Below are 144,179 nucleotides of genomic sequence, written 5' to 3'. Positions count from 1 at the left end.
ACAATACTTATGGCAGAGTGCTGGAAAGGACTCCATTCCGTCTTTCAGGAAAGACTGGAAAAGAAGTATTTTCGAAGGGGGTTTTCGGGTGGAACCCTGGAATCGTTCAATAATCCTGGGTAGGGCACTAGCTATTCCGTGCCAACATAATGCTGGCCTTTACTTACTTGACTGTTACCTGAAAGTGAAAAGAGAGAAGAATGAAAGGGGGAAAGGAGACAGGCGAGGGCGGGCTGGGGAGGGAGGGGGAGCTTGGAGGGAGGGTTTACAAAAGCAGAAGAAAAACAACGGAAAATAGATCCCTCTTTAACAATAGGCCCAGTACCCTGGAATGCTGGCTCTTCCTCACCTTCGGGGTTTAAGATTAAAGACGGCGCATTCCTGCTTTTAGATATGTAAATTTAAATGTGGAGACTTAATTTTAATTATTGTAGCAGGTAAAACAAATCAGTTAAGTACTTGGCGTCAGGGATCCCATTGGTGCATTGATTTATGTCTCTTCAAGGGTAGTGGTCTTGATTCTCTGAACCAGGAACTTGTGGAACGGCGACGTCCGTCCATAAAGAGAGTGGGCCTCTTGGGTTGGAGTGGTTTGAGATGTATGAATAGAAAAGCACTTTCTGGCCCCCAAATATTAAAAACCAATGACTTTTTCCCCAGTTCCCAGAATTCCACAATACTTCACTGACTTAAGAGTACTGCCAAATGAACAAGCTATTAAGTCATGAAGTATTCAATTTCTGTGTACATAAAACTGTCCTAAGTGGTGAGGGGAGAGCACAAATATGAGATAAAAGATTGAAACTTCCTTTCTTCACCGCTAGGTGGTAGGTTTGAGTCTTGTAGCTTTTAACCAAGTTTCTATGGTTTTTGGAGGAAGTTATGTTTCATAAAGTTTGAAATAAATGAAAAACATGTAACTATAAATAAATTAATAAAGAATGTATTTTCCAATGACCCCATATATTTTGTTTAAAAGTAATCAAACCAATGGTAATACTTCCAACATAATCTCTTAGTCTCACAGAGATTAAGAGGATCTTAATGCCCTAGCCGGTTCTGCTCAGGAGATAGAGCCTTGGCCTGCAGACCAGAGTCTGGGGAGGGCATGTACCTCCGTAGCAGGCTCCTCCTCCACTGGAGCCCGGTTGGGGCTCCTGCAGGAGGCAACCAATTGATGTGTGAAACACATCGATATTTCTCTCTGTCTTTCCCTCTCTCTAAAAATCAATGGGAAGATATCCTTGGGTGAGCGTGGTTCTATGAACCAGGAGGTTCACGGGTTCGATTCCTGGCCAGGGCACATGCCCAGGTTTCAGGCTCGATCCTCAATGTGGGGCATCCAGGAGGCAGCCAATCAATGATTCTCTGTCATCGTTGATGTTTCTATCTCTCTCCCTCTCTCTTCCTGTCTGAAATCAATAAAAATAACAATAAAATAAAATTTAAAGAAAGAAAGCTTAAAGTTGAAATGTATTAATTAGAAAATTTTAAAAAATATATGTTAACAGTTTCAAGAGGATGCAGGGATATTTTTTATTTTCAAAAAGTGGTTTTTTTTTCATAGCCCTTGATATCATATTCTGTGCTGATCTATATTTACCTGAACAAATGGTATTTTGTTCATCTGATTTTCAGGAAAAACCAAACAGGCAGTTCACTTTTATCTTTATTAGGAGACTATAAAGGGGGTGGGGGGAGGGAGAATCACCAGAAAGGAGTTATTTATAAGTAGGCAGCAAAGGAAGGATGTTTCCATGGAAAATGTGTTTTCATTTTTGAAACCTGAAAGGGCATAAAATGCATCTGAGTTAGGGAAAATGAAAGTGTTTAAAACCAAAGAAGTCCTTAGGAAAATTTTAAGTAAGTAAAAGAAAGTTTGGTAAAATCACAGAAAGTACTTGTATATCTTTGCTGAGCTTTAGCAAAATGGGCATTGCGAAACCCATTTTGCCCATCTAACAAAACCGACTGAGCAACCGCTCAAACTTGTTTCCATTTAATCTTTTAAAAGATTGGTTATTCAGAGCCTACTATGTGCCAGCTACACAAACAAATGGGTGACTGGTTCTGGTCAATGAATTAATTGTGAGCAGAAGTGACCCTAAGACTCCAAGGCTAAGTCATTTTCAAGGGTCTAAAGATGCAGGTGCAGAGCCATTGGAGATTTAAGGATGGAAGCAGAGCAGATAAAGCTGGGCATAGAATTCACATCTGCTCATTCTTTATGCAGTGGTCTTCCAACGCTGGCCTTTGGGAATATTAAATATGATATGATACTACATTATCATAAAGAGTAGTTTCATCATTGTGAGTGAATCTTAATTACATTCCTTGTAGATAACATAGTAACTATTACTGTAAAAATTAATGCAGACATCTTAAGTACCTATCAATTTAGGGGGAAAAATCAGAGTAACATATGAATTTGTGGAATAATGATAGGAGTTACTATTTATTGAGTGGGTACTCCCAGCTAAGTCCTGAGCTAAGCAATTTCCTTATATTATTATTTTTTAAAATATATTTTTATTGATTTCAGAGAGGAAGGGAAAGGAGAGAGAGATAGGAACATCAATAATGAGAGAGAATCATTGATTGGCTGCTTCCTGCTCACCCCCCACTGGGGACTGAGTCCACAACCCAGGCAGGTGCCCCGACCGGAGTGAAACCTCAGCCTCCTGGTTCATAGGTTGATGCTCAACCACTGAGCCTCGCCGGCCAGGCCCTTTCATATACTATTTAATACTTAAAACAATTCTGTAAGATAGGTACTATTTTTAATCTCATTTTAGAGATGGAGAAAATAAAGCACATAGAGTTTAAATAACTTACTCAAATTCATACAACAGATAGTTGGAAGAATTTGAACTCAAGAGATTCCAGTAATTTGGTTTTTCTCTTTTTTATGTAGTGCCTCAAAGATCAAGTTAAATGTCTTTTCAAAAGTTTAAGCACTGTTATTTGTCACTAAAACTATGCTATCCTGAATGTCTTATATAATTACATATGCTTATGACTCATTATTTTGCCTGCAGCACAGGTCTATAATTTCTTCTCAAGCATTGTCTTATTGACCCAATAACATTTCTTCTCAAATCAGTTGAAATGCAGAAATAACAAATTCCAAGGCACACACTGTGGAGTACTTGAAATACTGTAGATACAGCACAACATAAAACAAAGAACAGTTCATCTATTCATAGAATGGGTGACATCTCATATTCAGAAGAGGAAAAATAAGTACACTAAAGTGATGAATGACATCTCAATCTTTTTCTCACATTCAGTTTAAAAAAAGAAAACATAATCTTCACATGTTACTTGTAGTGGATGTCACCTTAGCATAAAAAAAAAAATTTCCCCGTAGAACTTTTCTTGAAAATTACTCTGTAGATCTCTCTGAAAGCTTTTATTCCCTCAGTCAGATTCTTCTTGACAGATGCTCTCCTAGAAGCAGTGTTAATGATGCCAATAAACTCGAGGTGTTCCAAACAGATAATGATGTTGCTGTGCAAATGCTTTTTCATAGTGTCTGACACTATTAATTCTGAAAAAGTCTATCGGTCAGTTCTTAGATCTATCACCCTTTCAGAAAGTTGAGGATACGAGTCATCATTAAACCTTTGAAATCAATTCTTCATCTTTTGTGGTAATCAATTTATTTTATGACCTTCAACAAATCACTCAATTCTCTGACCCTCATTTTTTTATTTTTTATTCTCAGCCAAGGATATTATTTTCCATCATTTTTTTTTCTTTTTTGTTAGAGCGAGTAGAAGGGAGAGAAAGATGGGGAGAGGGAGAGAGAGAAAAAAAGCATCCATGTGAGAGAGACACATTGATTGGTTGCCTCCTGTACATGCCCCCATTCAGGGCCTGGATCAATCTGCAACCGAGGTACGAGGTACGTGCCCTTGACCGGAAATGGAACCCAAGACCCTTCAGTGTGTGGGCCAGCACTTTAGCCACTAAGCCACACACCAACCAGGGTCTCTGACTCTCATTTTTATTTAAAAAAAAATATGTTTTTATTGATTTCAGAGAGGAAGGGAGAGGGAGAGAGAGATAGAAACATCAATGATGAAAGAATCATTGATCAGCTGCCTTCTGCATGCCCCACACTGGGAATCGAGCCCACAACCCGGGCATATGCGTGGAAGGGGAATCAAAACATGACCTCCTGGTTCATAGGTCTATGCTCAACCACTGAGCCACACCAGCTGGGCTGACCCTCATTTTAAATAATCATGGGTTAAAAAAAAAATTGAAAGGGAAATTAGAAAACTTTAAACTTAAGCTAAAAATACAACATATCAAAATTTGTGGGAAGCCTCCAGGACTTCAAGAAATTAAATTTCTATAGTATAAGCCACCAGGTCTGTGGTATTTTGTTATGGTAGCCCTAGCAAATGAATGTAATCCCCATACTGGAAATAACTTAAATGTCTATCAGCATATACATGAATAAGCGAATTTGGCAGCTGTCATCCTAATGAAGTGATCAAAGTTACCATCCTCTTATGATAGGTTGTGTTGATATCATATACCCCCTGGCAGGGAGAAAAGGAGGTGGAGTCTAAGCAGAGCTCAAGATATTGCTGCGCTGAGGAGGCAGTGATCAGAGTTCCAGACTACTGCAGTGGTTGTGATTTGTGAGGCAGGATAGAAGAGAAGAGAGATATGCACAAAAAAAGTAGCTCAAAAATATGCAAAGGGATTCCATTAATGGAAATTCAGTCTTTGGCCAAATGCTAAGCTTCATGTGCACAGGAAAACATCCAACAAGGCCTGGGAGAACACAGCTACTTGTGTGTTGTAAGAACAGAGATCCCTGGAATCACAGGGTACTGGGAGCTAATAAAGTTCTAACCAGAAAAAGTAGAGGGACCTTAATGTTTACTCTGGGGCTTGATCCCAAAAGCTCCATGTCTTAGGAACAGAGCAATTTCAGTTTGAATAAAAGAACCCTAGACCAGTGGTCGGCAAACTCATTAGTCAACAGAGCCAAATATCAACAGTACAACGATTGAAATTTCTTTTGAGAGCCAAACTTTTTAAACTTAAACTATATAGGTAAGTACATTGTTATTAACTTAATTAGGGTACTCCTAAGCTGGCCTTTGCTAAAAATGTCCTCAATCTGATTGAGGTACGTTCGCTGAGGTCGACCCCTTCCAACTCTCCCATCCACACTCGTCTTCTATACTTGTTTCGTCTATCTCCTTTCCGAAAACCGACTTCTTTGCATGGGCCACGAAGTTTCAGTTGCACTGTACGTGCACACCCGCACGTGGTATTTTATGGAAGAGCCACACTCAAGGGGCCAAAGAGCCCCATGTGGCTCTCGAGCCACGGTTTGCCGACCACTGCCCTAGACCAATAAATAAATAAATAAATAAATAAATAAATAAATAAATAACTAAATAAATAAATCTCTGGCAAGATCAGGCTAATCCAAATTAAATTAACTGATTTTCAGGGAAAAAACATAGTAAGCCTTAACATTTAATAAAATTTATTTTAGAGAGGAATAGAGAGAGAGAGAGAAAAAAGGAACATCAATTTGTTGTTCACTTATTTATTATGCACTCTTTGGTTGCTTCTTGTATGTGTCCGGACTGGGGATCAAACCCACAACCTTGCTTGGCTGGTGTAGCTCGGTGGTTGAGCGTCAACCTATGAAGCAGGAGGTCACGGTTCGATTCCCGGTCAGGGCACATGCCTGAGTTGTGGGCTCGATCTTCAGTGTGGGGTGTGCAGGAGGCAGCCGACCAATGATTCTCTCTCATCATTGATGTTTCTATCTCTCTCTCCCTCTTCTTTCCTCTCTGAAATCAATACAAATATATTTTTTTAAAAAGAAAGAAAAAACAGCTGGGGTGGGATTAGTGAGCATTATGTCGTCTAATCCACTCAAGGCATTAAGCAACTGTCCAAATGGAGGAGAGTGGTAGCTGTGGTCTAGCCTTCTGGGATGAGGAGACTGCCAAGAACATAAGTTGAATCAAGAACTCACATTTCAGAGGCCATTTTGGAGAGAACTGAGAGCCTAACATTACCCGGCCCAACTGGAAGCACCTTGTCTATCTGTTGCTCTCTATTACTCATTAACAGCAGGCACCCCTCTTGCCACACCCTTTTGTTCAAATATAATTAAATTTTAAAATAACACGACTTCAGGAAGAACTGTACAAAGTGCAGATACCTGGTTTGTGGGTAAGAGTTAGAGTGTAGGCAGCAATGATAGCTGGGAATCAGAAAACACTTTGTACCTGTTTGCTTTGACAAAGAATCAAATCCAAGTTCTCCCCCTGGAGTGGAAGAAGGCAGAGAGCCATCAGAACTAGGTGTGAGAAGAACAAAAAGGAGGGAGAGGGGGAGGGGGAGGGGGAGGGGGAGAAAAAGCACATTAGTTCCTAAATGCAATGCGGTATATTAGATTGGATCCTAGAATAGAAAAAGGATATTAGTTAGAAAAAACTAGTGAAATCTAATCTGGAGTTTAGTTAATACTAGTTAAAACTAATGACATATAATGTGGAGTTTAGTTAATAATAATATACCAAGGTGGGTTTCTTAGTTTTGGCATTGCATCATGGTGATGTAAGATGGGGTCAGGAGCTGTGTCAGCAGGCAGTATATGGAGCTATGCCACCCAGTAGGCATATCCACCAAGCCTGGTAATATTTCCTACCTACTCTTTTGCCTGTGCTCAGCATGAAAGGACAAAGGCTTAGCAGAACTCAAGAGCAAGAGGAATCACATTCCCTCACCGAACCCTTGCTTAGGCCCTTCCATTTACCTTTGTTGGTATGAATTTGGCTCAATGAAAGGAGGGGCATTTTTACCCCCACCTCCCACATTCTGTTCTGGCTACGCAGATCTCCCAATCACAGCTTTGGCCCGATAACATTCCTCAACTTCAAATTAAATTTAGGGCCAAAGTCCCCTTGGGGCCAGAAAGGGCACAATTTTCCATACCAAGGAGCTGAGCGTGCTCACCTGAGCGCAGAGAGCTGCAGGCAGCCCAGATTATGGCCATAAAATCCTCAGCAGGTGTTGGTGGACAAGGCAGATAGGTTGGGGGAGAGGAATGTTTCAGCTGAGAGGATGTGGTGCCTCCCCAGAGCCTGTGTCTGGGTGATAAATGGGTGGAGAAGAGAGAGAAGTAATTACTTACTTCCATGTGCAGACAGACTGGCATTTATTGCAAGCTTATCACAAAAGTCCACAAGTTATTGTATTTCACAACAAACAGTTATTGGAGGGATGGAAGGAGTGAGACCTAAAAGAAACTGAAAGGGAGATAAGCATCAACAAAAGCAACCAAAACCCCAAACAAGCCATTTTATAAAGGGGTTCTCTTAAGCATACTTCTCAGAATTCTGGCGCACCCAAAGTGTGAACACAGAATCTTTAAAATAAAATTTATTCTCATTAGTACTAATTAACATGAGTATATGTAATTCATGAGATTATCCTCAGGGTAGTGTCAGTGTGGGCTGAAGGGGATATCCCAGTGGTGGGAAGGAAAGACAAAAACAATGGGGAGAACTGGTTTGGACAATGAACTTGTCTGGAAGGTCAAGGCTGTGTGTATTTAGAATCACATGTAGGCAAAATTTCACTCCTTTCCAATTGGGTAGAGAAAAGCTATTGCTTCTTTATATGTTAATATGCTTCTAGCTACTTTACTAAATCCACTTTTTACTAATTTCAATACTTTTGACCAGTTCTTTTTCATTTTCTAATACAAAAGGGCATCACCTGCAAATAATAATTGTTGTTTATTCCTTTTTAAAAATATATATATTTTATTGATTTTTTATAGAGAGGAAGGGAGACAGATAGAGAGTTAGAAACATCCATGAGAGAGAAACATCGATCAGCTGCCTCCTGCACACTCCCTACTGGGGATGTGCCTGCAACCAAGGTACATGCCCTTGGCTGGAATCAAACCTGGGACCTTTCAGTCCGCAGGCCAACGCTCTACCCATTGAATCAAACCGGTTAGGGCTGTTTATTCCTTTTGATGTTCATTTCTTTTATTTATATTTCATATCTCACTGCATTAGGATGAATTTTCAAAACAGTATATAATTATAATAATGGTGGCATCATTATTTTGAAAGGAATGCCTCACGTTTCTCCTTTAATTTTATTTAGTTTAGATTAATTGCTCTTTACCATATCATACCATTTTTCCCACGTACTGACTCATATTTTCTCTTCTTTGCCAATTTAACTCCTACTACTCATTCTACAAAAAATGAGTGTATACAAAAGCACATGTAAATAAACACCCAGCTATCCTTAATGTAGTTTTATTACAGTTTACAAAGGACTTTCATATGCAGATTCTCATTTGGTGCTCTTGACACACTATGAAATAGGTATTGTTAGGACTTTCATTTTAGATATTAAAATATTCAGTATTTGTGTGGATGAACAATTAGCCTAGGACATACAGTTAAATTGACTATAGGTTTGCATTTTAGGGAAAATATTTTAAATTCCAAGGAATTGCAAGAGTTAAGACAGTCCAAAGTGTCTCATCCACAAGGTATTGCATCTGTGCTTAAAGCAGGAAGAAAGCATAAAGACAGTGCTTGATCTTTTCATTAGGAAAGCAAAAGTTTTCCCACAAGTTCTTAGGGAGACTTTCCCTTATGTTTCTTTAGCCAGAATTGGATAGAAACAATAGCTAATGTTTATTTAGTATTTACTACAGTGATATATATATATATATATATATATATATATATATACTCATTTAATTATCACATTAACTCTATGAAATAAGCACTATAGTCATCCTCACTTTATAGATAAACAAACTAAGGCCCAGAGATTAGGAATTTAGCAAGTAAGTGGTAGACCCTTTATTTGAGCCTAAGTAATCAGGCCTGTCTATACTCTTTTTTTCTTCTTCTTCTTTTAGTCTCAGTCTATACTCTTAATAATTGCCTTACTGTCTTCTTGTTAGGAAAGACCTAAAGATACTTAAATCAAGAATTTCCCACAAACAGCCCATCAAGATCACTCTACAATGAAACCTCCAGCTGAAAAGCCCTCCTCACACAGAACTTACAATTTCTTATTGCTCCTTTCTTAGATATGAGCAGACAGTGAAGACCGACCCCAGACATTTGAGGAACGGTTTTTTGGGGGTTTTTTTTTGCCTTTTTAAAATTTTAATCAACTTGGATATATGATCCAACTAAAATAATATGTACCTAAATAATACTGTATTGTATACTTGAAATTTGTTGAGACTAATCTTAAATGTTTTCATCAGAAAAACAAAATAAGGTGACTATGTGAGGTTATGGATGGGTTAACTAACTTTGTTGTGGTAATCATTTCACAATATGTGAAATGTGTACAAATGTGTACAAATCTATCACATTGTTCACCTTAAACTTACACAATGTTATTTGTCAATTATATCTCAATATATCTGGGGAAAATGCGCCTATGTTAAGTGTACAGTGTGATGAGTTTTGACAAATGTGTATATCAGTGTTACACCACTACAATCTCTATATAAAGCAATTAACACCCATCACCACACATAGTTACAAAAAGTTTTCTTCTTGTTGCATTTCCTCTTAAACCATTACATCATTTAATATAAAGTTTTTAAGATTTCTGGGTATAGAATCCTTTAAAATTTTTTATTAATAGTTTCATTTTATTGCATTGTGACCAAAGTGTTGTTTGTGAAATGTGCACCTCATAGAACTTACTGAAGTTTTTCTTATGCCCTACTATGTGATCAGGGTGGTTTCAAGGTCTTGGGACCCAGGCATGCCTGGGATTCTGTGCTTCTTATTTTGGTCTTCATTAATCAAATGAAGACTTGTCTTCAGGATGCTACTGTTGTCAATGGCAGACTACATTGTCAATACCACTCCCGTGGAAGTTGGATGGAAGGTGATGATGCTGAGCTACTGGACATGATGCGATTCTCAGCTGAGGGCCATTGGAGCCTGGAAGGTTCTGGATGAAGGGGTCAGGGCCTGCCACTTGATGACTTAGTTGATGTTTCTTAGCATCTCAAAGACGTGCCTCTCTTGGGTTATGTCTGGATTCTACTTCTTCCAAGTGCAGCTCCTTATTCTGTTGCTAAGTTGCTCATGAGCAACAGTTTCAGCAAGGGCTGAGGTGTTTGGGAGGTTTTCATTTTTTTCTGGGGTCACAAGAAGAATCTCCATGTACTCTACACTGCACACACTTGTCTTCCAGCTGCATAATTCATAGCTCACCTGCCACTGGGCACTTTGAGAGACCCTTAGAGCATGGTTCTCGACTCCTTTGGCAGTCGAACGACCCTTTCACAGGGGTCGCCTAAGACCATCCTGCATATCAGATATTTACATTACGATTCATAACAGTAGCAACATTACAGTTATGAAGTAGCAACAAAAATAATTTTATGATTGGGTCGCAACATGAGGAACTGTATTTAAAGGGCCAGAAGGTTGAGAACCACTGCCTTAGAGGCTGGGCAAACTTTACAGTAATAAATTAGGAAGGGACTAATTCCAGAAAATATTTAAAGTGGAGAACCCTTCCAATCCAAAACCCCAAATTCTTTCCTTTACGATAAAAATGAGATGGCTCTCAAAACTGGCTGAGTTTCTGGATTTTGGAGAATTATGATTTTGCAGGCCTGGAAAGGATCTGTCCATAGAAACTAAAGCCCTTCAGCTGGGCAATTATACTAGAACTAGTCCAGCAGTGCACAGTGCCACCTAGTGGTTAGCCTGCATCAGAAAGGTCTTCCTTCTGAGAGGCTTGTGATAGCAGAGAGGGGGGCTGGACCACAAGCAGATAAAAACCCTTGCAGAATGACCTATAACAGTGATTTTCAACCTTTTCGTCTTAGGGCACATATAAACTAATTATTAGAATTCTGTAGCACACCAAAAATATATTTTTTGCCAATCCAACAAAAAATAGGTATAATTTTGATTGATTTACAAAATAATAATAACAGTAATTATCCATTTTGCTCCAAAATGACTTTAAAAAAAATCATGTGCCTGTATTTCTATATAAGGATTTCTGGTACCAAGAGTTAACCAACCAGACGCAACCTTATTAAGCAATGTGACCAATAAGAAGCAACTCTATTATATGACCTACATATAGTTCAAGACAGAGCACTCACACCAGACGGCTTGCCGGGGTCCAACCCCAGCAGGTCCAGGGGTCCCCAAAGGTGTGGACGGAGTCGGTGAAGAAGGAAGGACACGGAGACAGCGTTCAGTTGATCAGCAGCCTAGCCAGGATCTCCAGCCAAGTTCTGGTCTCGATCTCCAGAGAGGTTCTGCTGTTTATTGTCTTGTTACATCCGTATTTATCCCAGTTGATTTTAATCCTGTCAATTTCTATTACAAAGGTTAGGGCGTTTCTTATCTCCATTCCAGGGAGTAAAGATTATGTAGCTTAAGCATGATTGTTTGTAGTGATTAACTACCTGCCTGGCACTTAGTTAAGGAGTTTCATCCCCTCCCTGACTTCAGGGAAAAATTCCTACCTGGGGAAACAACCTTTCTAGGAGAGGCATCCCCTCCCTGACTTCAGGGAAAAATTCCTACCTGGGGAAACAACCTTTGTCGGAGAGGTGACCTTGGTTAAAACACACAGCGCTAAGGGGAGCAAACATATTAAGAACAGTATGCTATATACGCCAGGTCCCTTGAAACATATGCTGTGCAGATGTTTCTTTCCTGCAGCGACTGTGTCAAGCAGCAAGGATGGACCGGCTTCCGGCAACGGCTACTGTATTGACTGCTGTCTTTGTTTTATTTGACAACCTAAGGAAAAGGATGTCAGTGCCCCTGACTAGTCAGGTGTTGCATATTTAAAAAATTCTTGAGGCACACCAGTGTACCATGGCACATTGGTTGGAAATTGCTGATCTATATATATAAAAGCCAAGCAACCAGAACACTGGAATGACTGGTCACTATGACACGCACTGGGGCAGCCAACCAGCCCAATCGGGGCCCCAATCAGCCCCGCCCAACCTCCCATGGCCCCTCCCCCTGGCCGGCCCAGTCAGCCCCCCCAACCCAATCAGGGGCAGGACCTGCCAACCTCCTGTGTTCCCCCCCCCCCCCGCTGGCCTGGCCTGATTGGCTCCCACTGGGGTAGGCCAGCGGGACCCCACCCATGCACAAATCTGTGCACTAGTCCTCTAGTCCAAAATAAAAAAAAGGTAATATGCAAATTGACCGAATGGTGGAACGACCGGTGGCTATGACTCACACTGACCACCAGGGGGCAGATGCTCGATGCAGGAGCTGCCCCCTGGTGGTCAGTGAGCTTCCACAGGGGGAGTGCTGCTCAGCCAGAAGCCAGGCTCATGGCTCACAGCTCACAGCAGGCCAGTGCAGCAGCGGTGGCAAGAGCCTCTCCTGCCTCCACCTCCATGGCAGTGCTAAGGATGTCCAAGCTGTTAGTCAGACATCCCCCGAGGGCTCCCAGACTGCAAGAGGGCCTCTAGTTTATAATAAAGGCGAGTGGCAACTGCTACACATTTACATCTTCTCTGTTTCCTGAGATCTTGCCTCTCCTAGCTTACAGTTTCCTCTTCGGAACAATAAGGGCAACCAGGTGAACCTGAGGTTCCCTTTCTGGATTGTGTTTCTTTAAGTGGATCAAAATCCCCTCCTACAGCTTCTTCTGACACTTCCTCTTTCTCTACCTGCAAGTAAAGACGAAAATAAAACAAAAGGCTTTATTTGGAAATGAGAATTTCGTTCTTAGTTAAACTTATGCTGTTGGAGAGTTCATTTGGTGGAAGAGTAAGTTACATATGGACTGCATAAAACAAGCAGTATGCTTAGGACACAATGGGAGAACACTAATTTTTTTTTCCTGCTAATTTTCCTCCCAGAATTGTGAAAACCACATTACAGAATATTGGGAAAGTGGGAAAGAGCATCACTTCTGTTACCCAGCACGGTGAGCAGACTCCACATGCTACAGCTTCTGATTTGTGTTGTTTCACGCCACATTCAGGTGTTGGCCTCAGCAGCTAGTGATAAAATATCATTTGCTTAGAAATACAGTCAATCAAGCAAAAGAAATAAGGTATGAAATAAGTTTATTAATTTATTACTTTGTTAGAGTGACCGAGAATGCCCGTTACTCAACAGCATTAGATTGTAGCAACATTTTACATTTTTGCCCATATCATGGGTAGTAATGATAACTCGTTGTTTAAGTGTGCATCTCTTTTTTCTAAAATATATTTTAAATGTTTATTTCAGAGAGGAAAGGAGAGGGAGAGAGAGAGAGAAACATCAATGATGAGAGAGAATCATTGATTGGCTGCCTCCTGCATGCCCACATTGGGGATTAAGCCTGCAACCCAGGCATGTGCCCTGATGGGGAATCAAACTGTGACCTCCTGGTTCATGGGGCAACATTCAACCACCGAGCACACTGGCTGAGCAAAACCTCTCTCTCTTTAATTGACAGTTTTCCCCAGGGACAGTATCATCTATACACTTTTGATTAAACAATGTTATAGAAATTTTTAGTATCTTGTATGTCCTGTCTTTACCCTAAAATTTTTTCGTGAATTTCTTTACCATCTCCTCCCTCACTTCTCAGACTTTGATTCTTCCTTACAGATAGAAAAAAGGTACTGGATACTGAGCTGGTTTCCTTGTTTGTTCCCCAGGCCCATTCTTGGCCATCTGCCTGCATCTGTGCCCTGGGAGCTTGGCCTGTGGATTGCATCACCTAGGATTCTTGCTAGTGGGCTTGCCCATCGACTTTGGAAAAAGGGAAGAACCAACAGGAACCTGGAGGGCTGAAAGAAAGGTCGAGATGTTTCCATCTCAACAGCTCCCACAGGTCAGGTTGTTCTCCATGGTTTCGTACTCACCAGGGATCACTAGTTCCCTATCTTGTCTCTTCAGCCCTGGGAGGCAGAAACAGCTTCCTGCTGTTTTGTCTCTGGCTGCCTCACCAGCTTCCCATATTCTATTTACTCCCTGAGTCCTGCCCCAGCTCTGGAAGTAGTGCCTTTATTACGGTCCCTTTATTTGAACCATCTGGGATGAATTCTGTTTCCTGCTGGGATCCTTATGGATACAGATATGAACCAGCAATACAAGAAGAGGAGAGCCAAATCTTCAATAAAGATAACAATACCCTCAACCTCACTTGTACCCAGAGAAATTCAAATTTAAGTAACAATGAGGTAGAATTTCTCACTCATTTACATGGGGCAAAAAATGGTAATATGAGGAAATGCTGGTGAATGTATAACGTTATTATAGCCTTTTGAAAGAGTAATTTGGCAATATATATAAAAATTAAAATTGCATGTATTCTTTGACTCATTTGGGCAATTCATCTTACAGAAATTAAAACTCTAGGAAGCAAGAATCTATGAACAAGCACGTTTATTGAAGAAACTTCATGGGCATAGAAAGATGGTCTTAACTGGAATATTTACCAATATAAGAATAGTTGAATGAATTATAGCTGTGAGATATTAGACACATATTAAACCATATTGGATCTATATTTATTGATTTGGAGGAACATTATAAATAAGCAAATGACAAAGCACTGTGTATAGTCTGTGTGGCAGAGACTGCTAAATGTCCCCCAAGATTCATTCTCCCACTTTTTCCCCCCAAGAACCTCCAAATTTTAACCAGGCACATGACTGGCTAGCTAAAGACTATTTCCAAGCCTCCTTTGCAATTAGTTGTGTGTATGGTTCTAAATTATGACAAAGGGGGAAATGATTAGAAGTGATCTGTGTACCTTTGAGATCCCCTTCTTAAAGAAAAGGAAGGCCTCCATGCCCTCACCCTTTCCCCTTCCTGTTGACTGGAGTATAGACATGGTGTGAACCACTGTGGAAAATGTGGTTGAGGCAACCCCAAGGATGGTGGAGCTCCAGGGTAACCTCAGAGAATAGATCCACCTTGCCTTGGATCACCTGCCTCAGGACTATAATGCAAGAGAGAAGTAAATTGCCCTAACCGGTTTGGCTCAGTGAATAGAGCGTCGGCCTGCGGACTGAAGGGTCTCAGGTTCGATTCTGGTCAAGGGCATGTACCTTGGTTGCGGGCACATCCCCAGTAGGGGGTGTGCAGGAGGCAGCTGATTGATGTTTCTCTCTCATCAATTTTTCTAACTCTCTATCCCTCTCCCTTCCTGTCTGTAAAAAAATCAATAAAATACATTTTTTTTAAAAAGAGAGAGAGAAGTAAATTTCCAGCTTGTTTAAGCCCATTACAGGAGTAGAATCTTACCCCTAACTTAGAACAATTTAAGTTTTGCAAAAGAAATAGTAAAACCATTGCGTATATGTGTATGTAGAGCTTAGACAAAGATATCTATCTATCTATATAAAAGCCTAAGTGACCCTTTGACTGGTAGCTATGATGTGCACTGACCACCAGGGGGCAGACGCTCAATGCACAGGCATGGAAACATGGAACAGACTGAAGAATCTCAGAGGGAAGTGGGGAGGGAGGAGGCGGGAAGAGATTAAACAAAGATCTTATATGCATACTAGAGGCCTGGTGTGCATCTCTGAAATCAATAAAAATATTTTTTTAAAATAAAACATGGTTCTTGCCAAAACCGGTTTGGCTCAGTGGATAGAGCGTCGGTCTGCGGACTGAAAGGTCCCGGGTTCGATTCTGGTCAGGGGCATGTACCTGGGTTGCGGGCACATCCCCAGTGGGGGATGTGCAGGAGGCGGCTGATCGATGTTTCTCTCTCATCGATGTTTCTAACTCTCTATCCCTCTCCCTTCCTCTCTGTAGAAAATCAATAAAATATATTAAAAAAATAAATAAATAAAATAAAATAAAACATGGTTCTTAAAAAAAAAAAGAAAGAAAGAAAAAGGTCTGGGAACTTGTTAGAAATGCACATTCTTGGGTCTCATCCCAGACCTACCGAATCAGAAACTCTGATGGGGCTCGGCAATATACTGATTTTAGAGAGAGAGGAAGGGAAAGGGGAAGAGAGAGAGAGAGAGAAAGCAAGAGAGAAACATCTATGTGAGAGCCGAACATTGATGGGGGGCTGCCTCCTGCATACCCCCTACTGGGGATCAAGCCACAACCTGGGCCTGGGCCCTGACGCAGAATCAACCCAACGACCTTTCAGTGCATGGGATGATGCTCAACTAACTGAGTCACACCAGCCAGGGCACAATCTGTATTTTAACAATCTGTATTTTAGGTGATTCTCATGCATATTAAAGTTAAAGAACTACTGGTCTAGATGCTAGATGGTGTTCCAGCTCTAATAGCTACACTCAATTGGCAATAGGTATTGCTTCTTTTAAGAGAGATTCTAAGAGGCTCAGTTTATCTTATTTATTATTTATTATTTTTTAGCCAGGTCACACAAATGATATAGGTCCCTGGGAGGCTGATGGATTGGGTGAGGTGTCCATCCTTATTCTAATCAATCTTTGCAAAGGGTTAGGTTAGGCTCACAATTGAACTCTTTCCCTGTAGCTGGTCATTTAAAAAGCACCATTTTTCTTTTGCCATTATAAATGTTACTATAATGAATAGCTACACACTCCTACACACATTCACAGAATCGAAAAGAATGCACAGTGTAATGGACTTCTATCATTTCCCACTGCTCTTAGTGCCATGAGATTGTACCAGTGCACTAGCAACAAATATTATTTTAAAATTTTTAATTAAATTATTTTTGCTTTTTGGCTAATTTAACAGCATCACTCTAAAAATAAAACAATGAATACCTTTTCTTATAAGAAGTAGGGGGGATATATGACAAGAGTCAATCAACAGGCTTGAAGAGTCAGTTTCAGAGAGACACTGTGTTGTGAGAGGCAAATTTGTGGGAAGCACAAAACTAAAGGAAGACAGGGGTTCATGGACAGATGTTGAGCAGGGACAATGACAGGGGTTGGAGTCAGGGAAAGCTGTAAATGTTGGGAGATGTTCCTCCCCCCCCCCCACACCCCCCACTCCCACTCCCCACCACCTCAGAGTCTTCCTGCTACGTAAACAATGACTGAAGGAATCCATGAGACACCTGGTAGCTCCTTGATTAAAAAGTCCATTAAAGTGAGCTTTATAGATCTATAACTTGTTTACTTAACAAAAGAAGAAGACGACTTGGAGGCAGTGTGTTTTGATACATGTTTGCTAACATTTTCCCCCCAGAAAAGATATGGGACATGAAGGTAGGGGGAAAGGAGAATAAGTGGGAGACAGTTTTAACCTCGTGTAGCTCACGAGCTCATTGATTTGAGCACTAATTTAGCTCTGCACAAGAGGGAGAAGGGGAAACAAGGTCTATTTGCTGAAGCAAGTTAAGGTCCAGAATCCAAGGCAACCATGTAGATTAATATAGTACTGCCAGCATTCAGAATGCAATTGCTTTAATTTGCATAACTTTGATTACTAGCAATTATGAGACTTTTTCTATGTCTGTTTACTATTCATTCTCCAATGCAAATTGTCTGGACATTTTCTTTACCTATTCACCAACTGGATTCTTTTTTCTTTTCATAGCTAGAATGAGATCTTTGTATTAATCCTTTGTCTTTTTAAAATAAATATTTTAATCTGATGGCATTTTATTTTAATTTTGTTTAATTGTCAAGGTGTACAAATGAAAAAAATTACTTTTGAATGTCTGGTTTTAGTGATACTTTTCTGTTGTATGTAGAGTTGAGAAAGTTACCAGTCCTCTGCAGATCTGATAAACGCTCTATTCTCATTTCCTTTTTATTATATTTAATATGATTTTTCTATTGAACACTTCAATCAATCTGAAGTATCTTTTTGCAATGTGTTGTAAGATATGGATCTGATTTAATTTCCTTCCCAAATTACTGTCTAATTATTCCAACACCATTCATCAAAGAAAGTGTCCTCACCCCAGAGTTTTAAAAAGCTTACAATATCATATCATGAATTTATATTTAGCTGATTCTTTTTCTGGATTCTCCATTTTGTTCACTGCTCACTATACATTGCTTTTCTTTTTCTTTTCTTTTTGTATTCCTTCCCATTTTTGTTAGATCACCTACCCATGTATAATTGATTATCCAGGGGACCCGAGGCAAAGTCTTTTTTCTTTTTTTAAAAAAAATATATTTCGTTGATTTTTTACAGAGAGGAAGGGAGAGAGATAGAGAGTTAGAAACATCGATGAGAGAGAAACATTGATCAGCTGCCTCCTGCACATCTCCCACTGGGGATGTGCCCGCAACCAAGGTACATGCCCTTGGCCGGAATCGAACCTGGGACCCTTCAGTCCTCAGGCCAATGCTCTATCCACTGAGCCAAACCGGTTTTGGCGAGGCAAAGTCTTATTACAATAATTTTGGAATTTCAGTGGCAAATCTCTAATATATAATAAATATGTATGGTAACGTATACAGCTAACATATAAAATCACTAACTTTTATTAGCATAAAAGTAATACATGTCTCTGTAAAGTTTATATTAACAATTTATTGAGGTACAATTCACACAGTGTACAGTTGACCCGTTTAAAACGTGCAGTTCACTGGCTTTTCTTGGCCTTCATCACCACCATCAATTCTCATTACCCCAAAGGAAACCTTGTATTCCTTAGCTTTCATCCCTTCACTGCCTTATTCTCCCAACTCTGGGTGGCCACTAATCTACTTCCTGTCATAAATTTATCTCTTCTGGACTTTTCCTATAAATGGAATCATATAATATGTCACTGGCTTCTTTCACTTAGCATAACATCTTCAAAGATCATCTATGATGTAGCACATATCAGTATCTCGTTTCCTTTTATTGCCAAAAAAAAATCCACCATGTGGATATACCACATTTTATTTATTCAATTATCAGTTGATGGACATTTGGGTTATTTCCACTTTTGGGCTGTTATGAATAGTGCTGCTATGAACATTTGTGTACAGTTTTTGTGTGGACACACATTTTATTTATCTTGGGTATATATCTAAGAGTAGAGTTGCTGGATCATATTGTCAAGTTTTTAAAATATAGAATCATGTAAAGGAAAAGTCACTTATAATGCTCCCAACCTCCTCCACATCCCAAGTGAGCCAAGTACCTTAATATTTGGTAGCATGTCCTTTTTTCTGAGCATGCCTATACATAATTTTCTTCTTTGTTTACTATTATTCTTTCTTTTCCTTTAAAACATTTTCTTTTTTCTTTCTTCCTCTGTGTCTTTAACAAAAATGGGGAAAATCTCAGAACAGTTGTGGCCCCAGGGCAAAGCCTTCCCTGCTGACCATCCATTATTGTGGTCTAGTCTCCTTTGCTGAGAGCTTTGACCTGGGGAACAGATGAGAGGGAGTAAGAGAGAGAATGTAAACCGTGTTCTCCTCTACTCACCAGCCCCTCTCTGTACCTCCACATGGAGTGAAATTATTACATGTAGCCAAAGCGACATTCATGGCAATGCTTAGTCCTCATCACCACCCTGCACCCCATCCCTGCTAGTGGGGTTAGGGTGCGGAGTGAGGCTTTACCGTTGATATTTATGAAGAAAAATAAAACCATTGCATGTTTCATAACCATCAGTCAGACCTTTTACAGTTATCCTATAAATGCTACCATAGTAATCTGTTACCAATTCTAATGCATTTTAGTTGACTTTCTTGAGTTCTAAGAATACAGTTATACCTCTAACAATCAGCTTCTATTTTTTCTTTCCTCTATTTTCTTTCAATTACTTTGCTGCACTAGAGCAGTGGTTCTCAACCTTCTGGCCCTTTAAATACAGTTCCTCATGTTGTGACCCAACCATAAAATTATTTTCGTTGCTACTTCACAACTGTAATGTTGCTACTGTTATGAATCGTAATGTAAATATCTGATATGCAGGATGGTCTTAGGCGACCCCTGTGAAAGGGTCGTTCGACCGCCAAAGGGGTCGCGTACCCACAGGTTGAGAACCGCTGCACTAGAGCAATGGTTCTCAATTCCATCTGGTTTATAACAAAAATTATGTAACAGCACCTTTAATAATCTGAAATGAAATTCATGGGTAAGATAAACTATTTAATATCATGATTTCTAACCATTAGTATGAATGATAATGTAATGTAGGAAGAACTAAAGGAAAAGCATTTTATTATATGATAGTATTATTCCAATATGTGAATGTTTGTGACATAAATATACTAACAGCCATAATGAAGTTGTCAGATGCTTCTATCTATGGCTATTATCACAGGGAAGGTGACAACTACAAATGTAGACTAATACAGGTGTGTTGTTCAGGCTATTCAAGTATCTACGGTGTTGCTACAGGTAAGAAGATTTTTCTAAATAGTCAACAACTCCTGGTAAAGTTTGGGGGAAAAAACAAGTACATACAATATTCCTTCAAATTATTTCATTGTTTAATTTCTGGAGAATTTTAAGCATGTATTACATTTTTGCAAAAAAAAAAAAATGCTTTGTGTTTATTTATAAAACAGAGTAGAACATTAGAAAGTTGTGTGGGAAGTGGGGTCTTGGATTGCAAATATCTAGTATCTTTGGACCCTAATCAATGTTTGCTATTATTATACTCCTGATCATTATAAACAAATACACTCCCACTTCCTTCCAGCACATTTTCTAGGATGTATGTATATACTAGTACGTATCTCCTAGGATGTATGTATATACTAGTATGTATCTCCTAGGATATATGTACTAGTATTTCCTTTGTTGAATCCCAGTGATGACTCTAGAATGAGCCTCCAGAACAATGGCACTTGTAATTGAAATGCTTATTTCACCCTTACATATGATGTTCACTATTGGCTTCTTTATTTAATTTTTATTATTGATTTCAGAGAGGACGAGAGAGGGAGAGACAGAAACATCAATGATGAAAGAGAATCATTGATCAGCTGCCTTCTGCACTCCCCCTACTGGGGATCAAGTCTGCAACCCCACATATGCCCTGACCAGGAATTGAACTGCGACCTTCTGGTTCATAGGTCAACACTCAACCACTGAGTCATGCCGGCTGGGCTGTCACATAGTTTTAATGTAAGTTATAATAAGTTAAAATAGGTGAAAAGTTTAAACTTTGGTTTCACTTCCTTTTCACACTTTTCTTTAATATTCTTGCCTACATATTTTATTTTTTATTCAACTTTTTTGGGGAATATATTGCACCAAATGAAATCCATTTAATTAAATATGTATGTATTTCAATGAATTTTGGTTAATTTATATACCCATAAAATCACCACCATAATTTAGACACATAATATTTCCATCAGTCCTCTATGCCCTTTTATTGTCGATTCCCTCCTATCTTTTAGCCCAGGCAACTATGGATATGCTTTCTGTCACTATAGGCTAAGTTGAATTTCCTAGAGCTTTATATAAATGGAATCAGACAGTATGTACTTTCATTCAGCATATTTTTGAGATTCATTCATATTTTATGTGTATCAATAGTTCATTCCTTCTTACTTCTCATTAGTGTTCCATGATAAGAATATATCACACTTTTTAATTAATGAACATTTGGGTTGTCTCCAGCTGCTATTACGAATAAGCTGCTATGAACAATCATGCAGAAGTCATTTCATGAATATGGGTTTTCATTTATCTAGTTATAGAATGGCTGGCTCATGTGGTATTTATTTAACTTTATAAGAGATTGACAAACTGTTTTTCAAAATGGTTTGAAATGGTACATTCCCACTGATAATATTAATTAAAGCCTAATTCTTGTTTTTAAGTAGTCCTCCATCCCCAGGGTGGGGCCTGGCCTACCTCTTCCCAATTTATCTCTTGCCTTCCTTTGGATGAGTGGCTGCCTAAGTTTGAGGGAGAAGGAAGAAAGGGAGGGCGAGGAAGGTGTGAGCTACCATTTGAGTATGCCAAGTTACATCGGAGCCCCCTCTGGGGACATCATCTGGGCAGGCGATGGCACCTGTCTTTTTAGACTATGGGGCAATGCTCCCAAATTCTCACCTTGGGATTTGATTCAGCAAGTGCTGAACATAGAAAAATACTAAGAGACCACCGCAAGGGGAAGTGATAGAAAGGGCCCACGGTCATGGTGTGAATGACCTTTGTGCTTGTGTTTCATAGGAAGGGAATCCTCAGCCACTTTCTGTTTTCACTATTTGTCAGAGAAATGTGCTTTGGGGCTTATCGTGTCCTCTCCCTCAGCCCTTCACCATGCAGCCCGGCCAAAGAGGAACCAGAAGCTCTGCAGCCAAAAGGGGAACACGAGGTTATGGTGACTGTCCCCAGACAGTAAAAATTCACGTGAAACTAATTTCAAGTTAACAGAGTCCCACACACCCAGACTCACTCGGTCTAAAGGATGTGGGTCTTTCTTCTGCTAGACAAGCAGGCTACGGCAGCTGGACACCATTGTTTCATTGGAGTTCTCATGTGGCATCTGTGGGCAGCTCTAGGCTCGTACTGCCATCCCAATGTCATTGAGGTGGACCCCAGCACGTGCTGTGGGAGCCCCTGCAGGAGGACTTGTTCAGCTGCAGGGAGTGGTGTCTGGGAGTGCAGTTTTCAGCTGTCATCTCCTTCAGCGATGGCCTCAGCAGCAGACAGCTTCCTTGTCCAGCTTCCTTGGCCACGGCTATGCAAGCATCTTGACTTCTCCCTTTGCCCACTCCTGCTCCTGCCCTCCATTCCACAGAAGTTGCCCCCAAGAGCACTTCCTAGTAAACATTCTGCATACAAAAGTCCATTTCAGAGTCTGCTTTTGGGGGGAACACAACTAGGACAATGATTTAGTGAAAAAAGCAAGCTGTGAGCTTGTATGAGACTATTTGTGGAATGAATATGTTCTTCCAAATGCACAGAAAATGTTGTGGAACCATACAGATGATACTGTTAACCATGGCTACCTCCAGGGACTAGGGCTGGGACTTTTGGAGAGCAAGGAGGTGTTATTTTATACTCTTTACCATAAGTGTGAATTACTTTTTCTTTTATAATTAAAAACAATCTATAATTTTAAGGAGAGATCAGATCACAACATAAATGGTTGTCATAGTTACCATTTGTGGAACAAGTCAGATCAGCGCTTTAGCACGCATTCTCTGGGCCTTCTGAACTGTGAAAAATGAATTTCTGTTGTTTTAAGCCACCACGTTTGTGATCATTTATCACAGCAGCCACAGGAAACTAATACAAGTGTCATGAAACAATTTTAGTGGCAACACTGAGAAAAGAATGAAAATAAATAGACATCAAAATATTTTACCATTTGATAAAATATTTAGCATTAGGCACTAGAAATACAGATCTCATGTAGATGACATGTTAACCTTCTGAAACAAAGTCACACAAAAGGGGAAGAAGGTTAGTAGAATCAATAGGCGTTACGGGTAGGAAACAAAAGAAGACATGTAGCATGAAGTGAGAGACAATTGCCATTCCAGATCCTGCACCAATAATGGCAAAACGGATTTCTCAAACGCTGGGAAATTGGAACAGAGAGAGGGTGAACATGTTTCTGTTAGATTAACAAAAAAAATTTAAAAATAGAAAGGAGGTGGTCAAGAGGTAGAAAGGCCTTCCTTTTCTAAATTGAATTTATTGGGTGACACTGGTTAACAAAAGTACACTGGATTTAGATGCACAATTCTATAACATAGAATCTATACACTCTATTGTGTATTCACCACCCCAAGTCAAGTCTTGTCCATCACCATTTATGCCCCGTACACCCTCCTCCACCTCCCACCTCCCATCTTCCCACTCCCTTTCCCCCTGGCAATCACACATTTTGTCTGTGTCCATGAGTTTTTTTCTTCTATTTTACTCTATCCCTCCATGCGCTCCCTCCCCGCCCTCCACCCCCAGAAAGGAGCCAAAAGAATATTGGTATGTGCCATCCTCTCAGAGTCAAAGGCATGAGAGGGACAACTGACAGACCTCTACTGAATACCGTGGAGGGATGAAATGCATCCACAGGAGAGGGTGTGAAAACAACCCAAAGGTCCAACACCCGAAGCCTGTCTAAGTGACAGCACAGTCACATACTAGGATGTAAGGCAGGTCCTAAAGCTGCAGGTTAATATTCACTGGAACATTCACTTGAAAGATACACAAGACACATTAGTAGGTCCAGAAGCACGTGATAAAACAGTAGGTACAATATAATCCCTTTCCTCATGTCTAAAATGGAGGTGAAGAGAAAAGTACCTACCTGGTGGGGTGTTAGGGGGATGAATTAATTAATATATGTGAAGTGCGTAGCAATACCTATAGCATGGAGCTGCCACACTGCATCATCATTCCTATCATCTTCACTCCTTTTAAGTGTTCAGGCCCACAGTTTTGAGCCCTAGAGGTCAGATGTGCTTTGGAATGCAGAACTTTTCAGACTTTACAGAGGTGTACAATTATGGAAATCCCTCCGTGTCTGAGGCAGCAATTCACAATCAAACCCATTAAAATGTATGCAGTGAAACTTGACTATTCACACTCAGTGGGATGACTAGGGACTTTATCAGTTTGGCTCAGCTTGTGCAGCCAAAGAAATTTGCTGCAAACGTAGAAAAACAAAAGCAAAGGCACAACAACCTTGTGCTTCCGAGGCTTGTACTTTTTGGACTTGTGGATGGGGCCTGTGGCCCTGCATGGGGGAGGCCGGAAAGCCTTGCACTGCGGCTGCGTGAGTGTGTTCCGTGAGTGCAGGCCGATGAGATCGCAGCTCGTCTTTACTTCTGCCTTTTGAATTGGTTATATTTTAATTTTTCTGCAATGACTATTCATTAATTTTTGTATCTAGGATTTCCTGAATTTTACTCAACTCGGATACATTTAACATAGGGGGAATATTGCATTGCTCCATGGACCTCAAAAGGGTCTTCCTACCATGGTCACACTTCTCATTTTTGCTCTAAAGAAAATATTTTTGGGGGGAAGATGGGAACCATTAAACCCTTTTCTTGTTTTTTTTAAGCCAGTTCCAGCCAACAGTCAATACGCAGGAAGATCAAGCGAGGGCTTACCCTACCTGCTCTTTCCTGATAAGTGTAAGTTTTATATTAAAAAGTAAAGCAACAATAACAACAACAACAAACTGGAAAAAAATAGTGAGAATGTAGGGGGAAGTGAGGGAAGCCTGTGTGGATGGCATCAATGGGATAAAGGCGAAAGGAACAGGCGAGGCAGAGTCTGCTTGGCCCCGAGTGCCTGTCTGGTGAGGAAGGGAGAGGGAGGGGGCTCAGGGGAGAATGGGAGCTGCTGGAGCAGTGGTTCTCAACCTTCCTAATGCCACGACCCTTTAATACGGTTCCTCATGTTGTGGTGACCCCCAACCATAACATTATTTTCGTTGCTACTTCATAGCTGTAATTTTGCTACTGTTATGAATTGTCATATAAATATCTGATATGCAGGATGTATTTTCATTGTTACAAATTGAACATAATTAAAGCATAGTGATTAATCACCAAAACAATATGTAATTATATATGTGTTTTCCGATGGTCTTAGGCGACCCCTGTGAAAGGGTTGTTCAATCCCCAAAGGGGTCGCGACCCACAGTTTGAGAACCGCTGTGCTATAGGGACAGCAAGCCGAGAAGCAGAGCTGAGAAGCAGAGAAGAGCCAGGAAGGAGCCGTCCTTGAGCAAAGCTGTGGTCAAGTGAAGCTGTGAGAGGCAGCTGCTGAGCGTGACTTTGCAGTTCAGGTCTGGGCTCCAGGGCCCCAAAGGGGAAGTGTCCACATCGAAAGGTCTGCGGGCGCCTGCTGAGTTCTACAGGCAGTGAAACCAGGGGCCCTTTTCTGCTCAGCTCCTTGGGTGGTGCTACAGGAAGAAATTTCAACATATGTATGTGTAATTTTCTAGGGGCTAAGAATTTCTTAGAATGAAAAACTAGTCATATTAAAAAGGATATATATCATATAATACTAGTGACCCGGTGCATGGATTCGTGCACACTGAAAGGAAATTAATTAGAAGGTGGCCGGTGGGGTGGGACTGGGCTAGATGGTCCAGGCATGCCCTGGAGCCAACCTCCTGTGGTCCCTCCCTGGACAACGGCACTTGGGGTGGCCCTGTGGCTTGAAAGGCATCTACAGAGTGAGCAGGGTCCCTCTAGCAGGTGGGGTCCCTCAGCGTGGCCTGCGGGGATCGGGCTGAAACCAGCTCTCCGACATCCCCCAAGAAGTTCCAGAGTGCGAGAGGGCACTCCGCAAAGTTGCTGCCATTCAGGGTGTGGATCTCAAACGCAAGTATGCAGTAAACCAGATTCGGGGCCAACAGTGCCCCAGCAACAACATAACCCACAGCCGAAGGTGGAATCGCATGGCCCTGCAGGGAATCGGGCTCCCTCCTCTCTGTTTTCGGGGTGTGTCGCCCGAGAACCCAGCTGCCAAGTCACTGCAGCTCTGCAGCTCCTGCATTGAGCATCTGCACCGTGGTGGTCAGTGGGCATCATAGCAACTGGTCAGACTGAGGGAGGGACACTTAGCATATTAGCCTCTTATATATAGAGATTATACTATTTCTATCCTATATAATAAAAGGCTAATATGCAAATAGACCAGAGTGAGAATCAGTCGCTATGACACACACCGACCACCAGGGGGAAGATGCTCAACATAGGAGCTGTCCCCTGGTGGTCAGTGTGCTCCCACAGGGGGAGCGCCACTCAGCCAGAAGCTGGGCTCATGGCGGGCGAGCACAGCAGCAGTGGTGGGAGCTAAGGATGTCCCACTGCCTAAGGGGAGCAGGCCTAAGTCATCAGTCAGACATCCCCCAAGGGCTCCCAGACTGTGAGAGGGCTCAGGCTGAGTGAGGGACCCCTCCAAGGGCACGAATTTCATGCACTGGGCCTCGAGTATATTATATAATATTCTAATATTGGATTGGCTGATTGTTGATGGAATTCTGCCAGAAGGTTGGCCAGACTTGGAAAAGACAGTGCCCTATGCCAATAGAAATCACAGAAGAGGGGTGGCAAGGACTTGCAGAAAATCTAAATAGAAATGAAGCTTTTATTTGGCAAATTGTGGTGTGGACTTGAAGGAGATTTAAAGGTAGAGTGCCAGATGAGGAGGACATTGTGTACCCACAAAACTAATGACCCCAAGCTAGTTGACCTATGCCAGTGATGGTGAACCTTTTGAGCTCAGCATGTCAGCATTTTGAAAAACACTAACTTAACTCTGGTGCCATGTCACATATAGAAATTTTTTGATATTTGCAACTATAGTAAAACAAAGACATATTTTTGATATTTATTTTATATATTTAAATGCCATTTAACAAAAAAAAATCAACCAAAAAATGAGTTCGCGTTTCACCTCTGACACGCGTGTCATAGGTTCGCCATCACTGACCTAAGCCCTGGTCTCAGGAGCCCCTATTCAACTGCTAGTGGGGGAGGCGAAGAAGCGAGCGTCCCAGAGGAGGAACCCCTCCCTCCAGAGAAAACTCCAGGAGGCAACAGCCCCTTCATAGCTCAGAGGACACCCATCTCCCACCCCACTGAGCAAAGTCAGCAGACGGCCCAGGAGAGGAAGCTCAGATTTCTTATCCAGTTACTGAGAACAGCGTGGCTCACAGATGGCCAGGCCCTGGCGGCCTAGCACTGCTGGAGAGGCAAGCCTGAGTAGAGAAGACCAGAGCAGCCCCAGTGAAAGGGCTGCTGAGCGTGTCTGTGAGATGCAAGACAGAGCAGTGGTTCTTAAACTAGGCCATGAGGAACCCTGGGGCTAGGTGGTCTACAGCTAAAAAAGAAGTCTTTTTTTGCTTTTGCAGATAGAATGAGCTGTCTTTTAAATAATGTTATTTCTTATGATAAAACTCATACTCTTTTTGTTGTTGTTAATATGGGACGATATTTTTCTCTCCCATTGACTTTTAGAGAGAGTGGAAGGAAGGGGGGGAGACAGAGAACAACATCAATGTGAGAGAGACACATCGATTGGATGCCTCCCACATGCACCCTGATTGGGCCTGGGGTAGAGCCTATAACTGAGGTACGTGCCCTTGACCAGAATTGAACCTGTGACCTTTCAGTTTGCAGGCTGACACTCTAACCACTGAGGAACCGGCTAGGGCCAATTCATACATCTTTTTTTTTTTTAATTGATTTTTTACGGAGAGGACGGGAGAGGGATAGAGAGTTATGAACATCGATGAGAGAGAAACATCGATCAGCTGCCTCCTACACACTCCCTACTGGGTATGTGCCCACAACCAAGGTACATGCCCTTGACCAGAATCGAACCTGGGACCCTTGAGTCCGCAGGCCGATGCTCCATCCACTGAGCCAAACCGGTTAGGGCCATACATCTTTTTTTATCAGAAAAATTAAAAGAAGAAAAAGTCATCTATAATCTCACTTCAGCTCCATATATTTAGATGTATTTTCTTCTAGACTTTTTTTCAGTGAATAGATTGATTGAGAATGTATTTACAAATATAAATAGAAAAAAACAAATATAATTAGAAACATTTCTGAATAATAATATTCAATTATTAATAATTTAATAATATATTAAGAATAATAGTTAACTATAGGTTTACTTACTATGTCTGTATATTTATTTAGTATATCAATATTTCAGAGTGTTAAAAAACACACACCCTTTACCCTGAAGCTTCCCCATGACTAAGAGCAAGCAAACACTCACTTTCTCAAATTCTGCCTCTTCTCTCCCCCTCTGTTCCTGACCTTCAGGCATTTATTCATTTATTTGGCCAACATTTTCTGAGCATCTAGGATGTACCAGGTAGTGGGGGTCCAATGGTGTACAAGACACAGTCTGGGCCCCTGGGTGCTCTCTGTCTCATAGGGGAGACAGGCAATAGAATCCACCACAGGGTCATGTGAGCTGGAGTAGCAAGGAGTGGGGCAGGGGAAGTGAGAGGGAGAGAAGATAAGCCGGGAAAGCTAGCCAGAGGGAGGATCTCTGACCAGAGTCCTGAGGAAGGGATGGGGAGGGCAGTACCAACGTAGAGGTAGGAGGTGTGAAAGTGAAACAGCAAGGCACATTAATGGGAATTATAAATAAGTTTCAAGCAGAGAGTGGTTGTTGATGGGGGAGGGGGGGGAGGAGCAGAGGGAGAAGACAGTGAGGAAGAATAGGAAATAGCACAGGTACTGTAGTTAGGGATTAAAACCTACTATGAAAATTCATTGAGAGGGTTTAAACAGGCAAAAGACATGCTGATTTGTGCTTTGGAAGGATTATTCTTGCGGAAAATAGATGGGAGGAACAAAGACTCTAGACAGGAAGACCAGTTAGGGGGTTGATCCATGGATCCAGAGAAGAAATGATGGAGCTTGAATTAGGACCTGGGTCAGTGGGGGTGGAGAGAAGAGAATGCAATCAAAGCAGCAAAAAAATTATATATATTGGACATGGGAACTGGACCTGGGTGGTGAAGGAGAGGGAGAAAGAGAGGATGACCCCGGCTTTTGGCTTAGGTAGGTGGGTGGTGGTGCTCTATAAGACGGAGACTATCAGGACTGGTTTATAGATTTTAGTTTTGGAAATGTTGAGTTTTAAATGTCTAGTTACTGGTTAGAGATACATCTCTGGAACTTATGAGAGAAAAATTGAACTGTATGGCACATACAACTATATATAATACATAATACTTGATAATGATGATACACGACTATGTTACTGGTTTATGCATTTATTATACTTTCTATTGTTATTCTTCTACTTATAGAAGTTGAAAAATGTTTTCTATAAAACAGTATGCCACATCTCTTAAAGCATTATTGACTTGTATGCTTTAACCTCATGTTGCTTTGTACAGTAACATGCTGTACAGATTTGTAGCCTAGGGGTAATAGGCTATACCATATAGCCTAGGTGTGTAGTGGGCTATCCCATCTCGGTTTATGTAAGTGCACTCTATAAAATTGCTTACCTAAGAGCATATACTTGCCGTTAAGCAGTGAATGACTGTAATATAAGAAGAACCTAATAAATAGTTCAGAAGCAAATTTAAATGAGGACTTAATAGAAATCAAAATAACATTTCATTTAGAGGGGAAAGATAAATTACTTCATATATAATGCTGGCAGAACTGACTATCCATCTGGAAGAAAACATGGTTACACTTCTATCCCACATTATATGCAAAAATAAATGCCAGATGGATTAAAAATCTAAATATGAGATATAAAGATATAAAAATATTAGATACAAGTGCATCTACTATTTTATAAAATCGTAAAGTAAAGAAGACTTTCTGAAGCAAAAGATAAAACCTAGATACCCTAATGGTCACCAATTAAACATAATAGTCAGATGTCACCTCTTAAAAATGAACATATTTTTGAACAGCCAAAGATATATAAGCAAAGTCAAAAGACAAATGATAGACTAAATACTTAAAATGTAGATGACAAAGGGTAAATGTTGCTAATGTACCATAGCTCCTACAAACTAATTTTATAAAAGACAATCCAATTAGAATTTGACCAAGCACATCAATAGACACTTCCAGAAAAAAAAAGTGTAAATCATCAACAATATGAAAAGATTCTCAACCTCAATGGTATTCAAGAAAACAGAAATTAAAACAATAAAGAGTATAGCATTTTGATCTATTAGAGTGGCAAAAATAACAAAGGCTGGTGAGACTATCAAAATGGGTGTGGAATATGAATTTATACAGCCTCTCTGGAAAATATTCTAACATTATGTATTAAAAAATGCACATATCCTTCAATCCAGCAATATTGCTTTTTGTAATCTATCTACAAAAACAATAACAATAGTACATAAAGAAATACGTTTAAGGAAATGTATTGTACCATAGCTTTGCAGGGGCAAAAAGATACATCTAACCTGAAGAAAAATAATAACTTTTAACGTAAACTTCCGTCACTAGAGGAGACTTCATATATTAAAGTACTGTGTAGGATTACATAACTTTTTATTTATTTATTTATTTATTTTTAAAATATATTTTATTGATTTTTTACAGAGAGGAAGGGAGAGAGATAGAGAGTTAGAAACATCGATGAGAGAGAAACATGGATCAGCTGCCTCCAGCACATCTCCCACTGGGGATGTGCCCGCAACCCAGGTACATGCCCTTGACCGGAATCGAACCCGGGACCTTTCAGTCCGCAGGCTGACGCTCTATCCACTGAGCCAAACCGGTTTTGGTGGATTACATAACTTTTTAAAACAATGAGTTAGCTATATGTGTGTTGACCTACAGGCATGACTGGATCAATGAATTTTTTAGTTCTTAAATATCCACTTGAGAGATGTGTTTACTTAAGGAATAGAGGAAACAATTTGCATTTCATCTATTATATAAGGAGTAATCCATGGAAGCTTGAGTTAATTGGTGCCATATTTCTTTTTTTTATCTTTATTTTTAATTGATATGAGAAAGAAAGGGAGAAACATCAATGTGAGAGAGAAACATCAATCCGTTGCCTCCTGTTATGTGCCCTGGCCGGGGATTGAACCTGCAACTTGGGTATGTGCCCCGACCAGGAATTGAACCCACCACCTTTTGGTGTACAGGATGATAATCCAACCAACTGAACCACACTGGCCAAGGCAATTGGCGCTATTTTTCTGATTTATTCCTATGATGTTTTAGCATTCCTTACAGAGTGGCACCTCAGGCAACTGCCCAGCTGATCTGTCTCCTCATTGGGCTCGAGATGCTAGTGACTTTAGATTCCAACAATAGAGGAGTAGCTATTATTGGACCAACCCTTCACAAGTAGCACCATAAACTCTGGACAAAACAAATGGAAACAGCAAGTACTAGTACGTAAAGCACTAGAGGGTAACAAAAAGCAGGCAGGTACTGGAGGGGAGTGAACATCCCTGGGTTTCTCAGTTTTATAGCTTTTCGCCAGGCAGCAGGCCCCAGCTCATGCCCCGTGAGGCAGCTAAAACTCAGGTAGACCAAACATTGTCCAACTGTCTTGAAGGATCAGAGGATACAGTACTGGGAAAGTGAGGAGGGTCACCTCAGAAAGGAGACAGCAAGAGAGCAAACTCTGCCCAAACATCTGCTGACTCTTTTTTTTTTTTTTTAATTTAGCCAGTGGTCTTAATTACTATGTAAGGACACCTCTGATTCCCTGTTATAGCTACTAAAATGATATTAGTTGGTTTAAGAGATGATTTTAGACAGTACATGGACATGTACCAAAGTGGAATAAATATGAAAATGTAAATGATTATTTCCCCTTTTAATTCACTTAAAATAACATGTATTAAGACAACATTTGATGTAAAAATGATAACATTGTTTTGTGAATGTTAATATCATGAACATATAAGTACTAGAATCCCGGTGCATGAAAATCCGTGCACTTGGGGGGTCCCTCAGCCCAGCCTGCGCCCTCTCGCAGTCTGGGACCCCTCAGGGGATGTCCACCTGCCGGCTTAGGCCTGCTCCCTAGGGGATTGGGCCTAAGCTGACAGTCAGACATCCCTCTGGCAGCCCGGTTGCAGGTCAGGGCTCATGCAGGAGGCAACCAATTGATGTGTTTCTCTCACATTGATATTTCTCTGTCTTTCCCTCTCTCTTCCACTCTCTCTAAAAAACAATGGAAAAATATCCTTGGATGAGGATTAAAAAACACACAAAACAAACACATGGATGCTAAATAGCATGTTATTAAAAAATGAATGGGTTACTAATGAGATCAAGAAAGAAATAAAAACTTTCTGGAAACAAATGAAAATGAACACACAACAACTCAAAATCTCTGGGACACCACAAAAGCAGTCCTGAGAGGGAAGTTCATAGCACTACAGGCCTACCTCAAAAAACAAGAAAAATTAGTAATAAGCTATTTAACCCTACAATGTAAAGAAATAGAAGGAGAACAACAAGAAAAGCCCAGAGTAAGCAGAAGGAAGGAAATGATAAAGATTAGAGCAGAAATAAATGACATAGAGACTAAAAAAACAGTACAAAAAAATCAATGAAACCAAGGGCTGATTCTTTGAAGAGATAAACAAGCTTGATGAACCATTAGCCAGACTCATCAAGAAATAAAGAGAAAGGACCCAAATAAGTAAGATCAGAAACGAAAGTGGTGAAGTAACCACTGACACCACCGAAATACAAAGAATTGCAAGAAAATACTATGAACAGCTATATGCCAACAAGCTGGACAATGTGGATGAAATGGACATATTCCTAGGAAAATACAGTCTCCAAAAACTGAATCAGAAAACCTGAATAGGCCAATAACAACTGATAAAAATAGAAGCAGCAATGAAAACAAATTTCCAGAAAACAAAAGCCCGGCTCTGGATGGCTTCAAAGGGAGTTTTACCAAACATTCAAAGAAGAACTAGCACTATACTCCTCAAACTGTTTCAAAAAATCCAAGAGGAAGGAACACTTCCAAGCTCTCTCCATGAGGCCAGCATTATTCTAATTCCAAAACCAGATAAAGACACTACAAAGAGAATTACAAGCCAATATCCCTGATGAACATAGATGCTAAAAGCCTCAATAAAATATTAGCAAATTGGACCCAGAAATATATGAAAAAGATCATACACCATGACCAAGTGGGATTTATTCCAAGGATGCAAGGCTGCTACAATACTTGCAAATCAATAAATGTAATACAGCACATAAACAAATTGAAAGACAAAATCACACAATCATATCAATAGACACAGTAAAGGCATTTGACAAAATTCAACACCCACTTTTGATAAAAAAAAATCTCAGCAAAGTGGGAATAGAGGGAGCATATCTCAACGTGATAAAGGCCATATATGACACACCTACCGCAAACATCATACTCAATGGGTAAAAACTAAAACCATTTCCCCTAAGAACAGGAACAAGACAGGGATGTCCACTTTCATCACCTTATTCAACATAGTACTGGAAGTCCTAGCCAGAGCAATCAGACAAGAAGAAGAAATAAAAGGCATCCAAATTGGAAAGGAGGAAGTAAAACTCTCATTCTTCACAGATGACATGATATTATACATAGGAAACCCTAAAGACTCCACCATGAAATTACTAGATTTAATAAGTGAATTTGGCAAGGTAGCAAGATACAAAATCAACACCCAGAAATCAATGGCTTTTTTATGTACCAATAACGAATTCTCAGAAAAAGAAACTAAACAAGCAATTCCATTTACCATTGCAACAAAAAAATTAAGATACTTAGGAATAAACTTAACCAAGGAGGTAAAAGACTTATACTTGGAAAACTACAGGACGTTGAAAAAAGAGACAGAGGAAAATATAAACAAGTGAAAGAATCTACCATGTTCATGGGTTGATAGAATTAACATCATTAAAATGTCCATACTACCCAAGGCAATCTACAGAGTCAATGCAACCCCTATTAAAATACCAACAGCATATTTCACAGATCTAGAACAAATACTCCAAAAATTTATATGGAACCAAAAAAGACCCCGAATAGCTGCAGCAATCTTGAGAAAGAAGAACAAAGTTGGAGGAATCACAATACCAGATTGCAAGTTTTACTACAAAGCCACTGTAATCAAAATAGCCTGGTACTGGCACAAGAACAGGCATATACTAGTAGATCAATGGAACAGAACAGAGACACCAGAAAATGACCATTATGCTCAGTTAATATTTGACAAAGGAGGCAAGAACATACAATGGAGTCAAGAGAGTCTCTTCAATAAACGGTGTTGGGAAAATTAGACAGATATAGGCAAAAAATTAAACTAGACCACCAACTTACACCATGCACAAGAATAAACTAAAAATTGATAAAAGACTTAAATGTAAGCTGGAAACCATAAAAATCCTAGAAGAAACCATAGACAGCAAAATCTCAGACATCTCTGGTAGCAATATGTTTACGGATACATCTCCTAGGGCAAAGGAAACTAAGGAGAAAGTAAACAAATGGGACTTCATCAAAATAAAAAGCTTCTGCACAGCAAAAGAAACCATCAACAAAACAAAAAGGGAGCCCACTGTATGGGAGAACATATTTTGCAATGACACATCTGATAAAGGGATAATATCCAAAATATATAAGGAACTCATACAACTTAACAAAAGGAAGACAAAAATCCGATCAAAAAATGGGCAAATGACCTAAATAGACACTTCTCCAAAGTGGACATATAGATGGCTAAGAGAGATGAAAAAATGTTCAAAGTCACTGATCATCATAGAGATGAAAATTAAAACGACAATGAGGGCCCTGACTGGTTTGGCTCAGTGGATAGAGCGTCAGCCTGTGGACTGAAGGGTCCCAGGTTCGATTCCAGTCAAGGGCATGTACCTTGGTTGCGGGTGCATGCCCAGTGGGGAGTGTGTAGGAGGCAGTTGAATCGATATTTCTCTCTCATCGATGTTTCCGGCTCTCTGTCCCTCTCCTTCTTCCTTCCTCTCTGTGGGAAATCAATAAAATATATTTTTTAAAAAAAAGGACAACGAGGTATCACCTCACATCTGTCAGAATGGCTACTATCAACAAATAAGCAAATGACAAGTGCTGGCGAGGATGTGGAGAAAAGGGAATCCTAGTACACTGCTAGTGGGAATGCAGACTGGTGCAGCCATTACGGAAAACAGTATGGAGTTTCTTCAAAAAATTAAATATGGAACTGCCATTTGATCCAGTGATCCCACTTCTAGGAATATATCATAAAAAGCACGAAATACCAATCAGAAAGAATGTATGCAGCCTGGCCAGCATGGCTCAGTGGTTGAGCATCGACCTATGAACCAGAAGGTCCTGGTCCAGGAACCAGTTGATTCCTGGTCAGGGCATATGCCCTGGTTGCAGGCTCGATCCCCAGTGTGGGGCATGCAGGAGGCAGCTGATCAATGATTCTCTCTCATCATTGATGTTTCTCTCTCTCTCTCTCCCTCTCCCTTCCTCTCTGAAATCAATAACAATATATTACAAAAAAAGAGAAAGAATGTATGCACCCTTACGTTCATAGCAGCAAATTTACAATAGCTAAGATCTGGAAACAGCCATCAGTAGATGAGTGGATAAAAAAGCTGTGGCACATGTATACCATGTAACACTAGTATGTGGCAGTAAAAAAGAAGAATCTCTTACCTTTTGAAACAGCATGAAGGGACCTGGAAAAGTATTATGCTAAGCGAAATAAGCCAGGCAGAGAAAGACAAGTATCACATGATCTCACTCATATGTGGAATGTAATTAACAAAATAAAATGATGAACGGACTGGATCCAGAGACATGGAAGCATGGAACAGAGTGCAGGATCTTGGAGGGAAGGCGGGGGAGGGTAGGCGGGTGGGAGGTAATCAACCAAAGACCTTGTTATGCATATATGCATAACCCATGGGCACAGACAATAGGGAGGTGAAGGCCTGGGGTGGGAGGTTGGGGGGTTGGGGTGGGCTGGAGGGGGACCAGGGTAGGGGGAAGGGGACATAGGTAATCCTTCAACAATAAAAAAACAAAGTAAACAGAATGAAGGCAATAATAAAGATCCCAAACAACAAAGTAGAAAACAAACAATAGAAAAATTAACAGAACCAAAAGCAGTTTCTTTGGAGAGTTCAATAAAATAGGCAAACATTTAGAGAGAAAGAGAGATACAGAGAGAGAAACTACCAATAACAGAAATAAAAGAGGGGCTATCCTTACAGATCCTACACATTACAAGTATAATAAGAAATAGTATGAATGACTTCATATTAATAGAATTTTAAAACAGATGAAATGGATGAATTCTGCAAAGAATACAATTTACCAATACTGGCACAAGATGAAATACAAAATCTGAATAGCCTGAATATTGAGAAAAAATTGTTTAATTTTAATAGCAAAACTTTTATGCAAAGAAAAGTTTAGGCCTAAATCAGTTTCATGGTGAATTCAATCAAACTTTTATGACAGGAATGACACCAATGAATCATGATTTCTAGTACATGGTTCTGGAATAGAAAATGGAGAAGGAAATACTTTCAACCTTTTTTAAGGCCAGATTAAACCTCATACCAAAAAGTGATAAAAAACTTTTTTTTAAAATTTTTATAAGATTTTATTCGAACCAAACTGAACTCATAAAAGACATTTTTAAAAAAGAAAATTACAAACCAATATTCCCCATGAACACAGATGAAAAAATTCTTAACAAACTATTAGTAATTGACAATACATAAAAGAATGAAAAATCATGCTAAATTGGGCTTATCCTACACATTTTTAAAGTTTGGTTTAACCTTCTGGGAGGGCTAAGTCGGTCTGTAATCTTTTTTGTAATGTGGTAGATTTATGGGAAAGAACTACAAAGTAAAGCATCAGATCAAGAAAAGAATTTTCTGCATTTGCTGTTTTTTTACTGGTAGGGAAAACAATAGGTGGCCAAATATAGCTAAAAAACACCAGAGTACATGAGCACGTGTGAGAAGTCACGTGAGGAGGGAGGAGGGGCCACGTGAAGATTGAAAGGATGCGGCCGGGAGCCCCCAGAAGCTGAGGAGGCAGGAAGGACCCTGCCCTGGAGCCCACCGAGGGAGCACAGCCCCAGCCGCCCTGATTTCAGATTCTGGTCCCAGAATGGGGAGAGCGCATGTTCCTGTTGGTTCAGGCCAGTCTGTAGTCATAGGAGCAGCAGCCTCAGGAAATAGACCCCTCCTTTTGGGGGCTTTGACCGGGTTCTGGGAGCAGGTGAGCCCTGTGCCCCGACAGGGGAGACCCCCCACCCCCGCCCCCTAGACCTCTCACTGCAGGGCTCCCAGGGAGACCCATCCTGTGTCTGAGCCTCGCCCTGTCTCCTGCCCCCGGGGGCTCCTCCACGGTGACAGTGCGGTGGGCACACCAGGCAGCTGCTTGGTGGGAAGCACAGCCACATGGCTGGGGACTCCCCACCGCCTGGCCCAGGCCCAGCTGCAGGATGAGGCAGGGCTCTCCCCAGCCCCGCCCTTACCTCCCTCCCCGGCCTTCCCCCAAGGCAGGGTTCTCAACCTGTGGGTCGCGAACAATGAAAATACATCCTGCATCTCAGATATTTACATTCCGATTCATAACAGTAGCAACATTACAGTTATGAAGTAGCAACGAAAATAATGTTATGGTTGGGTCACAGCATGAGGAACTGTATTAAAGGGCCGGGCATTAGGAAGGCTGAGAACCACTGTCCTAAGGAGTCCTGCCTGGGCCGGGCTTCCTGGAGCACCTGGGTTGACAGGAGCCCACAGCCGGCTGCCGTGCCCATATTCTAGATGCCAAGACTGAGGCTCAGAGAGGGGAGCAGAGATCCCTACCCCAACCCACTTCCCCCTCATCTCAGCCCAGCTGACAGGTGGCTTCCCCAGCTGCCTCCCGGTTGCCGTGGTGTCAGAGGAGGAGGTGGAGGGGCAGATTTCTGAGAAGCAAGCCCCAAACACACACCAGCTGGCCCCTCCTTCCTCACTCCCACTCTCCAATGTCAAAGCAGCCATTTGTGCAGCTGGGCCGGGAGCAAGGAGGTCAAGAAGGCAGAGAGTCCAGAGAGTGGGTTCTGGGACCCCAACCTCACCCAGCAGATTTCCTGGGCCTGGGCTCCATCACCCTGCCACAGTTCCCAGACCAGGCGGCTCTTTGCTGCCTCCCTGCCTTCGCACATGCCGTTCCCTCCACCTGGAATGCCCTTCCTCAGCCTTCAGGTCCCAGCGGCTTTCACTCCACTGGAGAATCTTCCCTGAGTCCCTTGGGGCTCCCCCTGCATCCTGCACCCACCGTGCTCACAGCCGCTTTCTGGATGATGCTCTCACGGGGGTGAGGTCTTGGGGATGCTAGCTCTGCCTTTGTAGCCCAGCACCTGGCACAGACAGGTGCTCAGTAGAGCCGGAAGGAAGGGAAGGAGGAAGGGAGGGAGGGAAGGAAGCAAAGAAACACCTCTCAGGGATTGGAGAGGATCTGGACCATGAGTGAGCACCTGGCACAGGCCCGGGCACGGAGCAAAGCCCACTCCCTTCCTGCTGCCTCTGCTTGAGCCTGGGCTCCAGCACCTTCTGCCTCATCCCGTTCGGAGCTGTCTCAGGGGTGCTCTCTATACCCGCAGGCCTGTGTGTCTGTTGCCCATTTGGATGCAAGGTAATCACACCAGGATGAAGACTTGCACTTGACTTCCTAAGGAGCTAGCGTTTTGGGGAGAAAGGCCTCCTTTCTCGGAAATCCAGGACTGTGCCAACTTGCCGGGCCTGAGGGCTGGCCTTGAGCAGGGGTTTTCAAAAGGTTTCCACACTGAATATTTTTTACAAACAAAGCCTTACCTGAGGCCATTATGTAAAACAGGTGGAGACTAAGCTGCTTGGGGCGAAGTGGTGCCTGTTGAAGGCGCCTGGGAGTGGGGACCAGAGCCCCCTTTCCCCTGTAGCTCTAGGTCAGTGATGGCGAACCTTTTGAGCTCGGCGTGTCAGCGTTTTGAAAAACCCTAACTTAACTCTGGTGCCGTGTCACATATAGAAATTTTTTGATATTTGCAACCATAGTAAAACAAAGACTTATATTTTTGATATTTATTTTATATATTTAAATGCCATTGAACAAAGAAAAATCAACCAAAAAAATGAGTTCGTGTCATAGGTGCGCCATCACTGCTCTAGGTTCTGGGGAGATGGGCGTTGGGGTTGAGGTTGGTCCTGGCGGTGGGATGGGGTAGCCAGGAGAGAGGGAGAGTCCAGTGGCTGATATTTACTAACTAGTACAGAAGGGTTTCAATATTTTCACAACTGCGTGTTCATGCCAGTGTGGCTGGGCCAACAAATTCATCTTTCAGAGCAAGAAGTCAGTCTATATAAATAAAATTGAAAATATGTCCCTGGAAAAAATCATGACTTCAACCTTTAATGTTCTCACAGTTTCTTCTTCTTTTCTTAATCTTGAAGGGATATTTTAGGGGAAGTATCTCTTGTCTAGAGGAAATATTTATTTGAATTCAGCAATTCTGTCAACTTCTCTTTCTTTTGTAAAATTCAAGTAAAATTAAAATTGTATCTGAAATATGATTAAGGTTTTATAAAAGTATCTCTACTCCCCCCCCCCCCCCAAAAAAAAACACCACACAAAACAAAACATCAAAGTTGGAATTGGGACCAGGATTCTAATCCTGATTCTGCCCCCAATTCTTGCCCTGCAGGGAGGGCTTGCAATAGCGCTCTCTTGTGGACATTTTGAGAACAGCATCCTAGTAAGGGAGGAGTTGCAATAGTGCCCTCTTGTGGACATTCTGAGAACAGCACCATAGTAAGGGATTTGTTGAAATGGTGCCCTCTTGTCAGACATTTTGGGAATAGCACCTTAGTAATGAATTCTACCAGTCTGAAAAGAAAACATACATTCATAGACCTAGAGCAGTGGTCACCAAGCGGTGGTCCGTGAGGTCCGAAAGGTTGGCGACCGCTGACCTAGAGGACTCTTGCTCTTACAGGGAGGGCTTGCAATAGTGCCCTCTTGTGGACATTCTGAGAACAGCACCCTAGTAAGGGATTAGTTGCAATAGTGCCCTCTTGTGCCAGCCAGGTGCAAGTGAGGTCTCAATAACCAGGCAAAAGGCTCTGGTCCCCAGGCATGAGAGATTATGCTATAACATTTGGAAGACACAAGAAACAGGTATTTCTTCCCCCTTCCTCACCCCTATGCTCCTTAGATGGCATGAGTTCATCTCTCTGGCCCTTCTTGTTTGCCAAGCCAACAAGACTGTTGGGCAGCAGCCAAGTCCAGGTTCTCCATATGCCTAGAACCCATCTGTGGGCCATGCGGTACTGAAGGGATTGAGTGCAGAGCCTGCCCCAAGAGCCAGTGCACAGGGGCAGAGCAGGGCCCTCCAGGGGGCAGCCTCCCTCCCCTCCATGTTCTACAGGAGCCATCAAATGAAGACGCAGAAACAGACACCCTTGCCCCCACCCAACCCCAATTGCTCTACAAAGAAACCGGGTGGGATTGCCAGTGTCAGGGATTAGTTATGCCATCTCCTCAAGGAAATGTTGGCCTCTGAGTCCCTTTCGTGGCCAAATTGCAGAGGTCAATGCTGTGCAGCAGAGGGAGTGTGCAGAGTTTGGGCAGGTGATTTAGCACTCAAGGCCTCATCCACAACCATCACACACCCTCTACCAGTTGAACAAGTATTTGCCTACAACAAACAGGAGTGTGCCTATGTTTCAGAGATTCTCTTGGTTGGGAAGCAGAAAAGGGCCTTCACTCCCTAACATCTGGAGCTGAAAGGAGGACCATGCATTTGAATAGTGGGGGGTGGGTTATGTGTGATCATAGGGGATGACCTCAAATAGATGAATATACCTTCAGGAGAAAAGACTCAGGCAAGGAATAAAGACCAGCCAGGTCCACAGGCTTGAGAAGAGAGTGAGGGAGGGTGCAGGAGAGGGTAGAATCTAGAAGACCAGTGTTCAAACAAGGCTCTCCAAATAGGGGACTGTACAGGATAGAGCCCTATTATTTCTGAACTGGAATGACCTCTGTACACATGAGGAAACAGAGGGTTTTTGGAGTTTACAGCTTGCCCAACGTCCCAGAGTGGGCTTGGAGAGAATTTAAGGACTGAGATAAGAATTTGGGACCCCTACCTTTCTGTTCAGATCTCTGATCCTGTTCCAGCTGCCTTCCTCATCACCTCCCTCTCTTCACCTTTCAGCAGTCCAGGTTCTGCTGCCCCAGGTTCTTCTCCCAGATGTTACTGGTGACCACAGCAACCTGTTATTTTTATGTCAAATCTTATTCTTCCTGACCCTTCACAGTGACCAGCCTTGCTTACAACCTTCTCCTCAAAACCCTCCTTCCTCGGCTTCCTGGTTTTTCTGACCTGCCTCTTATCCCACCCCTTTGGTCGCTCTGCAATCCTTTGCAAACTTTCCTTTCTGTGGCCCCTGATCATGGCCCTTCCCCCTGGCTCTGCCCTTGAGGCCAGGTTCTTGCTCTCTAGTCCTTACCCCCCACCCACTCACACAGTTTTAATTCCAAGGGTGACATCCCATCCAGGTTCTATGCCTCAGCGCTCTCTTCCACAATGACATAGCCCCCAGGATATCCCATGGGCACCTCGGACTCAACACTTCCAAAGTTTAGCTCACCATTTCCCTTACTCTAATAGCTTTTATTTTGACCTCTTAGATTCCCCACCTCTAAGACTAAGATTTCAAGATTTTCAATGCCTGAAAAGTCCCTTCTATCCTTCTGCCTCAAATTTAAGGATTTCCTGTCATTCAAATACTTTCTGAGCATATTCTCTGTGTCAGGTTTGGCTCCAAGTGCTGGAAGTGCCATAGTGAAAAAGGCAGGCTTGGAGCCTGACTCTGATGGGCTTAAGGTTGAAAGGAGGAGACACAAATTTAAATAATTGCACAGAAACATCTATGTAATTTTTACTAAAGAACAGTACAGGTCTGTGACTGCGTGATTGTGTGTGTGTGTGTGTGTGTGTGTGTCTAACCTGGTCTAGAGGGCAGAGAAGTCCTGAACCTACGGAGCAGGTGTAAGGTATAGCAGGTAGCAAGCTCATCCCCTCTTTTGAAATTCCAGGCCTGTGGGAGGCAGAGTAATGCCCTCCCCGGCCCCGGAGATTTCTATAGCCTAACCCCTCGAACAGTGGTTCTCAACCTTCCTAATGCCGCGACCCTTTAATACAGTTCCTCATGTTGTGGTGACCCCCAATTTCATTGTTACAAATTGAACATAATTAAAGCATAGTGATTAATCACAAAAACAATATGTAATTATATATGTGTTTTCCGATGGTCTTAGGCGACCCCTGTGAAAGGGTCGTTCGACCCCCAAAGGGGTTGCGACCCACAGGTTGAGAACCGCTGCCCTAGAACCTGTGAACATGTTACGTTACATAGAAAAAGAGAATTAAGGTTACAGATGGTCTTAAAGTTGCTGGTCAGCTGACCTCAGAATAGGGAGATTTTCCTGGACTCTCTGGGTAGGACCAATGTAATCCTTACAATCCTCAAAAGTGGCAGAGGGAGGCAGATGAGGGAGTCAGAGAGAAAGGGGACTTCCCGGGAAGCAGGGTCAGAGAGGTGTCCTGTGGCCGGCTTTGAAGAGAAGGGGGCCATGAGCCAGTGTGTGTCATCTCTAGAAGCTGAGAAAGACCAGGAAGTGGATTCGCTCCTGGAGCCTCCAGCCAGGAACCCTACCTGCCCACCCTTGATTTTAGCCCAGGGCGGCTCTCCTGCCAGGAACCCTACCTGCCCACCCTGGATTTTAGCCCAGGGCGGCTCTCCTGCCAGGAACCCTACCTGCCCACCCTGGATTTTAGCCCAGGGCGGCTCTCCAGCCAGGAACCCTACCTGCCCACCCTGGATTTTAGCCCAGGGCGGCTCTCCAGCCAGGAACCCTACCTGCCCACCCTGGATTTTAGCCCAGGGCGGCTCTCCTGCCAGGAACCCTACCTGCCCACCCTTGATTTTAGCCCAGGGTGGCTCTCCAGCCAGGAACCCTATCTGCCCACCCTGGATTGTAGCCCAGGGCGGCTCTCCTGCCAGGAACCCTACCTGCCCACCCTTGATTTTAGCCCAGGGCGGCTCTCCAGCCAGGAACCCTATCTGCCCACCCTGGATTGTAGCCCAGGGCGGCTCTCCAGCCAGGAACCCTACCTGCCCACCCTGGATTTTAGCCCAGGGCGGCTCTCCAGCCAGGAACCCTACCTGCCCACCCTGGATTGTAGCCCAGGGCGGCTCATGTTGGACTCCTGCAGGGCAGAACCGTGTGATAGTGAATGTCTGACCTTTAGGTCATTAGGTTTGTGGTCATTTGTTTTCTCCGGCAGCAGTAGAAAACGAATGACCGGCCTCAACCTGGGCAACCCCATTCCTAAACCCGTTCCGTTTCTTTCTCCTCTGGACCCTGCGTTGTTGGAGACCCAAGAGGACAGATCGGTGACAGGAGCCGGCACCGGGAGGACCAGGCCTTCAGCGAGAGCTCTGCCTCCGAGCTCAGGCCCTCAGGGAACTCGAGCGTTTTCTCCTGGCGGCCTCTGAGCAAGATCCAGTTCGGGGCTCCTTTCTTCAGCTCTACCAGGAAGACAACGACGGGTGCTGCCTCACACGCATGGAAGACAAGCAGATAATTATCTCACCGTTCATCATATGACACGATGATTAATATTCATGTGCCGCCAGGAGACCAGGTCCAGGGAGTTACCGAAAGGTCACTGGAGGGTAACCAAGGGCAACGCCAAGCACCCGGGCCAGGTGCCAGGGAAGGTGCCTCTTCCCCTTCCTGCCCCCTCCCCTTTCCTGCGGGGCAGCGGCTCCGGGACAAAGCCCCAGGGGATGGGGAGAGGCCTAGGCCAGCTGTGCCCATCACCCCACCTCCCCCCCACCCCGCTAGAGGTCACAGGGTCCTGCGGGGGCTCCACCTTCTCCCTCCCCCTCCCCCTCCCCCCAGCACCCCCTCCCGCTCGGGCTGCCCGGTGTGGAGATGAGATCGAGCTGAAGTCAAGGGGAGTCGAGGGGAGGGGGCGCACGTGGTAGGAAGCCCCGGCCTCTGTCCCGCCCGAGTGCTGGGGGGAGCGGCGGCCGTGCGGGGAGCTGGCTGGCGGCCGGGACGGGGATTCTCACTTCCCCTCCGCAACGGCCGGCCGGGGTGCAGGTGCCGCTGAGCCCCGCAGGCGCCGGCGGGCGGGCCCTGTGGACACGCCCTCGCGGGGACTCGGCGCTGCGCTGCCCGGAGGGAGGAAGCGCCAGAGCCGCGGCCGGTGCGAGCGCAGCCGGCGCCCCCTCCGCTCCGGGCAGCGGCCCCCGCGCGCGGCGAGCCGGGCATGAGAGCGGCCCGGCGGCATGGCAGCCTCAGGTGCGTAGGCGGAGCCCCGCGCCGGGTCCCCCCTCTCCCTTCGCGCTCTCTGCCCCCCTGCCCCCCGGCTCCCCGCCCGGCGGGGCCTCCGGTGCGGGACCCGTGTTCTTCTGTTCTTTCCCCGGGTCCCGGCCGCAAACCTCCCGCCCCGACTTTCCCCGCTCCCCTTCCCAGCCTGTGGCGCGAGTCTTTGCAGCCCCTGCCGGGCCCTCCTCGGCCCCCAGCTTCTAAGTCTGCTTTTCGCCCTCGTCAGCGGCTCTCGGACCTTCTGAGGGTCGTTTCCCCTGTTCTTCCAACTCTGCGAACCCAGGGTCCCAGGTAAAGAAGGCAGAGCCGGCTGGTCGGCGCCGGCGAAACGCTCCTCGGGCCGATAGGGGGCGCCCGGGCCGCCCCAGGTTGGCCCTGGGAGGTCTCGCGGCCCTGGGGCCACAGCCCGCTTCCTCCCCGTCTAGGCTTTGTTTTTCCTCTGGAATTTCGGTGGGAACCTGGGAACACCAGTTCCTTCAGCTTCACTTTTCCTGTGCCCTTTGCAGAACTTCGGAGAATGGGGACCACTGGGTGTCTATCCATCTAAAGGTGCCAGCAGGCTGATTAATCTCTGAGTTCCTCTTGGTTCCTGGGGTGTGTACCCTTGGCAAGCCACTCACTCGCTGCGATTTAGGATGAACCGTATAATAACGATGAGAGCAGAGACAACGAATGAGCACTTACGACGCACGTTGAGGGATAATTTGCACCTAAATATGTTCTCAAATGGCGCCCAGGACACGCTGGTCTCTGCTCCCGCGTACGCAGGCTTGTGGAGGGAAGCAGAAACACACAATTCCTAGAGGAGAATATTACAGTGACCATGTTTGCAAGGGGGTTTACTCGTGCTTTCCTTGCTCTTCTTATGACGTTTTAGTAGCGATAACCCCTGAAAAGAGGATGTAAAAGCCTCTTGAAAAACAAAACCTAGCCGGCCGGGGAAGGCACCGCTCTTGGAGGATGTGGGCAGAGGCTAGAGCCCCCGAGATCTAGCCTTCCGAAGGCGCTTGGGAAGCAGGGGTGGGAAAGGCCGACGCTGACATTCTCTTAGCCTTGGCGACACCGGCTTCCTATGTGAGGGCGGGCGGTGGGGCGGTAGCTCACCGCCTCCTGCCTCCCTAGCGAGGCTCTGGAGGTGAAGAGGCTGTACTGTGAAGAGGGAACCCTTGCTAACAGCAGGTTCACCCGCGCACTCCATTGGAAAGCTGAAGCAGAGTTATCTGGAGGGGATTCATTCACGCAGCACATACTGCATGCCCGCCTGCTGTTTCTAGGCACTGCTCTGGGTGTCAAGTGTACGTTCAGTAAACGAAACAGGCGGAAGCGATGTCCCCATGCAGCTTATGGAGGGGTGGGGAAGGCAGACAATACACTTAAGGAGGAAAAGACAGGCTATGAGAAGTGCTGGGAACACAATCCAGAGGGGTAAAGGGGGCTGGGGTTATAATTTTAAACGAGGCAGCTAGGTTAGTCTTCGTAAATATTTGAGCAAAGACCTGAAGTGTGTGTGTGTGTGTGTGTGTGTGTGTGTGTAGGCACTGGGGGGAGGGTACTCCAGGTAGAAGAACAGTCAATGGGTGTATGTGGTGTATTGAAGGAGCAGTTTGCCAGAGCAGGCGGGTGATTGGGGAGAAGTAGGAGATGAGGTGAGTGAAGTGCCCATCTCCTTCTATGGCTGGGAAGCAAACGGGGCAGGGATGGGGGTTGGCGGAGGAGGCGGAGGAAGCCCTCCCTTAGAGTCCTGTGTGCATCATTCAAGTGAGTGTGGCTGAAGGGGCTAGACCGCGTGCTCCCATGCCGATAGGAACTCAAAGCCAGCGGCCAACCCTGGGGTTTACGGGCCCTGTAGTGGCTTCTGCAGACGTCTGTGATGGTTGGAAGTGTCTGCATCCTCTGCGGCGAGGTGCTGCAAATAGGAGTTGGGTCTCTGGGGCCCTTGGGGCTCCCTGAGGTCTGGAGATACAGTGACCCATGGTGGCAGCTCACAGTGGTGAGAGCATCTCTTGCCAAGATGCTGTAGGCTCTGGAGTCATCCAGGCCACTCTTCCATGTTGTCTTCTTCCTCTCCCCCTTCTCCTCTTCCTCCTCCACCTTCTCCTGCTCCTCCTTTTGCTCCCCCTCCTCTTCCTTCTCATTTTAAACTGCTTTATTGAGATATAATTCACATACAATACAATCCACTCATTTAAAGTGTACAATTCAGTGGTTTTTAGTATCTTCACACATATGCACAGCCATCACCACCGTCAATTTCAGAACATTTTCATCACCTCAAAAAGAAACTTCTGTTTCAGCTACCACCCCCTGCTTCCCTCCTTCTCTCCATTCCCAAATTCTACTCTCTGTCTCCATGGATTTCGCTACTCTGGACTTTTATATAAATGGGATCATGTAATATGGTGACTGGCTTCTTTCATGGAGCATAATAATTTCTAGGTTCATCCAGGTTTAACATGCATCAGCAGTACCTCATTCCTTTTCATGGCTGAATCATGTGGTTTCCTTAAATTTCCTTCTACTGACGGGTAATCATTAGTCTTTTGTTTTTGAAAGACATATTTGCGTGTTGAAATCAAGGAAAATCTTGGCTCCCTGTCCTTGGCATCTGATGGCACCTCTTGAACTTGCACATGAGAGAGAGGAGAAGGAGGCCATACGTAACTTTCCTTAGTGGCCGAGTGTGGTTGATGAAGACTAGAATTGTTTTCTCCATGCGTCATCTTCAGACCTTTGAAGAAAGCTCTCCTACCTCTTCCTGCTTATCTTATCTCCAGATCCTTCTACCATCCTTCTACTTATAGGAAAACAAGGCTTGAAGAAACCTTTAATTTTTCCATCTGATCCTTGAGGTCCCTCAGTACTCTTAACAAGTTTCTAAACTTGAAATCTTCAGAGTCTGAAAATTCTGAGCAACTTCCAGCTCTCTCCCTACCCCGGTGACCTTCCCTATGTCACATCCCTTTTCAGTGCAGATTCAAACATGGGGCTCCAGGACAGATGTATCATGTGCCAGCGCCACCCACAGATTAAAGAAATGGTCTGGGCTGAGAAGCACTTCCTCTTTGTTCTCTCCTCAGGTGGATTCTGAATCTTTTAAAGGAACTGCTCAGCCACTGTGTTTCTTACCGCCACCCTCACTCCCTATTGCCACCAGCCAGCCCCCTGCTCTTCCGCTTTCCTTCCTCTCTCCTTCTAGAGCCAAACCTGTCCCTTAAGCTCTACAGAGACCTTTACCAGTCTAGCAGTTATGACCACTTGTTGGTTCAAGTATTTCATTTCTTTTAATAACCAAAAAATGAGAGAGTTGAGTTCGCATATTTGAAGAAGTGATTTCTGGTTAAAGGAAGGGAATTATTCTTGAAGAAAGGGGTGCCCCCTATAGGAGACAGAGTTGCTTACAAGGCCTGTAGACCTTTGTCATTGCTCAGCATGTTGCAGAGGGACTTTAATTTTCACTTTGGACTTTTTTTTGTTTTGTTTTTTTACAACTTCCCCAGCTTTCAATTTCAGCAGCAGAGCAAAATCCAGGATGGCGACCGATCCCGTTGTCCTCATTTACATTGGGGCAAAATTTGCTTAGATTTAGTATATTGGTCGGAAGTCACACTACAAGTTGGTGGTGACCAAATAGGTTGTGATATTAACTGGTCTGAGGAAGTGACCACTTCCTTCTCAAGAACTTTTGCTCAAAGGGGGGGGGGGGGGAGGGGGGAAAGAAGGAGGGGGTAAAATTTAACACCAGACCCCCTGGAATGAGACATTTTAAATATGTATATTTGTGTGAAGATACTAAAAACCTTGTTTCATTCGAAGAGGCCAATCTCATAAGTGCTTTTTATTTCAACTGTATATTTAAATTTTTATTTTAGATGTTTAGATGTTTTAGATTTATAGAAAAACTGTGAAGATAGAGAGTTCCTGGATACTCCACACTCAGTTCCCGCTGTTATTAACATTTAAACTTTCCTTGACGACAAGAGATCTTTAATGAACCACAGGTTTTGTGATGTCTGTTAACAGAGAGTCAGGGAGTGGTGAGTACTTATTCCCTCAGTGGCCTAGAAGTCATCAATCTTAAATCTGCTGTTTTGCTTTTGGGTCACTATGTCCTCATAAAAGTGGCATAAGTGGCTCAGGGCCACGTGGTCAGGGCTCTGTAGTCACTGGTTTCCTGCTCATCAGCCAGTGCTCCACGAGCCACATGCCTTCTTTTTTTAAAAATTTGAGTAGAGAGAGAAATGTGGATTTGTTGTTCCGCTTATGCCTTCATTGGTTGCTTCTTGTATGTGCCCTGATGGAGGACTGAACCTTTAACCTTGGCGTACTGGGATGATGCTCTAGGCCAGTGATGGCGAACCTTTTGAGCTCAGCGTGTCAGCATTTTGAAAAACCCTAACTTAACTCTGGTGCCCTGTCACATATAGAAATTTTTTGATATTTGCAACCATAGTAAAACAAAGACTTATATTTTTGGTATTTATTTTATATATTTAAATGCCATTTAACAAAGAAAAATCAACCAAAAAAATGAGTTCACGTGTCACCTCTGACACACGTGTCATAGGTTCGCCATCACTGCTCTAGGCCCACACTGTCTTCTTAAGGGAACTTCTTATGCTCTCTTCTTCACTTTTCTTCACTTCCTTGCCATCACTTGTCAACCCATTGAGGACAATGCCAACGGCTTCTTCATCACTAATATACAGGACCACAGCCTTCCTGAGATCTCATTCTTAACCCATTTAGTCTTGGCTCTGTGACTAATTACTGAGTGTGAATTTAAGTAATTCCCTTCATCTTCACAGCTGAAGTGTTTTTTTACCTGTAAAAGAGGCATTTGGGCCAAGTGATCCCCAAAAGACACTCTCCCCCCAACACACGCTATTTAAATCCTCACCCAAGGACAATTTTTTTTTTTTTACTGATTTTAGAGTGAGGAAGGGAGAGAGAGAGAAAGAGAGAGAGGTGAGAGAAACATCAATTGGTTGCCTCTTTTTTTTAATATATATATTTTATTGATTTTTTACAGAGAGGAAGGGAGAGAGATAGAGAGTTAGAAACATCGATGAGAGAGAAACATCGATAAGCTGCCTCCTGCACATCTCCTACTGGGGATGTGCCTGCAACCCAGGTACATGCCCTTGACCGGAATCGAACCTGGGACCTTTCAGTCCGCAGGCCGACGCTCTATCCACTGAGCCAAACCGGTTCCGGCAATTGGTTGCCTCTTATATGCGCCTCAACTGAGGACCAAACCCACAACCTAGGTATATGATGCTCCAACCAACTGAGCCACCCTGGCCAGGGCCCCCAAAGCCCTGCTTAACTCAATCGTGTATTGTACCAGCCGTGGGGGGAAGAGTAGGCCAGCAGAAGCAATAGCTAATGCAAGCATCTGGCGCAGCGTTGCATGTTTGGGCAAAAGCAGAGTCTGGTACAGTTGTACACCGGCTGGAAGCGGGGAACGAAGTCCAACAGGCCCGCTGGAGGTGGGCAGTGAAGACCGTGGGTGCCCGGCTCTCCATCGGGACGGTACATCTTGCAGGTCATGGAAAGCAGGCGTGTTGACATAAGTGCCTTGTTGTTGCTCAGGGGTGTTCCGAAGGTGTGACATTCTCCTGGTGTACAGCGCGGACGCGGAGGAATGGTGCCAATACCTCCAGGACCTTTTCCTGTCCAGCCGGCAGGTCCGTGGCCAGAAGACGCTGACTTACCGGCTGGGCCCGGACACTTTCTTCTCAGCTGAGGACCTGACCTTCTTCGTCAGCACGCGCTGCATCGTGGTGCTGCTGTCGGCGGAGCTGGTGCAGCACCTCGGCCGGCCGGCCCAGCTGCCGCTGCTGCAGACAGCCTTCCGCCCGCCGCAGCGCATGGTCCGGCTGCTCTGCGGGGTGCAGAACTGCAAGGAGTTCCTGGACTTCTTTCCAGAGTGGGCGCACTGGCAGGAGCTCACCTGTGACGACGAGCCCGAGACCTACGTGGCAGCTGTGAAGAAGGCCATTTCTGAAGGTAAGGGTCTCCTCTGAGGTACGGATGAGCGAGCCCTAGAAGAATGGCTAACCCTGCCCCGGCCGGGCACTCAGCTGGTCGGGGTGTTGTCCAGCACACCAGGAAGCTTGCAGGTGCCGTCCCGGTCGGGGTGTGTAGGAGACAGGGATTGATGTTTCTCCCTCACATCCGTGCTTCTCTCTTCCTCTGTCTCACACTCTCTCTTCCTCCCTCTTCCTCTCTCCTTTCCTCTCTCTAAAATCAATAAAACATCCTTGGGTGAGGATTAAAAAAACAAAACAAACAGTAACCCAGGCCCTAGGCGTTTCAGGTGAGACACCGTCACATCGACACTAGTCATTTATATTACAAAACGCACCTGGACCTCACTATGCTAAGAGCCCCAGCTGTATTCATTGGTGTAGAGCAGCCTGCTCCTGGGATGGGATCATGATAGGATAGGTCTCTGGGACCGAAGGTGAGGAAGGTGAACCTTTCCCTTGGGTTCTGAGCTCCGACAAAAGCCTGTTGGAATTTCCTACACTTTGGGAGATGCAGGACACAGGTTCCAGCCCAGGAGAGGGCAGTGGGGGTGGGAGGATGAGACTTAGTTTGGTGGGAGTGTGAGGAACAAGACCGCCAACCTTCTGGCTTGCAAGCCATTTCCATTTTACCATCACATGACTGTAAGATTTTTGTTGAAAAGGTATCACTTTTGGATAACATATTTATAGGGAAACAACCCTCCGTTTCCCGCCAGCCTAGCTTCTGTTTTTTGCCCTGTTTCTTCTTGTAAAGTGGGAAAATTCCGATCCTCTCTGCCAGGGCTAATGACTTCAGTGGCCCAGGAAGTATGACGTACACTCTGATGAACAGTAACGGAAGATATACTTTTGGATGAGTACATGTCACAGCCTTTCTTCCTCTTTTTGTTTTCCATTCTTGCCTCACCGTGGGCCATGAGCAGGCTATGCGTTTTCTTCTGTTCTCTTAAGATCTTGTAAACCCGGTGCCAACAAAGAAGCCTGGAAAATTATGGAGTGATGTAACTATGTTCACTTATCCCTGGTGGGACTTGGGCATTAATTTAATTCATCCTCCCCTATCTCATCTAGTGAACCGAATTAAGAATTCACAAATTTTTATTGACCTTAAAAAGTTAATACTGTAGGCTGGCTGGCGTGGCTCAGTGGTTGAATGTCGATCTATGAACCAGGAGGTCATGGTTCGAGTCCTGGTCAGGGCACAGGCCCAGGTTGTAGGCTCGATTCCCATTGTGGGGTTTGCAGGAGGCAGTCAATCAATGATTCTCTCTCATCACTGATTTTTCTATCTCCCTCTCCCTCTACCTCCCTCTCTGAAATCAATAAAACTGTATTTAAATTAAGAAAAAGTTAATACTGTGTAACTCCCTAGATGCTTTTATATCAGGAATAGTTTGCTTTAAATCAATAAGTACAAGCAGGTCATGGAACACAGTGGGACCCCAGCTCATTTTGTCACATAAATGACTAGTGTTAGCCTAAAGATCTCACCTGAGATGCTTGGGACCTAGATTAGCAATTTTTCCTGGGTTTGCTTATTTTTATTTCAGAAGGACATGATCACGATGGTAGAAAAAGCACACGATTCATACTTGCTTGGTCACACTTCATTGATTTGAGAGAGTTGTGATCTGCCTACATTTACAAAGAAGTGAGACACAACTGGTTATTTCTGTGGATTAGATTATGTCACTGCAATGGTTCATTATAATCTTGTGGGCTGGCCACTGGGACCCACCCACCAATCAATCAGAGCTCCCTGGATGAAATATCACTGTACTGGCACTTCATGCTCTATCCTCTAACTGATTTTTCTTTAAAACATTACAGTGGTGTTATTTTTAAAAATTGGTGGTAAAAAGGATTTTTAAAATCTTGTTTGGATTGCTCACTTTGGCACTAAAATCTTGTTTGGATGTATCCAATGTTTAGATGCCTGGATAAATTGATTGCCTGTATTTTACTTTTTACTAGCAACTCTGGCTCAGTATGCTATGAGTGTTTAGTGTCAAGTGTTTCAGAAAGAATGAAGTGTTTCATAGTGGTGTTCCTGTTCTGAGAGCAAAGAAACTTTCATCAGAAAGTCGATTTTAATGAGAGAGTAAAATAAGCTGCTTAGTAGAAAATCTCTGCAGCTCAGAATCGGTGGATACACAGGGACAAGTGGAATTCTAGGAAACAGAGGAGGAAGGAGCCTCATGGCTTCAGTGTAACTTGTTGGTATTAGATTTGTGAATTTGGGGGTTTGAGGTGTGTAACAGGATGGCTTGGATTTGCTTTTGGGGTCTCCATAGCCATTGCCCTTGGTCAGCCCAGTTATGTGCAATAGCTCTGATTTTTATGCTAGACAAGTATTCTTTAAAAAAAATTTTTTTAAATTGATTTCAGAGTGGAAGGGAGAGAGAGATGGAAACATCAATGATGAGAGATGAACATTGGTTGGCTGCCTCCTGCAGGCCCTCCCACTGGGGATCGAGCCTGCAACCGCAACCCGGGCATGTGCCCTGAACAGGAATAGGACTGTGACCTCTTGGTTCATAGGTCAATGCTCAACCTCTGAGCCACACCTGGCCGGGCCAGATAAGCTTTCTTAACAAACTTAAGACTCTGAGCCTGGCAATGTAGCAAAAAGACCTTTGAACTGCGATAGAGGCACTCCATTGCCTGGCTCTGCTGCTAAGGAGATGGCTAATATTGGGCAAGTCACTCAGCTTCTTTGGGTTTCACTTTCCTTTTCTGTAGGAGGCGGAATTAGACTTGACCTAAGACATTTTCCAGGGCTAATAGTCTACAACTCTCCTAGGCTAGGGAGTCTCAAACATTTTTGAAGCATCACCTTCTTGCCCTATTTCATCACACCTGCTTTGATTCCCGGGAAGCTTCAGGCTAAAAGAATGTTTAAGGATAGTATTAGCCCTGACACTGGAAATCTGGCATAATTATGTCCTCGGTTACATTCTCTATAAATTGTGATAGTTTATTTTAATACTCTACTTGTACCTGTGAGGTTTTCCTAAGGTATCCCAAAATAAAAGCAAAAAATAAAAATTTCATATACCCCACTACTGTAAGCTGCCCCAGGTCTATGAGAAATAAATACCTGAAACTTGTTTCTTTGACTTTGTGCATTAAAAAAAATCCCAGTGGGAAATGTAATGAAAACTTGATAAAGGGATAAACTACTGGTAGGGCCAATAATCATGGGGTTATGATTGTAGGGTTATTGAAAGCTACGGGGAGACAAATTTCAGGAAAGCTTAATATCAATTAGAGCATGCAAAGATGGAGGGGGGTGGCCTTTGGAGATGATGAAGCTCCCAGAATATTTATATTTACATTGTTTCTTAACTTTGAGATGTTTTGTGAAAAAAACATGACTACTTAATAAGATATTCAATGAGACCATTTAAAATGTAGGCTAATTTTTAGACCATTTAAAATTTAAAATAAGGCCTAAAGATCAATACCGCCCAACTGGCATGGCTCAGTGGTTGAGCATCATCAACCTATGAACTATGAGATCATGGTTTGATCCCCAGTGTGGGCATGCAGGAGGCAGCCAATCAATAATTCTCTGCTCATTGATGTTTCTATCTCTCTCTCCCTCTCCCTTCCTCTCTGAAATCAATAAAAATATTTTTTTTTAAAAAAAAGCTTTAGAGAGTAGAACTGGTAAAGGAGGTAATTATTCCAGAAACTTAGATTAAATGCAGTTACCGGTCATCAATTATTCTTTTTCTTACTGCTGCGTTATGTAAATAAGTGTTTCTCAGGAGGCACTGGGGATCTTGAACTACACATATTCTCACTCTGTAGGTCTGGGTGGGGCCCAAGATCCTGCATTTCTAACAAGCAGCCAGGTGATGCTGTTGCCTCCGGCCAGGGGTCCACATTGAGCAAGGTTCTAAGCCACCCTCCCTTTACCAGGTCAGGGGTCACGCACCTCTGCTGTGCATGGACCATTTTCTCACTTTTCTGGAAATGGAGGCATCATCACATCAGGGCGACTCCTGGATGCCCATTGATTTCAGTATAAAATTAGGCTAGTGTTGGCGCTGAGGCCAGCAGATTTCAGGGTAGAGCTCCTGAATTCTCTTCCCATGCCCCTGCTCACAGAGTCCATGAGTTAGCTCTGGCAGATTTTAATCTCTTAGTTTTCCAGATGTAAGTAACTCGTCCTGCTATTGGAGTAGAGGTACACTTTCATCACAGTCCTTACGGCTTCTTCATTTAATAGGCCCGTTGTTCATAATTTCTACTCCACTAAAAATTTTTTAGAGGTTTTGTTTTCCACCCCCTCTTTCCAAATTTATCAGCTACCTTAAAATCGAGCAGATGTTTTAATTAGAGACTTCAGTGTGTTGGAGCAGCCAGTTTATTTCTCAAGATCTTCATCTGCGAAATGATGGGTTGGACCAGATGATGTAGAAGGTTGCTTCCAGCCCCTGTGCCGTAATATATTATTATAAGTTTTCTAAGCAAATTACCTAGAACTTTTCACGGATGCAGTTTAGTTCCAAAATGTCTGCAGGGATATATATTCAGTGCATAAAAGACTATATTGTTGTTCTGAAACTTTGGACGTGTTGGGTGATTATTTTAAAAGAAGGAAGTGAGAAAAACCCAGTTACAGCACAGAAATTATTTCCTCTTTACTGGCACTGTATTCTCTGCTGCAAATCTCACTGGAATACAAAAATAGATTTGTGAGCCTGTGTGGGAAAGGACTTGGTGGGCGATATTGAGTTTTATTTCAAAAGTTCTCATCGTTGTGTGTGTTTGTCTGTGTGGAGGAGGAAGGGAAGCACTATCTCTGATTCTCCTAATATGATTCAGAGATCTTGTCTGCTTCTTTATGTGATTTCTTTTCTCTTTGCCTCCTCCATCCTTCTCATACCCTTTGTGCTTCAGAAGTTCCGATGTTACCCCAGATCATGATTCTTTTGCCCCACATCTGGCCTTCCTTTGTTGATATTAATGTTCTAATCTGGATGTTAAACTGGAATTTAAAAGAAGAACCATTGAGATATTTAAACATGCTTTCAGCTAACCCATGGATTCCAAAATCTTTCCCTGCATTTGAAAAGGAACATTTTTTCCCCCCTGAAATAAAGTGATGGATGTTCATCATAATGTTTTAAAAAAGAAAAAGATACCTTTAGGTTATTTCCATTTTCCCCTTTATAAGTAACGTTGCGGTAAATCTTCATGTAACTTTGTGCCTAAGTCTTTGTGAATCTGTTGGTTTCCTCCCAACCATATCTGTGTAGCCTCCCAGAGACAGGCTCTCCTCCCTCCTCTGTGCATCTCCCAGCCTCCCTGTTAACCTGAATCCATGGCCCCCCTTCCACAGGTTTTTGTTTTTGCAGTTTATTTCGCCTTTTCTTCCCCTTTACGCCTAAGTCAATTATTCAGATTTACAGTGTCTTTTGCAAAGATCCTCATACGGAGAACAGCCCTGCACCCACCCTTCCCTTCACAGAGAGCGCTCATAATCAGACAAATGCTTGTCTGGCAGCCACTCTGAGTCACGGACACTGCCTATGCATGTATCCCCCCACAGCTCCGAGTGGGTAGATGGCTTTACCACCATTCCACAGAAGAGGAAACCGAGGTTCAGAGAGGTTAAATGACTTGAGTGAAGACCGGGAACAGTTCACTCTGGAACCTCGGGCCTTCAGACTCTCGAATGCTCTCCACTCGGCCTTGCTTTCCTCTAAGTCTCCTCTCCCCGCTCTCCTCGTCCTCATGGAGATAAGAAGGATGAAGAAACCTCATGGATCGAGAAAGGATTAGGGAAAACAAAGTTCCTTTCGACCACAGGTTCCCACGTCAGGCTGGGCATTGGCATTGCCCCGCCCTTTGTTTAAAATACAGGCGCCTGGGCCCCACTCCGGACCTCCTGAACCAGAACCTTGGGGGGTTGGTCCCGGGAATATGAATTTCAGAGAGCCTCCACAGTTGGTTCTGCTGGGTAGTCGTGTTCTTGGCTCTGCTCCGAGCCTGCTGTCCTGTCCTTGGTGTTCTGGTTGGACGAGTCAGCAGCAGCTCAGGCCCTGTGGGCTGTTACGATGCAGGTCACGGGGCACTGGTCCCAAGGTTTCCGAGCTTGGCCATGGCACAACTCCCTTCCACGTCACAGGCAGCAGCCCTTAAAGAGGGGGAGAGTCAGACCCTCACAGCAGAGGGGAAGTCATTGCACCCTCCTTGCTGTCCTAGGTGTGGTGGCCTTGCTGATGGTAAGTCATTAACTTCTGGGGCTTCTGCGGTGCCTTGCAGAGCCTGAGGGAAGAATCTGACCTGGGGCCGCTTGAATGGACTATTTTTGTTCTGCTGGTCTCCCACCTCGGGGCTGTGGGTTGTTGGGTCTGCTTTTTCTCTGCGGTGGGTTCGTCTGTAGTCAGCTCCTCAAGACCTCCCCTGCTAAAAGACGCTTTCTTCACACAGTCTTCCCTTTTGAAATGATCTTTGATTTGGGGAAGAAGATGCCCAACTGAGATGGTGAAGTCCATCCTGGTGTCACGAAAATGTCTGCACCTGTCCTGACCTAAGTGTCCTTTGGACTCCCCTTGCCAGGTACCCTGATCGCCTTGTAAAATAAGATACCTCCACCCTCCTAGCTGTGCCCAAAACCGTTAACGAGGATGAATGCCCATGATAGAGTTTTGTGCCCATGGAACTTTTCCCTTGAGGCCTGAGAGTCCCCCAGGATTATAAACTTCCCACAAGGCTGTGAGCCCCAGGAGTCATAGTGAAAATGGCCACTCTACTGCTTGGCCAACCGCCCAGAGACAGCCTTCTCCTCCCAGTTTGCTGGTCTTTCTGTGGTCCCTCAAGGAAAGTATCTGCAAGTCCCTTTGTCAGCTGTGTTGTTGAGACGCAGTGAAAAGGGGTGATGAATGCTGGCGTTTCCACTAGTGCGAGACTCTCAAGTCTGCCCCTGTCCTGACCCCAGTTTTCTAATGTGCCGGAATCGAAGTATCAGCGACAGGAATTTAGTCGGTTAGTTTCATACCCTGTTGTTTCAGTATTTTCTGCATCTGGCTTCTCCTGGGACTGTTGCTGGAAGAGAATACTGCAACTCTGGAGGGACCGGACGGACATCTATTTTCCCATTTCAAAGCCCTTTATAGACATTATTTTATTTGGTCCATGCAGTTTTCCTAAAAGGCAGATATTATCTCCAATTTAAAGATGAGGAAAACAAGGCCTAGCTATGTTCAATGACTTACCAAGGTCACAGAGCTGCTTTTACATTAGAGCTAGGATGAGGGCCAGGGCCTCCTGCCTTGCAGTCTGAGGCCTAGTTATTGCCTTATCTAGACATCACAGACAACCTTTCACCTGGTACATATTTATTGGGCATTCACTATTCTCAGGGCCCTGTACTAGGTGCTGGGATAGATCAGAGAAAGACAGATATAGTCACTGCTATAGTAGTATCTACAGTCCAGACCAGTGCTATCCAAAAAAAATGTATAATGTGAGCCACATATGAAATTTAAAGTTTTCTAGTAGCTGCAGTAAAAAAAGAAAGAAAAAGAAACAGGTGTATTAATTTTTAAAATATGGTTTCTTAACCTAAACATATCTAAAATATTCTCATTTATAATCAATATAAGAATTATTAATGAGATATTTTACATCCTTTAAAAAAATACAAAGTCTTTGAAATCTGGTGTATATTTTACACTGAAAGAATACGTTTCAAATATTCAATAGTCACGCATGGCCAGTGGCTACCATACTAGACAGCATGGATCAAGAAGGATGCTTACTTTTTAGAGAACTGGGGCCATATCATTTGATATATTAAATGTCATGTGTAAAAATATGCCTATCCCAGTTTCTTCATTCATTCATTTATTTGGCAGTCAATCATTCAGAAAGTACTGAATGAGCATCTGTCAGGTGCTGGTCTGTATCTTTATCTTTTTCTCTTTCTTTTTATCTCTTTATCTTTTTCTTTCCTTTTCTCACTAATTTCCTCTTTCCTACTTTCCATCCCTAATCTTCCCCTTTCTCTCTCCCTTTGTCCAGAAATACAATGTCAGTTAAGAGCAAATTAACTTTGATTAACAACAGGGTTTCTGTCCTTGAAGTGACCAGTTTATCATCTGAACTAGTGAGATTGAGCTCCTGGCAAGCAATGTGAAGACAGAATCAAACCAGGGTGCTCATAAAACACACACACACACACACACACACACACACGCACGCACGTGCGCGTGCTAGAACCAACTATACATAATTTTTAAAATTGTGTGTGTGTGTGTGTGTGTGTGTGTGTGTGTATGTGTAACTTTTCTCCTTTAAGAATACACAAAAGATTGTTGGTAGTGGTTGCTTTGGGTGAATAAAGGATATTTTGAACTTTTTGTTTTAGACATTTCTCCACTGTTTTAATTTTTCTACTGTGTTTATGTTTTAATTTCAGTTAGGGATTTTAAAAGAGAAAAATGTTGGTGTCATGGGGATTTTTATGGATCAAGTTGGGCTTGCACCCAGCTAATCCGAGTAGGTCAAGCTTCAGGTTAAGTTGCGTTGTGTAAACTCCTGGGTCTTCTCGACTTCATCAGGCTGCTCTTCTGGGTAAGGGGAAGCAACATGGTGTTGGTGTGTGCTGTTGCTGTAATATCTGTACCGTCACTGACTGGGTGTGGGTTAATGACTCAAAGAGAGGACAGCTACATATCTTTGAGACATGTTTACTCTTGTCAAATCAGATTTGAATTGATGTCTTCTTAGGTTACTACACTCTTTATGACAAATAGTAAGAGAGTATGGGTGTATATTTCATGGACTCTGACACTAACTGGTTTGCCACCTTGGGCAAGTCATTTGGCCACCCTGGATCAGTTCTTACCCTTTTAAAAATGCTCGGAAGAGCTCACGTTAACATCTCAAACCTTTACTGCCATGAGGTTCCATGATTTTAACTATGTGTGATTTTTACATATCTTACCTTGTGCTGCTGGGTCTCAGTCTGATAGTTCTCAAAATCCCATGAAGATATAGTATATTATTTCAGCTAACAAGTTATCTTTCACACCAGAATTTTAAACAGGAGCTTAAATGACATAAAAATAGTTTTCTGTTTATGGACTTAGCCCAAGTTCAGTCTTATTATCTGTGTGAGAAGGAAAGAATTCATGTATTTAATGTTTTACACATACCGTTTGTTATGGTCGACATGTAGATTTATGAATGTGGGTTCATAGGAAGGTAATGGGGGCAAATATGCATGACAAAGTGGGTCTGTTAATTTCCCTACGATTACAGGATGTTTTGACAGCTTTCAGTTTGTTTCCAGTGCCATTCACATGACTGAAAGTATGTCTGAGATGGCCAAGGAAATAGGATGATTTATGCTGTGAATGACTTTTTAGCTGCCCATTAGAGAAATCACTGAAACCACAGTAGGCTCGTCATATGGCCTTATGAGCAGAAAACTTCCTAATTTACCCAGTTTGGTAAAATTGACACACAAACACCAGTCAGTTGGTTTCCCAAGACACAGAAAAATGTCTTTTCTGTGGGGAAAGAAAACATTTGGCAACTAGTTCATTTTCACTGTGTTTGTTTTTAAAGGAAGTGCTGGTCTTGCCCTGGACAGGTAGCTCAGTTGGTTAGAGCATCATCCCAATACACCAAGGTTGCGAGTTTGATCCTCAGTCAGGGCACATACAAGAATCAAACGGACAATGCTGGTCTCTACTGACAATGTTTACATGGTAGGCGCCTACCTAGTAAACGAGAGATGGGTGGATGACTAGATGAGTGGGGACATCCATGCATGGCTGTCCATCTTCCTTACACTTGAGCCCATTTTGAATGCCCCAGTTGGAGAAAAAAAATTTTCCCCCCTGACCATCCTCCTTAGGGGCCTGCACTGCTGGTGCCATTTGGAGCATCAGTTTCCATGTCTCGTGGTCACATAGTCAGGATGTGACTAAACAGAAACTCTCCAAGTTAATTCAGAGTGCGTCTTTTTTACTATCTCCAAACTTAAAAATACCAGATAGGACAGCCTGTCCCACAAAAGAATCAGATATGCCGTTACAGAAGCTAGTTAACTATTGGACTTGTTAGCTCCATGGGCTATGGGAGTCTATTAGGAGCAGAGGTTAAACTGAGTGTGCGCTTTCTGAAGGAGAAAATGGAACTGAAGAAGTCCCTGGAGTTAGAGGAGACCTCTGGAATCGGCTCTGTTGGTTCAGGAATTCCTTGGTACCTTTTTTTATTTTTCTGGGTTTATGCCTTCTGCTGGTGTGTATCTTCGCTGTGACTCTCAGGAGGTTAGATCCATGCTAGGTTCTTATTTGAAAGAATGCTGGTTGAACGTGCGTATTTTGTCTGCCCAATTGCTAGTTTCACAATCAGACCGCTGGCTCTCTCTCTAACATCTGATAACACAGGAAATAGACGAGGGGAGGCTGATGATGAAATGAAAATGCTCTACTTTTAAATTGGACTAACATACGCTTCCTTTTACATATACAGCTAATATTTGAGGCCGTGGCTAAAGTTAAAGCTTGCAGGTAGAAGAATATTAGCATTAACTATTGACATATATTTATGTGTATATGTATGTATGTATTTGTTTGTTTGTGAGCATGTGAAATGTGAGGAAACAGTTCTGTGGCAGGATGTGGCATTTGGCATTCCAAATGAAGTTAACCTGTTACTTGTTCTGAAACAGAGTCCCCCTTTCATCTCATAAAACTTTCTGAATATCATTTCTCAAAGCCTCAGACTGTGACTATGGGTTTTTGTGTTATGTTTTTCAGGAAAAATGGGATGCCGAGATAACCATACAGTAACTTGGTGGCCTAAATGTTTATTTTGTTGTCACTTAGAATTCAGAGTCCCATAGGTTATAGAAATCCTTCAACATCCCGCCTTCCAGGGTGTACATCTGATTAAAACTTGCCTGTGCTATGGAAACGATCTAGCTTTCGAGTCTCTGATTGGAAAACAGAGTCAGGAACCACTAGTGAACAAGGTGGGAATCCAGAATATTAACATCAGAAAAGGAAACTTCAGGATCATCTGGCCCGACCCCTTTAGTTTAAAATGAACAAAGTAGGACCCAGAGTGGATAGAGGACTTGTCCAGTGTTACACAGTAAGTGACAGAGATGAAGCTGTTAATTTATGTTTATATTCAATAAATATTTATGGAGCTTATGGAGTGCCTGCCAGGGGGTGGCACTCTGCAAGGTCCTGGGAAGACTTGATGAAAAAGTCACACTCAATTATAGCTCTTGCAGAGTTCATGTGTCCAGAGGGAGGGGACCAGTTGTCCCATTAGTTACTTAATGCCAGGAGTGTCCAGTGTAAACAGAAGTTAGGGATCTTTCTTTGAATAATAAAAGGGACTTGAGATATCCTGCAGGCTCCTTTGATAGTTCCTTACAGTATCCATTAAGGAAAGAATGAGTTTCCTGAGCATCCATCTAGGAAGAGAGAAGAAAAGGCGTGGCTTGTAGTTATGACAAATGTCATGCACTTGATTACCTATTGGTAACATAGAGCCCAAGTTAACCATGGCTTTCGGGCAGGGCAGTTGTATTTCCGGAGAATGATTTAGAAGTTGCAGCAATGGCAACAACTCAAGTTTAGGACGCCCTCATAATCCAAAGATTTACTGATCCTGAGAAAAATTTTTATTGGGACTTTATTTTGAAAGGCAAAACTAAAACTTAAGAAAGTAAATTTGATCATATGAACCGTTTTGATTCCAATTTCAGCTGTATGCTATTTCTTAAACCACACAAAGACTGAGTCAACTGTTCCGGGGTTTTATGCAAAAAGGGTTGAGTACATGTTTCTACACAATTTGATGCTTTTATAAGATGATATTCCTTAGTTCACATTTGACTTTTTAAAAAATGACTGTAATTGAAATATAATTCACTACACATTTGACTTTGACAGTTTTCAAGGCCTCTTCTCAGTTATTATGTACCAGTAGCCCACTGTGTGATATCGCACGCAGTGGGCCGCCGCGGAGCCGGTAGAACCGCAGCGCGCCGCTGGGAGCTGTGCTGCTTCCCCAGGAGCCGCTGTCTCCTCTCCGGGCCTGCGCTCAGCTGCGGAGGCTGTGGGCCGGCCCGTCCCTGTCTGTGTCCGCTCCGGCTCCAGGGGCCGGCTGGAGCCGGGGCGCGGTGGCTCGCTGGCTCCCCGTCTCTGTCTCTGCTCCAGGCCTCACCTGTGCGTGCAACCTCCTCCGTCCAGTCATGACCCGTTATGGCGTCCCAGCCTAATTTGCATATTCTCTCTCTCTCTCTCTCTCTCTCTCACTCTCTCTCTCTCTCTCTCTCTCTCTCTCTCTCTCTCTCTCTCATATATATATATATATATATATATATATATATATATATATATATATATTCTTATCATTGGATTTTAATTATTGGGCAGTGTCCCGGTGAACTTTCTCCCATTCAGTTGGTAACCTTTCCAATGGACAGTGGCTTTACTTGTGATTCAAACAGGTTTCTAACATCACTTTCCTCAACCTCATAAAATTCTACATCTTTTGCAAAATCTAGAATTACCCCTAAAACAAAATTGCATTGCATTTATAGTTTATTGTGGAGAAATCCTAAATATTGGAGAGAACAAGCAATAAAAATATGACTTGATGGATGAGAATATAGACTAAGATTAAGCAAGCGGAGATGTTTAAGTGGGGACCAATTTTGAAAATGAGCATTTTGTTAGTAAATACTTTTATGTTATAAAACAATTAGTTTCCCTATGTTACCATAACTGTGGAGACTTGAAATAGGAATACTCAGAAAATGATATGGCTGCCAGAGTCGGAAGCTGCTAATGTGGGTTCAGATCCCCAAACTTCATTCCATCAAGCAGAGAAGTGAGGGAATGAACACCCTGGCACATCTGTAACCCGGTGCATTTGGCAGACCCGTTGGGAAGCTTTGTCACTGATGATGGAATCCTAGTCAGAACAGTTCCAGCAGGCTGGAACACTCACCCCAATCCAACATACAACATTTAACAAGGCTAAGTGTTTATTTGCAATTCGGACACAAGCCTCATCCCCCAGCCCCCCCAAACAGAACAAACCCAACTATAGAATTGTAGCATAGCGAAGGGAAAGGCCTAGCTTCCATGGTTTACATGAAAAAGAGCTGGGGGTTTGAGGGGACCACATGCTCAATATGCATCAGCAAGGTAGCACAACTGCTCTAAGATGGAGTCTTGAAATGCCCTTCTGAACAAGGGCCAGACTAAAGGAAGCGACAGCCCTTTTTTGTTTTTATTAATCCGGTCTCAATATTTTTTCCATTAATTTTAGATAGAGTGGAAGGGAGGGAGAGAGAGATGGAGAGAGAGAAAGAGAGAGAGAGAGAAAGAGAGAAACATCAATGTGAGACTCATGGATTGCTTGCCTCCCACAGGCACCCTGACTGGGGCTGGGGATTGAACCTGCAACCCAGGTATGTGCCCTAGACTGGGAATCGAATCAGTGACCCTTCGGTGCTTGGACCAATGCTCTAACCACTGAGAACACCGGCCAGGGTGTGATAGCCCTTTTTGTATTATACACGGACTCTAGTTACCCATCTGAAATAGCTGTTGGCAGAAGATTGGGGGAATGGAGAGTTAGCTGAAAGGGTTGGGAAGGGGGACAGATAAACCAGAGCTATCTCCATTTGAGGCCTGCTTAGAAAGGCGAGTGTATTACTCTAGACTTGTTTGTTTGTAAGGCAAGAACCCCAGCTAGGGCAAAAGGGGAATTAACCAAATGACGGGAAGGGCAGGAGTGCAGTTGGTCCTCAGAGATAACCTGGAACCAAGGACTTGAACTTCATAAGATTACCACACCACCCTTCTTTTTTTGTGTCTCTCTGCATGTAGGTGTCATTCTCTGGTAAGTCAGCTCCAAAAAGGAGAATTATAGCCCCTAGGAGCTGTCACCTCACTCCTTTCAATTCCAGCTCCAGAGAGGAATTAATAATTGTTCTCTCTGGTCTAATTAGTTAAACTTGGGTAAGGTGCCTAACTCTAGGCCAGTTAGCTGTGGCCAGGGGATTGGCCCAAGTTGATAGCCTGGGGTGTGAGATGTCTAAAAACTTGGCATCTTCCATTCAAACCACTTGGTGTGAGTGAGAAATCAAGGATTTTCCCAAAGGGGGACTGCTGTTCTGTTCTTGTCAAACAATGCAAAAGACAACCGCCACAATGAGGGGTCTGGAAACATGCCTGAGGAGCGGAAGAAATAACTGTGCCTGAGGATAGAAGAAATAAATAATAGAAGAAATAGTAGAATCATGGAATTTTGGGCTAGAGTGGAACTAAGGCTCAGCATTGTCAAGTGACTTGCACACAGATACCCAGCTGGTCATGACAAAAGCCCAGGCCTCTAACTCTGAACTCGGAGTTTCATCCCTGTACTTCACTATCTTCATCAAGAAGAAAATACACACCAAGGAAAGCCATGATAATTACCTTCAAACCTTTGAAGGACTCTTATGGAAATAAGAATGGTGTTGTTTGATGATGCTCCAAAGGGCAGGTTAGGATTCATGGACGGTGATATCTGACAAGCAGAATTCTACTAGACTTAACAATGGAAAGGTTGCCTCAGGAGGTAGTGCCTGGAGGCCCTCATCATTGGAAGCCTTCAGGTTAAAGTTGGATAAACGTCTGCCAATGATACTGTAGAGGGAATCCCTAAAATCTCTTCCCCAGAAGCACTGCAAAATAAAAACATGGCCGAAACCGGTTTTGCTCAGTGGTTAGAGCGCCGGCCTGCGGATTGAGGAATCCCGGGTTCGATTCTGGTCAAGGGCATGTACCTGGGTTGTGGGCACATCCCCTGTAGGAGATGTGCAGGAGGCAGCTGATCGATGTTTCTCTCTCATCGATGTTTCTAACTCTCTATCTCTCTCCCTTCCTCTCTGTAAAAAATCAATAAAATATATTTTAAAAAAAATAAATAAAAACATGGACATTGTTGCTTTTCACTGTTTTTCTTCCACCAGTTATAGAACTGATTTACCGTGCTAAATGCCGTGCTAACCATTTTATAAGAACGATCTCATTTAATGTTAACCTATAAGATAAATACTGTTATTACCTCTACTAGAGGCCCGGTGCACGAAATTCGTGCCTGGGTAGGGTCCCTAGGCCTGGCCAGCGATCGGGGCCCATTAGGTTCCCTGCCTCACCGCCTCCCCACCTCCTCCTTTCCTTGCTCCCTCAGTGCCCTGCCACCACTGCTGGTCGTCTTCCATGTTCCACACCACCCGCTGATGGTCAGCGCACATCATAGCTAGTGATCGAACTCCGGTCTCCTGGTCAAACTCCCGAGGGGACACTTTGCATATTATCCTTCCTTTTATATATATCTTGCAGATGAGGCACAGAAACAGTAAGTTACTTTCCCAATGGCTTGTGGAAAATTCAGGTTTGCTCCCAAGCCTCTACTCTTAACTACTGCATTCAATGGCTTCTAAAAAAATATTTGTTTCTAGTCCCATTTGCACAATGTCTCTACCAAGTGTTCTCAAAATGTGATCCTCACAATACCTTCATCAGAACCATATATTTTTTGTTTTGATGAAAAACCAAATATTTTGAACCTCATATTTTTGTAAATTCACATGTTTCCCATGTATAATTGAATACCTCCTTTTTTTTTTCAATATTCATGCTTCTGGGCTCCCCCAGTTACTTAATGCACCAGACTGTCTGGTGGAATGGACTGGGTATATGTGTTTGTTTGTTTCTTTGCAACAGAGGTCAGCTTTTATTGACTGTGTTACAAAAGAGCTAGTTTAGTCAAAAAGACCAAAGCTCAGGTCTTCATCAGACTCCTCAGATTCTTCTTTGCTTCCACTTGCTTCTCCTCAGCTGGGGCAGCAGCAGTGGGGACCTCCTGCTGGTGCAGCACTAGCTGCAGGGGCAGGTCCACCAGCCCCTACATTGCAGATGAGACTTTCAATGTTGACATTGGCCAGAGCCTTTGCAAACAAGCCTGGCCAGAAAGGTTCAGCATTTACACCAGCTGCTTTAATAAGGGCATTGATCTTATCCTCTGTCACCATCACCTCACTTCATTGTCGTGCAGGATAAGGGCTGAGTAGATGCAGGCGAGCTCTGAGACTGAGGCCATGGTGTGGGTGAGTGCTGGGCGAGCGCTTCTGGGAGTGGTGCTAGTCGCTGGATGAAGTGAGGGCCTCACCCCAGCGAGGCCTTATCTTCCTCAGAAGAACCGAGCACCTTACTGGCAGCTGGGGAAAGTGGGTATATGTATTTTTTAACAAGTAACCTAGGTGATTCTAATGGGCACTAAAATTTTAGAATTGTCCATTGCTTTCCTGGGAAGGTTAGAGGGAAGATCAGATACTAAAAAGCCTTCTTACCTAAGCAGCTTAGACTGCTCTGAAGGCCTTGGGGAGACATTGAAGGGCTGAAAGTCAGGGTTAACATCATCAGAATTGATTTTTTTTTTTTTACAGTAGGTTCAGTCTGGTGGCTATGTGGGCAGGGCTGGAGGCTATTTGTGTCTTCCAGGGTGATGTGGGCCTGAGCTCAACAGAGGCGGTGAGAATGGAGAGGAAGAGATACTTTGGAGAGATGAAAAGCAAGCAGACTCAACCTAGTGGGTGAGTTCAGTCCATAAGAATGAAAGATGCCTCCTATGGGACTGGCATGCATATAGAATTCAGAAAAAAGCACTTTCAACAGGGTGGTCAGTTGAAAACTGCATGGAGGAGATGGCACCAAAGTAGAGGGTTGGCTTTCAGAGGCATTAGTGCAAATGGGAGGGAATGATGTCCCAGGATGAGGGAACACCATGGGCAAAATAGAGGGGCAGGAAACCACAGAATGCATTTTATTGGAGCTAAGAAGTGGTGGGGGAGGGACAGTGGGGGAAAAAATTACAAAGATCAACTTGAGTCAGTGGGATAAGGACCTTCAGCAGAATAAAGAGCTTGTCCCCAATGAATACTAGACTTAGCAGAGTGGTCACTTCGTAAGTTACATACATGCAAAATCACTATGTTGTACACCTGAAACAAATATAATATTGTCTGTTCATTATAATTGGAAAATTGAAAAAAATTTAGAGAGCTTTCTCCCTCTTATCTCAGAGGGCTTTCTGTTGGTTGGGGCTTTTGGAGAGACTGTTCCAGCCCAGTGACAGGGCCGGCCCTAATTCTGGAGGCAGCCTTTCCCCCAGTGTCAGTCGGACATAGAGCTGAATGCATTTAGATCCTACTTACGTGAGAAATGAGATTTTCTGATCGGATGTTATAGTGAATTTCCACAGGCTAGTGTATTTTGTTGAGATAGCATCAAGCACTAAGTTCCTCTGACATATCCTCGCCCATTGATTCTTATCACCAGCCCCCTTTACTATCAGTAGTTATTCACCCTACAGGTCTTAGGCAGTGTGTTTGCACAGGCCTCATCTCATCTGCGGTGTGGGTGGGGAATGGTGGTCGGCTGGAATGACAAAGACTGATGCCAGTGTTGCCTATTGAGTAAACAGTGGAAATCCCAGGGGGTATATGGCATGGGATTGTTTGTTCCTAAGTCTGCAATAGCCTGTCAGCACAGAAATGTACGGAGTGGTGGTCAGGACATTGAATAGTTCTGGCCATGCAGCCGTGCCATGCTGGGGGCGAATAGCCTGACATCTGTGGGTGCTTTTCTGGATGCTGTGAAATGCCATGATGGTCCTAAGAAGCTGGGGAGCAGCCCTGTCTCTTTTGTGTCTCTAGCCTTAACTCCTCTGCCCAAGTCCCTCTTCTTTAGATTCTAGTACCCATGGTTTCTCCTCTCTCTGGAGTCCTGTGGACCTCATTTGTTGGATATCCAGAGGAAACAGGCTTTTATCTAATCACTTTCTGAATTTCGGGTTGGTTTCCCAGCCAGAGTGTAAATGCCTTAGGAAGAGGCCATGGATTTTCCTTCTATAGGGTTCTCCATTGTGCCTAGGGACAGTGTGGGCACACAGAGATTTTAGTAACGGCTTTTTGCTTGGTTGTCTGTTTGATTGAAGTCTTGGAGCACAGATATTATAGTTGCTTTCCTACCGAAGCAGCTTTAAAACAGAGTGATAAAATTACTCTCTCAGTAGGATCACAGCCATTATCTGTCACAATTGTGCATTCACTGCCTACATCCTGAGTTGTTAGGGGGGAAAAATGCTTTCAGAATCAAATGCAGTTTCATATTTGCTTCAGGTGAGCCTGCTTCCCTCCCATTAATATATAGTTATTAAACACCCACTCAGTGAATTTAGTGAGGACTTGGTGCTATATTAGTTGCTGCAGCGGCATTACGGATTCTGTAGAAAACATAGGCCCTCCACTCAAGAATCCACAGGAGCTAAGCTGGCGTGCGGGCACTGGTCTGTTAATAGCTTGGTTTCAGCATCTGGGACTTACTGCCCATCGGGAAGATGGAAGCAGGTTTCAACCTTACCATTTTCTCCTGTGTTGTTAGAACTAGTGCCCTAGTTCCCTACTGTTGCATCAGGTCAGCATTTGAGCAAGGGAAAGGAAGTTAAAAAGGCCCTGGATATGAAGGTAACCAGTTGGCCAAGGCAGAAAGATTTGGAGTCAGGTGGGCCAAGGTTCTAGTCTGGCTTTGGTAACCAGTTCTAGATTTGGGGGCAAGGCTCTCCAAGACTCCATTTCATCATCTGTAAAACGAGGTGCAAATGCCCACCCCCTGGGGCTATCAGGAAATGTAACTGACTCCAGCCTCACCCAGGCTGGTCTCTGCTCTTTTGTCAGCGTCTGTCTGCATGGTTTATTCTCCCTTCTCTGTTCTCATGGCTATGTAAGCCCCAATCATTTCTTGTCACAGAAACTGTATCTTTTATTTTTTAAGTTTTAGAAATCTCTTAAAATTATAAAAGTAATACATTCTTTTTTAAAATATATTTTTTATTGATTAAGATATTACATATGTGTCCTTATCCCCACATTATCCCCTATCCCCCACTCATGCCCTCAACCCCCCCCCCCCCCATTGTCCGTGTCCATTGGTTAGGCCTATATGCTTGCATATAAGTCCTTTGGTTGATCTCTCCCCCTTACCCCCACCCTCCCCTACCTTCCCTCCAAGGCCCGACAGTCCACCTGACTCCAATGCCTCTCTGTCTCTGGATCAGTTTCTAACCATCAGAGGTCTGTAGAGGAAAGAGTAAAAATATTCATTTTACTTCCCCAAATCTTTATTCTATCCCTTGAACGTTAACTACCATAAACAGTGGGGTGTGTATCTTTCCAGACCATTTTAATGAATTTATATAACATTCACAGAGGCATTTTTTCACAATTAATAGAGTCATTGTGTATGTATTATTCTGCAACTTATTTTTTTCAATGAATTGATCCTTTTCTGTGAATTTATAACACCTACACATGTGGATCTATATAATTTTTATAGATCATCGTGTTTATTATATAGCTTGATTTTTATCTTAGCTCATCAACACCTGTCTTCTAATTGGCTTCTCGTTTCCATCTCATACCTCTCCAGCCCTTCCTCCACCAGAATGAGTTCTCTAAAATCCAAATGGGGAACCAATGACCATGGGATAGTTCAATGCTCTCTACCATCTGGGCCCTGCTGACTTCTGCAATTTTATTGGAGTACTTCTTAGATTTTTTTTTTTCTTTTAGCAGCAGCGGCTTTTTGTCCTCTGAAAAAAACCTATGTACCCTCCAATATATTAAACATGGAGCTCCTGGGTTTCCCGTGTACATATGTCAAGTCCTCTAGACCTCAGCTGGCTCAGGCACCCTGCCCTGTCACCCAGACCCCATTCTCCATCCTGTTACATTTTCTGTCTTAGGGCATGTTGGTCCTTCTTGAGACTAGCCTCAAAAAGACCGATATAACAAACCTTCTCAAATTCTCTTTATTCATTATGGTCCTGCAACCAAATACTTAAAAAAAAAAAAAAAGCCATTGGAAGCTTTCTGTTAACCTTCTTTCCTGAAGTAAAATGAATTTCAGATTTTTGTTGACATGTCCTGAATGATTCTAAGATGTCCTCTCTCAGACGTGGAGATTCGGAGAGCTTGTCACTTTTCTGTCCTCTTTCATGGTGAACACATGAAGCATTCTCCTGTTGTTGAGCCTTTCTCTTTCTTCTGGAGTTGTTATGCTTAGATCTCATGACCCAAAGACAGTGAGGTCCTTGAGAAATAAAGCAAGAAGACCAATCAGAGGTCAGCTGTCCATGAGCTAAAATAGAAAGCAAGCTGCAAAGCAGAATCTATCCAGCTAGGTCGTCCGTGTATCTAGCTCGCTGCCTGGAATGTGGTAAATACTCAATAAACTTTTCATCCCTGGAACGCATGTCAGGTATGACAATTCCCTCTGCGATGAGGGTGAGGAGATGCAGTTATTTCCATTGCAGGAGCTACGAGGCCCATCATTTGTTGTCAATCTAGTTTTAGAAGTGGCACCAGGGACCCGAGGGAGGTGAGGATGGTCCCCAGCTTTTCTTGCTGAACTACAGTCTGGCTGCCTCTACTCCAACCTTCATGGACCTGAACAGAGTTGGGGAGACTTGGAGGTGCTCTCGCTTTGCTAAATTCACACCAGTGACAGGTTTGTACATCGTGAGTTTGATGACCACTGGAATGACCACCCCACAACCACACTGGGATCATTATAGATTCTATATTGATTATCTAAGAAACGCTGAAAAAAAATCGACATAAATAACTTGCAAGCTGAATTTTGTGGCTTTTGTGGATATATTTATTTATATTTTTCTAAAGAAGTAAGTCCACTGCCCTAAGATACTAAAAATGACATTCTTTGCTCCGCTCCTTTTGACCACAAAGCCACACATCTGCATCATTACCAGGAGGCTGTGCTGGGGAGTGCAATCTTCCTACTGATCTTTAAACAAGCAAAAACAAACAAAAAGCCAAGAACTCCAGTGTTGGTTGCCTGTATTTACTGATGAGACCCTGCATCTCTTATAAAGGACTTGAATCTCATCCTTGGTTTGTCTTGTTAATTTGCAACTTGATATACTGTTAGAGGGTGTCACCTCCAATGCTCCAATCGATGATTTCTGTGATCATATTTAAGTTTTACACATTTTATGCTTCTTGGGACATTTTCCCCCTTAATATGGATTGTGTTTGGTTGGCTCTTATCTTTTTCAGACTTTGGAAGTTACTCATTCTGCCTTAATTTTTGCCAGTTGTGCCTCAAAAGTTTTTCTTAAGATTGGTGACACATGTTCATTGGTTTTGAATTCATTGGATTTTCTTTTTGACTATTGCTACACACTCTCCCAAGTAACATAGAGCATGCATTTCCCCAGTCCCCCTCCAGCACTGCCTGGGCTCCCCCTCCCATGCTCTGGAACAGTGGGACATATTGTAAAGCGCAGCTTGCCTGCTTCCAGGTCAGACTTCGTTGATGGACCAAGGCATCTGTTCTCATTGAGTGGGGATTTGGGCTCCGCAGTGGTCTCACTCAGGGTTCTAGACATCCACCCCATTCCACTGATGTTGGCACTTGAGAGAAAACCAGCATCCCCTGTCTGGTCTAGCACTTCCCCCACATATGTTATTTCACTTAGTATGTAAGATTTCTCACTTCTAGGCATATCAGATATTTTGGCAACTATTTGGAAATAGCCCTTTGTCCACCAACCTCCCCTCTTCTCCCTCCCCCTTCCTTGCCAGTAGCTGTCAGTGGTCTTGGATAGAAAAGAATGACTGAAGACCTTAAAGAGCTGTCTTTCATTGCTTTTCACAACACCTGATTGGTAGGAGCATTTGGGGGAGCCTTCCTTATCATTTGGGGTGAAATTCAGCCATAAGTCCTAAGCGGCAGAATTGCACTGGGAACAAGTCAGTTTCCAGGAATCTCAAAGTGTGTGTACTCTGGTGAGGTGTACCAGTTCTTAGTGATAAAAGTGAACTATTAGCCATTAGTCTAGTTTCTGGTGTTGAGCCCGGGATGGGCTTCATTCATTTCCTATACATATAGATACAACCTTGAGTGTTCATTCAGAGAAAATGCATTAAGATTTTTCTGACATTTTGGTATAGGACGTCTGCTGTACCAAGGAATCAGAGAAGTAAAGATCTTGAGGTGCACAGGAGTAATGAGATGAGTACAAATGTCCTTTTTGAAATTAGAATTTTCTGCCTTAGCTTGGGGTTGTTATCCTGGGGCATCTTGCAAGGATGGTTGTCGGACTTAGGAGGGAAGACTTGTCTTTATTTTAATAATTTCCAACACAGGGCCCAATCCTTAAGACTTCAGCAATGTATGGCCACCAACAGAGGCAGAAAGTATATGGTGCTAAGTGTCTAGAAACCACTTCAAACGTCTATTTTTAGAACATTTTTACATTCTGTTTAAATGTAGTTTTTCAAAATAGAGTTTTAATGGTTATCTTCTGAATAGCCTGGATTTTCAACTATAGAGAAAAACAGCTTTTTTGAAAAAGTAGATTATGTCAGAGGGGAAGAAGTATCTAATTCTGTGTGATGGTTGCTATGGTGATGATTGAATGTAAATTTCAGTTTATATAAAACCCTGTGAAGGGTTTAATTAGAGGCCAGAGTCAAGGCTTGGTGTCAGTTGGTAAGTGGCTAAAAAGCATCTATTAATGGGCCCCCCCACCAAAAAAAAGATGGGGTGACACAGCTCTCTCTCTACCCAGGTGTCATGGCATCACAGACTAATTTTGTAATGGTGGCCAAGGCAATACAAATTAGAGCCGGGAATGAAAAACGGTGCTTCTCGTCTCCCTTGACAATTTTTTCTTTGAGTAAATTGAAGATGAGAGAGCTTCCTCTAGAGGAGGCGGGTCTTGCCAAGGTGAACTCCTATGTGCCAGTATCATTGGCTTTAAGTAGGCATTTGGTATGGGAAAGAAGATTCAAGCACCTGATATAGGAGCCGGGCTGAGTGACCTTTACAGACACTCCAACCACGATTTCCCATCTTTTGAGTGCTTGCTCAAACTAGCAAGAAGGAAAACTGAACGAACGAACAAACAAACAAACAAACAAACAGCCCTAGCCAGTTTGGTCAGTAGTTAGAGCATTGGCGTGCAGACTGAAGGGTCAGGGGTTTGCTTCCAGGTCAAGGGCACGTTCCTCTGTTGCAGGTTGGATCCCTGGCTCAGGTTAGCGCGTGTGTGGGAGTGAACCCCTCCTCCCTCCCTTCCACTCTCTCTAAAAATCAATGGGAAAATATCCTTGGAGGATTAAAAACAAACAAACAAATAAACAAACCCTGGCAGAGGGGTTAATAACATCATGGTACCCTAAAGCTTCAGGCATTAGAATTCTAAATGCACCTGGAGAGCAGACTTTTGCCTCTTAAATTATGCAATTTAATCTAAAAAGGAACAGTTAAGGATCAGTGAGTAACTGAGCTAACTAGAACAGGTGTTTGTTTATGTAAATCCTACTCTTCAGTGCCACCTACTTAATTCTTTAGTATTTATGTGTAGTTGCTTTAATAGTACCCCCCCTATATTTATTTATTATTTATATTTGTGTGTATATTTTTTAAAAGAGAAGATTGAGAAAGCATACCAATTGCTTTCCATTCATCATGTCTATAGAAACATGGCTCTTCAAGTCCAGGCAAAATGCCAAGTCATCACTGCCCACCTGGCTAATTGCAGACCAGAGCGATGAAGACAGGCTTAGTCAGTCTATGCGATGAACATTCAGGATAATTACCAGTGTCTCCGTTTCAGTTGCCCCTACGCATGTCCTGAGTGAAACTGGGAAGTAATTGAATTTGATAACCTTCTAGCTCTTTTTCCTTCAGCCTTTTCCATTATGATTCACTGCTCAGCAGCCTTCTGTTTCAGCATCTTTATGTCCAAAGTCACCCACTCTGCCTGTTGAAACACCCTGATCGAGTCCTCTTTTTGCTCAACTAGAAGTACTCCAGTTCCAGAATGATCTTTCTCTTCAACACTCTCCCAAATTTAGTCAAAATCCCTTCTCCAGAGAGGCTGATCTGAGCATAACACAAGAAGGTAATTGGGTTAATGGTTATCCCTTAATGATTATCCTTAAAGGATTGTCTAGTGGAGGGCAGAGACTGTGGTCTCAGATTTCCTGTCCAGTTTTTCTCTGCCTTTGAGGCAAATACAAAAGTCAGATTTCAGATTTGTTTGGGCTGAATTATGTCCACCTCCACCCCTACCCCACCCCCAATTCATATGTTGAAATCCTAATCATTAGTACCTCAGACTATGACTGTATTTGGAAATAAGGTCTTTTAAGAGGTAACTAAGGGGAATGTGAGCTCATTCGGGTAAACCCTAATCCAATATGACTGATGCCCTTATAAGAAGAGATTAGGACCTGGATGTGTGTGCTTAGAGGAAAGACCATTTGAAGACACAGCAAGAAGGCAGCCAGCCATCTGCAAGCCAAGGAAAGAGGCCTCAGAAGAAACCAAACCTGCCAACATCTTAATCTTGGACTTCTAGCCTCCAGCACTATGATAAAATAAGTTTCTTTTATTCAAGCCATCGCATCCGTATTGTTTTGTTATGGCAGCCCTAGCAAACTAATACAGATTTATAGATGGATAACATTTGTAGGTGGCTAAGTAGTTATTACACTGAGAGGCAGAATTCAGAATTATCATAATGATCTGATTATAAGAATTATAAGAATTATTCAGAATTATCTTGATCCAGTTCAATTTGGATGATCCTAAATTCTGCTCCTAGGTCCATAAAAGCAGTTCAACTAACACAGCATGGCAGAAATCCCCCGTGGCATTAACTTGTAAAAATGAACTGCAGGTTATAGATGACTACTTGATTGATAAGGAACCAACAGTATGATGTTGCCACTGAAAACTATAACTATATTAAGCTACATTAATAAAAATATAGCTCCCCAATCTTGGAATATTGTAATTTCACTGCATTCCACCAAGTATGGTGTTTCATTCTGGGTGCTACCTTTTTACATATGACTTATGTATTTATGGTTCCAGACAGGGCATTTACACCAGACAGCTATTGTTGTGTTGGCTACAGTCATTTTTTTACTCAACAATTTAAGGGAAAAGAGTTCAGTGCCACTGACTAAATAGTCAGGCATTGCATGTTTAAAAATTCTTGCAGCACACCAGTTGAAAATTTCTGTAAATAGAGAAGTGGAAAGAACCTGGGGCCCTGATGATGTCATTGAGCCCTTATATTAGCCAACCCCCAACTGCTGTACTTTCTGGTCTGAGAGATAAATGTCCTTATTGTTGAAGGCATTTTAAGTTGGGATTTTCTTTATTGCAGGAGAACCATTTTAACAGATTCTACAGGGTTGGCAAAATATAAAGATGAGCTTTCACAGATAATTCCAAACACCCATCAGTGGAGTAGACCCTTTTAAGAAGGGAGCTTTTGTTACAATAAGTGTTCAAATAGAAGTTGATCGTGATTTTTAAAAATCCTTTATTGAGTGGAATTTTGCTCTAACTTATTCTTAAGTATCTTTTAAGCCCTGGTGATCTAATAATACCCTATATAATAAAAGCCTAATATGCTACGTGTCCGACCGTTCGACCGGTTGCTATGATGGGCACTGACCACCAGGGGGAAGATGCTCCGATGGGTAGATTAGCCTGCTGCTGGGGTCCAGCCAATTGGGACTGGGCGACACAGGCCGGACATGCCCTGGAGCCCTCCCGTGGTCCCTCCTTGACCCAATAGTGCACCAGTGGGGTCCCTCGGCCTGGCCTGTGCCCGTGCCCTCTCGCAATCCGGGACGCCTAAGGGGATGTCGGAGAGCCAGTGTCAGCCCAATCCTTGCAGGCCAGGCCCAGGGACCCCATCGGTGCACAAAGCTGAGCACCAGGCCTCTAGTTCAAAAATAATTCCTTCTAAGGTGTGACCATGAAGCTGAACCTTTCCCCAGGGCATTTGCATTATCCCCTGTGTAGTAACTCCACTGAAGCTTTTATTAGTAAAATGTGGAGGTGGGGGAGGTTTCTGTGCAACAGAGCCTTCCAGGTGCTCTCTGCCCACTTCATACCAGCGAGCCACTCTCCTCTCCCCCTACAGGGGCTGTCTGGCACGCCCACCTTTGGAAGGTTGCTGAACCTTGACCAAAGGGGAAATCAACCATATTGTGACTGCTGGATTTGCAGAACACCACATACAAAGGGACTGCAAAATCCTGGAGAGGAAGAGTGCCCATGAACAGGGTCCTGTGGATTATGGGTATTAGTGGGAGGGGCAATTGGTGCCGAGGAGAGTGGCAGACAGAGAGACAAAAGGTTGCAAGGATGACAGGGAACAGTTTTCAACCTGCCTGAACTCAGCCACCCTTTTGACAAATGTCCCCTGCCATGGTTCATATTATAAAAATAATAGTTTTTAAAAGTTTAAATACAAAATTATGTCAGAATATTGACTAAGCTTTAAGAACTACACAATTTCTCCACTCTAATTCATTACGCTGGCAGGACATTTACAAACATTCCCACCTCTCCTGTGAGATGATGGGAATCACTAGAATAGATTTTTCTTGATTCCGATCCCAGTGTTGATCAGATTTCTAGCGGTTCCTGTAATTAATCTAAAATAACAGTGAAGACGATATTTTGCGCTCGTGCTCTGGACTCTGAACCACAAAGTGTCTCTCATGCTGCGGTCTCATACTATACCTAACCAAACCGGACTTGTGGGAGAGAAATGTTCTCAGAAGATCAAAGGACTGCACTTTGTGTTTAGTAGGGTGAGACTCACAAAGTGGCAGGGCTGGACAGGGCCTCCAAAGTCCAATTGTATTGTCCACTCTGTGTTAACACAGAGGAGCACAACTGAGAACAGAGAAGTGACTCATCTGGGGTTAAGTAGCTGATGGCTAGTTGACCTGAGAGGTAGGAAGGAGTATGAGAACGTTAGGTTTTACCTCAGGGTATAATTTTCCCAAGAACTTGGATATGCAAGGAAACAGCATCTGATTGATTTTTTAAAAACTTACTGAGAGGGCCCTAGCTGGTTTGGCTCAGTGGATAGAGCGTTAGCCTGCAGACTGAAGGGTCCCAGGTTCTTGATTCCAGTCAAGGGCACATGCCCGGGTTGTGGGCTTGATCCCAGTAGGGGGCGTGCAGGAGGCAACTGATCAATGATTCTCTCTCACTATTGGTGTTTCTATCTCTCTCTCCTCCCTCCTTCTCTGAAATCAATAAAAATATATTTTAAAAAATTACTGGGAGGGATTAATGTAAATAAGAGGCAAAGGTGGTGTCAAGAGGCTGTTGACTTGTACTAGTAAATATTTTTTTGTGTGTAAATGGGGCAAAAGGTGACCCAACCATGGTTTGTCTCTGGTGATGGGAATTCTCTGTCCCAGACACTGGGCGTGTCTGGTGTCAGGTTGGCCCAGTGCTTCTCTAGCTCTGGCGGGGGGGACCCATGGGGAAAAGCCACGTGCAGAGATGGGCTTAGTGCTCATGTTGGAGGCTGACGAGCAAGTGGCCAGCCTGTTTCTGTTTTGTGGCTTTACTTCCATTTCAGAGAGTGACCTTCTGGTCCCTCAGATGGGAAGGTCCAGCTCAGCTTTGTTGGGAGGGTTCAATTAGTTCCTGTATTTTCTGCCTTCTGCTTTCCAGCCTCAGGCTGAAACAAAGCAGTTCCAGGGTTGGACTCTTGTGCTAACACAGAAACTTAAAATTCCCCAGTAAAGTTCCTATTAAAGGGGAGACTACTATTCTAGAAGTACAGCTTGATCAGCTTTCTTAAGCCATTAATTATTAAACAAAATCAATACTTTTTAGTTTAAGTTTTACTCTTTTCGATTAGAAAAACTGAAGGTCATTTTTTCAAAGACAAAAACCAAACAGCCCCACCCCACCCTCCGCCCCGAAATCCCAATGTGTGTTTTTGGTGACTCTCTGGGAAGGGAGGGATTGCAGAAATGGCCTCTGAGGTGATGGAGGAAGAGGTAACAGTGTGGTTTCCAGTTTGGGGGCTCCTTTTCTTTCCTTGTAGGTTCTTAGTTGTTACTGCCACCAAGGCATGAGGGTCAGCAAGGCTGGGAGAGGCCTGAGCCTGCCGACCTGAGGCAATTACAGCTTTCATGGCCTTAGGTCATCACCAGGCTATGAAGGTGACACCTCTGTGACTCCAATCAGATATACCGGTCAGAAGCCAGCAGTAGCCAGGCGATGGTCACTACCAGAATGTTGGCCAAGGTTTAAAAAATATTAAGGTCACAGAGACAGAAGCGAGCAGAATTCCAAAACAAGTGCTCAGAACGTGTGCAGCATAGCAAAGAGCCCAGCAGTGGTCCTCTCCTTGGGGGAGGGTCGCCTGGGCTCGCTTTCCTTGAAGGACAGACAGCTGCCAGGGGACAGCTGAGGGACCCTGCAGACAGACAGCGGCTCATGGCAGAAAGGAGAGGGGGTTTGTGGCTGTAGATGGATTCTGACACAACACCACCCACCTTGACCTTCCCTCCAGGAAATAGCCCAACTAGGAAAGCCCCTGTGATCTTTAATTTGTAGACAAACTGGTTTGGTTGTTTGAATTGTGATATTGCCAAACCATGGTTCCAGGCTTATGTTCCATGTCCTTGGGGTAGACATAAAACTAAAATACATGTGTGCAACAGTGGGTGCTGCTCTCATGTCCTAATTGCTAATAGAAGTCCTTCATTATTAATAATAATAGTGGTCAGGAATATGGCGACTGCCTTTCATGGAGCACTTACTGTGGGTTAGAGTGTTTGACAACAACAATTCTGAGACGTTGGAATTATAATTTCCATTTCTCAAATAAGGAAAATGAGGCTTTGAAAAGTTGAGTAACTTGCCTAAGGTAACCAGCTGGTAAGAGCCGAGATCAAGTCTACGTTGTCTATGCCCCAAATTCCATCCGTTCAGGGCTAGCCTGTCTGCACCCGGCAGACCCCTAGCTGCTGGGAGTGGAACTGACCAAGGGCCCCAGGGCTGTGCTGTGAAACCATCACAGCATTTGACCAAGGTTGCGCTTCCCACAGGCTGCTCCCTTCCGATGACTGAGCTCAGCAGGGACACTATAGCGGGGCGGCTCCTGGAAGACACGGGTCTCCAGTGGTCAGCTTCAGCTTGAGGATCCCCTGACAGATCTGCAGAACTTTCCTTAGACAGCTCAGTGGTCTAGGACCCTCCCACCCATCCTTCCTCCCCCCTCTTCTTCATTTGGACCCAGATCATCTGATAGGTCTCCCAGCCCCCCTCCCATTTTCTGTCTCAGGCATTTTCCCTAATACAGTCTTTGCATTTTAATCCCATTTTACTGTTTGCTTCTCAGAAAACCTGGACTGACGCAGTGCACCATGGCGAATTTTCAGGGCAGCTGAGTTCAGCCTGCTAGCATGAATTGGGACGTTACTTTCCTGTTTCCCTCCAGATTCCACACTAAAAGCCACAAGGTGTGAAGCCTAGCTGTGGTCCTCCCTGTGTTGTACTTTCTCTCTTGTTAGTCACTTAGGTGGTTGGTTTCATCTCATCCATTGATCCATCTATTCATGCAAGAAGCATTTATTGATTTCTCACTGTGTCTTAGGCTCTGAGGATCCAAAGATGAATGCCAGGGAATCTGCCCTAAGGGAAATCACAGTCTTTGTGGAAGAACAATTTGGTCAACAGATAAACAACAGTAATTGCTAATGACTCTTGAGTTTCTTCTCTGCCTGGTGCTCTTTTAAGTATTTTATAAGAATCAACTTATTCTGTACTTACAACTATTGTATGAGGCAGGTGGTATTATTCTCTCCATTTGCACCTGGAGAAACTGAGGCACTGGTGGGTGGCAAATAGAAAGTGGCAGATGTGGGGTTTGAACGCAGGCAGAGCCCTTGAGCTTATTGCTGTGCCACGCTGCCCCTTGCCTTGCTGCCTTGTTCTAAGAGAGTGTGACCGTGTCTGGGGAGTGCAGGCTTCTACTACAGCAATAACTCTGAGCCCAAAGCAGCTTGGTTCCCGCTTTAAAATCCTCACTGGCTGCCAAGTGAGAACAAACTTGCTGGGTTATCCGGTGGGGGCAGAACGCCAATTATGTTGTAGAGAATCACGACTTACTGCTCCTATGTGGAGGTGGCTGGATCTCAGCTGTCTCCTGTCTCCTTGGCTATCTGGAGCATCCCTAGGCTGCCTGATACTCACATCCTGGGCCCATTTGATTGTGTAGCTCTGGACTATGGGAAGCAGAGGTGCACACCTGTCCCTTTCTACTTGGAGCATCATTTCATAGAAACTCTCCATTTGGTAAATGAATAATAACAAAAATAGCAAATACTTAACGTTATCTAATACTTTTCAGTTTTCAAAGGGCTTCTGTGTGTTTGTCACTTACTCCCAACAAGTTTATTGCAGGCCAGACAGGTATAAATATTCTCATTTTGAGGAAGAGAAAACTGAAGCTTAGAAAAGTCATGATTACCCTGGTAAATAGAGTTGGGACTTGAGTGCAGGCCTTCTGTGGCCTCGCTGACTGCACTGTCCCAGAAGCCCTCAGTAGCTGCATTTCTGTTGCTAGGAAATATTCTACAAAGTCTTTAGAGCAATGATGGCGAACCTATGATACACGTGTCAGAGGTGACACGCGAACTCATTTTTTTTGGTTGATTTTTCTTTGTTAAATGGCATTGAAATATATAAAATAAATATCAAAAATATAAATCTTTGTTTTTACTATGGTTGCAAATATCAAAAAATTTCTATATGTGACATGGCACCAGAGTTAAGTTAGGGTTTTTCAAAATGCTGACACGCCGAGCTCAAAAGGTTCGCCATCACTGCTTCAGAGCCTTGCCCTTAGTAGCTCAGGTTTTAATTACCGGGGACAATCAGCAGCCCAGGGCTAAAGAGTTTTCATTTTGGCCCATAATTGTTTAAGTCAAATTTGGAGTGCCATCTTATTGTTTTGTGTCTCTTTAAGACCATCACCCAGGTGGATCACGTCCCCACCCCAACTTGACCATAATGTGAAGCCAGATACTCCTTTCAGGGTGAGGAGTGAGAGAAAGTTACTCATCCTAGAAATGGAAAGTGAAACTGACCAGTCCAATTTCGGAGTCTCAGCTGGTTAGAGTGCTAAGGGTCAGCAAAAGTGAGGGCAAGAAAACACCCTCTCAGCCTTTCCTGGAAGTTTGAAGGTTGAGTGGTAGAGAGACAAAGAAAGGGAATTTTCTTCACAATTTCCTACGCTCAGCTCTATTATCAAGAGTTGCCTTTGACCTCCCAGTTCTTGGTTGAGTGAAAAGGAACCACATTTTTGTGGCCTTCCACAAATGAAGCCCATTTGTCTGTCCTGACACTAGTAAACCCAGGCATTAGTGTCTGTTTAGATTGGAATTGATTCCTGGACCAGGAAACCAAAAAGAGGCTGTTTAAAGACTAGTTATTAATGGCCTCATCACAAGCCTGGGCCAGGCCTCTTGAACAAAATTTACATAGAGAGAGGAAGCACATTTATAAGTGTCGGAAAGAGATGAAGAAAGAGGAAGCCTTCACCGGGGCTGTGGTATCTACAGCTTTATTAGCAACACTGGGGTTTCCTGAACGGCGAAACAGGGGCCTGCAGGCCCCCAGCCCTGAGAGTCCGAGTGGAGCACTTCCTCCCCAGGGGTGGCCTTCGGAATGCAGGTATGAACAGTGCTCCGTAAGGACCGTGGCAAACTTGGCCAATGAAGCTGTGCTTGGCTGGAGCAGTCCCAGAGATGCTGGGTCCAAGAGGTGGGTTCCTGTGGAACCCATTTCCCATGGCGGGGCAGCAGAGTTTTCCGCAATCCTTCCTAGATTTATCCCAGAGACTGGTTGAGGGAACTTCCGTCTGTGGCCAGGAAGCTGCACACCCAGGAGAATTATTTCTCCATTGGGGTCCTGAGATCAGCTTTCCCTTCAGTCTGGGAACTGGTTAGAAGATGGGAAGCTTGAGTTATAAATGTGGTTCTGTCATTAAACCAGCAGCTAATGACGTGGGGCTCATCAGTTTCTGTCCTGACCCCCCAGTTTTCCCTGTAAAATGGAGATCGTCACATCTGTCACATGTACCTGGCGACAGTGAAAGGAGCAAATGAGAACATGTTAAAAAGTTCTGAGACACTGGGTGGTGCCAGAACTCCCAGTAACCCTTGGCTTCTTGGATGAGATTGGAGTAAATTGGATCTAGTTATCGGAAATTTGCTGAAAGTTGAACTTGGGAGAGGGTTAGCGGGCTCCAGCCCCATCTGGGAAGGTGGGAGGTGTGCAGACAGATTTTTATCATTGGTGGACAACACAAGTTGGTTGTCATGGCAGTCTCAATGTGGGGCTATTTTTATTCAAGCTGAAGAGCAGGGTGGGTGAGTTGGGGAGGGGAAGGAAGAACCGTCATCCTTTGCTTTACAACAAAACAAAACTAACACTTTGACTAATTCATTTAGAGCAACTAGGTGGGGCTGGATAAAGGTCTTAGAAGCCTGAGGTCTGCTCTCCTCCTTCCTGCCTTGCTCCCTTATCCTGAACTTTAAGTGTCTTGAGGGACAATCATGGGGATTACCTGGTGAATAAAAGAAGAATAACTCCTTGTGTACATGAGCTGGAAAAGACTGGGGAAGATTCCTGATCCAGAACCCTCTACCCAGCGCTGCAAACCCACCGATGTGTAGTGCAGCTGGGCAACCTCAGGTATCTGCAGCTGGCACCGAACATCTGGATGCCAAAGCAGGTTGGATGTGACAGGTGAGCCAGCCTATGTTGGGAAAGGAAGTCAGCATGGCCTGTGGGAGGAGAAGATTCAGTCTTCTTCCTCCCTTCTATTCCTCTCTTCTTGTTTCCAGGGAGACAGAGTGGCCACCATGAGTTTATCTAAAGCCTGAATTGGATATGTGTCTACAGGACTCTGCCTTACCTTTCTGGCAAATGATGATGATGATGATGATGATGATGATGATGATGATGATGATGAAGGTGACAAGGACAATTATTCATGTCACTTTAATGAACTCACTCTAATGCCACTAAATAATCGTCACCTCCTCTGTCCCCTGGCTTTAGTGCCTGTAAGAATGTGGAGGGAAGGGTTCTGGTATTCTACTGACCCTCAATTTTATTCTGATTGATAACTGTATGTGCATTTGGGGGTTACTTGTGGGTTGGGTATACTTTTTACTGTGTTGGAACCTTTTTGAATGAAAGGGGTTGGTTGGACGGGAAATTCAATACCCATTAACCAAGGTGGGTAAACAAGGGTGAAGAAAGACCCAGGGTGATGACTAAAATGAAAATGAAAAAGCAGTCTTGATGTTTGCCAGGAAGCTGGGGGGAGAAGGGGGATATTGAAACTCAAGATCTGAGTCCCACCATTGCCAGCCTCTCACCCCCCCCCCCCCCTCAGACCCACATGCCTTGACAGTGGAGCAAAAGCTCCTTCATTTGGCTCCTTCATTTGGAATTTGGGGGCAAGGCCAGGTCTGAGGTCTCCCTCGTGCTTTCTAAGGACACAACAATAGCCATGACATTGATTTTCTTAGCTACTAGCTGGTGCAAACAAGATAGGTAGTAGGAGAAATGCTTGATATACTTAAGAATCATTATTCTAAGCATTTTGTGAACCATGCTTGTGGTACACTTTCAGACATCAGGTTAATTATAGCATCTTATTTGCTCCTGAAAGCGGATAGAGCAAGATGTTGGCTTGGTAACAGCAGCTTGCTCAGAGTGTGATGGGTGGTCAGCCTCTCGCCTTCTCAATTCTGACCCAGATTTACAAAAGCTGATACATCCTGTTTGTGTGTCTGGAATTATAGCAAAAACAAGCAAATAAAATTCTTCAGCCTTTAAAAAATAAAACTATATATATATATTTATTGATTTTAGAGAAAGAGGAAGGGAGAAGGAGTGAGGGAAAAAAAACATTGATGTGAGAGAGAAACATTGAGCAGTTACCTCCCATATACCCCTACCTGGGATCAAACCTGAAACCTGGGTATGTGCCCTGATTCAGGATCAAATCATCAACCTTTCAGTGCATAGGTGGACTGACACTGAACCACCTGAGCCACACTGGCCAGCGCTAACTATCTATATTTTTAATCCTTGTCCGAGGATATGTTTTCATTGATTTTAGAGGAAAAGGAAGGGGGAGAGAGAGAGTAACATTGATATGAGAGAGAAATGTCGATTGGTTGCCTCTCATACGTGCCCCGACCGGGAACCAAACCCACAACCTAGATATGTGCCCTGACTGGGAATTGAACTGCAACCGTTTGGGGTATGGGATGGTGCTCTAACCAACGGAGCCATCTAGCCAGGGTCGATCTGTATTTTAGAGAATTTCTTTTTCTCATGAATACTCTTTGACATACAGCCCAACTCCTTGACTGACACTGAGGCTCCCCTACCTTTTTCATCCCTCACCCCAGTCTAGAAGCTGCCCCCACTTTGCTTTCTGTAGCCCAAGCATATCATTTGCTCTCATGCCTCTGTGCCCTTAATCATACCTTTATCTCTGCGAGCAAAGTCTTTCTGACCCCACTTCAGCATTCTCTGTGCCTTTCAAGATTCAACTTGTCAACTCTTTGGGGATGTCCTTCCTTCTTTGATTTTTCTGGTGGCCATAAACTGCGTTTTATAAATCCCTGCTTATTTCCCATAATGTTTTATTTTAAAGTTATTCCTGTTCTTATTTGTTTCTGGAAGTTGGAAATAATCTATTTCTTTCTTCTTTGGTCCCCCAAAATTAGTGAGGACAGAAATTTTCTCATCCTAACATTTCTTAGGGGAGAGGCCTAGCCAAGGCTTTGAATATGTGTTATTCATTGATAGGCAATACATATTTGTTGAAGGAATAAAGAAATGAATCATGAGTTATTTTATTATTTCAAATAGAAAATATACCTTTTTCACAGAAGGGTAACTTCGGTACTCAAAAGCTATTTGACCTAATTGAAGTAAGTTAACTTCTCTTCTTTATCCTTCAGGAAGTCTTTCTCAATTTCACGAAACTTCTCTCCCAGCACTTTTCTAAACACTTAGAAACAAAACTCATTTCATAAACAGTGATATTTACGGTCTCATCACACAGGTTAGAAGTACTAGATGCGAGGAGGGCATCACACAGTTCTCAGTTTCTGTAGGTGGAGCGTCGTCTTCCCAGTTCAGCTGTAGCTCCGTAAGGCCCAGGCTATAGAGAACACGCTTCTGGGATCCCCCGTGGGACCCATGTCAGTCACGGTCAGTAGACACTTGCTAGGTGCTGAGGAGGCTCAGGGTTCAGCACATTTTATGGGGGGCTTTGAGAGAGTTGTTTTATGACTTCATCCTTGTGGCTTGGTCAGATGGGTGAGACTTATAGTAGATGAGAAATTTTATTCTGAGTGGAACAGCCTTCGGAGGTTTCTCAGACTTCAGGCACCTCTCTGTATTCCTGCCCCATCTGTGCAACATTAAATCTGGGTCCCGGGCCCAGGATGCGAATGAAGAGGGAACATGGCCCCTTTCATTTGTGGACCCCACTTCCTGGCTTGCTTGTCAATTCATTTCTGCCTTCTTCCAAGAAATCTTGAATTTTCTCCACTTTCTCTTGTATCAGCCACACTAGAAATTCTGGGCACAAATTGATGATCTTCCTACTTAATTTCAGCCCAGAGACACACATTTCCCTGTCTGGCCCCAATGACCAATTCTTTCTTTCTTTCTTTCTTTTTTTAATATATTTTATTGATTTTTTACAGAGAGGAAGGGAGAGAGATAGAGAGTTAGAAACATCGATGAGAGAGAAACATTGATCAGCTGCCTCCCGCACATCTCCCACTGGGGATATGCCCGCAACCCAGGTACATGCCCTTGACCGAAATCGAACCTGGGACCTTTCAGGCCGCAGGCCGACGCTCTATCCACTGAGCCAAACCGGTTTCGGCAACCATTTCTTTTTTATTCCATTTTTGGCTAGATGGGTGAAAAAATCTTAATTCTCAGTAGAAATGTAATCTCCTTAATTTTCTTCTCTGTTCACTTTCTTTTTCCTTGGCATCCAAAACTCAGAGAAAATAAATCAACATGTTTATGCTACACTGTCTTCCCCTTTTTCCACCTGCACTTTACCTTATTTTAAAAATCACTAATAAACTTTGCTTTCAAAATGGAGCAGTATAGTATAATTCAGCTTTTCTCAAACTTTAGTCATATGAGAATCATCAACATGGCTTTCAGTTTATTTGTAACAGCTTTATTGAAATAATTTATGTGCCATGCAATTCACCCATTTATTTATTTATTTTGAAATACGTTTTTTTATTGATTTTTAGAGAGGAAAGGAGAGGGATAGAAGCATTGATGTGAGAGAAACATCATCCATCAGCTGCCTCCTACAGGTCCTGTACTGGGGATTGAGCCCACAACCTGGGCATATGCCCTGACTGGGAATTGATCCGGTGACCTCTTGGTTCCTGGGTCGATGCTCAATCACTGACCCACACTGTCTGAGCCAATACACGCATTTAAAGTAGTCAATGAATTAAGGGGGTATATTACATTATCAATTTTTAAAAATTGTGGCAAAATATATATAACATAATATTTGCCATTTTAACCAATTTCAAGTCTACAACTCAGTGGCATTAATTATATTCACAATGTTGTACAATCATCACCACTAACTATTTCTAGAACTTTTCCGTTGTACTATTTACAATATTTTCCTTGTCAATTTATATTAAAAGGAAACTTTGTCACTATAAATGAAAAGCCAGTCTCTTGATATAAAAAGGTAACTATAAATATAAAACAATGAAAAGTAATGTATTCAGTTCTACTAGATAATCATGCCTACAGAAGCCTTTGGGCTTATGGCCTATTCTCTCTGTGTTGCAAAGAGGATATGCATGTTAAAGAGGAATTAAAGGCCCCCTCTTGCCCAATGGAGCCTTTCTTCTTGATATAAGTGGGATTAAAAGAAGTGAATGGGACCACCTTCTCACACCGCTTTCTCAGTATCCCTGAATGTTTGCTGTACACTTTCGAATCGTGTCTCGTACCACCAGGGTGCGTGGCTCACACTGTGGAAAATGCTGTCAGAGTGCGTGAGAGCATGGATTTGGGGGTGAAATTTCCATACAGCAGGTATGTATGACTTGGACAACTGACTTAAATTTCTGTGCCATAGATTTCTCATCTGTAAAATGGACAGAATGAGCAGTTCCTTAGTTGTGATAAAATAGAATCATATATGTTAAGGATTTTGTACGGGATATAGTAAATGCTCAACAAATGGCCACTGTGGTCGCTTTAAAGAACAATCTTTATTTATACTTTTCCCAAAGCTTAGCATTACCTTAGAAGAGCAGTTAGCTTGTGTACTCTGAAGACACCTCTCCAAAATCAGCACATGCCATTCTCTTGTTCTCCTTACCCTGTCCTCCCAGCTGAGTGTCAGACAGCACGCAGGACAGACGCAGTAAACACTGGTGCGATGGTCCGAAAAGTTAATTGGAAAGTAAGAGAACACAGCCTTGGGTCAGAGGCCCCTCGAGCACACAGGACCCTCGCTGGACCAGTTGGCTTTTGGTGCCTCTTGACTTGAACCCCGTTGTTGAAATGTGCCTGTCGGCCCCGGTGGCGCGTCACGGTATCCTAACGAGGGTGGCGTTGCTCAGAGCAAGGCAGCCCCACCAGGGATTGGTAAGGGGAAACCCACATCAAGTCTCCTGAGCTGCAGTCACAACCCAGACCAGGAATAGTAAGTGACGCTGCTTCCTGCCCTGGACCACATCAACCAAGGAGGCAGCACCGACACCTGGGGCAAGCGCCTGCCCCTTGCTTGCTTGCTTGCTGCGTTCCTTAGTCAGGTTACTTCAGTCCTTCGGGCACAGTGTTCCCATCTGTAAAATGGGAATGGGATAGTGATTTCTATCTCACAGGGTCATCGTGAGGATTAAGACTATTAAGTAGTCATCACACTATTCAGTAAATAGTGACTTTTATTGTTAACATTATTAGTAATAACAGGGTGTCTGTCACCAGTCCTCTTACCTGATATGCTGCTTCATGTGGCTGGCTGTGAATCCAAGTGCATACATATACTCGTTTTATTTAAAATTCATAGTTGCTTTTTTTTTTTTTTTAGATCCAAATACTATATAGACTCCCTTGTGGAGGGGAAAAATTATGAACCTTTAGTTGTTGACAGATTATTATGATGCCACTTAATATGTATAAACATATTCAACTTTTTATGCTTACTGTTATTTCCCAATTTTGAAAGTAAAACACATGAACAAGATTCCAATAGATTTATAAATTAAAAGGCAAGCTGACTATATTCGTGTCATAGACGATGCTGGTTATTGGAGCAGCATCATGAACGGGGCATGAGGCTGTGGTGCTCACAGATTCTGCCTGGTGGGGTGTTGTATTTTGGGACTTGACTCTCACCCCACATTTCTCCATGTGTAGTAGGGTGCCGGAAACCTTGTATTCACTTGTCACAAGTGCCTCATCTACATATAATCTTGCCCCCCCTCTTCTTTCCTCATTAGTCCCTGACATTCAGTGGAGCATGACCTTAGCTGCAAAATGATTGCAGACACATACATGGGCCCCACAGCCCTGTGGCAGGACCCAGTTATAACATGACCATCCAGATAACCTGGAATATCTTTGCATTTGCATCCCACACTAAAGGCATTATTATCGAAGTGAAAAGCCCAAGCGGAGATTCTCACAGGGACTATATCTGAGGACTTTTTGCTAGTTTGAGAAATATTAATTCACATCCTGCCCAATCTCCAAAGCATTGGAAGCACGCTTCAATATTAAACACAATATGAAGACAAAGAGAACTAGGCAAGACCAAAGACCTTGGTCTTGAGAACACAGTGGCAGTTAAAGACCAAAATTGTCACTTGGCAGCAAGGGCAAAAGGTGAAATACACCCTCATGTTAGCTTGTTCTTACTGTCATCTAAGAGAAAGCAGGCAGGATCTCCGAAGAATAAACTTTTCCTGCCACTGGATTCTAAGAGTGTTTGCTACTTGGGTCCTTTATAGATTAGACTTTGGGGAGCTGAATGCACAAAGAGAGTATTTTTCTGTAATATCTCCACAGTATCTCTAGATCTCATTAAAGCCAAGGCACATTGTTAAATTTTAAAGCAGTGAGGATACTATTGGCATCTTAATAATATTTGATATTGGGGAGGATCCTTGGGGTTTTCAGAATGTTTTCACTCAAACGTAATTTTTGAGTTTCAGGACAGCAAAGGTGGTATTATCTTCAAGGTGGCGAGGGATCAAGGCGGGTCTCCATGTTTAAAAAAAAGTTTGGGGCCATCTCTCTGCCAGGTGGGTTTCAGTAGTGCTTATGTCTGGGTTGGCATTTCCTTCGGAGGAAACTTTGCATCTGCGGTACCCTGGCCAGTCTGAAGTGGGCCATGGAAGAGGCCAACTTGGCTGGGAGGAACGAAGTGATGGCTTGTCAATCAGCACCGCCAGAATCGCCCAGGGGAGTGAGTGGCCTCCTGCCTGGATTCCCTAAATGAATTAGCTGCTGATAGCTGTCTAAGGGGACTTAAAGAATAGCCCTGCTTCAAGGAATTGTTTCCACGGCCCGTCTGATCTGGGGAATAGCTGCCGAGTGCTGCACTGTTAGGATCAATCTCATTTGTGCCAAGTCGTGAAATAATTAGCCAACACTCAGTTGCCACTTTTCTTCTTACCTCCTGCTCCATTACCACGGTTCTTCTCACCTTAGAAAATATGAAAATACATGAAAGGTTGGAAGGAAGGAAGAAAAGAGGAAGGGAGGGAAGGACTATGCACAATCCAATCACGCATTTTCTTCTGACCTTTTAAAATGCAGTTTTCTTTCTATAATCAATATCCAACACCCTAAGATGTATGATTCTATATCTTGCCTTTTTTGCTTCCCATAATGTGGTAAACCTTTACCTAAAAGTCTCTGAAAATGATATTTTTTCATCAGTTAGGTTACTTTCTGGTTTTCACTGATGGAAAGAATGATTTAGCAGAGGTCTTGGCTCATTATCTTTGTCTACATTTTGAACACTTATTTTCCTCCTCAAGAGAGATTTTTAGAAGTAGAATTATGTGTCCCAAAGTGTGAACATTTAAAAGACTTTCCCTTTCTCGGTATATGGACACATGGCTTTCCAGAAAGATCGTAGCAGTTTATACTTTTGTCAGCATCAAATGAGAGTATTTATCCTACCTCACCTTCAGACATTTCCTTATTTGAAAAGGTAAAATAGCAATATGTTATTTGTATTTATTTGTAACTCCATGGTGATTAGTGATAATGAATGAGTGTGTGTGTGTGTGTGTGTGTGTAGAGAGAGAGAGAGAGAGGTAATTTGTATTTCTTTCTTTGTGAATTATCTACTTATTGGGCTTTGGGCGTTTTTAAACAGATTTCTATGACCATTTAATATATATAAGGAGATTAGTTCCTTGGCATATTTATTTCAAAGTTTAACCAGTTTGTGATTTGCCCTGGGATTTTTTTGGTAACAGCTTTATTGAGATCTAATTTACATAACACAATTTACCCATTTAAAGTGTACCATTCAGTGATTTTTCAAAAGGTATTTATTGTTGAAAATATTACAGCTGTTTCCCCCTTTTCCCTCCATTGACCCTCTCTATCTCACTCCCGCAGTCCCCAGGCCTTCACTGCACTATTGTCTGTGTCCATGGGTCATGCATATATGCATATGTTCTTGGGTTAATCTCTTCCCGCCAGTAATTTTTTTTGTATAGTCACAGGCTTGTGCAACTATTGCCACAACTCATTCTAGAGTATTTTCATCATCTCAAAAAGAAACCCCATATCCTTTAACTATCATTTCCTGACCTTGCCCCACCCAATCCCAGCTCCCCAGCCCTCAGCAGCCACTAATCTACTTTCTGTCTCTATAGACTTGCCTGTACTAACATATCATATATTGGAATATTATGATATGTGTGGGGTTTTTTGTGGCTGGCTTATTTCACATAGCATAGTGTTTACAAGGTTCATCTATATTGTAGCATGTATTGATATTGTATTCCTTTTTATGTCTGAATGATATAATTCATCAGTTGATCGACACTTCGGTTTTTCCCCACTTTTGGCTATTATGATTAATGCTTTTATAAACATATGATTGAGTTTTTATGTTTTTACATTTTTGTTTATTGAAGTTTTAAATTCATGTCATCAACTCTATTGTTTGTTTGGATTGTATTTCTTCACGTGTTTAAGATGAACAGATCTTTCCCTAAACCAATGATAAAACTTTCAACCACATTTTCATAATTTTAAGTTTTAAAATTTGTTTTACTTTATTTTAATTTCAATCTCTAATTCATCTAAATTTAATTTTGGAAATTATGAGAATTAGGAAGACTCTAAATAATCCCTCTGCCCCTCCACACCCATCCCAAATAGCTGAATTTCTCTAGCACCATCTCCTGAGCCATTTTTCTCATCAACTATTTTCTTTATTCTAAACTGATTTTTAATGCTTTCTTTATCACATACTATGTTTTCATGAGAACAGAGCTTGGTTTGTGGGCAATTATGTTTAATTACTCTAATTTTTTTATAACTTTAATATAAAATAAAAGTACTCTTGATTTTTTTAAAAACTTTAGTAGGATACATATTATATATATATATATTAGGGGCCCAGTGCACGAATTCATGCACCTTGAAAGGGACTCTGGGCCACGAGGCTGCTATGGGAACAGGGGGGTCTCAGTCCATCCTCTGGGCACCTACCCAGCCCCTCCCACCATGGCCCCCGGTCCCCTGTCTGCCAGCAGCCTCACTCCTGCCACTGCTGCTCCCACGCACTGACGGTGCCAGCCCCACTCGCACCTGCTGAGGGCACGGAACAATTGGGGCCGGTGCCGGTGCGGGTGTGAGCAGTGGCTCCGGCGCTGGCTACAGGTGCAAGCGGGGCTGGCACCAGCAGTGGGTGTGAGCAGCGGCTCTTGTGCGGCTGTGGGTGCAAGCGGAGCCATTGCCGGCAGCAGGTGCGATAGGCTGCCAGCCCTGATCGCCCCTCAGGAGCGGGGGAGGTGGAGAAGCCCTGAGGGTCAATTGGGGCTGGCAGCCGCCGCTCACCCTTGTTGATGGTGCTAAGCGATTGGGGCTGGCGCCAGGTGCTGGCAGCAGGTGTGAACGGTGGCTCCAGCGCTGGCAGCAGGTGCGATCAGGGCCAGTGCCAGCAGCAGGTGCAAGCGCTGGGCAGGACTGTGCGGGAGCAAAGAATTTTCAGTAACCACCGGAGGCTCTCCCAATGACAGCGACCGGTGCCCTGCCTTGGGTCTGGCACTCCTGCTTACCTGCTCCACCATCCCGCCACAGTGGATGCCTGCCATGTTCTACACTCTGCCTTCTGCTGCTGACGCCAGCCATGTTCCATGCGTGCCCCCTGGTGGTCAGCACACATCATAGCGACCGGTTGTTTGGTTGTTCCGCCGTTATGTCTATTTGCCTACTAGGGTTTTATATATATGGATAATTTTCTTTTTAAAAAAAATATATTTTATTGATTTTTTTACAGAGAGGAAGGGAGAGGGATAGAGAGTTAGAAACATCGATGAGAGAGAAACATCGATCAGCTGCCTCCTGCATGCACCCTACTGGGGATGTGCCCACAGCCAAGGTACATGCCCTTGGCCGGAATCAAACCTGGGACCCTTGAGTCCGCAGGCTGACGCTCTATCCACTGAGCCAAACCGATTAGGGCTGGATAATTTTCTTAGATAGGAAAATGAATATTATAAAGGAGAACATCATTGCAACAACAATTTAAAAAACAATGCAAGAAATGGTGTATGGCCTTATTTGAAAACCAATGAAGTTTTTTCCCCATGATTATTGATTTAGTCAGGTTTTCTACGTATTTTGAGATTATTTATGTTTTTCTATAAAAATTGTATTGAAATTGTTAAAATTCTGAGCATAGAGTTATCACATTAATGTGTTTCTAAAAATTCTTCATATCTGCTATCATATTTTTCTCATTTGGCTTATTTATATTTTCTTTATTCTCTTGTTAACTGTAATTACCAGAGCTTTGCCTCTTTGGCTAGACAAATGGGTCAGCAATTTGGAAGAAATAAAGAAGTTTTTCTTTTTTGAAGCAATGGTAGATTGGTCTATCCCAAGGAGATTATGCCTGTATAATAAATTAGAATAGGTAATTGGCAAGAGAGTGTCTAAACAATTCTGGACTAATAAGTAGTTCTGGGTAGTGTTTTGCAGTTTTAAGTAACTGACTGAATGTTTTAAGTCAGTAGGGTTATTTTCTCTTCCAGGAAGAACCTCAGAAATGAAAAATTGGGATGTTCAGTCATCTAATAATAAAAAATTGAAGCTTGATATGATAGCATGTAATTATTAAGAAGAGTAATATTCATTATCCCTGATCTTTTGGACTCTCTCATTCATAGGCTCCATGGTCGATGGAAGTTGCTTGGGTGGCGTGTGCAGCTCTGTCATGGGGATGAGCCCTAGATGTTTTAAAAATAGCTGATCAAGGAGAGAAGGGTGTGGGAAAGGGCAGATCCAGCAGAGAAAATGGTAGCCTTCAGTTAATTTGGCTGAGAGAGTGGGGAAGTAGAGATGATTGGAGAGGGATATTAGCACTGAGTGAGGGGAGTCAGTAGGAATGGAAAGGAAAGGAGAGATATAGGAGTATGATAGCTCTGATGTATAGTGAAAAACAATATTACGCTCCTTGGAACTCCCAGGGTCCTTTGCCCCATTTCTTAGCACTATATTCTGCCTGGTTTTCTGTTGCACAAATAATATCAGAGACCTGGACTTACTCAGCCAGGCCTTCTGGAATAATGCACCTTAGGAGAAAATATGGAGAGGGAGGAGCAGTAGGATTGTGTGCCTCAATGCCCATCACACTCTGGGAGAGTGAGTAGACACCTATCAACACAGATATCAGGCTCTAGCACCTCCCCTTGCCTGAGCAGGTCTTGGGGTCCTTGCCTAGGACCTTGTCCCTAGCTCTGCTCCCCCACTTCAACCTCCAAGATTGTGGGAGCACAACATCTCTGCTGGCAAGAACTGGGGGTCTAGCGTGCAAGCCTGTGGTTATAGCTTTCTGTGGGGACATGTCCACCAGTCACCTCAGCTTTCTCCCAGCACTGATCACCACAAGCTCTGCAGGAAGCCAACGCCTTCCCTGGGAGGCCCTCCTATAGGGATCAGCCAAGCTAACCCAGACCTCTCATCCAGCCATCCTTTTAGATTGTGGGCTCTATGAAGGCAGGATCAATGTCTGGTCCATCCTCATGTCCTCTCAGTGCCTATCATACTTGGCTGGCTCTGTAAGTGGTTTGGGAATACAGACAGCAAGCCCAAGAAAAGGACGGTGAACCTTCCCTCTCCTCTTAACCATTTTTTACCATTTGTCTCTCTTTGAGGATCTGATTAAGTCTCAGAACTATCTCCAGAAAACTACAGGCAAACATACACACATGCACACACAGAACCTTGCACACAAGTATCCTATCAATGGATGGACCCTGGCTTAAAGCCCCTGCCTTGGAGTTCTGGCAGATTCCATTCACACCATCTCAAGACCATCTTTGTGTGTGCCATCACCCACACATCTGCACACCCCTGCTCACCTGCTTTGAATCTGTGCATGCTCTAGTAGAGGTGTTAGCTGTGGTACTGATCTGAATCCTGGTTACATCGATCTAAAATTTGTTAAAAATGATTGCTTTTCACTGTGGCTCGGGAGAGGATACATTGGCTAGTCATGAGGATCAAGCCTGCAACCTGGGCATATGCCCTGACCAGGAATCGAACTGTGACCACTGAGCCATGCTGGGCGAGCATGGACAGTCCATTCTTGACCCAACCCAAGAAGAAGGAACCTCCTCTCCTCACTCCCACCAAAGGCAGCCCTGCAATAAGTTCCGAGGTAAAGCTTCTGGAAGCCTATTGGTTGAGCCTGGACTTGCCAGCCTCAGACAGTTGTCTGCCTCAGACTTTCTTCTCCACCTCAGCCCCTCGCTGTCACCTTTCCCGGTGGCCTACATGGTGGTTGACTTCTCATAATTAGGTTCTCTTTCACGATTTCCTGAGTCACTCCCTTCAGCTTGTATTTGTATAACATTCAGAACCATTTCCTATTTGGTAATGTTTGGGGCTTTCATGGTGTGGAACCTGCCCATCAGTTCTCCTTCCTTCTATCCCATTCAACATTGTTCTCTGTTCTATAGATTCTGGCTGTGACTCAGTCACCGACACTGAAACTGAGGACGAGAAGGTCCTGCCCTACTCGAAGCAGCAGAGCCTGCCGCTGGAAACTTCACCCGGGAACCTGATGGTGGTGCAGCCAGACCGCATTCGCTGTGGGGTAGGCACTTCTGGGGCGGGTGGATTGATGTCAGAACATGGGCTTTCAGGCTTTTCAATGGATGCATTTGTTGGAGTAAAGGGAGTCGGGTTCACCTGTTGCACCTTAGAGTAATCCCAGCCTTCCTGTGGGGTTCCCTGTATAGTAGCTGCCCTGGGAACCCCAGTACCTGGGCCTTGGGCACAACTCTCTCTTTGAAGTGAAAGAGAGACAAGTCCAGGAATGTATGTGCCATCAATCTAAGACTTTTAGTTCATGGATCCAAAACTTAGAACAGGTGGGAGACCAGCAGACATGAGCACTACAGGACACTCGTGCCACCCGCGGAGTGTAGTTCTGGGAGGAAGGGATGAGAGGCATTTGAGAGCTGCCTTCGTCACTTACTGGCCACTGGCATGGCCCAAGTGAGTGCCATGGAACTTGATGGCTTAAATTTGCTGGCAAATATTGCTTGCTAAAGGGATAAGATTGATGCCTAAGCATAATGTATCATTTTCAGGGATGGGACATAAGTTAACAGGTGACTTGTGAGGGCCACTGTCATTTGAAGTCTACTGTAGTATTGATAGTTTCTCATCAATTGATAGGTCTTTCCTTTCCTGATCAACAATGTGTTATATTAGTTCAGAGCAGCAAAATGCTTCCCTGTGGATAAGTTTGCTAAATTGCCCCTGTGAGCTCCTTGAGATGAGGGCAGGAGAGCTGTGGCAATGGGAAGGACCAGTTTCTTTGGCCGTGTGAGTGGTTTTCCATGCTGCCTGAGGCCACAAGGCAAGGACTTTCTACTTGAGGGTTGCAAACCGCTGCTTGGGCTGGATGGAACCCAAACATGTTTGTTTTGGACTGCTGAGTGTTTTAAAAATTAGGCGTGAAAATCTGTGTTTCCAGCTTTCTTGGAATCAGAATCTGGTGACACCAGGCCTGAGATGACTGGCAAGGCCAAGCAGCCATTTAAATGGAGTATGCTTCTCGCAGTTCGATCCGCACTCCTTCCTGCTATTCATCCTGTAATCAGGATGGTGGGTGCCAGTCAGTGCTGGGTTTGGGACTAAAGAACGATGCCCTTCGCATGCCTCCCTGATTCTCCAGGCTTTTGTTCCTTCTCCCATCTAGGCTCTCCCTAACCCAGGATGCGTGCTCCTTGTTGCGTACTCTAGATCTCTGGGTCCTGCGGCAGCTGGGCTGGGGTTAGGTCTTGACTGTCAATAGAACAGAGACACTCATTCTGTCTGGCTCCCCACGCTCCCTGGGAGGAGGAGCTGGCTGGGCCTGCAGCAGGAGTCAGGTTAACCACAACACGTTCATACTCAGCCTCAGCAGCCCCCAGGAGCCAGGGCCACGCCCCTTCCTCATCTGTTGTGAAATCACAGCCTTTGTCATGAGGGGTACTGTGAGGACTTTATAGCAGAATCTTAGGGTAAATATTGAGGGATTCACTTTGGCCAGAAATATCTCCTTTGCACGTTTATTTTGGGGGGTGCGGGCTGGGGGAGGGGCTATTCTTACCAGTTCAGTGTCTTGGAGGAAATAATCAGGCCCAGTGAAACAAGATAATTCTATTTGGCAGGCTCAGCAAGAGATCTTAAAGCAAAGCAAAATAGCTATTCAGTTTGCTCAGTGCCTTTGGAGAATTAATCCCACAGTAAGTTATTTGTGTCCTTCCATGAACAGCATTCAGTTGCAGAACAAAAGAGCTTCTCGAGGCAGGTGCCTCTCCCACTATAAGGTGCATGCGTCCCCCGAGGTCTTGGTAAAATCAGACTCCAGGTAGGGCCTGAGCATCTACATTCCTAACAAGCGTCCAGGGGAATCAGGTCTTCTGGTCCCTTGACCTCACGTTGGGTAGCAAGACGAGTCTAGGATAGTGCTTCCCCAACTGTCTGTGGTGAGGAACTTTTAGAAATTTTATTTTTAAATTTCCAATTCTGCCATGGACCGATGCTTTTATCAAATACAATGTAAAAGAAAAGCTATAAAAATGATATCATAAGGCATATAAAATATAGCACTCGGGTTTTTAAATTATTTCTATTAGGTTCAACATACAAAGGATTACTCCATCAAATCATTATAAAGGTTTATAAATGTTTACTCTTGGGTTTGGGAACTTGTATCATTGGGGCCTGAAGCAAACAGTGGACCGCAGACCCACCCTGTTCTAGAACAGCCTCCCTAGATAAGGCTGGGGCTCAGGGAGCGGGAGACCGGCTGGCTGGGCACCCTAGTAAGGGACCCAGGAGGGAAAGGGGATGATGACTGGTGCCCCGTTTCAGGCAGAAACCACTGTCTACGTCATTGTGAGATGTAAGCTGGACGAGAGAGTGACGACCGAAGCCGAATTTTCTCCGGAGGATTCTCCCTCCATCAGGGTGGAAGGCAAGCTGGAGAACGAGTACACCGTGTCCGTGAAGGCTCCCGGTAAGTCGCCCCGGGTACCTCCAGAGATAAGGCATCATGCCAGGGAAGAGGCCCCTCTTGCTTTCTTTTCCTTGTCTGTCTATTCAGCAGCTGAGCAAAGTGTCAGCCAAGGTTTGCATTTGGTTGTCATGTTCTGCTTAAAGGAAAAGGAATGGCAGAAACATCGATGTGTGATGCGGGGGGAGGGGTGGGGGTGGGAAGACAATGGCTATATTAAAATTTTTATCATTAGAAAGTTAACATATTAAACTTCTTGGAAATTAGAGAAAAGTCGGAGAAAAAGTCATCAGACCACCATTCAGGCTTTTGGGTCTTTTTCACAATTTTTAAAAACATAGTTGTTTCAGTAGCATCTATCACCTGATATTCTGTTCTTTTTGTGTAATCTTATATTTATTCTCTCCCCAATCCTCCCCTCCTCCCCATGCTATTACATGGACTTTGTAACTTTCCATTTTATTTTATTTATTTTTTATATTTTTATTAATTTCAGAGAGGAAGGGAGAGGGAGAGAGAGATAGAAACATCAATGATGAGAGAGAATTATTGACCTGCTGCCTCCTGCATGCCCCCTACTGAGGATCAAGCCAGCAACCCAGGCATGTGCCCTTGACTGGAATCGAACCCGAGACCCTTCAGTCTGCGAGCCCATGCTCTATCCACTGAACAAAACCAGCTAGGGGATAACTTTCCATTTTATAACACATTTATTTTCTGTTACAAAAATAATGTGTGTTCAATACAGAAAATATGAAGAATAAAGTAACCATAAAGGGAAGTATGTAGAAAATTACCCATATGCCCACCCCAAAGGAAATCACTGGTTTCTGTATTTTTCCACATCTATGTACATGGCTTCATACTGTCTCGTAGCCCACTTCCATTATCCACATTAATAAATATTCTTTTACAACATGATGCTTACTGGTTGCAAGGTAAGCCATTGTTTAGATGCACCATAATTTATAAAGCCAGTTCCTTGTGTTGGACTTGTATCTTATAACCATACTTTTTTAAAAAAAAAAAATTTTATTATTGATTTCAGAGAAGAAGGGAGAGGGAGAGAGAGAAAGAAGCATCAGTGATGAGAGAGAATCATTGATCAGCTGTCTCCTGAACGCCACCCAGTGGGGATCAAGCCCACAACTCTGGCATGTGCCCTGACCAGGAATTGAACCGTGACCTCCGGGTTCATAGGTTGATGCTCAACCACTGAGTCTCGCCAGCTGAGCTAATCATAATTTTTAAAACTGCATGATACTCAGTTGAAAATAAGTCTTATCTTTTAATTTTTCATTTCCTCATTGTTGCATATTTATGTAATTTTTGATTTCTTATTGTATTTTTATTGTTTTAAATTATGATAAGTACTGAGCATCCTTAGCTAGCAGATGTTTTTTTCCTTTTGTATTTAGGATTATTTCCTCCAGATGGAATCTCTGAAATAATGGATATTTTTAAGGATCCTGGAAAATAATGCTTTCTGAAATATTGCTACTGTCGAGTTTATTTTGCTATACCATCACCATCATCATTAAATATTTTTGCTAATTTGATATGTTTTTTAAAGTAGCCCATTGTTTTAATTTGCATTTCTTTGATTACTAGTGAGGTTGAATTTTTTTCCATGTTCTCTACTTGTCGCATTTCCTCTTTTATGACTTGAATCTTTGTGGTTGGGGTATTTTTACTTTTTTCTTTTCCCCTCAAAACCCCTTCCTGTGGTGCAGAAGAGAGCACGCAGAGAGAGCTCATAGTAATGACAGCAGCGCAGTGAATCAGTTCTACTGGCTAGATGTGACCAAAGTGTGGAGTTCCACCTACCAGGATCCCTCCCACCTTCTGGCAACCACTGGCCTTTATATAAATTGCTTTAAATTCAACTCTTCTTCCTATTTATTGCAGCACTGGACCTATAGTACTGAACAAACATGAAAATCATTCAAAAATTAAATTTCAGACCCAATGAGAATAATTCCTCTGACTCTGAGCCCTGTCATGTGCTAGTCTGCTCTTCATCTGCTTCTGTCTTTCCCTCACTTCCCCACCCCCAGCTCACCTCCAGGTTCTTTCTTCCAGCCCCCAACTAATTTCTTCACCATTAAGACGAATCCATAAATGCTTTTCCCTGGACACTTGTTCTTCCTGGGCACTTTTATAGTATCTTTTCTTTTGTTCAGCCCTTTCATCTGGGAATGTTTCTCTGAAGATATATTCCGGGGATTTAGTGGTGTGCGAAGCCAGTATCAGCTATTACACTGACATGGAAGAAATCGGGAATTTATTGTCCAATGCTGCGAATCCTGTGGAATTCATGTGTCAGGTAAAGATGTTGAAAGGAAACCTGAGTCTTCTGGACATATAATTTCAGCTCCTGGTTTATCAGCCTTGAATCTGCTGGGTGGGGTTAGCTTGATTTAAAATCTGACTGTCTTCACTTTTGTATTCAGGCCTTTAAAATTGTGCCCTACAACACAGAGACACTCGATAAACTGCTCACTGAGTCCCTGAAGAACAACATCCCCGCAAGTGGACTTCACCTCTTTGGAATCAACCAGCTGGAAGAAGAAGATATGATGACAAGTAAGTCAACAGTCAAACCTCAAGAAGCCATCTGTGGGTGATTCCAGTTTGCTTGTTCAGCATAGAGCCAACCCATACATCTGAGGGCTTCCTGCTCTACAGCCCTTCCTTTGAGAAGCATTCATTCCTCACTGGCTAGCCAGAGATTCTTCCACATTGTACATCTGAGTACCACACCCGCTTCCTAAAGACCCTTTTGTTGTAAATGTTTCCCTCCACCTCCCGCGTGGTTCAGGGTTCAGGATCTGGAAGAGGAGCCGCACACAAATGAAAGAGAAGAGACTAGAGATAATTTGGAAATAATGGGGGCCAAGAGGAAGGACTTCCCCTGGTGCTCAGGCCGCACCAACGTTTTATTGATCTGGGATACACCCATAGCATAGCCCTTAGGCAGGCAATTTCCAGTAACACACAGACTAGCGCCAGGGGTGGGCAAACTTTTTTTGACTCGAGGGCCACAATGGGTTCTTAAACTGGACCGGAGGGCCGGAACAAAAGCATGGATGGAGTGTTTGTGTGAACTAATATAAATTCAAAGTAAACATCATTACATAAAAGGGTACGGTCTTTTTCTTTTTTAGTTTTATTCATTTCAAACGGGCCGGATTCGGCCCTCGGGCCGTAGTTTGCCCAAGGCTGGACTAGCCTATCAGCAGACAGTTTCCAGTAATAGGCAGACTATCTTGTCAATAAGGATTTACGTGACTATCTGGTGGGGAAGTTGCTTCAGCTACCATTGTCTGGATAACTGGGTGCACAGCTCTGACCTTGCTAGGGCTTCAAGGGTCACCAGCCTTCTGGGTTCTTTGTCTATACTTCTCTGCCAGTGAAGACAGTGGGCAGTCTCGTGGGAGTTTGTTCACAAGCCCAAACTCCTCAGCTTGCTTGCAAAATTCTTCCCAAGGGCTCCTGCTGCATTTCTGCTCTCATTTCTCTCTACTCGCTCCCTTGGCTTCTGAGCTCTGCTCTACAGAAGGTATGAACTCCTTTCACCTAATGAAAATTCTGCCCTGCCTCTTGCCACCTTGACTCGGGAATACAGTTCTTCCCATTCTCCTTGACTGCCTTTTGCCTGGCTAAATTCTCTTCGTCTCCCCATAGCAGCTTAGGTTGCGCTTTCCCAGGAAGACTTCTGGAACTTTTGGTAGGTTCCATCTGTGTGCTGGGGACTTTCCTAGCATGTTGGGTATCCACTGTCCTAGTGCTCCTCAGCTGTGTCTGTCTTCTTCGCTAGCTCAGTGAGGGCTGGGACTGTGCTTGGTGGCTCACTGTAGGATCAAAACAAATATTTGTTTGATGAGGAAGGAGCAGTCTTGGGTGCATGTGTGACATGGCTGGAGCTGGGAGAACCACTTGCATGGGGAGGGTGCATGGCACGTTGGACAGGAGGCCTGTGATGAGGCCTGCTGGTGCTTCTGTGGACACCACTCTTCCTTCATGCCGTAGTTGCACTGCACAATGGGACCTGCATCCTGGCTACCCTCTGCCTGTGTTCCACCTTCCATAGCCTAAGAGAACCACAGGTTGAGGTTAGATTGCCTTCAAGTCCTTCTCCTGGGGGCAATCTCCTGTACCTCTCCGCATTGTCCTGCTATGGAATGTTCTTGCATCACTTCCAGCAGGTGTTAATATTCTCTATTCTTTTTTTTTTTAATTAAATCTTTATTGTTCAGATTATTACATTTGTTCCTCTTTTTTTCCCCCCCATAATTCCCCTCCTCCCAGTTCCCGCCCCACCCTCCGCCCTCACTCCCCACCCACTGTCCTCATCCATAGGTGCACGATTTTTGTCCAGTCTCTTCCCACATCTCCCACACCCCTTTCCCCCCCAAGAATAGTCAGTCCATTCCTTTTCTATGTCCCTGATTCTATTATAATCAACAGTTCATTCTGTTCATCAGATTATTTATTCACTTGATTCTTAGATTCACTTGTTGATAGATGCATATTTGTTGTTCATAATTTGTATCTTTACCTTTTTCTTCCTCTTCCTCTTCTTAAAGGATACCTTTCAGCATTTCATATAATCCTGGTCTGGTGGTGATGAACTCCTTTAGCTTTTCCTTATCTGTGAAGCTCTTTATCTGACCTTCAATTCTGAATGATAGCTTTGCTGGATAAAGTAATCTTGGTTGTAGAATATTCTCTATTCTTAAACGTGGGGCTCAGGAAGGAGTATGTCATAGCCTGACAATGTGGGATCCTGGGGACATTTTCAGACCCTTCATCCCAAGGATCATATCCTGGTGAACAGAAAGCTAGGTTTGTCTTATTTAAAAACATATATATCTATTTCTATAAATGTACAGAAACATATATGTCTATTTCTAGATAATATATCATCTATCTATCTATCTGTCTAAATATTACTTTTGGGTTTAGAAGTCAACTTTTATGAAAACAAAAAGATTTTTTGGTGTCTGTTTCTTGGTTGAATTTAACTTGCTGTATTCAGTTATCAGTAGGTAGAGGGAGTCACAGGGATCCAGTGACTCTCAGCAGTACTTCGTTTCTCACCAATCAGAGGTTAACATACATCCTAGGGTTCCCATTGCATTAATACGAACATTCAAAACCTATTTTAAACAAGGACCTTATTGCATCCCATCCCATTAATCTTTATAGTTCCCTTTAAGATTGCCTGAAAATACTTTCTGGTTCAAAACTAAGGCTCAGCGAAAGACTAAGCAACATACTCAGAATTACTTGACATACTTTATGAAATTAGGAATCAGAGCTATGAAGATGGACTTCTTTATATATATATATATGATGTTTTTATTGAGTTCAGAGAGGAAAGGAGTGGGTGAGAGAGAGATAGAGACATCAATGATGAGAGAGAATCCTTGATCAACTGCCTCCTGCACACCCCCTACTGGGGATCGAGCCTGCAACCTGGGCATGTGCCCTGACCAGGAATCAAACCACAACCATCTGGTTCATAGGTTGACCACTCAACCACTGAACCATACTGGCCAGGCTGCTTCTTCTTTTTTTAAAGCACAAAACAATTGCTTTAAAGTACCCTGAAATTTGCAGAGGAGGTCAAAACATGGTTCCTGTTGTACTTTGTGGCTGCTATTTACACCTTTAGAAAATCACATTTTGCATTAGTATTATTTCTCAGGATTCTCTGATCCTTTTAGAGAAAGAAGGTAGGGTATTATTAGATTTGCTAATTAATTAAAATATCATTTCTTCTGTCATCTGAGGGCATAATCTTCAGTGATGCCCTGAGGAAGTTGTCAGATGTTAAGTCAATCAACCAAGAAGTAATGATTGAGTGCCTGCTAGATGCCATATTAGGCATGCCAGCTTCGAATCTCAGAACAAGGGTGCCCTCTGCCTTCAGTGTTATCTGCCCATTAAGTGTCCTTGACATTTTTTCAGATCAGAGGGATGAAGAGCTGCCCACCTTGTTGCATTTTGCTGCGAAGTACGGACTGAAGAACCTCACTGCTTTGTTGCTCACCTGCCCGGGAGCCCTACAAGCATACAGTGTGGCCAACAAACACGGCCACTACCCCAACACCATTGCCGAGAAACATGGCTTCAGGGACCTGCGGCAGTTCATCGACGAATACGTGGTAAGGTCAAGGCGGGAGAGGCCCCAGGATTGGAAATGCACTGTGTTGTCCTAGGGCTGCCTTTTCAGCAGAGACATGGTCAGATTTCATCTCTAGCATGTCCTTGTGTGGCTCTTCTGGCGGGGCCAGTACATGTGGCCTTAAGAAATGAGCCCTGGAGTGCTGGCAGGTGTGTCTGGGTGGGTTGGAGTGTCATCCCGTACACTGAGAGGTCGTGGGTTCTATTCCCAGTTGGGGCACATACCTAGGTTTCGGGTTCAATCCCTTGCCCGGTGGGGGCATGTGCAGAGGCAACTGATCAATGTTTCTCTCTTACATCAACATTTCTCACTCTCTCTCTCTCTCTCCCCACTTCTCTAATAAAAAAAAAAAAATCAATGAATATGTCCTTGCATGAGAATAAAAAAAGAAGAGCCTTAGAGTCACATGGACCTGAGTCCAAATTCCCACATTAACACTTGTCAGCCACATGATTTTGGACAAATCGTGTTCTCTCTCTCTCTCTCTCTCTCTCTCTCTCTCTCTCTCTCTCTCTCTCTCTCTCTCCTCAGTTTCCTAGTATTCAGAAGGAAGATAATTATAGCTCTACCCATATGTTATTTTGAGGATAAAAGGAAACAAGATAGGTAAGGTACTGAGGCCCACCTTTAAAGAATTTAAAGAGGCATTTGTGGAATGAATCTACTGAAGGTTTGATGCTGATTCCTCTTCCCTAATCACTTCCCCACCCACTTCCAAGGCCCCTTGGTGGGACGCTCCCAGCTGCCTCACCCACCATCAGGCTCAGATGAACTGCATTAGGATTGGTTCCTTTCTCAGCAGAAAACACTATAAAACTCTGCACCTGAGGTTTCAGGGAGTCCAACGTGAAGGCCCACCTTCTGCTGACAGCTCGTCTCTTTCTGAGCCTCTGCCTGTCTTAAGGTAGATATGCCCAGCTTATCTGCTCATCTGGTTTTGGACCCTCAGATCCCACTTCATCATGACTTCTGGTCCTTCTTTGAGTGTAATCTCACCCCGTGGCTAGACTTTATTCCATACCCAGGATTGCGTCCATTGTCTTAGAGGCAGCTGCCCTTCCCCCTGACTCTACCCTTTTTTGTTTGTTTTCCTCCATTATCAGGATGTAGGAATACCTCGGCCTCTGGAATGGGGTTGTGACCTCAAAAGGAACAATAAACACAATCCTGTCTGGCTCTCTATCTCCAGACAAGAGTGAGCCCAACACAGCCCCAGAAACTGAACTCTGCTCTGTATTTGACAGTCTACAAGACAATGACTTGCTGTTGCACATAGAGGGGTCTTTCCAAAGTCTGGGGGTGACTAAGTATGTTGAGTGAATAGAATAACCCGAATGCCTGTTTGGGGCATCGTTGACATGAATGAGGCTATAGGTGCTCACCATCTGGGAATGTTTACTCAGCTTTACTTTGAAGTCACGAATGTATAAAATGCAGTGTTTCATTTCCGTGCCAATAGTTTTTATTAAGGACAATACTGTGTTCATAGTAATCACTGCTACCTATTAAATCTATTTGATTGGCAAATGCATGATCTCTTTTAATCCTTACCACAATCCTTTGAAGTTGACAATATTGTTCTCTCCCTCTAACAATCAAGAACAGGGCTCAGAAAGATGGAGTAACTGTGCCTTGTGTCACACACTAGTAAGGGTGGAGCTAGGATTTGAACCTGGTTTTCTGCCAACGCCGGGGCTTGCTATCCTACTTAGTGAATGTCACAGGGAGGTTGGAGGATGCATGTCCAGCTTGCACTGAAGTTAGTCTGGCTCTCATTTCTCATATCACCCTTGTTCTCTGGCTGTTATCCCCTTCAACCAATGCATCTTCAGCATTGTACCAAAAGGTTGTCCCTACGTGTTGTTTATGACCTCTAAGAACTGTCCCATTTCCTCTTTCCACCAAATCAAAACCAAATGCCAGACCTTGAGTCTCCAACACTCACAGCTGCCACCTGGTCCACTCCCTGGGTCTCATTAGGAAACCAACACGGAGTGTCGATAGCAGATAAGCTCTCTTGGGGCAGCGATGATGAAAATGCGTGTCTCTGTGGGTTGATGCTGAAATAAGGATTGTGAAACACCGAAGTTTCTTACCATGAAAAGTTGTGCAGAGGTTTCAGAGAAGCCAGCTCTCTGGCTTCACAGTCACCTAGAGACCAGATGAGAGAGGGCAGCCGGCCCCACCATCTCTCCTGGGCACACAGGTTATAAAGCCGAGGAGGCACTTTGGAGAAGGGCTGTGGAGCAGTCTGCTGGCAGGAGCGGGGACTAGTGAATGAGGTTCCTGAGGGACTCTGACTACACAGAAGTGCAAGCACACCTTAGCTACAGCCCATTTATCCCATTTGAATCTCCATGTGGCTCGTCAGTAAGGGTTACACCCTCGCGTGCCATTTGTTCCCTTTTGAGGAACCACTAGGAGTCGTGGAAAGCTCAGCAGCCAGGATTGCAGGCCCTATGTACGGTAAGGCAGTAGGTTTTTCTGAGCTTTGGTTTTCTCATCTGTGAACTCGGAATGTTACATCTCCCTCAAGCAGTGGTAGAAAGAATGACGTAGAATGTCTAGTCAAATACCCATCATCGGACCTGGCCCACAATAGGTGCTCACGAGAGGGTTGTACATTTGTGTTGTCTGGTCTTTGTACCTTAACGAGTGTCTCCTGGATGTGTGGGTCTGTGCTTAGTGCCGGGGGCCAAAGCCCTGACCCATGGGAGCCTTGGCATTGCTAGTCACAAGCCCACTCGGGGTGCCTCAGTGTGCCTGTGGGTCCCCTGTTCTCTTCCAGGAAACTGTGGACATGCTGAAGAGTCACATCAAAGAGGAACTGATGCAAGGGGAGGAGGCCGACGACGTGTATGAGTCCATGGCCCACCTTTCCACAGACCTGCTCATGAAATGCTCTCTCAACCCGGGCTGTGATGAGGAACTGTACGAGTCCATGGCCGCCTTCGTCCCCGACGCCACTGAAGACCTCTGTAAGTAGCACAGCCCGGTTCTGCTTCCATGTTTCTGCTGACAGAAGGCTTTCTTCACTCTGGTGGATGGGGGAAGTCCCTGCTGACTGTCACCTGACCCCAGAGAGATGAAGATCCTGCTTTATGCAAAGTTAGAGCTGCCATCATGTGTTGAGACAAGCAGAATCCTTCTCCAAACTTCCTCTGCTGTGGCTATTGCGTGACTGGAAGTTTCAGCAAGGTCCTGGGCCCCCAGGGAGGTGGGCCTGGTTTTCCCACCCATGAATAGACAAGCAGGCACCAAGAGGATGCCTTGCAACAGGGAGAGTGGGCGCGAAAGGGGGCCAGAGGCAGACCCTGACACTAGCAGCACCCTTGACCCTGCAAACCCAGCACCTGGAAGGTGTGGTCCAATGGTTGTTAAGTGCTTGCTGGTGAGATTGGCTGCTCCTCTGAGGGAGGGGGTAGAAAGAGGGAGAGAGTGGTAGAAGCTCCCTTTCAGCACCTGACTGGGAGGACTGGAAGGACTGGTGGGAGCTCTTTCTGAAAGAGCGGTGACCTGGCAGGGAGGTGAGGAGAGAGGGTTTCACCCCCACCATCCATATCCTCTATCTCACCAAATCCTTAAAGCACCTGTACAAGAATGTGTTCATTAACCTGCACTTTATGAATGAGGACGCTGCTACACAGAGAGGTTACACAACTTTCCCAAAGTCAACAATTGTTGGAGCCCAGATTTGAACCCAGGTCTCTCTGTCTCTAGGACCATATTCTTTATTCTGTGCCAGGAATTTCCATTTAACACCACGAAGTTTAGTCCTGGTTTCCTTTAGAAAAACCATTTAGTGGCTGCAGCCCTGCTTGCTCTTTCTTTCTAAAAAATCTTTATTGTTGAAAGTGTTACATAGGTCCCCCTTTTCCCCACACTGATCCCTGCCTCCTGTCCCCCACCCCAGGCCTATACCACCACTGTTGTCTGTGTCTGTGGGTTATGCATATATACATACATCGCTCCCCCCCCCCTCCAGCGACCCTCCCCCGCTTTCCCTCTGAGATTCCGCAATCTGTTCTATGTTTCTATGTCTCTGGATATATTTTGTTCATTAGATTCCATATATGAGTGAGATCATGTGATACTTGTCCTTCTCTGACTGGCTTATTTCACTTCCTGCTTGCTGTTTCTACGGCCTGGACATGAGCTCACGTAGCCTCTGGTGCCCCCTGCCCTTGCACATCCATACATCTCCATGTACCCAGTAAGCATTTCTCGAGCATCTACTGTGTTTCAGCTACTCGCTTCTCCTGGTGTTGGAAAGACAAGGGGGGCCAAGACACAGTCCTTTCTAATCTGGGACAGAGACCCCTTCACAAAAGAACATTTGGAGAACAAATGTTGCCCAGTTGGGAAGCCAGAGACCATGCGTCATCACTTCTGCCCTGCAAATAACATTTTAAGGAATATAGTGTTCATTCATTCATTCATTCATTCACTTGCTCTCAGGACAAACATGGAGTGCAGGCGTTAGGTCAGCTCCTTACCACTGCTTCGGAGGTCACTTAACTGTGTTGGGACAAATCTGCCTCTTTTGACTTGAGTTTTGGAAAAGGGAGAGTAATGGGGCCCTCTTCTCAAAGGGAGTGTAAAACAAACACCAAGTGGGAAGGTTGTCAGGGAAACGCACAATGTTGAATGGAGGGGGTCTGGGGAGCAAGGTTAGGTTCTGACCCTGAGATTTTTGATTCTATTCCATCTGTCCTTCCCCCTGAATTTGCGTGGGTGAGTGCTTGTGCACACACACACACACACACACACACAAGCATGCATACACACATACACACACCCCCTCTCACATTCAGGATCTTTAGTTTAGATATGCTGCCACCAGGTGGCAATTACGTTTCTGTGTTATCAAACCTTCAACTTTGCTCCCAATTCTCTTGAGAATTTTTTGTTCAAGATTGCACAGATTTAAACCATCAACACCCTCACCTTACTATGTAAGAAATAAATGTCTTCATTAAGGTCAAGCTTATGCAAACACTAAATGAAAATCAACACACACCCCCTTCGGGGGTTTTCACTGTGTCCTGATCTTTTGCCCCTGTCCTTGCCTCAGAGAATGACATGGTGGTCCGGGTGGCCCTCTGACTTAGGTAATACACGTTGTTTGGAAAGGTTCCCTGAGGCTCTGGGTGCTAAGGCCTCGGAAACCATTTCTGGGAGGCCCGTGTTCAGCTGTTTCCAAGGTAATATGCTTGTGGATTTAGCTTTGCTTAAATATCTCAGAGGCTTGTCTTTCTTCAAAAGGGGCAAAAGGCGAAATGTGTAATATCTCCCTCCTAGAAACTAAACTCACAGCAGTCACCCTAATCCATCCGAAAGGCTGTTCTGCTTCATCTGACCCCTGTCTTGAACTTTTCCTTTGCACCCCTGCTCCCTCCGCCGGGTTCTGCAGCTCAAGTTTGTGTGTGCCAGAGAGCTGACTTAGCCCTTAGCAACCCCCTTGGTAACTGGCGTCTGTGTAACAGGTCATCTCCAGTTTTTCTTTACCTGAGCTCTCCTATTATAGCCCCTCTCTGCAAGCTAGGTCCCTTCCAAGCTGGGGGCACAGTGAAGGGCCTTGCAGCCCAGCCATGTCAGGTCTGAGCCCAGCTGAAGGAGGCGCCTTTGTAAGCAAAATTGTGGTTACCGATTTGCTTCTGGAACATGCCGCCTGCCCTGTCTACACTCTCACGAGTCTTCTTTCCTGCAGCCGCTGAGGCTCTGCCATCTCCTGCTTCCCATCTCGGGAAGACACTGGCTGCTGGAGCCAATAAATGCTTTAGGGGCAGTGGGGCTGGGTGCAAGGCATGAGGTCTTACCAGCAAGGAACTCATTCTATTCCTGTCCTGTCCAGGCCTGAAACTGACCCAGCAGGGCAAAGGGAGGCTCAGGGCACTTCCTGATGTCTATTGCTTTTTGATCCTCCAAATGTACAGAGAATTGCATTGAGGACATAGGTACACAGTGAAAGCTACTGGAGTGAATGTTTTAAAGTTAACACGATAAAATCCTCACCACCATCATTTAACGTGCTCCCTCGTGCTTTCCTTGGGCACTGCATGCAGACTACTGTGCGCTGTGCTTCTGTACACTCTTCTCTGGTTATCTGCTCCTCCCTCAGCTAGGAAGCATGCGCTATCCACAGTGCTGTACACAGTAGGCGCTCAACTGTTTCTTGACTTTGAGAGCACCAGGAAATAAGAAGCCATCCTAGACTTCGTGGGGTGGAACAGTTTGTTGACATTCCCTTTCCTGAGAGGTGGTAGTGAGACATCTGCTAGGTGTCCTGGGTGGGGGACACCTCAGGGTGGAACCAACTCCTCAGCTGCTCTGGGTGGACTTGTCTTTCCTGCCTCTGCACATTCCCTTGTGCTATTCCTGCTGCCCGAGTTGCCCTTCTCTTTTCTCAGCTTGGGAGATGCCCAGATTCCTTCAGAAGGCCCACATACCTCCACGCATTCATTTGTGTGCTCCTCGTTGGTTTGTGCACTCACACATTCATGCATTCAGCATTGTTTACTGAACCCCTCGTGCGTTAAGTCGCCGTGCCAGCTGACGGAAGTCAGTCCAAAAGCCGCATGATCCCTGCCTTCCAGAGCTTCCCTTGCAGCAGGAGAGCTGGACATTAATCAAAGGGCCCACCTAATGCAATATATAGCTACAAACCATGACGGTGCCACGAAGGAAAAGGATACGGTGCCCCGAGCGGGCAGCCATGGAGGTGAATGGTGGGGTGACTTAGCAAGTCATGGTGCTCACTGCACACCCCGTGCACTCCTTCCTGCATGGCAGAGAGTCTGTGCTTGCCAGAGTGCTGCACTGAAGCCCTTGTCTGTATCAGAACCCACAGAACTTAACTGGTTGCCTCTCCTAACCCCTTCATTCTTAGCCCCTTCTTTTTCATTGCCAACCATTCCTTAGCTGCTCTCATTTCAGACTGCCCTCCTCTCTATCTCTCTGCCCCTGTTTCTGTCTGTCTGTCTATCTTTCTGTCTCTGTTCCTCTCCTGCTGCAACTCTCCCTCCCCCTCCCTCCCCGCCCCATCTCTCTTTTTGTTTCTTTCTGTATATATGTGACTCTCCCTCTTTCTCTCTGTCTTTCTGTCTCATTCCCATTACATCTCCACGGGGGTATGGGAAGGTTGGCCTTTCGCATTGACATGGTCAATCAAAGCATCGATTCCACCTAGAAACCAGTCAGGCTTCAGGTTACCTGCAAAGGGGCAGTCATGCTGCTCCTGCCTCTGAGGCTCTTTTTGGCCATAAAAATACTTACTGGAACAACACTCCGTTGGCCTGCTTTCAGGGGTTGAGAGCTTTTCCAGAAGAATAGTCTCTCAGTATCTGACATTTTACTGTATTATGTACCCAGATTAGGTTTTATATTAAATTAACAACACGTAATCTGAATGGAGTTTCTACTGCAGCTAAGTAATCTACATTTGTGTCCCATGAGGAGTATCACCTGGGCTTTTTCCTCTGGACTGATTCCCGACTTAAGTGCCTGCCAGGCTTCCTCTCATCTGTTCATGCGTCTTTCCCCTGGGAAAGGGTTCGTTCTGCTGGACTCCCTCAGTAAAGTGCAGGGTAACTCCGCAGCTGCCTCTTCCCCGAGGAGACTGTGGCCCGGAGGCTCCTTGTGTTTTTATCTCTTTCCTCTCCGCTGAAATGAAAGAACGTCACGCTTTTTCCTTAGACCAGCAGGTTTCGGCACATTTCAGTTTATTTTTAACTGGCGAGGGATGAAGGTTAAGCACTTGTAATCTGAAGTACAAACCCCCAGCGTCCAGGAATGCAGGGACTTACCCTCCTGCTTTCCTTTACAAAATGTCCTTTGTCCCTGCACCTCCAGAATTTTCTGTGTTTCAGTCACTCGTGTGTTGCTCACGGGGTGCCTGGGTTGTATGTACTCTTGGGTTGTCAAATTTAGAGTTTGAGAGAATCTTATTGCTGCTCATGAACTCCTTCAGTGAGGTGCTTTTTATTTTCTTTATTATTATAAAGGTAGTGTCAGAATCAGGACTTGAACCTAGGTCTCCAGGATACCAAAGACCATGCCTCATTCACAACCCTCAGGCCCTTTCCTGAACCACAGGACTCAAAAGGCATTTGCATTTGAAAGAATAGGCTTAATTTTAAAATATGTAACCATGGCATTGTTTATAACAGAAAAAAAATGGAATCATGAACAACAAAGAGTAGATCAATTGTGGTGTATTTAAAAAACGGAACATTATGCAACAATTGGAAAGAATGTATGTGTTAGAGCCACTTCTGGCAACATAGTACCACCTCAAAATCCTAATAATACCATCTCAAAAGCAAAACAAGAACTTGGATTTTAGGTCACCCATGTAATTGGTTCGTTATAAGGAAAAAGCACATTGACCTTCGGCTTTCACTATTATGCATAAACCCATGGAGACGAAAACTGTGTGAAAACCATTCAGTTACCACAGTAAATCCACTTAAACCTGAGCAACCAACAGTACAGTACTTTATGACTCTGAAATATATGTATTTGGAGTAAAATTTCAGCCTTGTGTTTAAAGTAGAGCTTTGATGCATATAAGCATAACCAATGGACACAAGACACTGGGGGGTAGGAGAGGCTGGGGGAAGGTCAAGGGGCAAAAAAAAAAAAAGAGAGAGACATATGTAATATTCTTTGTAATACCTTAAGCAATAAAATAAAATTAAAAAGAAAATAAAGTAGAGCTTTGATATTATGAAGAGGTTGTACTCACTATTTCATATTACACAATTACTGAGGACTTACTTGCTTAAGCAAAATATGTAGATTGAAGTTGAATAGTATACTTTCAGAAAAAATGGTTTGAATTTCATTATTATACACACATATACTGTTTCCTTACTACTTTGATCTTTGGGGACCAGTTAAAGACAATCTGGTGAATTTGTATGAGGAATTCTATCCAATTCCTTATATCACACTTACAAAGAATACAAATTCACCAGATTGTATACTCTTCAACTTTAAACTATATTCTAATCTAACCTTTTGAGCCCTGTGGTCCAGGAAAGGGCCTGAGGATTGTGAATGTTGCTCTTTATACTCCACATTTACTCGGTGTTCTTATTGAGTAGTTGGATGGATGGATGGGTGGATGGATGGATGAATCCTATATGATAAAAGTGTAATATGCTAAGTGTCCAACCAATCGGTTGACTCGACCGCTCGACCAGTTGCTATGATGTGCACTGACCACCAGGGGGCAGACGCTCAGACTGGTAGTTAGCTTGCTGCTGGGGTCTGGCTGATCAGGACTGGGTAAGAGGGCCGGACATGCCCTGAAGCCTTCCCGTGGTCCCTTCCCGGCCGTCCAACCTCCTGTGGTCTCTCCCCAGTCGCTGGCTGCTACCGCCCCGATTGGGACTGGGCAAGATGGCCATGATTGGCCCTGATCACTGGCCAGGCCGAGGGACCCCACCCATGCATGAATTTATGCATCAGGTCTCTAGTGGATAGATAAGTATGATGAATAGATGAGTAGATGAATAGATTAATGAATTCTTGAATCTCTTGGTTCATGATCTCTCGATTTGTTAAAATTTCTATATTCATCTGAAAAATCTCCTAGCTTGTGTGGAAGAACAACTTATTACCTCTTAGTCTCCTTTTCCTTCTAGATGTTGAAATGCTTCAGGCAAGTACATCTAATCCAATCGCTGGAGAAAGTTTCTCCCGGAACACTAAGGACTCTATGATCCGCAAGTTTTTAGAAGGTAAGTTGTAGCTATGAGCAGGGAAGCAAAAGAGAGAAAGAAAAACACATGTAAGACATTACCTGGTTACATCTGAAAGTTGCTCCACTCAAGGAATGGGCTTCCATGTACATGGCATATGGGTGATTGAAGGCATTCTACCCCACTGGCTCTTCCCCCATCAGCTTGTTACAAGAAGGCCAGAAGTTCCCACCACTGCAGCAATTCATCCGGATAAACAAGTTGCCTTCAGCAAGACCCCCCCCTTTTTTTTTAAATGCACATGTTTATTTTTATTTAATCAAAATTTATTGAGTACTTACTATGAGCAAATCACTATTGTGGATGTTGGGCTGGGGGACACAAAGAAAAATAAGATTTGGTTTACTGTCTCTCTGATGAAGGAGAATATGCACCACTATTATTAAGTTGAGGCTGAATTGCATAGTGGCTAAGAACACAACCTCAATTCCTCCCCAGTTAGCAGGAAAAACTTGGGCAAGTTACTCAACTCCTTTGTATCTCAGTTTCCAAAGTTGTAAAGTCAAATGAATGCTGTGAGAATTAAATGGGTTATTGTACATTAGGCCTCAGAGCAGGGCCAGAAATAGAACAGGTAATAAAGGTGTATTATTGTTGGTATACTTTTCTTATCATTATTGAAGGTGTCAAAGGTGGAAGGTGTTAAGTTATTTGACTAATTCTTTAACTCTGTTCAATCATTTATAATTTATAGTGGGGTCTATTGATCAAATAGGTGTAGAAGGCAGAGTGCTAAGAACACAGGATGGGAAAAATAGTTTTGACAGCAAAGAGCAAAGGAAAGTTGTATTAGTAGGCAAATCACAGGGAAGTCAAGAGCAGTCTCCCCACAGCTCAGAAAGTGCAATGAAAAATCCCTAATAAATACTAGATTAGAACTCCTGTAGGAAGAAGACCCAAGCTTCATTCATCCCTGCATCTCCATCAGGCATTTCATACAGATTGGTTGGCTGAACGGTGCTAGAGAGAAGAAGGAAGGGAGAGGAAAACCCCTACTATGAGTATACACTGAGTGGGTGCTTTCCCTTTATTGTCTCATTTTCTCCTCACACTATTCCTGTGAGTAGGTCTCAGAGGGAAATCAGGCTCAGAGAACATGTTACATAACATGTCCAAGGTCACACAGCTCTCATGGATGAGCTGTGGCTGGCATACAGGTCTGCTGAGACTCCCAAAGCCAAGAAAGAGGACTTGTGTTCGGGTCTGAGCACCGAGCATTTCAGCCTGTTACTGAAAGGAGGCAGAGAAAATCTGAGGGACAGAGGGCGGGAGGCAAGCTTCAGTCCTTTGGCCCCTGGGGAGCAGAGGGGCGGCGAAGGTTGCGAGAGAGGCAGTGGAGCGTGCTGGTTAGGAGCACAAGCTCTGGAACCAGTTTTCCTGGGCCCCAATCTGGCTCTAAGCGACTCTGAGCAAGTTATTTAAATCCCCAAGGCCCCAGGTTCTTTACCTGCAAAATGAGAATAATGATTATCGTTACTCCGCAGCGCTGTTATACAATCACAGGAAATGATGTGGGTAATACACTTGGAGCAGTGCTGGGCCCAGAGGAAGTCTGGGAGGGGTTTGCTATAGCCATCTTGATGCTGAAGGTGAGGGTGCTGGCGCTGGTGGTGGTGAGGCCTCCAAGCCACCCTCACGGTGCTGCCCAGACCCGGGCTTGGTTCCAAGTGTCCTTGGGCTTTAGGGCTGTACGCCCCTTGCCTTAGTTCGAATGGGATGAATAACCGAGTCTCAGCAGTAAAGTTAAGGTGCTAGAGCCGAGAGCTCACTTCCTTTTGCTGCATTGATGGGGGCAAATGAAGGTGGCAGCAGTGTTTTCTCAGTTGCTTTGCATGGGGTTCTCAACCACTGCGTTCAGTCACCTTTTACTGTGTTTCTAGGCAATAATGTGGGCATCGCCGCTTTGGAGAAGGAGCCGTTCCATCATGATCCGGAAGATGTTTATCACACAGTGGAAGACGATGAGGCCTTTTCCCTGGACCTGGCCAGCAGGCCCCCCGTCCCAGTGCCCAGGCCAGAGGCCAGTGCTTCTGGTGCTCACCAGGTGCCCGACAATGAACCGTACATTTCCAAAGGCAAGTGTGCAGGGAATGAGGCCTGGGGGAGGGGGGGGGTGACGGGGGGGGGGGGTGTTCAGGGCTGCTCAGCAGGAAGTCCCTAGATCCTCTAGCTTCTGAACCAGTATCACTCAGATGGTCTGAGGGTCTCCAACCAGCCCCAAGGGACAGGTCAGAGCTTGGGGCAGATTCCAGAACTAGACTAGGGGCAATGATCAGATTCAGTTCTGGCCTCCCTGAAAGCATTCATACACAGCATGAAGACAGAGAGGTATACAAGTTTCCTGGGAGTCCACAAGACAAGAATCCTGCTAAATTTTTATCTCTTGAAACTCTTATTATTATTAATTCTTAATAGCTAACATTTATTGAAATACACCAAGAGTGCTCTATCCAGAGCATGTCATTTAATCTTTACAATAATCTATTAGGTATGGACCATTATCATACCCACTTTACAGATGAGGAAAATGGAGGCTTATAGAAGTTGGTTGATTACCATATAGCAGAGCCAGGATTTGAACTCAGGATTTGAACATAGACTACTTGTGCTTGGATCCTTGTCCCAGGTCTGCTTGTAAGGGAACCAATGAAGAGACATGCAAATAGGCCTAAATGGCAGAGGGTGAATGTTGAAAGTATTACAGATGTCCCCTTTTTCCCCCCCTTCCACTTGACCACACCTTCCTCCTCCAGCATGCCGCACTATTGTCTGTGTCCATGGGTGAAGGATGAGGTGTTGATGGAACAGCTCATTTCGGGGAGGCAGTTAAAACAGGGGCATGGGTGATTCCTAAAGAGCACTAATGGACTTGCTAAGAAACGGCGGGTAAGCAAAGGAAAGGAGAGAGGTAGGAGATGACAAGAAGGGCAGTGGTTTGGAAACCTGAAAACCTGGGTTCATGCCCTAGCCCTTACATTTACCAGCTGCACAGTATAGGACATTGGGTAAGTCATTGCACTCTCTTAGCTTCCTCATCTACAAAATGGGTATCATAATAATATATGCATGCACTGATGAATATATCATATTAATGCATAATAATACTCTCTATAGCCTTATTGTAAGAGTCAAATGAAATAATACATGGGGAACTACTTTATAAACTGTAAAGCACTGTATTGATTTAAGTCGTGTTAAGTAGCATGTCTAGGTATTACTGTCCTATCAGCATCCATTTCAAGGTTTAGATATGAATAATGATAATCAAAGCTACAATTGAGAGCTTACAGGTGCCAGGCACTTGTCTAAGTACTGTCCATGTATTCACTCATGTAATCCCCACAACAACCCAACAAGGAAGATACTGTTATCATTCTCATTCTACAGACAGCAAAACTGAGGCCAGGAGAGGTCGAGCCTCTGTGTAAGATCACGTGGCTCGTAAGTGCGAGCCGGAATTCGAATCCAGGGAGTCTTGTGCAGAGCCCAGGGAGTCTTAACCACTGTGCAGGCCACTAGGGGGCCATTTGTCACTTTAGTTTTCCCTATCAGCCTTGATGGGTCTGCCACTCATGTGTGACTTCATCTAAATTCCTTTGGAGCTGTGCCCATTGCACCTGTTCCACCGCTCCGAGTTCTGTCTTATGCCACTCGTTGACATGTTAAGTGGTACTTCCTTTTATGTGCAAGCTTCAAGGTGTTCCATGGCTCGCTTCAGGCATTTGGGGATCCAGTACACATCGTTCACATCACTCTTCTCTGTAATGATCTGGCTTTGTCTTTCTGGGTTTGAGACGCTGTCTGTTTGGTTTGTCCTCAGCTCCTAATCCCTGCAGCTTCTGCTCATTAGTAGCTCCTCTGAGAGTTTTGATTTACATAATAATAATATGTAAGTATGTAATAATATGCATACAGTAGTCCAAGGTGTGAGGTGATTATGATTATTAATTTTGAACAAGGTCTTGGTAATTTTTGTAAATGTGTAAGACATTTTAAAGTCCTTTAGAAAGAGATCTGATTTGGCTTTTACCGAGAATACTGTTTATCTCGCAGTTTTTGCAGAGAAAAGTCAAGAGCGGCCTGGGAATTTCTATGTTTCCTCAGAGAGCGTCAAGAAAGGTAAGCCAGCTGCCCTCAGCTCCCTTCCGTCTGACCTGAACTTCCAGGGGGTAGCAATGTTAACGTTTCAGTGATTCCCTGGTGTCATGGCAAATCCTTAGTTGGCGTTGATAAATAGGAAGGGCCTGGAGATACCTGGGGTGGAGCTGCCTGCGAATCCCGTACTGATGGGAAAGGGAGAGGAGAAGAGATTGGGGTGCCCACAAATATTGTAGGAATTGATCACACCAGGGATAGTAACACTCTAGAAAGTGTCTGTAACAGCAGACAAAAGTATAATCTGAATATTGAGTTCAATCTCAACAGGTTGAAAGTGGGTGGCCCAGCACTCAGTCTTGACCCGGTGATACAGTCCCACCACGTTACTTACCCATCTATCCTAGCTAAACTATATGTTAATGCAACTACTTTTAAAAATTTATCTTTATTGTGGAAAGTATTACAGATGTCCCCCTGTGCCCCCCCTTCCACCTGACCACACCCTCCTCCCTCCCCACCCCTCCAGCCTACCGCACTATTTTCTGTGTCCATGGGTTATGCATTCATGCATATAAGCTCCTTGGTTAATCTCTTCCCACATCCCGCATCCCGCACCCCCTTCCTTCTGAGATTCGTCAGTCTGTTCCATGCTTCCATGTCTCTGGATCTATTTTGTTCATCAGTTCATTTTGTTCATAGGATTTAACATACATGTGCGATCATGTGATACTTGTCTTTCTCTGGCTTATTTAAGAGACATTGGCTTGCCATTGGATAGCATCTTTCTTATTTTTAAAGACTTTTTTAAGGAAGCTTGAGGAGATAGGTGCTCTTTTCTTCTTGATGAATTTCCTTGTGCTAAACAGAGGCGTTCCATGTTATCCCATTGATGATTCTTTAGAAAAGGGTCGACGGCACCCTCTCAGCATTGGAAGGCATCCCCGAGGTTGTAGATTGGAATTGGTTGGCTTGTACATTTTGTTTTCTCCCCACATTTTATCTTGCAATACACTTCAGAAGGACAAACCCGGGAGAAAGGCATGTGAGTGTGTGCAGACAGATGAGCGAATAGTTGGGAAGACTGATAGATAAGCTCCCCTGAGGCTTTTTTGAATACCCCCTGGTGAAGCCACCTCTCTTTTTTCCTTCTTGCCATCTCCCTGAATCACAGTGCCCAAATCGGGTCCTGCTAGAGAAATGTAGAATCGAGGATAGCTCCACATGAACCGAGCAGTCAAATGTCAAGTTGTCTTCCCATGTTCCAGGGGCCCCATCACCTCTGCAGGTAGCTCAGTCCCCACAGAACGTAGTGGAGTCACAGCCTCGGGGAGAGAGAGGGGTTCACTTCATATTTCCCTTGAATCTCCAAAGCAGAGAGCTATGAATTTGTAATGTGGAGGAGAGGTTGGCACAACCCAAGGAGAGCCCGTTGGGACCCAGCACCTAATTTACACCTGGTGACTTTGGCCCTGGGTCATGATTCCATTGGCATGCCAGTCTCCTCGGGCATTTGATGCCCATAGGTCCACCATCCTTATGCTCCATGCTGCTCAGAGGCAGGGAGGATGGGGAGAGCTGGGAGTGTGAGAGAGCATCCTGGCTAGACTTCCCTGTAAATTCCCTTCTGGGAGTGGATTCTAGGCTAAAGCAGTGGTTCTCAACTGGGAGTGCTTTTTCCTCCCCCACCCACCCAGGACAGTTGGCAATGTCTGGGACATCACAGCTGAGGAAGGGGGTGTTATTGGCATATAGTGGGTAGAGGCCAGGGACAATGCTAAACATCCTTCAGTGCACAAGACAGTCTCCCAACAACAAAGAATTAGTCCAGAATGTCCCTAGTGCCGAGGTTGAGAGATGCTGGTCTAAAGGCCTCTCAGTAAGGCAGGCTTGAGGGATTTCACTTACTCATCAGCAGATTTCCGACCTCCCTAAAATGTTGTGGCCTTTTCTACTTTCGTGTAATAGGCTTTGACGTTATTAGCTGCTTCCCTCTCTCTGATTCCATATCATCTGCGCCCCTTCTTGGTTTCACGTGCAATTGTTCTTGTGGGACATGTCCTCTTGAGCCCAGGGCCAGCCTTGTTAACCCCACTCATCCATGACGGCCCAGCGGGGGAGCTGTCAAGCTGAGTTTTGCCTTCCTTTCCAGAGCCTCCGGTCAGACCGTGGAGAGACAGGCCCCCGTCAAGTATATATGATCCTTTTGCTGGGATGAAAACGCCAGGCCAGCGGCAGCTCATCACCCTCCAGGAGCAGGTGAAGCTGGGCATCGTCAACGTGGACGAAGCCGTGCTCCACTTCAAAGAGTGGCAGCTCAACCAGAAGAAGCGGTCGGAATCCTTTCGCTTCCAGCAGGTAGCTGGCTCCGGAAGGAATTGGTTTCGTGTTTCTCCTAGACGGGAGTGGAGGGCCAGGTCCACAGCTGCCTTCTGTGTGGCTGCAACTGAGCCCCTGCGGCAGGGCCGGTGAACGTTTTCTGAGTGTCATTGTGAGTCAGTGCATGTGTGGCTCTGTCACCTGTAACCACCCCTGTTCCCTGGCTGAGAGCTGGGTGGCTTTTCTGGTTGTCGCAAGGCTAGAGATCAGGAACAAAGACTCAACTGTAAACCCCAAATCTGTGGCTGTGGCTTCCCTCCGCACGGGGCCCTATGCTCTTGCTTTCCAGCCTTTTCTTTCCAGAGTCTCTACTCCTAGAGGCAAGACTCCCACAGAACTTTTACACTTTAGAACTCAAAGAGCACTTGGAAAGCTCCCAAGAAATACGATAAAATAAGTCATAGATATAAAACCACCCAAGTTAACACACACACACACACACACACACACACACACACACACACACACACCCCTTCCAGTGCTTCCCTACTGCTCCGTGGACCCACCTTAGTCTCTCAGTCACAGTCACAGCCCAACCCACCTTGCAGTCTGGCCTCTCGCATGGGAACCTTCTGCATGTCTGGATGTTAGTCCCGGGGACATTTCCCTAGAATGCGCAGACTGTTCACTTCCAGTGGTTGTTGTTTATTGACTAAAATAGCAACAAATTTCTACCCTCGCGTCTATTCAACATTTATTGAATGACTACAACAGACCTGACTGCAGAATTACAGAAAGATGCATGACCTGGTCTCACCCTTTAAGAGTTCACAGTGTTTCTGAAGAAAACACACATGCACACACACACACACACACGCACACACGCACACACACACATACACGCGCATGCAGCATAGCCCAGTGCTAGATGGCATGGGCAGTCACGAAGGACCGGAGCAGAGTAGGGAGGCTTTAGGGAGAAGGGGAGCCTTGACCCAGGCTTGCAACAAAATTATGGAAAGCAATTGATGTCCTTCAAGGTCAGGGGAATCAGAACACAATTTCTGAGGCAGGAATGTGCATGGAGTGTTTGTGAGCAGGTCACAGACTGGCTTGGCTAAGGGGCACACAAGGAGGATGGCAATGAGTTATAAGGCTGGGAAGGAGCTGGGAGGGAGCTGGGAAACACTGTATTGTGGACAAGGTGTCTCTCTCTTCTCTTCAGGCACAACTTCTAAGAGTACTTGGATTTCTCTGAGGGCAGATTGCAAATGCACCCAGCCTCATTTGCATGTTGGAGATATTATTGCAATGTGATATATCTTACAAACAGCCTAAAATCAGAAAGAAACTCTAATGTCTAGAGAGCATATAACTCTGATGCATACTCTAAAAACAAATTAATTTTTCCCCAGGAAAATCTTAAACGACTAAGAGATAGCATCACCCGAAGACAGAGAGAGAAGCAAAAAACAGGAAAGCAGACAGGTATGTGGCTTGCTGGGGTGAGGGACTTTGCTGCTTGCCCAGCACCTGTCACCCTGTTTACATAACTGGGTCCCCCGCTGGACTGTGAGGTCCTTTTGGGCAATGGCTTCGTCTTGTTAATTCTCTATATCTGGTACCTGGGACATAAGACATGCTAGTCACCAAGTGAATGAATGGATGGCTTGAACTCTGCATCCCTCTACCCTCCCACTCAAAGAGGATGGTTTCTCTCCGGGCACCAACTCTCTCCTGGGCATCCAAGAAGATATGGTTTTTGTGCAGATAAAGGAGAAAATCCCGTTTGCATAGTACCTGTTTTGATTCAAGCAGGGAATTGTGCCATCGGTGTCCACACCACACACTGCTTCAGAAGCCTAGCAGGGCTCCTGCCATGTGTCATGGCCATGAATCCCAGTTGTGCACACTGAGGACCAGGTCCCTCTGCTCCCTTTGACTCATCCTCCATGTGGCACCACCACCCTGCAAGGAGTGGGCATTTGCTCACACTGCGTATTCCCACTGAGAACCTGTGGCAGGTGGGTCTCTACGGTTTATTCTAGCCAGCCTTACACCGAGAGGAGTTGGAAAAAAGAAAAAAAAAAAAAAAAGCTTCCAGGGCTCTCAGATATTGAATGGAGCCTCATTACATAAAGAGTTAAGTCTTTCTCCAGCTGCCATCAACAGCCCAACTTCCCCTGAACCTGGTCAGGCTGGTAACACCCTAGTCTTCAAACAGGACGTCTTCCTGCCACTTCCTGCTCATGCCTCTCCCTTGTCATCTGTATGAAATTACTGGACTGTAAGACCCAGTCTGGCAGCCCTTCACGGTGCAGCCTTCCTGGACCACTCCAGGCCATTGTATTCCTTCCTCATTAGAGCATCTATAGAACTGCTATTTTCCCGTTCATCTGATGCTTCTTTTTGCTACCTCTGAGTGCTGATACTTCACTCAAACCATCAATTCCAAAATGCAACTTAAATCTGCTCATTTCCAACCATCTCCCATGCTACAGCTACAACCAAGCTGCCATCACCTTTTCTTGGGTTAATGCAGGAGCCTCTACCATTGTCTCCCCATGTCTATTCTTATTCTTCTACAGTTAATCCTACAAACTGCAGCCAAGACTTTGTAAAACAGACAAACAAACAAACAAACAAACAAACAAACAAAAAAACAATCAGATTGTGCCATTCCCTTGCTCAAAACCCTCCAGGGACTTTTGTTCCAGACAGAGGAAAAGGATACTCTGGCCTCCAAGGTCCTGCATAACTGCCCCCTGGCTCATCCTCCCCTCTGTGCTCTCCAGTATAAGCGGACTCTTTTTTGTTGCTCTATCAAGCCAAGAGCATTGTCCCCAATGCTGTCCTCTCTCTGCTGTTCTCCCACATCTTCACTGGCTGGCTCTTTTCATCCTTCAGTGCTTGGCTGTAAATTCTCCTCCTCAGAGAAGCCCTCTCTGCCATTCTCTCCAGAGCACTTCCAACACTCACTCCCTATGCCACTGCTTACCCTCTCCTTTTACACGTCACAGACTGGATGCTCCTGTGTTCCTGTTCTCATGGTTATTCCCCCCACACACCACCCCCTTATTTGTCGTAAGCTCTGTAAGGGTAAGAATTTCGTCTCGACTGAATCCAGTACACGTAGCAAGTACATTGATGGGGCTCAAGAAATCTTTGTTGGTATGGTTGGTTTCAGTAAAATGTTTGGTGACATCATTCATTCATTCCACAAATACTTGTTAAGCACCGAGCACCCATAAGACACAATCTTCGCTATGCAGTAGCTCACGAGTTAGACTTTTATTTGTGTAAGCCTGTTTTCCCAGCGAGAGCCTAGCACAGTGTTTTGCATAGAATACTAGCCTAGTGAGTATTAGTGATTTTTAATATTTGGGAGAAGAAGGATGTAGAGAGGCTACGCCCATGGCAGAAGGTCAGAGGGATCATCCTGATGACCTCTTTTTTTTTTAATATATTTTATTGATTTTTTACAGAGAGGAAGGGAGAGAGATAGAGAGCTAGAAACATCGATGAGAGAGAAACATCGATCAGCTGCCTCCTGCACACCTCCTACTGGGGATGTGCCTGCAACCCAGGTACATGCCCTTGGCCGGAATCGAACCTGGGACCTTTTAAGTCCACAGGCTGACGCTCTATCCACTGAGCCAAACCGGTTTTGGCCTGATGACCTCTTACATCTGCTGGAGCGACCGGATTTTAAATGTGTGCCGCCACTAGTTAAGTCCACACTTGTCTGCCCTGTTGGCGAGAGGAGGAGAAAGGAGAAAAGGCAGAAAATCTGGTTCAAGATCTGCAAGTCATCCTTGGATTGGACAGTAGGGCTCTGGGTAGTAAAGGGACTGAGGTGCTTTTTATTTTAATTTTTTGGTAATCCTCACCCAAGGTTATTTTTCCATTGATTTTTTTTTAAGAGAGAGTGGAAGGGAGGGGGATAGACAGAGAGAGAGAGAGAAACATCGATGTGACACATCAATTGGTTGCCTCCTGCACATGCCCCAAACCAGGGTTGGGATGGAGCCTGCAACCGGGGTGTGTGCCCTTGACCGGAATCAAACCCAGGACCCTTCATTCCGATGGCCGACGTTCTATCCTCTGAGCCAAACCGGCTAAGGCAGAGGTGCTTTTTAAAACTAGAACACATAAACTCAACAAAAGAAGCCTTGATTAAGTGAAGCATTCAAGCTTTTAAATCTAGGCAGCATCAAGAAAGCTGCAATTTGGTGATGCATGTGGGGATGCACGAGGGGTAAGAGAGCCAGGGTATTTAGAGAATGGCTCCCACGTCTTCGGTTGAGGCCTGCTGGGGGCGGGGGCGGGGGACCCTTGCAATCTGGCTACCAGAGGAAGCCGCAGCAGTTGGGAGTTGGACCCTGCACTGGATGGTGTGGCCCAAGGGTTTCAGAGCACCTGCCAAAGAGAAGGCATTATTTGTGGTTGAGTAAATATGATCTATCAGTTATCTCCATAAAACTCGATTACATATATATATGTTTAGTAACATACTAACTTGCAATTGCCTATTCCGGGGATTTTTCACACTGTGTGCATGCTTGTGGGGATGGGGGCGTTGGAACTGGGGGTGGGGTGGGCGATGGGGGAGGAGATTAGGATTGGAACAGAGTTTGAGGCCACTTACTCTGCTTCAACCATCACAGCTCCTTTAAAATATTTGTTTTCTACACCGAGCTTCTGTTTTCACTAGAGGAAAGAATTCTGCTTCACAAAAACCGAAAACCGTTGGCACAGAATAACATTGATCTAAAATGAGGGTTGATGGTGGCATTTCTGATTAAAGGACATTTCCCAGAAACGGAGCCCACTCTAGACAGGAAGACTGCCTCTCTTCGTTTAGAAACTTCATTTGCCTTAGAAAAGAAAAACAATGATCCTTTTTCTTTAATTTGGGTTAGCACACCACGGATAACTAAAAAGTAAGGATCTGTTCATAACAACTTTCCAGTCTTTCTTCAGCGCCAGGGAACTATTTGCTCTTATTGGGATGGCGCAGGGCGGTGTGAGGGTGTAGGAAAGCAGAGGAGGGCTGGCGTGGCTCCTGACTTGTTGAACACCCCGGCCCCACAGAGAAGACAATCAATATTTGTGTTTGGGTGTGTCTGTGGCCAGTCCGGGGCAGGACCAAGATCAGCAGGCTGGGTCCCAGGAAACCTGATTTCTGATCCCCACTTGGTCACTGAATCATTTTATAATCCAGGACAATACCTTGAACCACTCTGTGCCTCAGTTTCCTCATTCATAGTTACACCTGACTTACTTACTTAATGAGGAAATGGTGACGTTCAAAGGAGGTATAATAACACATGTGAATGCACTTTGGGGAAAGTCCTACGCAATCTAGTAATGATAACTGGTATTCCTGGCATTGTTCCTTTGTTCAAAGACTGTCAGGATTTTGTAGACATTTAGACTGGCTCTACTTGATTTTTTTAACTTTTGACTCCCTTTCCCCCCATGTATTCTACTTTTCTTCCTCCTAGAATTGGTTGAGAGTAGACTATTGTCTCATTGAAGTGAGTGAAACAAACAGGAACCTCCCTTTAAAAGATTGTTGTTTAAAAAAAACATGCCAGGAACCAACCAGTGTGGCTCAGTGGTCGAGTGTCCACCTGGGAACCAGGAAGTCCGGTTCAATTCCTCCTTGGGGCACACACCCAGGTTGCTGGCTCCATCCAATAGGGGGAGTGCAAGAGGCAGCTGATCAATGATTCTCTCCCCCTCCCTTCCTCTCTGAAATCAATAAAAAATATATAAACAACAACAACAAAACATGCTAGGTCAAAGCTGAGAGAGACAGAAAAGTAAGACAGTTATTTGGACTCTAAAAACCCATAGGCTCACACCCATATGCGGGTACACCCTGCTAGTCTCTGCTCATGTAGTTCCAAGCATTGGGTGGGTGCTGCCACTATTCAGTTGTAACCAAGAGAGCCCAAGGAGGTGAAAAAGATGTGTGCTACATAGAGACCTGGAAAGCTGGTTTAATACTAAGGCCATGCACTGCACTTGGAACTGGAGTCTCTAGAATGAGGAGAGCTTGTGCCTTCACAAACCAACAATGCACCTTTTTTTTAAAAAAAAAAATTCTCACCTGAGGATATGATTTTATTGATTTTTAGAGAGTATGGAAAGGAGATAGATAGATAGATAGATAGATAGATAGATAGATAGATAGAGATAGAAACATCTATCAATTGCCTCCTGTACATGCTCCAACTGGGGATCGAACCTGCAACCTAGGTATGTTCCCTGACCAGGAATTGAGCCTGCAACCTTTTGGTGTACAGGCCAACACTCCAACCAGCTGAGCCACCCAGCCAGGGCTAACAATGCACCTTTTTCATATTCTCTGTGCAGGATGTTTTTCATACACTTGGTCTATCCTGTCTTCACACCAGCTCTTTCATACTGGTCTAGCTTATCCATGTGCCCTTATTGGCAGACTTCTGGCTTTGGCAAACAGAGCCACCTACCCTTGGACTCCCTGAACTTCCTGCTATGCCTATCTCATAGAAGAGTGGGGTGGAGGAGGAAGTGGTACCTGGAAGATAAGGTGGCATGTACACCTGAGCTTGCACCTCTCCCCAGAAGTCCTGCCTCATGGCAGCTAGGGGAGCTCACCTGGCTTTTACACTTCCAGGGGAGGAAGCTAGTGTGCTGCCTAGAGATGTTTTGTTCTGCTTATACAGCAGGAGTTGTTTTCTGGGCATAGAACCCAGGGGTGGAAATCTAGTGAGAAAGACCAACCACTGTGCAGGGCTAAGCCAATAAAAAGATCAGGTCAGCCCTGGCTGGTATTTCTCAGTGGTTAGAGTTGTAGCCTACATATGGAAAGGTCTCAGGTTTGATTCCCTGTCAAAAGGCACATACCTGGTTTGCAGGTTTGATCCCTAGCCCCGTTTGGGAGCTTGAAGGAGGTAGCCAATCAGTGTGTCTCTCACATAATTTTTTTTTCTTTCTCCCCCTCTCTTCCTCTTTTCCACTCTCTGTGAAAAGTAGTGGAAAACATATCCTTGAGTGAGGATTTAAAAAACGAGAGAGAGAGAGAGAGAGAGAGAGAGAGAGAGAGAGAGAGAGAGAGAGAGAGAGAGAGATATCAGGTCAATGCTTTGCAGAACAAAGAAATAATCTATCTTTCTGAATCTGTGGGGTCTAAAACCATCCATCAGTCTTCCAAGTACGAAATCTTTCTCAGGCCACTGGGCCTCCTTTCACAACTCTCTGTTGTCAGTTGTGGGCCACCCACCCATCATCCATCACTTATTAAGGGACTGAGAGGCAGTGTGAGTGGTGCTGAAGAGCCTGAACTTTGGAGCCTGCTTCGAAGCCCAGCTGTCCCACTTGCCAGCTGTATACTGGGGGCGTGCTGCCTCTCTTCTCTGTGCCTTAGTTTCTGTTGGGAATGATGACAACAGCATTTATTTCATGGTGTTGGGAGGTTTCAGGGAGCTAAAAATATGGCTGCTCTTAGAATTCTACCTAATGTTGCCTGGCTGGTGTGCTCAGTGGTTGGGCATCAACCTATGAACCAGGAGGTCATGGTTTGATTCCAGGTCGGGGCACATGTCTGGGTTGCAGGCTCGATCCCCAGTGTGGGGCCTGCGGGAGGCAGCTGATCGATGATTCTCTCTCATCACTGATGTTTCTCTCTCTCTCTCTCCCCCTCTCCCTTCCTCTTTGAAATTAATGGGGGGAAAAAGAGAATTCTACCTAATGCACAGGATAACCTATTATTAGGATCAATGATGTTCACACCCCCTCCTCACAAAGGGAACGAATCCGGAGAGGTCAACTGAATGACTCCCGTTCCACAGCTGGAGCCCCAGACCTTTCCCTAATCAAATGTTCTTTCCACTACTACCCAGGAAGGAAGCATTTCCCTGCTCTTTCTCACATCCTCCATCTCTCTCTTTTGCTCCCCAACAATGGTCACACAGGACTCTGGAGTTTCGGTGCTGAATTGGGCAGAGCCCCATCTGTTCTCCCTCCTCTTCCTTTCCTCTTTTCTCTCTCCTCTTCCCTCCCCTCCTCTCAGCTCTCCTCCAGACACCATCCAGGTTCCGGTGAGGGAGGCAGATGGAGAGGGAACAGCCGAGCAGTTTGGTAAATGGCAGTCTAGTGCCTTGAAGCTAATCCCCTTTCCCTCTCATTCCAGCCTTGGAGATCACCGTCCCAATTAGGCACTCACAGCTGCTGCCCAGCAAAGTGGAGATTGGAGTCTATGAGAGTGGCCCCAGGAAAAGCGTCTTCCCCGCAAGGACGGAGCTAAGACGGGGAGACTGGAAGACAGACAGCACCTCCAGCACAGCGAGTGAGCAGGCGGAGCCTGGTGCGGGTGGGGTGGGGAGAAGGTGCTTTCACAGCTGACTCCAGCTGGCTGGTGCCTTTGGGCCTTGGACACAGGCTCTGTGATGAGCCCCGCACATCTCAATAGGAACCTGCTTTGGGTTTGGGAGGTGTAAGAAATGAGGGGCATTTAACCTGTGAGTTTCACCTTTTTTCAGGGACCGAAGATCCATTGCACAAATACTCCCTAAAGCCAGATTGTATAATTGCTACCCTATCCCTTTTATGAATAGGAGAATCTAGTATAATACCAGTTAACACTGAGCACTTACTACATGCTAAGTCTCTTCCATAGCTTCTTCTTTTTTTTTTTTTTTTTAATATATTTTATTGATTTTTCACAGAGAGGAAGGGAGAGAGACAGAGAGAGCCAGAAACATCGATGAGAGAGAAACATCGATCAGCCGCCTCCTACACATCCCCCACCGGGAATGTGCCCGCAACCCAGGTACATGCCCTTGACCGGAACCGAACCCAGGACCTCTCAGTCCGCAGGCTGACGCTCTATCCACTGAGCCAAACCGGTTTCGGCTTCCATAGCTTCTTTAATTTAATTATCATAATGACTGCATGGGAGGAGACTGGAGGCTAAGTGCCTTGCCCTCCGGTAAATAGCTGGTAAGTGGTAGAGCTGGGATTTGAACTCAGGTAGACTGGTCCAGGGCCAAGACTTTAACCATTATTCTTTTTGCTTCCTCAACGGTGTTAAGGAGAGGGAAAGGGCACAAAGTCAAAAACATTAGAAAACCATGGACTCAAATTTGAGAATTCCAACAATATGGGTGAGGATTTAATTAGGAAATGTCTTCCTTTTGGCTCGAAAGCTTGAATAGGAGCCTGATTGTAGCAGACAATAGGCACTGATGTGCAGGCAGGAGCTGGGGACTTGTTTCCGCATCCAAGGCTGTGTTAGCTGACTTCACCACCCCAGTAGATGGAGTTTCCTTTCTTTTATACATTTTAGTGTTATCAAAACAGCTAGGAATGCCGTGAAAGAGCCAGAGACAAGCTGACTTTCAGGACTCACGTCTCCTTAAATGTCAGGCATTGGTATTGGATGTTGGAATAGGAATGTCAGGCAATAGAGGTATAATGGGGGCATGCTGCCTCACTTCTCTGTGCCTTAGTTTCTGTTGGGAATGATGGCAATAGTGATTATTTAATCCGGAACAGGAAGGTCATCGAACCCAAGGGTTCTTGATCTTTTCTGCATCACAAACCCCTTGGTGGATCTGATACCTCCTCCTGATGCACTTTATGAAAAATGCATATGCTTTTGTGCGCGCGCGCGCGCGCGTGCGCGCGCGCACACACACACACACACACACACACACACACACACACACACACACACACACTTTTGCTCACTTTTAGGTCAAGAACCTCTGAACTAGTCTCCCTCCTTACTATATAGATAGAGTATTTATAACCCAGAAAAGGAAAGAATTTTGCCCAAGGTCACACAGCCAATGAGTGGCAAAATGGGAGTGGAATCCAGGTCCTCTCAGGTTAACATTCCTGCCACTGTTACCTATCAAAACAGACCCAAAGCATATCACATGACCACATGGGAATCTAGACTGGACAGAGAGAACTTCCCCTTACATTATGGAGGGTGATAATGTGTATCTAAAATTCCCTTAAGGCAATTTAGAGAATTCTGACAAGTTCAGAAATGAGAGAGATTTTTCCAGTGGTCACAGGTGATGGAGGAAGCAAGGGGCACATGGCTCATCTCTCAGATGTTTTGGAGGACAGAAGTGGTATAAACCTTCTCAAAGTGAAGGCAGTCCATTGTAGGGTAGGGAGAGGGGAAATTTAACAAGACAAAGGCAAAGTCCTTGGTTCAGGTACAGATGAATTTTAAAGACTTTATGCATGTGTTTTACTTTGAGTTAGTTTGGGGTAGGAACAGAATAGAAAACATAAACGGTGCTTCTTACCATTTATAACCTAGGAATGGCTAGCTCATCTGGCTAGAAAATATTAGTAAATGACACTGATGGATTTTACCCTACCCTGTGGCTATAGACTGCAACCGGGCCCTGTTACACAGTTTCAGTTACCTATTGCTATGTAACACACCGCCCCAAACACAGTGGCTTGAAAGGACCATTCATTTATGAGGGAGGCTGAGGCCCTCACCCTCTGCAGGCTGATGACTTGCTTGCCTACATTCCCTCTGGATTGTACAATGTGATACATGCACATGTTTGACATAATTTAAGTAGAAAAACGTCAACAAAATTTGTTTGCAGCTTTCAGAAGTGGCCCAAACAAGTGAGAAATAGAGCATCTCCACTTCCCTGTCTGTCAAATCAGAGCACTAGTACCACATAGCATTTTCATAGAGGTTAAGCAATCATGTTTTTATAGCACACTAGAGACCCAGTGCATGAAATCTGTGCACTTGGGGGGTCCCTTAGCCTGGCCCTCTTGCTGTCCGGGGGCCCTTGGGAGAAGTCCAACTGACGGCTTGGGACATCAACTAAGCCGTCAGTTGGACATTCTTAGCGCTGCTGTGCAGGCGGGAGAGGCTCCCACCACCGCCGCTGCACTAGCCAGCCATGAGCCAGGCTTCTGGCTAAGCAGCACTCCCCCTGTGTGAGCACACTGACCACCAGGGGGTAGCTCCTGCATTGAGCATCTGCCCCCTGGTGGTCAGTGTGCATCATAGCAACTGGTCATTCCGCTGTTCAGTTGATTTGCATATTAGCCTTTTATTATATAGCAGCAGTTCTCAACCTGTGGGTCACGAACAATGAAAATACATCCTGCATATCAGATATTTACATTATGATTCATAACGGTAGCAAAATTACAGTTATGAAATAGCAACAAAAATAATTTTATGGTTGGGGGTCACCACAACATGAGGAACTGTATTAAAGGGTCGCAGCATTAGGTCGCTGTTGAGAACCACTGTATAGGATAATGTGTGGGAAGCCCTCCGTAAATGGTAGCTGTAAAGCAAGATATGTAATAAAAAGGTGAACCATTTTGTTTTATACTGAAAGAAAAACTGACCTCTAGTAAAGTGGCATAAGATGGCAACATTTGAAGACACATATATATTCACAGCTTGAGTATTGTTGCTGTCGGTAAAAAAAAGTACGTGCTAGAGTTGTGCATTGTATTTTAGCCTGAGAGAATCGAAGGTCCTGCTGATTTTGTTTGTACCCTTCAGGCAGCACGAGTAACCGATCCAGCACTCGGAGCCTCCTCAGTGTGAGCAGCGGGATGGAGGGGGACAATGAGGTGAGTGAGAGCCGAGACCCCCATCTGTCTTGTCCTAGGGGTCATTTTATTGCAAGAAATAGAAATCCAGGTGAAAGAAGCTAGACACAAAGGATCACATACCGTGGGCTTCCATTTATATGAACTGTCTTGAATAGGTAGGTCCATGGAGACAGAATGCCAGGGGCTGGGGGGAGGGGGAAACGAGCAGAACCGGCTCAAAGGGTACAGTGTTTCCTTTGGGGGTGATGAAAATGATTTGGGGCTAGAGAGAGGTAGTTCGTGGTTGGACAATATTGTGAATATACTAAATGCCACTGTGAGCTGCTGGCTTTATAATGATTTAATTTACGCTTAGAATTTCATCTCAATAAACAGAGAAAAGAAGGGAGGGAAGGAATGCGGGAGGGAGGGAAGAAATCCACTCAGGCTAGTTAAGCCAAAGCGGCATCTGTGAGAAGGAGCTAGATGAGCCTCAGGGAATCAAGGACAGTGATCACAGTGTGGGGCCTAAATCAGGAGGGGCGAGATGCTAGAGCCAATGCCACCGGTCTGTGTTTCTCAGGGCCACAACTCTATCGTCTCTACTTCTCTGTGCATATCTGCTCTCTTTTCTCAGAGCTCCCTGGCCTTTTCTGCCTCCAACGGTAGAGTGGCAACTAGTCCCTTGAGAGCCACAGGACCTCCTAGTAGTAGGGCGTAGCTGGGTGACTTAGGCCGAGGCCCAGTTTGGCTTATGGTTCTGACTCAGTGCCGGGAGCCGGTCCATGCTTGCTGTTTCAAGGGACCTGGCATATATGGCATACTGTTCTTGGCACTATGTGTTTTAACCAAGGTCTCTGAGAAAGGTGGTTTCCCCAGGTAGGGATTTTCCCCTGAAGTTAGGGAGGGAATAAAACCCCTCAACTAAGTGCCAGGCGGGTAATTAATCCCTTTAACTACGAACAATCATGCTTAAACTACATAATCTTTTCTCCCTGGAATGGAGATAAGAAACGCCCTAACCTTTGTAATAGAGATTGATAGGATTGAATCAACTGGTATAAATACAGTTGTAACAAGACAGAAAGACTCAGAACTCAGGAGACAGAATTCAGAAGACAGAACCTACACGGAGCCTAGAGACAGAAGAACTTCGCTGGCGAGAGCATGCCAGAGGATCCTGGAGAGGGACTGGCCTCAGAGCCTAGAGACAGAGCCTAGCGGGAGAACATGGCAAGGGATCCTGGACTGAACCTGACTACAGAGATTGGCAGGAGAACCTGACTGGAACCTGGACACAACCTGACTGGAGAGCCTGGACAGAACCTGGCTGGAGAACCTAGCGAGGGAACATGGCTACAGAACCTCGCTGGAAATCCGAAGCGGAACCTCTCTGGAGATCCAGACCAGAACTTGGCTGGAGATCCGGGCTAGAGATCCTGGCTAGGTTGCTGATCAACTGAACGCTGTCTCCATGTCATTCCTTCTTCGCCGACTCCGTCCACACCTTTGGGGACCCCTGGACCCGCTGGGGCTGGACCCCGGCATCTGGCGCCCGAACAGGGACCCCTAGGTAAGCGCCCCGCACTCGGGACGGATAGGACTCCACCATAGGAAAAGGGTGGACAGTCTTCGCCGACTCCGTCCACACCTTTGGGAACACCTGGAAAAGGATTCCCCTAGGTAAGCCCCCCCCCCCCCCATTGAGAACCCCCACACATTGAGAACCCCCACACTCGGGACGGATAGGACTCCACCAGGGTGCTACAGACCCCCCTATAGAGGATAAGTAGGGTAAGAAGGTGGATAGTACAGAACTTAGATTGAGAAGATGTGCCATACTGAGTCCAAAGAAAGAAGACTCTGTATTGATCCTTAGATTGAGAAGATGTGCCATACTGAGTCCAAAGAAAGAAGACTCTGTATTGATCTTTAGATTAAGAAGATGTGCCATACTGAGTCTAAAGAAAAAAGACTCTGTATTGATCTTTTAACATATATGCTTGCTAGCAGAGGAATTAAGGTTACTCCCAGTCAGACAGAACGTTTTATACAAGAAATATGTCCATGCTTTTCTGAGGAAGGAAAGGTGCCGGAAAGGTAAATGTAGAGGCATGGGAGAAGGTAGGCCCAAGGAGCCTTATCCTTAACCCCACTGCAGCCTTTCTACCCTGGGAAAGTGCAGGATTGGCAAGCTCTCCCTGGGATGATAGATCAGGACTCAGGTAATAGCAGAAAGCGCCAATCCTACTCTTAAAATGGATACAAGAGAGCATTTCAGGTTTTTCTTTTTAATGCCTGCTTTTAAAAAATAAAAAAGGGGGAATTTGCCGGGAGCCGGTCCATGCTTGCTGTTTCAAGGGACCTGGCATATATGGCATACTGTTCTTGGCACTATGTGTTTTAACCAAGGTCTCTGAGAAAGGTGGTTTCCCCAGGTAGGGATTTTCCCCTGAAGTTAGGGAGGGAATAAAACCCCTCAACTAAGTGCCAGGCGGGTAATTAATCCCTTTAACTACGAACAATCATGCTTAAACTACATAATCTTTTCTCCCTGGAATGGAGATAAGAAACGCCCTAACCTTTGTAATAGAGATTGATAGGATTGAATCAACTGGTATAAATACAGTTGTAACAAGACAGAAAGACTCAGAACTCAGGAGACAGAATTCAGAAGACAGAACCTACACGGAGCCTAGAGACAGAAGAACTTCGCTGGCGAGAGCATGCCAGAGGATCCTGGAGAGGGACTGGCCTCAGAGCCTAGAGACAGAGCCTAGCGGGAGAACATGGCAAGGGATCCTGGACTGAACCTGACTACAGAGATTGGCAGGAGAACCTGACTGGAACCTGGACACAACCTGACTGGAGAGCCTGGACAGAACCTGGCTGGAGAACCTAGCGAGGGAACATGGCTACAGAACCTCGCTGGAAATCCGAAGCGGAACCTCTCTGGAGATCCAGACCAGAACTTGGCTGGAGATCCGGGCTAGAGATCCTGGCTAGGTTGCTGATCAACTGAACGCTGTCTCCATGTCATTCCTTCTTCGCCGACTCCGTCCACGCCTTTGGGGACCCCTGGACCCGCTGGGGTTTGGACCCCGGCAACTCAGGGACCAGGGGCTGGGACAAGTGGAAGGGGTCACATGGGAAAGGGTCGCCCAGGAGACTCCCTGAGAAAGGGTCCTAGGAGTGGGCCACCCCTTCAGTGCATAGCTTGTTTTACCCTATGACGGTTCTGTTGTCCACCAAAGGGACTTTCGTTTAAAAATAAAAATTCTCCAGCTCTATCTGGTTATATAGAGCAGTGCTTCTCAAACTTTAATATTCATAAGAATTGCCTAAGATCTGGTTAAAATGCAAGTTCTGATTGAGCAGGTCCGAGGAGGAACCTGAGATCCTGTCATTTCACACAAGCGTCCAGGTGATGCTGACCTCGATGGCCCAGAGACTGTGCTTTGAATAGCAAGGACCATTAATGATCCTGTGGGCCTGATTGTCTCCTGAGCGGCTCCAGGAGTCAATGGAAAGCTTCCCTGGTTTTGCTGGGTTGATGATAAGTTTGTGAATAACCTTCAGCCAAAGCTTGAGGAGGCTGAGGGGCTTTGGGGATAGTGGTATCTGTCCATCTGCCTTCCCTGATCTTGAAATATGCTGGGAACTTTCAACATGCTGGTTGCTGGATGTAATTTTCACCAGTCCTTCTTGTGTTTTTGTTACTGTAGGATAATGAAGTCCCTGAGGTTACCAGAAGTCGGAGTCCAGGCCCCCTACAAGTGGACGGAACACCCACCCTGCCCATCGATAGGCCCCCCAGGGTGCCTCCCCGAGCGGCCTCACAGAGGTAACATTGAAGCTGATAGGAAAGTTTTTCCCTCACTTTCTGAATCCTGTTTAAGTTGTTAATTGAAGTTGTTCATCAGAATGGAACTTAGAGATGGTTTGTTTGTCGACCCATCCCAGTTGCAGAGTAGGGCATCAGGGAGAAGAGGGGCCAGGAGGGAATCATGATGATCTTCGTGGTGGAAGATAAATTCCAGGGGAGAGGAGGAGCTGGGGACATCTAAGATGACCTAAGAATGAGTATCTGCGTTTGTCATTTTTCAGTGTGGACGCTTCATTAATTTAAGCGACGCTTTATTCAGTTGCACACACTTTTAATAGCAAATGGAATATTTCATCGATGAAATACATTGGCAAACATCAACTTTTTGAATAATTTGTATCTATTTTATTAGAATTTAGCTCCCTACTAACTAATTCCCTTGGCTGTATTATGGAGACAGTGCCTTTTGGGAACCAGGAGGCAAGATGGAATTGGAAATGAAAATTAAGGTGAGAGGCAGCATGGTATGGTGGCGAGGAGCATGGCTCTAGTACCACGCTACCTGGAGACAGGTCTCCTCTGGCTGTCACTTGTGAACTTGGCTGAATTAATTAACATTCATGTGCCTCAACCTAGTTTAACTCCATTCCTGCCTCCCTCGCAGCTCCCACATCCAGTGTGTCTTCAGGCCCTGTCCATTCTGCTGCCCTTTCAGCTCTCAGATGCGCCCCCTCCCCTCCATCTGCCGGTACCTAAGTTCATCCACATAGGCCCATATTTACCTCTCTGCCTCCAGTCGGTCCCTCCTCCACACTGCAACCAGAGTGCACTTTCCAGAACAGAAATAGCTGAGGATGTCACTTCCTGGCATATACGCTTTCACATTTAATTCTGTATTTTTTAGCAAGCTCTAGTCTCCATCTAGCCTTAAGTCCCACCCGCCCCCCCCCCTGCTGTATTCACCAAGGCTCCACCCCTTAAAAATTCTCAGGGAGCTGTGCCAGTTGGTACCATGTCTTTGTTCAATCTGCTCCCTTTGCCTGAAATGCTGTCTTCAATCTCTGCTTAGGAAATTCTGACACATCTTTTAAGACTCAGTCCAAATATCACCTCCTCTCTGGGGCCTTCCCTGATGCTCTGGGGTGAACTTTCTTGGGATTCCCCAAACACCTCTATTCCACTTCATTCCACATTGTGGCCCATGTTCACATACCTGTCTCCTCAAGTGGATGGTGAACCTCGAGAGAATAGAAACTGTTTTTAATTAAAAAAAATTTTTTCTACTCTCTCCATGCTTACCATCGTAACCAGAACATACTAGAAATTTAACAGATATTCATGTTTACCATGTAAATGAATGGATGGATGGATGCATGGACTGGTACTGTTTAGTTTGGATGAAAGTTAGTCTCAAGTAATCTACCACAGGTGGACTGTAGGTTACTGGAAAGAGGCTTCACACTCCCACCTGTTGTAGGTTCCCAGCATATTTCAAGATCAGGGAAGGCAGATGTGACAAGAGAAGGGACAAATAGATGCACTTTATCTTGGCATGACTCCTTAGTCCCTATAGGGTGGGTACTTGGCAATGCCATCCTCTTCTTAGGTAAGGTCCTGCCACATGAGAAAAAACACACAAATTCTTGCTGAGCTATTGCCCCTTTGTTTTTGAACTTATTTTGCCATTTACTAGTGATTTGACAGTCACTAACAATCTGTGAAGTCCCCTTTAAGGCATAGCCTACATACCACCTAATCAGAACATGCTTCTGGGGACTTCTGCAGTACCAGGTTGATGCTAAAGCTGGACTTGTAAAGAGGCCTGTGGAGTTTCCAGCAGGGACTGAAGTGGTCAGGGAGTGAGGGGACTTGAGACCAAGGCTATTTACTAATTAATAGAGGAACTTAAAAATATATATATATTTTTTACCAATGTTATGACCATACAAAATGATACCAGCTAAACAGCAGCGCTGCTTTAAAAGAATGTTAACCAATATCAGATTGCTGGGTTCTTGAACTAAGCTTATCTTTGAGACTTCAACCCTCCACAGGGAGGAGAAAGCAACCAGTGCCCAGTGTCTCTGGACAATCGTGTCTCCAGCTCTGGCTTCCCAGGGTCTTGCAGAGGCTGTCTCCCCACAGACCACCCTTGGTTGGTTTAATACTTCTTTTCTCCGATGGATCTGAGATGTTTAAAATCACAAATCCATTTCCCTGAGATGGGACTTCCAAACCTTCGCTGGGGCTGTTCACCAGGATGAAATTTAGAGACGGTTTGTTTGCCGCCCCACCCCAGTTGCAGAGTGGGGCCAGGAGGGAATCATGCTGATCTTCGTGGTGGAAGATAAAAGTACGGCTCATGGAGCATACATAGGAAAAAGAGCTAAGAGTAGATCTTTAATTATATTGATAAATAATTAGCTTTACTTCTTGAGTGCCTACTCTAAGCCAGAAACTGTGCTATCCTCTTTCCAATAGTTATCTCCAATCCTCACAAAAGATTCCAATGAAGGTGTCATTACCTCTGTTTGGTAGGTTCAGGGAAGTTGAACTTGTCCTTCAGACATGTGCATAAATGTCTCTGCTATATGTTCCCATAGGTTATGACTTCCCTGGTCAAAACATTGTAGAGTGTACTGACTTTCCTTGTCTTTCTCATCTGTTACATTCTCAGCACCGTGAGTATGGAATCTGTGCCCATTTTACTTGCTGTTATTTCATCCCATATCCAGGAGTGGATGGATAATAGATAAATGTTTATCTATTATAGAAAGGAAAGAAGGAAGGAAGGTAAGAAGGAAGGAACTGAAGGAAGAAAGAGAGGAAAGAAGGGAAGGAAGGAGGGAAAGAAGGAAGGAAGAAAGAAAGGAAAGAAGGAAGGGAGAAGTGGTATCATCCAACACCTCCTCTGGATTTCTCCTATAGGGTAGACTAGGGAGATGGAAGGGGATTTGCCCATTTGTTTTCTCTGGATAAAGAGACAACCACATAAAACCAGCTACTCCCAGGCGCCACAGCAACCTTCCTGAGGATATCTGTGGTTATTTTTTCCTACTTCTGCCTCACTCTGTCATTCCTGAGAGAGCCTTTCTTTCCCCATTTTTGTCATTTCCTTGACCTATACAAAACGTGCATTCAAAAGACATTTAGTAAATATTTACTCATTGATTCATTTAATCCTCAAGTACGCAACTCCAGGGTAACACAGTTCAATTGCAGCACCTGTCAAAGCTTTCTTTCTTGACTTATTGACTTGCTTCCAAGAGAATTGATATTAGTTCTAAAGCACATATGTGGAAATACCACCCGCAATCGTTGAACCTGTTTGTAAAAGGACCTACCCAAGTCTCTCTGGAGTGTCATTTAAGACTATTCAAAAACCATCCCGAATAACAGGGAGAGGGCTTTAGGAAAGCAAATGTGGCGTTGGGATAACACATTCAGTAATCCCTGAGGAAGTCATTGTGAGGAGCAGACCGGAAATTCTCAATTCTTCTCTCAAGGGTCCTTCCTGCTATAGTGTATCTCCTGCCTGGCTGCATATGTGAATTCCTGGTGTTTTAAAATAAAGGTTTTGTCATTATTCAGGTGTGGCAAGGTCAACAGATCAGGGATGACTGCTGTTGAAAAGACAGTCTGTTATACTCACAGATCCTAAGCAGGGGCGCCACTGGGTTTAGTCAGGAGAATGGGAGGGGAAAACGTAGGTGAGAGGAGCTTTTGTTGTGGTTTCCACAGGAAGGAACAAGTGAGATGGTTAGCAGATTTAGAATTGACTAGATTGAGTAATTTCAGCAGGCCTGGGGCAAAGGGGTTGCCTCCAGTTGTCAGGCACCTCGCCCTGAGGTGGTTAGGGCAGGTGGATAGTCCCCGCTCCAGTTCTGGGCACTGTGAAAGGTGTGCTCCCAGGTACATTGTTTACTAGCTCTAGGAATTAGTTTACCCACCGAGGGGCAGCCTGTTCAGGCCCAGATCAGCAAGGCCCCAGGTGTAAAAGCATCAGAAAACGAAAGGCTTGGTTAATACAACTGGTTGGGGGAGAGATACTATTAAAATGTTCTGATGCTTGAGCCCAGGCCTCTAGAGATTATGATGGAATGGGTCTGGGATAGAGCCTGGGGGTTGGTATTTTTCAAAGCTCGACTGGTGATTCTAATGTGCAGTGAGGGTGGTGAGCCACAGCCAGCATGGATGTCACTCGGAGGACCCTATGTGTGGCCAGTTTCATTAATGAAGGAACACGTGCTCTGTATAACAGACCAGATTTACAGCAAATCATGGATGCATAAAAACTACTTAATCAAATTCATTTTTAAATAGTTGCTTTATCTCTCTTTTAAAAATTATTATGCAGTAATTACAAAGGTTAAAGACTCTTCCCTCTCAAATAAAAATATCTATTATAATTATACACATAGCATAGTACCTTATGAGAATGATTCCAATGAATATCACGGTGCATTTTCTTTTTTTATTTTTGCTGAATTTATTGGGGTGACAATTCCACAATACATCATCTGTATTTTTTTTTTTTTTATTTTATAAATACTTTTTTGGTTCAATGGATGTCAGAGATTCTTTTTTTTTTTTTAATATATTTTATTGATTTTTTACAGAGAGGAAGGGATAGAGATAGAGAGTTAGAAACATCGATGAGAGAGAAACATCGATCAGCTGCCTCCTGCACATCTCCTACTGGGGATATGCCCGCAACCCAGGTACATGCCCTTCACCGGAATCGAACCTGGGACCTTTCAGTCTGCAGGCCGACGCTCTATCCACTGAGCCAAACCGGTTTCGGCCATCATCTGTATATTGTATTGTGTGTGTTCACCACCCGAAGTCAAGTCTCCTTCCATCACCATTTATCCCCTTTCCTTTTTCTCCCCCTCCCCGCCCCCTTCCCCTCTGGTAATCACCAAACTGTTATGGTGCATTTTCAACTTGGAGAGACAAACACTTTCTCCTTCGCAGTGTTTGACATAGGGAACGCCTGTTTACATCATGATCTGCAAGGTCATGCTTTTGCTTTATCTTTCATTTCAGGCCTCCAACCAGGGAGATCTTCCATCCTCCTCCGCCCGTTCCTCGCAGAGGTCGTTGATTCCACCTCCTAGAAGCTGCCTACTCCAGGACTTTGAGACGAGCAGTTCCCAGCCTGCTAATGATGTCTTCATGTTACGTTTTATGGCATGACTGCTGACCTTGAGACCCACTCTCATTACTGATATTGTTGCAGCCCTGCTGGTTTGGGCTTTCCTTAAAGAAGATATTATTAAGGCATGAAGGAGGGGAAAACTAAGGACTTTAGTCACCATTGCCAAGTATGTTGATCCATACCCTTGTTTGCCAAAAGGATGAAGACTTAATTGGGATCTTTACCTCTAACTTGACATGTCAGAAGCCTGAAAGATTGGTTAGAAATGTGCATTACAAGTGATTTTACTGAAATGCATTTATATTAGGCCTTACTTGTTAGTCCAGACTAATTTCTACAAGTGGTTATGATTTAGTACTTACAGTATTCAAGTAAGAAGACATACCCTGATTTTTAAATGATTCTTCAACTTTTCTGTTGAACTGGCCAGCACTGTTCCTTCATCTTGTATTAAAACCTGTGAGCAGATACCCAACTGTGTACATAACGAAGTATGAAGACTGAGAGACTGTGAACAGGAGGCTGGTGTGGCAGGAGGGTGTGTAAATGCCAGGGCTGGTCACAGGCAACAATCTGAAAAAGCCTTTAGAGCCATCTCCCCTTATCTAGAAGTCAAAGCTGAGGTTCCCAGAAGTCTGGAGCTGAGAGTGTTTGGTTGGCTAGAGGAAGAGGCAGTTCAGAACCTGGGCCTGCCAATTCCAGGGGACCACACTTTCCATCTCCAAATAGCCAAGCCCTCTCCCTCAAGAAGTGCCCAGATGTAGAAATTCAGTCAGTGACTGACGCTTGTCCTCCAGAAGTTTCTTTCTTCCATGATCTCCCAGGTATGGAACTACCATGTACTTCCCCCCAAACTTGGCATTAACACTTCAGTGTGCTTTCAAAGAAGTGATGCTGCCAAGGAGCATCTATTAGTGGTTGGGACCAGAAGCTTGGGATGGGACCCATTTATTGCTCTGCCGTCTTTACAGGTCTCAGTTCTGGCCATAAAGAGAGAGGGGGTCCTTGGCATTTTCTCTGCTAAGGGGTCCGAAGGGGAAGGAAGAAACCTAAAGCAGAAATAGTTATTTCCTTATACACCTATTATTACCACTGGGCTTGGGAAATCTGTTTGTGCAGAGAATATAGAGCCTAAAGTATGTCATTAATTTTGAGTTCCTGCCACATCAATCTACCTTCAAAACACAGGTCCTTAATTTGATATTTAACCATATAATAAAATTAGTATTGGACCTATTTCTTTAAAAAATGTCATAAATCTTGTGGTTTTCCAGGAAATTATTCTCTGTCCACACAGATGTATAAAAGCCACACTATTAAAGATCATTTAGTACAGTTTTATTGGGTTCTTTTTTAATAATGAAAGGTTCTTTTTTGATCTCATTCCTCAATCCAGCGAACAAGGACTATTGAAGTTAATAGCTTCTGAGATCTTGGTGGTTGTTTTTTTCTGACATAAAATACACTATTGGCCATGACCATCAAGAGAGTGTTTGTGCACCTGGCTGGGTGACTCAGTTGGTTGGGGCATCGTCCCATACACCAAAAGGTTGCAGGTTCGGTTCCAGGTCAGGGCACATACATAGGTTGTGGGTTTGATCCCCAGTTGGGGCATGTAAGGGAAGCAACAGATCAATGTTTCTCGCATCGATGTTCTCTCTCTCTCTCTCTCTCTCTCTCTCTCTCTCTCTCTCTCTCTCTCTACATATCCTTGGGTGAGGATAAAAGAAAAAGAGAGAGACAGTGTGTGTGTTTATGCAAATTACCTACCTTATGCCTGGCACATAGTAGCCACTCTGCAATGGCCCCTTTACTCTCCTTGTCACTGTTTTGGGAGAAAGAGGGAATTGTGAGATAAAAGGAGAACAAGACATTATCCTGTTGGTATGGTTGTCCTCTCTGTTATTTATAGACAGTCTCTGTATTTGCCACACTTGATTTTGATAAAAGCTACACTTTTAAAATATTCAATACCTCTAATCCCTGCTTTGGATGCCAGACTTATATTTTTGTGCATTCTCTGATTGACCAACTTTTAAATCAATAACATGATGAAACCTATTGCCAGTCAATAGAGTCAGCATCTTTATATGCACATCATTGTTTGTGCAATACTGAAATATCTTACTGCCTATGTGAAAATAAGTGGAAAACATAAAATTGAAAGAGCTATTGAGAAACCTGGGTCTCATTAATGTGATATACTTGAGACATGGATGGAGGTGATCAGGAGTGTCAAGTCTTAGCCCTGGCCAGTTTGGCTCAGTGGATAGAGTGTCGGCATGCAGACCGAAGGGTCCCAGGTTTGATTCCGGTCAAGGGCATGTACCTTGGTTGCGGGCACATCCTCAATGGGGGGTGTGCGGGAGGCAGCTGATTGATGTTTCTCTCTCATTGATGTTTCTGGCTCTCTATCCCTCTCCCTTCCTCTCTGTAAAAAATCATTAAAATATATTTTTTAAAAAATGGCAAGTCTTAAACCCTCACTAGGTGTTCATTGAACATCCAAAATGATTGGTCATGTGTAAAAATAAAAGAAGAAAATGAAAAAATTTGGATGAAACACTGCTACCGTGTGTTATCAAAGAAACTCTGATGATGAGGTAAAAAAAAAAAAA

At 44.3% G+C, this 144,179-nt stretch overlaps 1 protein-coding gene and 1 pseudogene across 1 annotated transcript; one reads left to right on the top strand and one right to left on the bottom strand.

Moving 5' to 3' along the window:
* The first annotated feature begins 44,427 nt into the window (after positions 1-44,427).
* PIK3AP1 (phosphoinositide-3-kinase adaptor protein 1) lies at positions 44,428-143,803 on the top strand. The gene is made up of 17 exons (XM_059660957.1): positions 44,428-44,753; positions 50,373-50,789; positions 96,057-96,193; positions 98,467-98,611; positions 100,792-100,934; positions 101,062-101,194; positions 104,585-104,781; positions 107,590-107,779; positions 114,452-114,547; positions 116,449-116,643; positions 118,622-118,687; positions 120,816-121,021; positions 122,398-122,470; positions 129,165-129,320; positions 132,543-132,613; positions 136,300-136,418; positions 141,450-143,803. The coding sequence occupies exons 1-17, from the start codon at positions 44,741-44,743 to the stop codon at positions 141,505-141,507; spliced, it is 2,415 nt and encodes an 804-aa protein (XP_059516940.1). The 5' UTR covers positions 44,428-44,740; the 3' UTR covers positions 141,508-143,803.
* Positions 66,587-67,074, bottom strand: LOC132214551 (large ribosomal subunit protein P1-like; annotated as a pseudogene).
* Positions 143,804-144,179: the final 376 nt, after the last annotated feature.

This window comes from Myotis daubentonii, chromosome 13, assembly GCF_963259705.1.
Source record: "Myotis daubentonii chromosome 13, mMyoDau2.1, whole genome shotgun sequence".
Lineage (NCBI taxonomy): Eukaryota > Metazoa > Chordata > Mammalia > Chiroptera > Vespertilionidae > Myotis > Myotis daubentonii.
The sequence above is the reverse complement of the archived record's forward strand: the minus strand, read 5'-3'. Positions and strand labels throughout refer to the sequence as shown.

What these genes read in the sequence shown, in the direction of transcription:
- PIK3AP1 (XM_059660957.1), top strand. An exon ending in CGTGTCCGTGAAGGCTCCCG is followed by an intron (nt 98,612 to 100,791) that starts GTAAGTCGCCCC and finishes TCTTTTGTTCAG; the next exon opens with CCCTTTCATCTGGGAATGTT. An exon ending in GGATGGAGGGGGACAATGAG is followed by an intron (nt 132,614 to 136,299) that starts GTGAGTGAGAGC and finishes TTGTTACTGTAG; the next exon opens with GATAATGAAGTCCCTGAGGT.